Source organism: Cibotium barometz, chromosome 35 (assembly GCF_041138505.1).
Source record: "Cibotium barometz isolate CiBa-2024 chromosome 35, ASM4113850v1, whole genome shotgun sequence".
In the NCBI taxonomy this organism is placed as follows: Eukaryota; Viridiplantae; Streptophyta; class Polypodiopsida; order Cyatheales; family Cibotiaceae; genus Cibotium; species Cibotium barometz.
The window spans coordinates 38,344,326-38,488,504 of NC_141080.1; positions in this window are offsets into that span (position 1 = coordinate 38,344,326).

Consider the following 144,179-nt stretch of genomic DNA (forward strand, 5'->3'; position numbering starts at 1 on the left):
CAGTCATAATAATAATTTTACCTTATACCCACATTATACTAATCTTTCCCAATCTAATCATCACTAGATCCATACAATTTGAGCATTTTAAATGGTAGATGTGGTGGGAGGATAAAATAGTATGTTTTTTAACAATTCTAATATCTTTTAAATAATATAGAAAATAGTAGAACACATCAAAAATTACTCGATAAATCAAGTTAAGCTCTATGTTATTTGTATTTGTGATATGCAAAGTGGGAACATCATATGAGTAATAATGTAAAAGTTATAGGCAATTTACTCACATTCACTGTACCTGTCTAAACCTAGGACAGGGCCTGTATACAAACTTGGTTCCCAAAGAAAAGGGGATTTGCAATTATTAGATATTCGATCAGATTATAGTTTTAGGTGCCCAACTTTGCATATGATGTTTCATTAGAAGACCTTGAAGTGAAACTCCTTGGCTAACTATGAGAGATTGGCTATTCTTCTTAAAAAAATGCCTGTTTTCCAGCTAAAGCCAAGGGCGCCCACTACATGAAACTAGATAACCTCATCTTGCAACCACCCAAGAATTGGTTAGTTAAAATAATTATCCAAAAAAGGTATATAAAATTTTTCTTAAGTGAAACATAAGAGGAATCCATAAGGTACAAAGATGTACTTTCTTGTGTGGAAATCAAAGAAGTGGAGAGTTTTGCAAATCAAAGAATAATTATTAAATAAAAGTGTTTTGCCTAAGTGAAACACAAGAGAAGTCCATAAGGAACAATGACAAACTTTTCTAAGTGCAAATTAAAGAATGGAGTGTAGTTAAATAATTATCCTAAAAAATAAGAATACATTTTTTTGCTAAAGTAAAACATTATAAAATGATGACATGATTTTAAGGTTTAGTGTCTAGGGTATAGAGTTTCTCTCTCTCTAATCTATCTCTTGGTGTCTCTCTCATGCATTAACACATTTGCTTGCTTCTATCTTTCTCTCTCTCATGCATAAACACATTCGCTTACTTCTCTCTCTCTCTCTCTCTCTGTCTCTCTCTCTCTCTCTGTCTCTCTCTAGCTTGGCTCTCTCTCAATATACACACTCTCTTTATCCCCCCCTCTCTCTACCCCTATGCCTCCTTTCCTCCTCGTTCTTTGTGAATCTCTCACTTGATCTCTCTTTATCTTTCTCACCCACTCTCTCTTTCTTTCTCACACACACTCTCTCTCTCTCAAACCTCACTCTTTCCTTGACACACTCTCTCTATGTTCTATACCTCCATATCTCCTTTTCTCCATCTTCTATCTCTCAATCTCGCTTTTTAATATGTGTTCTCACACATGCACAACCAAAAAATATAAATATTTATTTTTTGTTGTTAAAGTGAAACATAATAAAAATGCATAAGGCACACAGATGTACTTTCATGGATACAAATTAAAGGGTGGAATGCAGTTAAATATTTTTTCAAAAAATCAGTATATAATTTTTTTCTTAAGTGAAACATAAGAAAAATCTATAAGCCACAAAGACATACTTTCAAGAGAGTAAGTAACAGAATGATGCGTAGTTAAATAATCATCCAAAAATAAGTTTACATAATGTTTCATAAGTGAAATAGAAGACAAATCCATAAGGTATAATGTTTTCTAAAGTGAAACGTAAAACAAATCCATAAGGCATAATTTTTCCTAAGTGAATAATCCTTTGGAGAGAAAAATGCACAAACCTCTCATAATTATCTCTCTACCTGACTACCTCTCTCTCTCCCTCCCTCTCTCTCTCTCTCTCTCTCTCTCTCTCTCTCTCTCATAGACACACTAACCCTCTCTTCCTCGCTATCTTTGTACTCTCTTGGTTATCCTCTCTCTCATTCTCACTCCCTCTTGTCTCTTCCTCTCTCTCTTCCTCTCACTCTCTCTCTAATCTCTCTCTCATGCATAAACACATTCGCTTACTTCTATCTTTCTCTCGCTCATGCATAAACACTCTCTCTCTCTCTCTCTCTCTCTAGCTTGGCTCTCTCTCAATACAAGTTTTTTACACAAAGCTTACTTCTATCTTTCTCTCTCTCATGCATAAACACATTCTCTCTCTCTCTCATGCATAAACACCTATGCTTACTTCGTGTTGCATAGGTGCCGCTCCTCCATGTCCTTCGTGGGGTCTCTCCATGCACATGGGCCACGCGCAGACGACTAGCCCAATCCGTCGGGCTTGGCCTACGCGCAACAGCCATCCCTCCTCCTTCTACATACAGGCAGCCAACCCGCCTTCTCCATGCGCAAGGGTTCGGCCTCCGCTGCGTTACACTGGCAGCCCTGGCGCAAGGCCCATGGGCCGGCCTCCCTTACGTGCTCTCTACACCCGCCATCGCTGGCCATCGCCACCGTTGACCACAGAGGCCTCCGTCGCCTCTTGCGTGTGCCCCCTCCTTGTGATGCGCAGGCGGCCAACTTCCATACAAGACACGCACACACCCATACTCTCTCTTTATGTACAGAATTAACAAACAAGCAAACGTGCAGGCTTACCTCCTCCTCCTCCTCCTCGTGTTCTTTATGCCAGCCAGAGAAAGAAGCGCTTGATGGAGAAAGAAATGTTCCCTCTCTCTTTCTCTTATATTCTTTCAAGAGGGTACCAACGGGTGCTAAAACTACCCACCCCTCCATTTTTTTAATTTGGAATTTTTTCATTTATAACCACATTAAGGTCTACAAATTTGTGTTCCCACCTAACCATCCTCAAAGCTTGAATTCGAAACTCATCATACTAACCCTCGTTCTCTCCCCTCGATCTCTCTCTTCTCTCTACCCACTTACATACAACCTCCTCTTTATGTACAAAATAGTATTAATCGTCACCATTCCCATGCAATGTGCTTACACCAATGGACAACATCGACAATCATGATGCATGCAAATACACCATGACATTCCACACACATATGCTTTCAAATACCATGAAAATGCACCTAAAATAACCACAATTAACCCTGTTTAAACCCTAAAAATTGCTAAAAATGGCTTCGATCCAGGGGTCATCACCTCTCTCTCTACCTCTATGCGTCCTTTTCTTCTTGTTCTTTGTGACTCTCTCACTTGATCCCTCTTTCTCTTTCTCAGACACTCTTTCTTTCTAAAACTCTCTCTCTCTCTCTCTCTCAAACCTCACTCTTTTCATTGACACACTCTCTCTATTTTCTATACCTCCATATCTCCTTTTCTCCCTCTTCTATCTCTCTCCTCTCTTGCTCATCCTCTCTCTCATTCTCACTCCCTCTTCTCTCTTCCTCTTACTCTCTCTCTAATCCTTTGGAGAAAAAATGCACAAACCTCTCATAGTTATCTCTCTACCTCACTACCTCTCTCTCTCTCTCTCTCTCATAGGCACACACTAACCCTCTCTTCCTCTTGCTATCTCTCTTGCTCATCCTCTCTATCTCTCTCTCATGCATAAGCACATTCGCTTACTTCTATCTTTCTCTCTCTCATGCATAAACTCTCTCTCTCTCTCTCTCTCTCTCTCTCTCGCTCTCGCTAGCTTGGCTCTCTCTCAATACAAGTTTTTTACACAAAGCTTATTAATCATAAATATAATATCCTTTTAAAAAATATAATGAATATTAAATTTATGTAGATTAATTTCTTTCTTAATTCTAATATACTTGAATTCCTTCACGACGAAGATTGAAACCTTTAATTAAAGACCATATAATTATATACATTGTGAGTTCTTAGCTATATAGATGTTATTATTTTTGCTATATAGAGATCACTAGTTTACTAGATGAAAGTTATATTTCCTATATAGGTATTCGAATTTGCTAGACTTCATTTCTTTGCTAGTTGTGAGTGGGTTTTCTATATGACCATTATCATTTACTATGTAGACAATTCACAATGCTATATAGAAAATATTGTTTGCTATACAGGGAAAACCTATTTACTAGTTGTAAGATTAATTTCCTATACAGATATTCACAATTCCTATATAGAAATTACTAGTTGTAAAGTCGTTTTCTATGTAGATATTGCCATTTTCTATATAGGAACCATTTATTTGCTAGATAGATAATGTAATTTGCTAGATCAATATATAGGAAATCATGTTTACTATATTAAATAAGAAAAATGTGTGTTTGACATCTAGCAAATTTGTCCAAATTTGCTGGATAGATTCAACTTTACTATATAGGAATGCCTTGTGTAACAACCGAATTTTGTTGGGCTCCACTGCAGGTCCTCCAGCTTGTAAATGGTGCCGAATCGTGGGGCACACACACAGCTGCCAAACCCCGGGGCCTTTGCAATCTATCCGGCATCGCACAAGATCCCATCCCAAGGTGCTACATATTTCTGATTATTAGCTAAGGAGCCGCATGGGCCTGAAGCATTGTGATCACCTTCGACAGACCAAGAAGCCAGCCATCTGAAGGGATCTTGAGTAATGCCTTTTCTAAACATAATCAGCGCTTGGACTTCATCTAAGCTAGGCGCAGCTGCAGAAGCCAAATACACAGTACAGAGAATAAACAATAGTGAACAACTAAGGGTGATCAAGCTTGCCATCTCTTGTGCCAATTTTTGCCCCCCCACTGTGTGTCACTCATGCTCCATCCACTTATATGGGCATCTCAACTCCACCTCAGGCCATAGCAGACGTCATCATCGCGTGCCAGCTGAGTCGCCAGGATAGACGTTGGGTATGAAAGCAAAAAAAGACACATCAGTTAACTACGTGCACTAAACGGAATTCCAGCCTTCTTTTTCTTAAGCTGTCTGCAGATCAAATTAATTCCTCTTTGAAAATTAAGAAATTGAGGTTGGAATTCTGAAAAAGTCACGAACTACCGCGGAAATTCATACATTATGGAGGCTGACGTTAGGAACATGATGCGGTGGAAGGGTCCGGAAAAGAGACTGATTGAACCCTTAATTACGACTTGATATCTATATCTATGCAAATGACTTGATTATTATAGCAATGTTGAAATGATTTTAAGGTTTAGTGTCTAGCGTATAGAGTTTTGGGATTAGGGTGTAGGATTTTACGGTTTAGGATTTAGATATTAGGGTTTAGGGATTGGGACATAGGATTTAGGGTTTATGGTCTAGGGTTTTTGGTATAGGGTTTAGGGTTTTTGGTTTAGAGTTTAGGGTTTAGGATTTAGGGATTAGGGTTTAGGGATTGGGAGATAGGATTTCGGGTTTAGGGTCTAGGGTCTAGGGTTTTAGGATTTGGGGTCTAGGGTCTAGGGGGGTCTAGGGTCTTGGGTCTTAGGTTTCAAGGGCTAAGGATTTATTGTTTTAGGGCTTAGGGTTTTAGGGGTGAGAATTAGGGTATAGGGTTTGAAGTTTAGGATATAGAGTTTGTGAGTTAGGGTTTCAGGGTTTAGAATTTAGGGATTAGGGTTTAAGGTTTAGGGTTTAAGATTTAGGGATTAAGGTTTAAGGATTGGGACATAGGATTTAGGGTTTAGGGTCTAGGGTCTGGGGTGTACGGTTCAGGGTTTAGGATTTAGAGATTAGGGTTTAGGGATTGGGACATAGATTTTCGGTTTAGGGTTTAGGCTCTAAGGTCTAGGGTTTAGGGTTTAGGGTTTAGGGTTTAGGATTTTAGGGATTAGGGTTTAGGGTTTAAGGTTTAGGATGTAGGGTCTAGGGTCTAGAGTTTAGGGTTTTAGTGTTTTATGGCTTAGGGTTTCGGGCGTTAGAAATCAAGGTTTAGGGTTTAGGGTTTTAGGTCTAGGGTTTTGGGTATAGGGTCTAGTGTCTAGGATCTAGGATCTAACGTTTAGGGTTTAGGGTCTAGGGTCTAGGGTTTACGATTTAGGGTTTATAAGTTAGAATTTAGGGTTTAGGTCTAGGGTTTTGGGTTTTGGGTCTAGGGGCTAGGGGCTAGGGTTTAGGGTATAGGGTCTACAGTGAACAGCGTAGGGTGTAGGGTCTACGTTTTAGGGTTTAGGGTTTCGAGTCTGGGGTTTAGAGTTTGGGGTTTAAGTTTAGGGTTTAGGGTTTAGGGACCTCCAAGGTTGAGGGTTTGGGCTTTAGGTTTTAGGTTTTAGGGATTTCTGGTTAAGGATTTAGGGATTTATGGTTTAGGATTTAGGGTTTAGGGTATCTAAATGTATATGTGTGTGGTGGGTTTGTGTGTGAGTGAGATAAATAAATTGACAGAGTAAGGTAATAAAAGGGAACGTTCCTCTCACTCTCTCTCTAATCATTTTGAGAGAAAATTGCACAAAGCTCTCATAATTATCTCTCTACCTCTCTCTCTCTCTCTCTCTCTCTCTCTCTCTCCCTCTCTCTTTCATAGGCACACACTCTCTCTATGTTCTATACCTCCATATCTCCTTTTCTCCCTCTTCTATCTCTCAATCTCTCTCTCTCTCTTTCTCTCTCTCTCTAATCTATCTCTCGGTGTCTCTCTCTCATGCATTAACACATTCGCTTGCTTCTATCTTTGTCTCTCTTATGCATAAACACATTCGCTTACTTCTCTCTCTCTCTCTCTCTCTCTCTCTCTCTCTCTCTCTCTCTCTAGCTTGGCTCTCTCTCAATATATACACACTCTCTCTATCCCCCCTCTCTCTACCCCTATGCTGCCTTTCCTCCTCGTTCTTTGTGAATCTCTCACTTGATCTCTCTTTACCTTTCTCACACACTCTCTCTTTCTTTCTCACACACACTCTCTCTCTCTCAAACCTCACTCTTTTCCTTAACACACTCTCTCTATGTTCTATACCTCCATATCTCCTCTCTCTCTCTCTCTCATACGCACACACTAACCCTCTCTAATCTCTCTCTCCGTGTCTCTCTCTCATGCATAAACACATTCGCTTACTTTTCTCTTTCTCTCTCATGCATAAACACATTTGCTTACTTCTCTCTCTCTCTCTCTCTCTCTCTCTCTCTCTCTCTCTCTCTATCTAGCTTGGCTCTCTCTCAATATACACACACTCTCTCTATCCCCCCTCTCTCTACCCCTATGCGTCCTTTTCTTCTTGTTCTTTGTGAATCTCTCACTTGATCTCTCTTTCTCTTTCTCAGACACTCTTTCTTTCTCAAACTCTCTCTCTCTCTCTCTCTCTCTCTCTCTCAAACCTCACTCTTTTCATTGACACACTCTCTCTATTTTCTATACCTCCATATCTCCTTTTCTCCCTCTTCTATCTCTCTCCTCTCTTGCTCATCCTCTCTCTCATTCTCACTCCCTCTTCTCTCTTCCTCTTACTCTCTCTCTAATCCTTTGGAGAAAAAATGCAGAAACCTCTCATCTACCGAGTCACTACCTCTCTCTCTCTCTCTCTCTCTCTCTCTCTCTCTCATAGGCACACACTAACCCTCTCTTCCTCTTGCTATCTCTCTACTCTCTTGCTCATCCTCTCTCTCATTCTCACTACCTCTTCTCTCTTCTCTCTTCCTCTCACTCTCTCTCTAATACTTTGGAGAGAAAAATACACAAACCTCTCATAATTATCTCTTTACCTCACTACCTCTCTCTCTCTCTCTCTCTCTCTCTCTCTCTCTCTCTCTCTCTCTCTCATAGACACACTAACCTTCTCTTCCTCGCTATCTTTGTACTCTCTTGCTCATCCTCTTTCTCATTCTCACTCCCTCTTGTCTCTTCCTCTCTCTCTTCCTCTCACTCTCTCTCTCTCTCTCTCTCTCATGTATATCATGGCAATACACAAAAGAGAAGTGGTTAGAATTCAAGGATGATCCACATCACTTACAATTTGGATTGGGAATTGGTGAATTCAATCCATTTGGTCTCAAATCAACATCATGGACCACATGCCATAGTGAACTATAACCTCCCTCTTTGGAGTCATGTGATACTATCTCTTCTCATGTGTAACGCACTTATACCCTCTTAGCAGGACAGCATCTTCTGCCGCACTTGCTTGTGCCATCGATCAAGAGCAGAGACGCCCGATGGTGTCATTTCCAAACTAAGCCACACCGAGGTAGATACAGCAGGTGCAACTGTCTCTGATACAAATCCAACTGTAGAAACTAGCAAAACAGGCATATCTCCAGACACTTTAGAAACTGGTGGAGTATCTACATGGCTCTCAGACCTCTGAGCCTTGCTTGATTCAACAGTCAGCGGCACAGGGGAAACAATATTGAGCAAGGCTACAAAATACCGCCTGTGTGATTGGTGCCATTAGAAACTACCACTGTTACCTCAGCACTGATAGAGAAAGGCCCTGAGAAATGGCAAAAAGGGCGCATAGAAACCACGAAAGTGGGCTCCACAGGAAACAATATCTGTAAAATCTGCCCTACTTTAGAATTTACTGCTGCTCCCCTTGCAGCCTACGCACAAACTTGTTGTCCTTCAAAGCGAATCCTATCCTTCAGTACTTGGGCCCGGGAAGAAACAGTGCCATATTCTGCTGACTTCAAGAAACTCTTAACCCACACAGAGATACTGTAGGTCTTGTCTTGCAACCAAATGGCTTCTGAGAACCACCTATAGTAATCCCTAACTCCTACAATGGTGTAGCCAGATAATTTATACTCTCTACTAACTCTCGGCCCAAACTCTGCCTCCATCTCCTCTGCAGTCACCATTTGGATAGCTTGGATGGCACCATCTGGATAGCTTGGATGGCACCATCTGGATAGCTTGGATGGCACCATCTAGAGGTAATGAAAGACATTCATGGGGATAAGCTGCACAGTCAGCTCTCTCTGACTTCACCATTAATTTCCACCATGTCACCGCCCTAAAGCTACGACAACAACCGATATGCATAGGATGCATTGGCACTCGCTCATGCGCATGTCCTTTAGCCAAGCATCAATAAACGGGTAGCTGAAGGTTATGAATTGGAGTCAACAGTAGAAACTACACCAGGGCCATCATGCTTGCAGACACAGAAAAGCGCACGGAAGAGCAAAGAACTCGTAGAACGCTCAAAGAAGCAAGAAGGTACGTGAATGCAAAAGTGAAAATCCAAAAATATAATTTGTCCCTTTGCATGCAACAAGTCGCACAGCTGTCCACATCCGCATTCACATCTTTTCTCAAAACTCGAGCAGAATCCAAGATTGAATCTTTCTCCTCATTATTTTTAAAGATATCATCATGAAAGAGACTTCTGCCTCCTCGAAAACTAGAAAAGGGCATTGAATAGGTGCCGTCGCATGATAATGTTGCAACCGGAACCCATTAACTGGAGAGGATAAAACTTCACCCTGTAAGTTTGCTAAAAATAATGAAGTGGCCCCACAAGTAGCATATATCCAAATAGGAGTGAACCACCGCAACTTCATCTTGCCGAGCAACTTCCCCATGCGAGTATTGTGAACACCAAATCTAAATGCCCTTTTTGAAAAATCTTTTTCTTCGAGTGCTGATCCACCTGACACTTCCTTCGATTTTGGAGTTCCTACACCCAGTAAAAACTCCGAGCCGATCTTCATTTAATGAGCTCAAGACTTCTAGTCGATATACTAAGGACTCTACTGGCACAGCAATTTAACTTCCACCGCAATTCGCAAACTCGGCAAAACAAACTCGACCGGTGTGATAGCCTCCATGCCAAAAGCCAGCTTGAAAGGGGTTAATCCAGTTGCCACCTTGTAAGCTGTGCAATATACCCAAAATGCTAACGGAAGCTTAACATCCCAATCCTTACGATGCTTGCTTTACGAGCTTCGTCAGAATATGCACAATCTGCTTATTGGATGATTCATCCAATCCATTGGCATGCGGATAGTAGGGGGATGACTTCTTATGAAGAATCAGATAAAATCTTATCATTTGCTTGATCACTTTACTGATAAAATAACCTCCTTGATCATTGACGAGCTCCACCGGAAAGCCAAAACGAGTGAATACATCCTCGTATAGACACTTTGCCCCACTGAAAGAGCAGAGTTGTTCCACAACACCCAAGCTTCCACCCACTTTTATTGCAGTAATCTGTTCTTGTCAGAATATACTGGTTTCTTGTCTTCGCTGTGCTACAGGTTTAAAAGGCCCAATGAAATCCAAACCCCACTTCTGAAAAGGCTCAAGTGGCAATATCTGGTGTAAAGGCATGCGGTCTCTCTGTGATGGCTGGCCCATCCTCTGGCACACATCGCATTTCCGCGTGCGAACTGCTGTGCATCAAAATAGACTGTTGGCCACCACAAGCTAGCTTGCAAGACTCTGCCTGTAGTAATATTCCCCAAAAATTTTCCTCCCGAGACTCCGCAATGCGCTTCCCGCAACACGGCCTCCTGATCTTGTGGTAGTACACATCACAACAGCACATCGGCAACATTGCGGTAGTACAATTCTCCAATACAGACTTCAAAGGAACGACTCCACAACGCGAGCTGCCTCCACTGATCCTTCATCAAATGAGTTGGCATAGCACCTAGACAAAAAATCGTACCATGTCCAAGGCACGGAAGAGGCAGAACCGCATCAGGAACTGCATCCACTTCATTTGAAACATCAAAAAGTGATGCATCCAAAAACTTGTCATCCACTCCTGTAGCTTATTCTCTTGAATGCAGTCTTGAAAGATAATCTACTACTATGTGCTACGATCCTGGTCGATGAATGACTCCAAAGTGAAACTCCTACATAGAACAGCATCCAACAAGGAAAAGCGATCATAGGCGCGTTTATAGATACGTTTTGACAACATGGTTTAAAATGTTATGGGCGCGTTTATAAGCGCATCTAAAATCACATCTACCAACAAAAGGCACCTATATGTGCATCTATAAGCCCGTCTATATCAGTATAGATGCGCTTATAGACACGTGTATAGACGTGCATATAGACACACGTATAGACGTGCATATAGACACGCTTATAGCCTCCATTATAGACGCACATATAGACGTGCTTATAGCCTCCATTATAGATGCACATATAGACACGCTTATAGCCTCCATTATAGATGCACATATAGACGCGCTCTAGAATTTAAAAAAACTTTCAGCAGAAAGCAGAAAGCTGCTTGTGCACATGTACAGCTGCATTTTCTGCACAGGCAGCTCTCTAGATTAAGGTTTTTCTTACTTGTACATAGACGAATGAAGATCAGCAGAGATATCAACATAAAAACTTAAATTAAAGATAGATATGCACAAAAAGATTTGTGAACACACTTTGAATATTGATTAAAGAAGATGAGAAATTATATTTTATGTCCAAAAATTTATCCATACATGATCGTAGCCACATAAGGCTTGAATAAAAACATAGATATATAAAGAAGATGAAAAATTTCATCTTATATCATCCAAGAAATTGTCCATACATGATGGTAGCCACATGAGGCTTGAAAAAGAAACATAGTTACATAAACCAAAACTATACATGAGGAAAAACTAGCGGGTGACTACTACTTCACAAGACAAACATTATAACACAACTCAAATAGAGAGAATACAAAGAGAAGATATGAAGTTACACTATACATACAAACTTGGCCTCCCATGATGCACGACCTTCAGATCCGTGCGACGATCCATATCACTCCATTTGTATTCACTGCGCTTCTCTTTGTTGCTGGTTCACTATTTATTCTAAGATCTCCTTCTTGGCTTTCTTCCACTCACCCTTATGATTAGTAGATGGCTTACCGTGTTCATTTTGACAGGCATCTATTTGGACTTTCTCCTCCTTTGCATGTCTCCTTACTATAGAGACCTCCTATTCTTCAGTATGTCTTTGATTTTATGTCGCGCCCATCTACTGTTGAACCTTTGGTCGTGGGATTAGGATACTTCCTATGGACAGCTTTAACGCAGTCATCCACTAAGCTCTCCCTTTGCTGCTTAAAATGCTTAAAGCAGCCTTTAGGATACTTCCTATGGGGACAGCTTTAATGCAGTCATCCACTAAGCTCTCCCTTTGCTGCTTAAAATGTTTAAAGCAGCCTTATGGATACTTCCTATGGGGACAGCTTTAATGCAATCATCCACTAAGCTCTCCCTTTGTTTCTTAAAATGTTTAAAGTAGCCTTTATAGTGTTCAAAAACTACTTGGCATAAGTAGTTTACCACCTCTTTCCCACACAAGAGTCATCAACTATGCCACCCACATCTATGATATCATAATATGATATATCACCATGATGTGGTGGTGACTCTGAAGAAGAACTATCCCCACCCCCAAAGCGCTGCCCTAGGCATCCTCTATCTCCTCTATCTCCACTCTCACTGCTAGTGCGACGTGAGGTACGATCGCCACTATCTCCACGACTACCCTCCCTCTACGACGACGACTGCCACTCTCATGAGAGCCATGATAATTGTGAGGTGTCACATCTCGTGTGTGAAGGTTGAGATGTAGGAGATGCTATAGCACTAACTGGGGCTGATGGATGAGGGGTGAATGTAAAGGCAGGTGAAGTGCCTGGCAAGGGTAAAGTGCCTGGCAAGGGACTCTGTTGGGCTGTGGACAGACCTGATGGTAAAGGGGTGCCTGCTGCATAGGCTGCCAACTGCTCAGGGGTGAGAGTATAGCCAAAGATGCCCTCTACCTCCCTAGCAAACCGTCGTTGAGACTCGATGAGAGCCTCAACCTGTGGGTCTGTGACAAAAGGACGAGGACCCATGCCACATCTATACAAACAAAGAGAATATTTAAAAATATTATGCAAGCATTATGTTTAAGGTACTATGCATAAGCTTAAAACAGTATACATTATGTTTAAAGTACTATGCGTTATGCAAGCCTTATGTAAACCATTACGCAAGCCTTGCATAAAGCATTATGCATAGTATGCATAAAGCTATGCATGAGGCCTTAGGCATAAAGCTTATGCATAAAGCACTATGCATGAGGCCTTAAGCATAAAACTATGCATGAGACCTTATGCGTAAAGCACTATGCATAAGGCCTTAAGCATAAAGCTATGCATGAGACCTTATGCATAAAGCACTATGCATAAGGCCTTAAACATGAGGCCTTATGCATAAAGCACTATGCATAAGGCCTTAAACATGAGGCCTTAAGAATAAAACTATGAGGCCTTAAGAATAAAACTATGCATGAGGCCTTATGCATAGATCTTATGCATAAAGCTATGCATGAGGCCTTAAGCATAAACTTGAACTATGCATGAGGCCTTATGCATAAAGCTTATGCATGAGGCCTTATGCATAATGCATGCATGAGAATTGTTTATAAAGCATTATGCATAAAGCTTATGAGCAAACCTACAAAACAAATCCCCAGCACCCAAGGGGTGCAATAATAATAGAGGAAAGATATGAAAGCACTTACCTACTTTTCGTGATATTGAAAGAGGAGATTAGAGGACCTACAAAACCAACAAAAGGGTAAGGAAAAGATTAGTAATGTATACATATAAAAGTTTATGCAAGCTATGCCACTATGCAAGCCCCTTGTAAGCCCTAAGCCTTATGCAAGCTATGCTAAAGGTTATGCATAAAGCATGCATGAGGCCTTATGCATAAAGCTTTATGCATGAGGCCTTGTGCATAATAAAGCTTTAAGCATAATGCTTTATGCATGAGGCCTTATGCATAAAGCTTATGCATAAGGCTTATGTATAAAGCACTATTCATCATAAGGCCTTAAGCATAAAACTATGCACATAAAGCATGCATGAGGCCTTATGCATAAAGCCTAGTATAAAGCTATGCATGAGGCCTTATGGATAAAGCTATGCATGAGGCTTATGCATAAAGCATGCATAAAGCTTATGCACAAACCTATAAAACAAATCCCCAGCACCCAAGGGTGCAATAATAATAGAGGAAAAAGAGGAAAGATAGAAAAGCACTTACCTCTTTTTCATGATGTTGAACTTGCTTTGCTATTAAGAGATCCACAGCCTAGCATCTACACTTATCTTCAAGCACCCACACTTATCTCCAAGCTTACACAATCATCTCCAAGCACACAAGAGAAGAGGGTGAACAAGGAAGAGAAGAAAGAGAAGCAGCTTTGAAGGACAAGAAGCTTCCATACCTCTATCAAAGGTAAGTATCTTTAGGGTTGATCTTCTAAAGTTGTTCTCTTTGGATTCGTCCTTTGTTGCTCTCTTTGAAACGAATGTTTTTGGTACAACTGTTGTGCTTTTGTGTCAGGCGCATGTCCGTTTTGAGTTTTTAGAATAGTCCGTCTCTGTCAGAGCGCGTCTATAGATGAATCTGAGAGCACATCTAAAAGCGTGTCTAAGAGCGCGTCTATAGACGCGTCTACTCTGTGTTGTAATACCATAGCCGCGTCTATAGATGCGCTGTTATACGCAAAGATAGACGCTGTTTTTCTCCTCTTTTTCTGTCTTTTTTTCTCCTCTCTTTTCCTCTCCTTTCTCCTCTCTTTTATCCCCACTTTTTCTCTCTTTTCTCCTCTCTTTTCCTCTCCTTTCATAGAAATAAGTGATTGCATGAATGAAGAAAGAGATCGCATGAATGATGGAAATGGATTGTATGATTGAAGAAGGGGATTGCATGAATGATGGAAAGGGAAAGCATGATTGAAAAAATGGATTGCACTCTATATTTTCCTCTCTTTTTCCTTCTCACTTTTATCCTCTCTTTCCTTCTCTTTTCGTCTCTCTTTTTCTCTCTTATCTACTCTCTCTTTTTCTCCTCTCTTTTTCTCTATTCTCCTCTCTTTTTCTCTCTTTTATCCCCTCTTTTTCTCCTCTCTCTTCCTCTCCTTTCTCCTCTCTTTTATCCCCGCTATGCATGACTTTTCTACTCTCTTTCCTTCTCTATTATTCTCTCTTTTTCTCTTCTCAGTTCATCTTCTCAGCTGAGTAATCTTCTTTTTTTCTTTTTTCCAGTTCATCATGTGGCCAGGAAGCTCTTCAGGCTCACCCGATCTTCGGGAGACCATCTTTCGGGACTTATATAACCTTTTGGGGCACCCTCCCAGTCCTGGGGAGTTATACGGCTATATGACGGGTACTCTAAACACCCCCTAGGAGTCGGCACTACAGACTCCAAACCACCCCAACCCCACACCTTTTGAGATTACCCCAGTGGAGTCAACACAGCCCAGCCGGCTACATAGCTGAGCCCCTTCCCCCATGCCGTCCTATGCCCCTTCCCCCATGCCATTGTCAAGCAAAAATTTGAGAAGTGTTTTGGGCTTGTGTACATATGGGTTGCATGGCATGTGGAGAGTTTTGCTTTGGAATGCCTTGGCAGATGTACAGGGTGGATGGTTTTGTTGTAGGCTTGTACAGGCTTGTCCGGAGTGTGGCCTGCTGCTGCTGCTGGAGGTGGTATCAGCTGTTCGGCCGCTTTGTTTGTGTATGCGTCCAAGAAAATAAAGTGGGCACTCGTGGGTTGTATTTGAAGGTGTGGAAGCATAAGGGCAATTTATTATTGAGGAGGGCAATTTAATGTGTGCATAAACTTAATCTGGAAGGTCCTGGAAAAAAAGGTGGCTACGTGTGCTAGCGACAACTGGTAGACGGCTGGCAGGGGGGATAGCTGGCGATGACAGGCTGGGTACGTCAACAAAGGATGGCACCGATGTACTGGAAAAAGGGGGCGCAAAGGAGTGCGAAGAGAGGAGAGGGAGTAGGGTCCCTGGTTTTGATGGTGGCTGGCGTGGCTAGCAGCACGCAGGCGCAAGGGAGAAGCGTGGCGTGGGGTTTTGAAGTGTGGGCTGCAGCTGCAGGCGGCCTTTGGTGTGTGCAACAAAGGATAGAGGAATGGTTTTGTTCTTGCTTGGGTTGGCGCAGCTGACGACAGCTGGGAGACGTTGACAGAGCAGGCCGGGGGATACAGAGCGAGCAAGGCGGGCTGCTAACGAAGGCTGGCGACTGGCACAACCGACAGGTGCGAGAGTTGGTTTTTGGTGTTGATGCAGCCACTGATGAGAGAAGGAGGGAGAGAGAGTTGGGTTTGGAGTGGGTTGCTTTGAAGCTGGCGAGGAGCTGTAGCCAAGAGACGTCAACGAAAGGGGCCGCCTTTGAATGAAGAGAGTCGAGGGCTTGCTGGAGAGGTGACTGCCGCCTTTGGTTGGAGAGACGAGCTGAGGGAGCTGCCTCTGGAGGAATGCAGTGAGGAAGGGTTGTGTTGGATGGCAGCTTCGAAACGTGAGGGAGAAGCTGGCAGTGAAGGAGAGAGGAAGGGTGGCGTTGAGTTTTGGGTATTGGCTGCAGTAGAGGTGCCGATTTGTGGACTGGCGACGGGCTGGGAAAGTCGCCTAGGAGGTGCTGCTGCAGTAGCCGCCTTTGGAGCTGGTAGAGAAGAAGAGATGGTGCCCTGGGTAAGGTAGAGGGCTGTGGTGCTGGCGAGTACTAGCGGCAATTGAAAGACGCTGACAGGGCTGGTGGACGGCATGGCTGACAGCGCAAGAGAAGAGGGACGCGGCAGCTGGTAGCGAAGGTGGCCAGTTGAGGATCGCCACGAAGAGAGAGAGGGATGGCTGTGGCTGCGGACATGACTGGAGTGGCGGCAACTGAGGGACTGGCAGTGTGCTGGAAGCTGGTAGCGACAGACAGAGGGAGCCACCTCTGGTAACAAAAGCAAGAGGAGCTCGCTGTACAGGTGGCCGCCTCTGAAGAGAGAAGAGAGAGAGATGAAGGGTTGTGCCGGGTGGTAGCCTCGGAGGTGTTGCAACAGGCTGGAGAGACAGGCTGGGGAGCCGCCTCAAAGGTAGAGTCCGCTGTAAAAGAGAGCCGCTTCCACTAAGAGAGCGAGGGACTGCACCGAAGCAGAGGGGCCCTCTTAGCACACTGTTTTTGCCACGGGAAAAGCTGGCAGTGAAGGAGAGAGGAAGGGTGGCGTTGAGTTTTGGGTGTTGGCTGCAGTAGAGGTGCCGACTTGGGTTTTTGGAGACAGGTGGGGGTTGCCTACAATGACTGGTGACTGAACAGAGGGAGAAAGGGCTCATGTGTGGGGTGTTTTGTTGATTAGCTGCTGCAGTTGGTGTCTCAGGGGGAAGCTCGAGGGCAAAGGTGATGTGTTTTTGAGGAAAGGTGAGAGGGAGATTAGCCAAGATGAATGGGGCTTCTAGTGTTGATGTGTTTGAGGCTGAAGAGGCTTGGTTGTCAGACGCAAGGTCATAATTCTAGAGGCAATGAGGCCATGGTCGAATTCCCTTGGCAGTAAATCCAAGCCAAAGTGTTTGTAAGGTTGTGTGAGTAAAGCTTTTGTGTCGGAAGAAGCTTGTATGAAGTGTTGACTGGGAATTTAATTGTTGGGTGTTACTTTGATTATGGTGCCCCTATTTTGTGCTGTCTTTCTGGTGTGGGTGGTGTGGTGAACCGTGAGAGAAGTGTTCCAGCCTGTGGGGCTGGTGGTGCCCTTGTTGGTGTTAGTGTTTCCAAGGCTGTTGGATGGACAGCTATAGAGGCAAGTGATTTCGTGTCCGAAATTTCCGACGGCTTTCTGGTGCCCCCACTGAGGAGAGCTCAGGGATTGTTACAGGTTTTCATGATGTGGTTTTATCCAGAATTTCATGGGGCAAAAAGAGTGAAGATGTGTTTGACTTCTTGGAGCAAATGGAGTTGGCATGCATTAGCAATCATGTTATAGATGAAGAGCAGGTTTTGAAGCTAGTAAAGATTTTCTTGAAGGGAGATGCTGGAAGCTGGCTTTTAAAGATTTTGAAGCACAGGATGCGACATATGAGCTACATGGTGTTTTGACCTTAGTAGACAAGTTGAAAGAAGGTCTTTTGGAGCATTTTCAGCAAGTGGAGGAGCCTAGTGTGCTTTGGCAGGAGTTGAGCATCTTGAAGCAGGTCCATGGGCAATCACTGGATGATTTTGTGAAGGTATTTACATGTCTATGGGGTAAGTGGTGTATGACATTGAAGCAAGAAGTTCCTCCTATGTTTCTGAAAAAGAGCTTGTTTATTGATGGTTTGCTACCCCATTTGAAGGTCAGGGTTGAGTTGAAGAATCCCAAGTCATTTGATGATGCAGTTAGGGTTGCTAGGGAAAAGGAAGGCAAGATTTTGAAGCATATGGAGATGGGTATTTATCTGTATGAAGGTGTTGTGTCTGCAAGGGATATGCATGTAAATTTGGTTGAGGTGGATAAGAGTTCTATGCAAAGTTTGATTAGACAGGAACCTCAAAGGCCTATACAGGTGCAAAGGGGGATGTTTTATGTGCCTTCTGATTTTTTTCCAAAGTCTTTAAAGCATGTGAAGGTGGATGAAAAGCAGGATGAGGAATCTGGGTCAAGGTTTGAGACTTTTGCAGATGAGGAGTTACCATTGGATTCTTCTTTGAATTTGGACGTCATGGCTGTACATGACAGTGATTTGGAAGGCTCTATTGAAGATCATTTACATTTGGATCTGGATGACATGCATGCACAGGGAAGCAAAGAGGATGATGCCTTGGGATTGGCTGATGATAAGAAGGAAGAGGAGTTGGATATAGAATGCTTTAAGGAAGATTCTTTGTCAGATTCTACAAGGGAGGAGGATGGGGTAGAGAATTGTGATGAAGTGAAGATGGCTTGCCATGTGGATGTGGGGAGTATGGAGGAAGATCCTATTGTTATGGATTTTCTTGGGACAGCTTTGATGGTGGTCTGGTACCTGCGATGAATGATGTGGATGTTTTTCCATTTGATGCATTATGTGCTGGGGAGTCTTTGGATGATGATACTGGGGGGGTTGGCAATACTCAAGAAGATATGCATGTAGATTGGGCTGATGAAGAGCGTTGTGATGTGAGTATTGTGCTTGAGGATGATATGTGGGCAGTTGCTAGCCTTGATGAACAGGAGCCAAAGATGGACATGGATGCAAATATGGTTGAGAGTGTAACTAAGGCTTCTTTGCGTGTTGCTGAAATGCTAAAGCTAAAGTCCATGGATGAAGAGATACCTATTTTACAAGAGTTGGAAGTGCTTACGGATACTGCTGTTGGAAAGGATGTGGATTTTTCTGTGCATAAAGGTCAAAATGTTGGAACCTGGCCTTCACTGGTGTTAATGAATTGGATGCTAGATGCTGCAATGCCACAGGTTTTGAAGACAGGGAGGTTAGTTGTGGGTGAAGTGTTCTCTTATGGTTTATTTGAAGAGCAAAGGCTTGAGGATGATGCTGTGTGGTCAGAGTCTATGAATGCTTATCAAATGATGGATGAAAATGATTTTGTGGCACATATGGTTGATGTTTGGTATGCAGTGATACAGCCATGGTTTTTCACAGATATTGGGAAATGGGATGGTGAGTTACAGCAGTTTCCTTTTTATCTTGGTGGATAGCTATTGGACTTTATCTTTTTGCTGCTGAGCATAAATGCTCTAGCAGACGAGGGGGGTTGGCAAAGTATGTCAGGCAAAAATTTGAGAGGTGTTTTGGGCTTGTGTACATATGGGTTGCATGGCATGTGGAGAGTTTTGCTTTGGAATGCCTTGGCACATGTACAGGGTGGATGGTTTTGTTGTAGGCTTGTACAGGCTTGTGTGGCCTGCTGGAGGTGGTATCAGCTGTTCGGCCGCTTTGTTTGTGTACGTATCCAAGAAAATAAAGTGGGCACTCGTCTGTTGTATTTGAAGGTGTGGAAGCATAAGGGCAATTTATGATTGAGGAGGCCAATTTAATGTGTGCATAAACTTAATCTGGAAGGTCCTGGAAAAAAAGGTGGGTACGTGTGCTGGCGACAACTGGCAAATGGATGGCAAGGGGGATAGCTGCTGTGCTGGCGATGACAGGCTCGGTACATCAACAAAGGATGGCACCGATGTATTGGAAAAAGGGGGCGCAAAGGAGTGCGAAGAGAGGAGATTGAGTAGGGTCCCTGGTTTTAATGGCTAGCATGGCTACCAGCACGCAGGCGCAAGGGAGAAGCCTGGCGTTGGGTTTTGAAGCTGCAGGGGCGGCCTCTGGTGTGCACAACAGACGATAGAGGAATGGTTTTGGGCTTACTTGGGTTGGCACAACTGTTGACGACAGCTGGGAGACGTTGAGAGCAGGCCGGGGGATACAGAGCGAGCAAGGCGGGCTGCTACGAAGGCTGGCGAGACTGGCGCAGCCGACAGGTGAGAGAGTTGGTTTTTGGTGTTGATGCAGCCACCACTGATGAGAGAAGGAGAGAGAGAGAGAGAGAGTTGGGTTTGGAGTGGGTTGCTGTGAAGCTGGCGAGGAGCTGTAGCCAGGAGACATCAACGAAAGGGGCCACCTTTGAATGAAGAGAGTCAAGGGCTTGCTGGAGAGGTGACTACCGCCTTTGGTTGGAGAGATGGGCTAAGGGAGCCGCCTCTGGAGGAATGCAGTGAGGAAGGGTTGCGTTGGATGGCAACTTCGAAACGTGAGGGAGAAGCTGGCAGTGAAGGAGAGAGGAAGGGTGGCGTTGAGTTTTGGGTGTTGGCTGCAGTGAGGTGCCGATTTGTGGACTGGCAACGGGCTGGGGAAGTCGCCTAGGAGGTGCTACTGCAATAGCTACCTTTGGAGCTGGTAGAGAAGAAGAGATGGGGCTCTGGGTAAGGTAGAGGATCGTGGTGCTGGCGAGTACCAGCGGTAACTGAAAGACGCTGACAAGGCTGGTGGACGGCATGGCTGACAGGGCAAGAGAAGAGGGACGCGACAGCTGGTAGCGAAGGTGGCCAGTTGAGGATCGCCACACGAAGAGAGAGAGGGCTGGCTGTGGTTGCGGACATGACTAGAGGCTGGCGGCAACTGAGGGACTAGTGTCAACGTGCTGGAAGCTGGTAGCGACAGACAGAGGGAGCCGCTTTGGTAACAAAAGCAAGAGGAGCTCGCTGTACAGGTGGCCGCCTCTAAAGAGAGAAGAGAGAGAGATGAAGGGTTGTGCCGGGTGGTAGCTGAAGAGAGTCGGAGGTGTTACGACAGGCTGTGGAGAGACGGGTTGGGGAAGATAGAGTCCGCTATAAAAGAGAGCCGCTTCCACTAAGAGAGCGAGGGACTGCACCGAAGCAGAGGGGCCCTCTTAGCACACTGTTTTTACCGCGGGAGAAGCTGGCAGTGAAGGAGAGAGGAAGGGTGGCGTTGAGTTTTGGGTGTTGGATGCAGTAGAGGTGCCAACTTGGGTTTTTTGAGATAGGTGGGGGTTGCCTACAATGACTGGTGACTGAACAGAGGGAGAAAGGGCTCATGTGTGGGGTGTTTTGTTGATTAGCTGCGGTTGGTGTCTCAGGGCAGCTCGAGGGCAAAGGTGATGTGTTTTTGAGGAAAGGTGAGAGGGAGATTAGCCAAGATGAATGGGGCTTCTAGTGTTGATGTGTTTGTGGCTGAAGAGGCTTGGTTGTCAGACGCAAGCTCATAATTCCAGAGGCAGTGAGGCCGTGGTCTAAATCCCCTTGGTAGTAAATCCAAGCCAAAGTGTTTGTAAGGTTGTGTGAGTAAAGCTTCTGTGTCAGAAGAAGCTTGTATGAAGTGTTGACTGGGAATTTAATTGTTGCTGAGTGTTACTTTGATTATAGTGCCCCTGTTTTGTGCTATCTTTCGGGTGTGGGTGGTGTGGTGAACCGTGAGAGAAGTGTTCTAGCCTGTGGGCTGGTGGTGCCCGTTGGTGTTAGTGTTTCCAAGGCTGTTGGTGGATGGACAGCTATAGAGGCAGGTGATTCCGTGTCCGGAATTTCCGACACTGTCAGGAGGCCCTTCCGCCTCTCGCAGTGCTGTCGACGTACTCCCGTGCAGTCGAGACTTGGTTCTCCAACTACAGGTGGCCAGCGTACTAGCTCGACACGACACAGTAGCAGGCATAGTATTAGGGAGAGCGGTGGGGGATGCATGGCACAGTGCTTTGGGAGGGGTGGTGGTGGGGACGAGAATGATTCAGATGATTTAGACGTGCCTCCGGGTGATGGTATGATCTACTATGACATCACTCAGACAGGAGGCATCTTGATGGATGCATGGGGGAAAGACATCATGGCCTTCATGCGCTCTGTAATTGCTAACAATTACAGAGATTGCTTTATTCACTACAAAGATCAACCAAAGAGGTTGGCTGATGAGACCCTCGCTGCTATTCGCTCTAGGTATCCTAACCCCATAGTTCACAGATAAATGGGCCAAGTCAAAGATTTTTTCGATACACTTAGCAATAAAAGATCTTTGCTTAAGAGGCATGCACTAGCGGAGCTTGCCAGGCTCCAGGGAGGTCAACCACCAAGGGACCCGATGCGGTTGGCTGTAAGAATTGAATTACTCAATGTGGAAATGGGATTCCTGTAACTACATAGCATACACAACATACACAGCATTCTGTTCAAGCACACAAAATTTAAAAAATATTTTGTAGCGCGTCTATAAACGCGTCTATATACGCATCTGTCTATTCAAGAAGCGTCTATTTGCACGTCTACAAATGCCTCTATAATTGCTTCTATAAACGCATCTATGCGTGTGTCTCTTTGTTTTTTAAAATTTCTCCCCGAGCATCTATTTGCGCGTCTATATGCACGTCTATAGGCGCGTCTATTTGCTATCTTTTAAACGCGCCTTTAGACGTGGGTCTGTAGACGCGCTAATAGACGTGGAAATAGACACGCCCGTAAGTTTTTTTTTAGTTGAGTAAACGCCTCTGAGTGCGTGTCTGTAGGTGCTTTGTCTTGTTGTGTAAGAACCTAATGCATACATATAAAATCGAAAAGAGAGGAAAGAGAGAAAAGCATTTACCTCTTTTTGGTGAAGTTGAAAGAGAGGATTATAAGACCTACAAAACAAAACAAAAAGTTGAAAAAAAAAATTAGTAATACAAAACCCTAAAAGTGTGAATAGCATGGATACATAAGGAGGTTTAAGCCTTATGGATAAGGAGGTTTAAGTATAAGCCTCTTATGCATAAGAAAGAGAGAAAGAGAGAGAAAGAGATAGAGAAGAGAATACCATTCAAAAAATTTAAACATAAGAAGCTTATGCATGAGAGAGAGAGAAAGAGAGAGTGAAGAGAATACGAATTAAATACCGTAATTCTAAACATACCATTCCAAAACCAAGAATATATGAAGAGGTGGGAGAGACAAGTGGGATAGAGATTACCTTGTTGAGGAATCGTCCGTGAGAGGAGACTTGGGAGGAGACTTGAGAGGAAACTTTGTGAGAGGAGAGGACAAAGGGTGAGGTGCAGCCATCATGAGGAAGAGAGGGTTGTATAGCAGAGGGAGCAGAGGGAAAGAAAAAATAGTTATTACGGCATCGCGGGATTATTCAAAATTTTTTTTAACAGAGCGCATTTATACTCACATCCATATGCGCATCTATAAGCGCGTCTATATCAGTATATAGACGAGCTTATAGACGCTCTTATAGATGCGCATATAGACGTAAGTATATCCGTGCATATAGCCACGTAAACCCCACCAGATCATAAATGCGCCCATGGCCCCTCCCTCACTTCCATCTCTCTCTAGTTTGTGCAGCTATGTTCTCATTCTCTTATAGTGTTGCCAATCTTTCGATTAAATTCTGCTTCCGCACCAAATAAAGCAACACAGAATGGTCCACACATGGAAATAAAACATTCTCCCCAGAAGATAATGTCAAAACTTCTTTACTGAATAGATCATGCCTAAGCACTCTCGTTCTATTACTGAATAATTCTACTCTACAGAGGATAATCTGCGGCTTGCATAATAAACAAGTCGAAACCAGCCAACACTGTGCTGCTGCATTAACACACTTTTAATTACTATATCCGAAGCATCCACAAAGACATGAAAATCCTTCCCCCCAATCTGGCGACATCATACTGGTGCACGAGACAGTTGTAGCTTCAACCTGCGATATGCCAAATCACATTCTTCTATCGAAGAAAATTCTTTGCGGTCCACATGAGCCACCACATTTAGCGAAATTGCCCAAATGCGCCAGAAATCGCAAGTGTCGCCCACCATGCCACTGAATTTGACCTAAAAATCACATACACTCCTTCGAATTTATAGGTGCTAGAACTTGCATCACAGCCGCCACCTTATCGGGATCCATAGCAATGCCTTCTTGTGATATAATGGGCCCGAGTAACTTCCCACTCCGAACCGCAAAGGCACACTTCAATGGATTTAAACTATACCTCCTGGCATTTCTGAAAACACAATCGCAGATGTTCCAAATGTTGAACACATGTCCCGAACACACTGAGATCATCTAGAAAGACCCCCATGAATGCTGTCAAGAATGGCCCAAAAATTTCATGCATATCCTGTTGTTGAAAGGTACCCGGAGCATTCCTCAAGCAAAACCACATCACTGTACACACAAACACACCCCAAGCTGTGATGAATGCAATATTAGCTTGGTCTTCTGGTGCCATCCGAATCTGATTGTAGCCACTAAACCCATCAAGAAATGAATACATCTCATGGCCTGCCACATCATCCAAGATGGTATCCATGTATGGAAAGGAAAAAGGATCCGAAACAATATCCGCATTAATTTTCCTATAATCTACACAGATGTGTACCTTCTTATTCTTCTTGGGAATGATCACAATCGGACAAAACCACTCCAAATTCTCTATTGGAGCAATGAACCCGACCTGCAGGAGAGGATCGAGCTCATCTTTAACCTACTTAGCAACATGCAAATTCATTCTATATTAGTGCTATCCGGAAGGAATTGCATCCGACTTCAAATGGATGCGATGTTGATAAAACTTAGGATCTAGGTCCTTCATGTCAGAGTAGTCCCATGCAAAGACATCCATAAATTCTGTCAAAAGATCCACCAGAGCCTCCCGAAATTTATCATCCAGCAAACTACTGACTTTAACTGGTTTTGATTCTTTATCTTTTCCCAGAAAGACTTTCTCCAGAGCCTCTGGGTAATGACCATCCGCACTAAGAAACGGTTCCCCGAGAATCTTCTCCGGAATAGGAGAGCCACCATCCGCACCACCACATATTCCACAGGAAATGCATGCTACATCCACTACATAGAGTGGAACCAAATCCGCATTAGCCTGCAAAAATTGCTCCTCTTCGTCTTCAACCATATTTATTGTTTTCGCAATCACTGGCCAAACTGCACAGCTCAGCTGACGGTGCTCCCGTAATGAGAACTTCACTTTTTTTTTAACCCCGCTGAACTGTCATTTGATTGTGTTCCCAATTGTGCCTCACCTTGGCCTGCAACCATGGATGGCCCAACAAAAGATTGTATTCTTGATTGGATCCTTCCATACTGAGGACCAAAAAAGACATCACAAATGGAATTTACGCAACTTCAATCACTATTCCTTTCAAAATGCCAAGAGGACAAACTCGGCGCTGGTCAGCCATCCGCACCAAAAATGGGGCCGGTTCCCAATTCCCAATCCAACCAACCCATCTTCACAAGCCAACTGCGTTGCAATATTGAAATCCACACCACCATCAATTAGAACTTGATCAATGACAGTCCCATGATAAACCACCTAAATCTCCGGAATGCGTGTGTTTTTGTCACCGGGACATCAGGGATTGGTTCTTCCTGAGCTTCAACCGTAGCCACTTTGGGGGACACCATGTCAGAATTGAGAGCGTGGAAGCATACACACACACGCGAGATAGGAGAGAGAGAGAGAGAGAGAGAGAGAGAGAGAGAGAGAGAGAGAGAGTTGATAGGCAAGGCGGCCTTTGATTATAGCAAAAATGAGTGAATGTTACGATGGTGGGCAATTCCTTATATACCTCCCAAATGAAGTTGGCCAACTCAACAAAGTTTAAACAAGATAAATAAATATATATCTTATCCACAGCTAAGATCCCATTCTCACGTGAGATGCATATTTCTAACACCCTCTTTGCAGCTCACAGTGAATAGAAAAATGAAGAAGTAAGTTTATGAAGATGCAACCATGGACCCTCCAGCACCACGAATACTAGAATCACCTTGAAGTGAGCATCAATCAACCGAGTCCCCAGAAATTGTAGACCACCATGATCAACAAAGAAATCACCAAAGTAGATATAGAATTATGAGTCGAAGGAGAAGCTTCATCCATTATCCCATGTCTCGTAACCACGAACAATCAACTCTGGAGACACATCTCAGCCAATAGCTCCTGCTAAACCAAGCTTTGGATACCGCACATCCATAGCCCTGGTACCATAGAACCTTCCTTACCTGCGAGATTTTAAAGTGTGAGAGCTGCACTCAGCCCTACTCCCTTCAACAATTCCTCTTTGGCTGGAGCACGTGGAAGGAGTCAGTAAGACTAGAAAGCCTCATTGGTGGGAATTGCCTTAGCCACCGTGGCCGAAGCAGTATCCCCAGAATCAGAATCAGTATCTAAATCCCTCTCTGAATCCTTGCTCCTTTTAGGAAGCTTGTCTTTCTCTTGCGAGGATTTGTCCTTGGAGATCTAGGGATCTTAGGGATCTGGCAACCATATCATACTCAGGAGGAAGCTTTGTAAGGATCAGTGCTGCAAGCTGGGAAGACATTAGGACATTTTGGAGGTTATTCGTAGGGCCTTTTAGTAGAGAGAGAAAAAGGAATGCATCCAATCAGGAAGAAGGCAACCTTACGTTGAAAAATAGGTTATTTCTTTTTTCTAAATCCAAAAACTCTTCTTTCTCACCTCAAAATGTACTCTACTTACACTTGATATAGTCATTTTTTACACCCGAATGCATTAAACACACCTACACTTTTGTAGGGAGGGAAACTTATATTCGAATCCATGTATTAAATACACCTTTTCGTAAAGGAGGGAAAATTCCCTCCCTCTCAAACTTCCTCGGTGCCTTAAACAATATTTCACACTCTTTTCATTTCCTCTACCTTCTGCTGCACTCCATTTTTTGAAGCTTCAAGCTTTTGTCCATTCGTTCTTGAAAACATGGGTAGTCAATCTTGTTTTATATCATCCCGATTTTGCCCCACTAATGCCATCATAGATTATTCAACTCCTAGGGCAAGTAGACCAAGATCTTTAGTGTTTGCTATACTTGTATCCAACTCTCTGAATGCGTAAAATCCGTGGACTGAAGTGCTGATCACCAAGGGCACATGAGTGCTTATGCAGTCAAGGAAGAAAAGAAAGAAGGGCAACAAGAATACATTTAGGGCGTCATGGAAAGGAAGAGTAAAAGACTTTAAGATAGATACTAGAAGGACAACCATCAAGGAAGTCCTAGTGTAGCATATATATATGCATAATGGGCTTGTTCTTGAGAATCCAGATGACATAAAATTATCCTCGCATAGACAAAACTGCAAGTAAATCTATCGCTTGTCAATCTTTCATTTTCTCATTATGGTCTAATGAACTGTGTAAACTGTCCACGTCTACGGCTGCAGATGTGTACCCCTCATCATATGAGGAGTGGGAGCCACTTCAGTGCATCATTGGAATTATGAATGTGGTTCACGCACACATTGGTCAGCTACAGTATGAGGGAAGGAGCAACAAAAGCCTTGTAGATGCAGGAATCTTTTTCTATGATCATTTCTACCATCTACTCAACAAGAAACACAATCGTGGCCCCTTGGAAGAGCTACCTTTGCAAGCTGAGTGGAACTACATGGATTGGCCTATCCCATTCCCCTCAGTAATGGAGTCAGCAAAGAGCAAGCTCTTCAAGGATGTGCAACGCTCTCTACAAGGGAGCATTCCAACTCGTGTAGTAAAAATTATTATTTACCTACCAATTACTCTGTTCGTGGAACTTTTTAGCTTATTTTAGGTGAAGATAGCGAGAACCATGCTTGTTTGCAAAGATTTGGACACATTCCTCTTAGCAAGACTTCTTGATGAGGGATGGCCGAGTAAAGTTTTTGACGATATCCATTGTAACATTGCACTGGAGACAATAGTTGCAAGGTACGTGATTGCAACTCAAAATTTTATCTTGTCCTTCTAGTATAGCAGGTCCCGTTACATCAATGGAGAGTTGGTACCAATGGAGAGTTGGTACCAATGGATCACGAAGTCGCAAGTGCAATGGACGACAAAGTCATAGACATTGAAGTGATTGATGAAGCTTTAACACTAGTGACAATTGTTTCTATACGAGGAAAACAACAACTAAGGAAGGATATTGTTGAAGAATCCTTGCAAAACACACTGACACACTTTAATTTCATTCACAATAGAAGAAAGGTCCTCCTTAGAAGCGAGCGACTAATACAGTGTAAAGAATTGGGTAACACAGTCAAGATCATTCCTACTTGACAATACCCACTCCAATGTACTCTTTTGACATAATTAATCAAGTCTATCTTGTGAATGACACTCCTACTTGACATTACAAATTTGAATGTACTCTTTTAACATAATTAATCAAGAGCCTCTTGTTCGATGCAGTACTTTCAAAAAACAATACAATGTATACTATTTTCTAAGACACGTTACTTGAGTGAGAATAGAACAGTTGAAGACATGACATTACAAAAAAGGATTTCTCATTACATAATCTTGTACAGAGTCTTTTAATTTGTACAATCCATCTAAATATAGAATCAATTGTTCTTCCAAATAAACATCATCTGCATTACCTTCGAAAGGAAGGGGTGATATCCATGTTCCCATGGGATTGTACATAGCCTTCTAAAGATGGAATCAATTGTACATTGATTCCATCTAAATATGGAATCAATTATTCTTCCAAATAAACATCATCTGCATTACCTTTGAAAGGAAGGGGTGATATCCATGTTCCCATGGGATTGTACATAGCCTTCTAAGGAGTATCATCAATTAATAATGTATTTGTGGGATTATACGGGTGTTGGATATCCACATAGCAATTCATAAGTAAGGGCATCCCAGGTTTGTTGGGATGAAAAACACCTGGGTCAATGTAACAGTGCCTTTGGTCATATACGAAATACAATTTTGTTTCCTCAATCTTAGATTCTCTCAAAACTAGCGTGACAAGAGGCCTCAAATTATGCATCATCATTGAGGACTAGATGGCCAATCTAAAGTGCTTAGTTACAAAGTTGATAAATTGATATAGTTTGCGTCATCATTGAGGACTAGATGGCCAATCTAAAGTGCTTAGTTACAAAGTTGATAAATTGATACAGTTTGTGTTGATATATCGAGCTCATCTAGTGAGGAGGTGGACACTGATGACCCGCCTGGGGGATAGGCCCCACACTTACACCACTAGCATGGTTGGTGAGATCATGGGTGATATGCGGCCAGTGGGATGACAGGCTGTGTGACAGCCTATCACACATCTAGGCATAGTTATAGCGCCAGCTCATTTAGTTGGGTTCACACTATAGAGAACCCTAGTATGTATTTGGTTGAGTACCTTTTCATATGTGTGTACTCTTATCTTTGTATATGGTGTGTTGAGTGTTGTGTGAAGAAGAAGAAGATTTTCAACCTCTCACCTTGTGTGTTCTTTTTTAGGGTTTTGTAAGTGTGTGTGTGCTTGCAAGAGCTCAAGCTCTCTTCTTCCCTACATATTTTCATGGTATCAGAGCAGCCTGGTTCATGCTAAGGGCTGAGCTGCCAAAGCAAGAGAAGCACAAGAAGCAGTACGAGGGTAAGAGCTTCAACTACTCTTCCCTATTTGTGTTGGTGGCGACTACACCCTTGTCGGGAGCTCTACGGGAGGCATCGGCAAAGGATCTCTGATTGAGGAGCTTTCTTCGCAGGAGTAAGCTATAGGGCAACTATAGCATCCTATTAGATAGAGTTTTTTGGGCTGAAAACACGTTTCGGGCGTGTTAGGACCTCCGTTTTTCGGAAAGCAAGCGATTTCAAGCACTGTAAGTCATCGATTCTCTATAGAACTCTGTTTTGAGAACTGCACGAAGATAAATTGGTTGTGCAGACATTGTGTGTGCTGCAAAAGGAGGTCAACAGTTGCCATTGGTGTATGTATGCACATTGAGGTCACTGGTTATTGTGACATTTGAGTGTAGTACAATACCGCTGCAACAGTTTGTGCAGGACAAACCAGAGTGATGTTTCTGGTAAATTTGTGTGTCTGGCAAGATGTCAAATGATGGCATAAACTAGATTGCTGATGAGAGAAGCTTGATAAGAACAACTTCCATGCTTGGAGGTTCGGGTTGACAAATTTCTTGATGGAAAAGTGTTACTAGGACTACATAGAAAGTGAGTATGAAGAGATACCGGAGATCAATCTGATTACTGTAGATATGAAAGAGTTCAAGGATTGGAACCAAGGAGCCATAAAAGTTATGTATTGGCTCTCTATCAGTATACAAGACACCATGATTGGGCACATAAAGGATGCCAAGTCCCCCAAGGAGGCATGTGACACCTTGGTAAAACTCTATGAAACGAATACCAAGGCACGAAAGATACAGTTGAAGAATGAACTTCATACTATGGAGAAAAAGAGTATGTCTGTGAATGACTATGCATTGAAGATCAAGAATATTGTGGAATCCCTTGCATCTATTGGCATTTCAGTAGATGATGATGATAAGGTGGAAGTCTGTCTACATGGTCTCGGGCCACAATACAAGGCGTTCAAGACGTCTATTTAGACTCAGGAAAACATTCCCAATTTCACAGATTTGGTGTCTATGTTGATTATAGAAGAGAAGAGCTTGGGTGAAGACCAACAGTCTTCACAAAACAAAAACGGTTCAGAGCAACAGGCCTTCTACACAAGTTTAGGAAGAGGACAAGGTAGAGGAGGCCGTGGACGTAGCCAAGGAGGTGGCCGAACAGGTAATCATAATTATGGCAAGCAACAGAAACAACAACAGTCCCAGAATTCACAACAACAACAACACGTAGGTGGAAGAGGCCAATTCAGAGGTAGGGGGAGTCAAAGAGGTCGTGGAAATTGGCAAAGGCAATATAATGATACACGTGGATGCTTTTATTGTGGTGGTAAGCCTGGACATGTGCAAGCAGATTGTTATAAGAAGTAGGCTGACATGCAAAATGGAAAATTGCAGCAAAAACTATGCATCCTCGAGCAGAAACAATGAGGATAATGAAAGGTTGTTTGTTATGCAGCATGTCATTAATGCCATGTCTGAAAATGTTGAAGCAGCACATAAAGATCATGATGTATGGTACGTTGATTCAGGTGCTTCGAACCACATGACAAGTCATGGGGGGGGAGTGGTTCAAGGAGATGAAAAACCTTGAATGACCAGGTTTTGTGGAAACAGGGGATGACACTGCTCATCCAATGTCTACATCCGTTGTGTCTCAATTTCTCTCTACAAGGAGTACGGCTTAACAATTATGGCACGCTATACAAATGCAATATGGAAGACTTTCAACGGTTAAGATGGCTAAGTTGGAAGAAGATTTGGATAAGCTTTCTATCTCCGAATCCGACAACATAGTGGAGAAGCTTGGAGAATTCAATCGAATCAAGCGGCAACTTGAAGAGTTTGGTACATTGGTAAGCAATCCGGTCCACAAGCTACTTGGTAAATTGCCTTCTTCTTTTGAATCGTTCAAAGATAACATCTTTCTTCGAGTTCCTTTCCCTTCCTTTGAAGAGACTATGGGTCTTCTTCATGATAAGTGCCTTACTCGCAAGCAAAACAAAAAGGACTCGGCTTTTGTAAGCCAAGGCAAGGGCAGAGGCAAAGGCAAGGGGAATGATCAACGCAAAGGCTCTAATTCCAATGCTAAAGATTCTTCAACCAAAGGCGACAAGGACAAATCAAAGGATTCTTCCAAGGAGTGCACTTTCTGTGGTCGTCGTGACCATACGGAGGATCATTGTTTTGCTAAGAAGGAGGCATCATCCAAGAAGGTAAAAGCTGAACTTGAATCCAAATCTAAGGGTTCTTCTACATCAACATCTTCTCACGACAAAAACAAAGACAAGACGGAAGACGGTAACACCAAGATTGCATATGTTGCTATGTCTTCTACTTCTTCATGTGACACATCACTTGTGGTAATCAAAGATCTTGATACGCATACTGCGGATGAGTGGATTTCCGATAGTGGTGCTACCTCTCACATGACGAATAGTTCTTCCTTATTGGAAAACTATAAGTCTATCTCTTCATCAGTACACATTGGTGATGCTTCGTCTCTCCCTATGATTGGTATTGGTGATGTTTCTTTTGGAGATGCTATCTTACATGATGTTTTACATGTGCCTAAGATGTCTGCCAAATTATTTTCTATCTCTAAGGCTACTTCTAAAGGTCTTGGGGTTTACTTTGATGATGAAGTGATTGAAATCATTGATAGACAGTCACTTTCTTGTGTGGCACATGGTTATCAAAATGCTGGGCTTTATCATATAAGCACTTTTACAGCACAGTTGCCACCACATGAGTCTCATCTTGATCAATTATTTGCTTCTCCTAAAGCACTTGTTTCTAATGAAGATAGTGATCTATGGCATTTCCGCTTTGGCCATGTTCCTCTTGCTACTTTGCAACATCTTGTCTCACATGACATGGTTATAGGTCTACCAAAGCTTCAGAAACCTCGCCATCATATTTGTTCTTCTTGTGCTCAAGGAAAGCAACATCGGGCTTCTTTTCTAGAGGAGGCTACTCATAGGGCCACACGCATACTTGAGCTTATTCATGCTGATCTTGCAGGACCTATGGAAGTACAATCGCTTGGTGGATCCAAGTATTATATGCTTCTTGTGGTGGATGACTTCTCTCGCAAATCATGGATTTATTTCTTACCTAAGAAGTCTGATGCTCTTTCTCATTTTAAGGTTTGGCTTGCCCAAATGGAGAATCAAGCAAGTCAAAAGGTATCTTTTCTCAAGACTGACAATGGAGGTGAGTTTATAGCATTTGAGGATTTTCTAGCTTCAAAAGGCATACAATGACAAACCACCATACCCTACACTCCTCAGTAGAATGGTGTGGTTGAAAGAAAGAATAGAACGGTGAAGGAAATGGCCCGCTCCCTCTTACATCATGCGAAGCTACCTTCCTCCTTTTGGGGTGAGGCTATAGCTACTTCAGTTTATCTTCTCAATCGCTCTCTTATGAAAACAATGGACGGCATGACTCCAGAGGAGGCTTTCACAGGCCACAAGCCTACTGTTTCTCATTTTCATGTGTTTGGTTATGTTGCTCATGTGCATGTGCCTTCTTCTAAGAGGAGGACTCTTGATGCTAAGTCCAAACCTATGATATTCACAGGATATGCTTCTCGCTCCAAAGGGTTCCGTTTTTGGGATCCTTCTCGTGAGGATATTGTTCTTTCACGTGATGCCATCTTTGATGAGCATGTTTTTGGTCTTGATGAGTTACCACCTTCGACATCTCTCTCAGATCCATTTCCATCTCTTGAGCTTGGGCCTCTCTCATTCCCTACAGTCTCATCCTCATCTACACCATCAGTTTCTTACTTCATCCCCTTCATCCATTTTGATTGTTGAGACACCTACTACTTCATTGGATTCTACACGGAGTTCTGGTCCTCCAAAATGGGTTCGCTCTCTACTTCAAGATTCAGGTATATCACTTTCAGATGCTCAACAATATACTACATGTGTCTTACGTACATGCCCTTCAGTAAATATTGCCTTGATGTCTCATATTGGTGATGTGTTTGAGCCTGAAATGGTTAAGGAAGCTCTTTCCTTACCACATTGGTGTGAAGCAATGCAAGCAGAGATTTCTTATATTGAATCTAATAACACATGGCAGTTAGTTCTACGACCTTCACATAAAAAGGTCATTGGTGTTAAGTGGATTTTCAAAGTCAAGTTTCATTCTAATGGTACTCTTGATAAGTACAAGGCACGCCTTGTTGTTGCTAAAGGTTATGCTCAAAAAGAAGGTGAAGACTTTGATGAGACTTTTGCTCCTACTGCCAGATATTCTACTATTCGTGTTGTTTTTGCTCTTGCTTCTCACTATGCCTTCTTAAATGGAGATTTAGAGGAGGAAGTTTATGTGGAACAACCTGAAGGTTTTATTGCACAGGGTCATGAACATGATGTGTATTTATTACAGAAAGCTCTTTATGGTCTTAAGCAAGCTCCTCAAGCTTGGTATCAGAAGATTGACAGTTTTCTCCTTTCTCTACAATTTGAGAGGACTCATGCAGATCCTAATCTTTATGTGCTTATTGTGGATGATGATATATGCATTCTTGTGCTTTATGTGGATGATTTGACACTCACTGGCTCTAATTTGGATCTACTCAAATGGGTTCAAACTCAACTCACATCATTTGCCATGACTGATCTTGGACTACTCCACTACTTTCTTCGTTTAGAGGTGTGGCAATTTGCTTCTGGCATCTTTCTTTGTCAAAAGAAGTATACTTTAAGGTTGCTTGAGAAATATGGCATGCATGATTGTGCATCACTCACTTGTCCCATGGATCCTAATTCCAAATTATCCAAAGATGATAATTCTCCTGAGGTTGATTCTACAGAGTATCGCCAACTTATTGGTTCTCTACTTTGTTGATTCTAGTGTTTGATCCACCATAGCTTATCACAATGCCCTAATTTCAACATGGTATCAGAGCCATGCCTAGAATCCATCATTTTGTGAGCGCATTATCCTGCTAATTATTTTGCTAATTAGGATTAGTAGAAAATTATAATTTTTCCTCTTTTTCAACTAGCCTCTGTACCCCCAGGCTGGTGGAGGAGCTCTAGCTCTTTGCACACTCAACCATTGCCAAAACCCTTCTAGCCCAAGATAGCCAACCCATAGGAGCTCCAGCCAAGCCAGTCTCACAAGCACAAACCACCAGCGCATGAGGAAGAAATCACGTTTTTGTTCAGCGTAGTTTTTTCTGAGTAATCTACAGATCTTCACTTCATCAAATCAAATTGCTCTAATTCCTCTTAGCCCCGGGGGTTTTCAAGCATGCTCTACAAGCTGGCGAAGACAAAATTAAATTTCATCAAGTCTACAGTGAGATCCAAGCTCTTCATCAAATCTACAGGTGACTTTGGTAAAACAGACATTAAGCTTTCAATATTTGGTCAAATCTTGTGTTTATTGGCTTAATCCTCTACTAGACTCATTGCTATTGATGGATTTGAAAGAATTTGAGCTCATTTGAAGTCTAAGGCACCAGATCTGGACTCCCTGCATACTCTATTTTTTGCACACAAAATAGTGGATTAATTTGCTAATCAGTCATTAATCAGTACTAATCACTATATTTTGGTGCAATTTAGGGTTCAAATTAACCATTAGGTATCTGATAGAGATCCCTATAACTTCAGATTGCAATTCAAATTTGGTTTGATACTTCAACCATCCCGTACAAATTGGTTACCCTTGATTTAATGTAATTTTTGGTAAAATTGTGGTGATAAAATTGTGATAATCATCATTTTGCATTTAACCCTTGGTTAATGCCTATAAATCTCACTCAAAATCAAGATTATTCACAGTCAGAGTTGCATTTGGGAATGTGCATGAGAATGAATGCTATACGCATTATGTATTGGGCAAATTACATCAGTGTAAAAATGGGAACAGACACTGCCCTTGTCCAGAATAAGACAAGAGGTAAGACCTCCCGCATAAACTTGGGTTTGCATTGCATAATGACACAAGATGAACATCAAAAGCCCAAAGAAACTGTCAGCAAAACATTGAAACATGTTGCTCACATGGAGCAAAAAGACCTGACGGACAAGCTCATGGCCCCAGCCATGAAAGAAGAAGAATATCTCTTTCCAAGAAGAGGATCCACACCAAGATCTAAAGGAAGCATTGAAAGAAGACATGGACACGAGAAGAGAAGCTGCCACAAGAAGAGAAGCTGCCACAAGAAGACTGAAATAAGAGACGGACGCGTGGAGAGAAGCTGCCCCCACGACAAGAAGACTGAAGACAAGAGAAGATGTGAGGCTCCAAAGAGTGAGGAGCCATGTGAAAATCTCTAAGAGAGAGAGAGAGAGAGACCCCACAACCCAATGTAACCTGCCCCAACAAAGTAAAACCATCTCTGAGCCACCGATGATATAGGCCACGTGGTAGATAGACGTATGTGTGAGCACTTTAGTCAAGGTCGCGCAGGCACTTATAGTAGCCTTGGACACATTGAGAGAGAATGTGTCAAGGACTATGGAGTTTAGGGACTTGTGGCACTGGGGTCGTGGCCTATCAAGTAAGAGAAAAACTTGGTACAGGGTCCAGGTGTGCTAAGTTAACTTGAGGGGAGGTGTAGACACTGGTCACGGACTATCAAGTAAGGAGGGAAACTTGGTATAGGGTCTAGGTGTACTAGGAGTATTCACTTGAGGGGAGGTGTTGAAATATACAAGTGAATAGGATGTGTGCGGGAACATGCCCTTGGTTAGAGGCTGTAAAATGGGATGTGTAAATGTGAAAGAACCTATGAAAAGGTGAGAAGAATCTACTGGGAGAGAATAAAGGATAGCATGAGAAGATTTAGGAAGTGTGAAGATATTCTGGGAGATATTCTAGGAAAAGTGAAGAGGTGAAGAGAATCAAGCAAGAGGTGGAGATATTCTGGGAGTGAATCAAGGAGAAATCAGTGGGATTTGATGCTTGGATGTAAACTCTATAAATTGAGGCATTGGCCTAATGAGAATTTGCTGGTTTTTGATTATCCATGCCTACATTAATCTATTTGTTAATTACCCACTACTTACCCACTAATCTATTTGTTAATTACCCACTCAACCATCCCGTACAAATTGGTTACCCTTGATTTAATGTAATTTCTCATAAAATTGTGGTGATAAAATTGTGATAATCATCATTTTGCATTTAACCCTTGGTTAATGCCTGTAAATCTCACTCAAAATCAAGATTATTCATAGCCAGAGTTGCATTTGGGAATGTGCATGAGAATGAATGCTATACGCATTATGTATTGGGCAAATTACATCAGTGTAAAAATGGGAACAGACACTGCCCTTGTCCAGAATAAGACAAGAGGTAAGACCTCCCGCATAAACTTGGGTTTGCATTGCATAATGACACAAGATGAACATCAAAAGCCCAAAGAAACTGTCAGCAAAACATTGAAACATGTTGCTCACATGGAGCAAAAAGACCTGACGGACAAGCTCATGGCCCCAGCCATGAAAGAAGAAGAATATCTCTTTCCAAGAAGAGGATCCACACCAAGATCTAAAGGAAGCATTGAAAGAAGACATGGACACGAGAAGAGAAGCTACCACAGGAAGACTGAAAGAAGAGACGGACGCGTGGAGAGAAGTTGCCCCCACGACAAGAAGACTGAAGACAAGAGAAGATATGAGGCTCCAAAGAGTGAGGAGCCATGTGAAAATCTCTAAGAGAGAGAGAGAGAGAGACCCCACAACGCAATGTAGCCTGCCCCAACAAAGTAAAACCACCTCTGAGCCCGATGATATAGGCCATGTGGTAGATAGACGTATGTGTGAGCACTTTAGTCAAGGTCGCGGGCACTTATAGTAGCCTTGGACACATTGAGAGAGAGTGTGTCAAGGACTATGGAGTTTAGGGACTTGAGGCACTGGTCGCGGGCTATCAAGTAAGAGAAAAACTTGGTACAAGGTCCAGGTGTGCTAAGTTAACTTGAGGGGAGGTGTAGACACTGGTCACGGACTATCAAGTAAGGAGGGAAACTTGGTATAGGGTCTAGGTGTACTAGGAGTATTCACTTGAGGGGAGGTGTTGAAATATACAAGTGAATAAGATGTGTGCGAGAACATGCCCTTGGTTAGAGGCTGTAAAAGAGGATGTGTAAATGTGAAAGAACCTATGAAAAGGTGAGAAGAATCTACTGGGAGAGAATAAAGGATAGCATGAGAAGATTTAGGAAGTGTGAAGATATTCTGGGAGATATTCTAGGAAAAGTGAAGAGGTGAAGAGAATCAAGCAAGAGGTGGAGATATTCTGGGAGTGAATCAAGGAGAAATCAGTAGGATTTGATGCTTGGATGTAAACTCTATAAGTTGAGGCATTGGCCTAATGAGAATTTGCTGGTTTTTGATTATCCATGCCTACATTAATCTATTTGTTAATTACCCACTACTTACCCACTAATCTATTTGTTAATTACCTACTAATTTCGTCTTAATTATTTGCTAATCACTTTGTTAATGATGTTTTTTCTAGTGTTTGATCCACCATAGCTCATCACAATGCCCTAATTTCAACATGGTATCAGAGCCATGCCTAGAATCCATCATTTTGTGAGCTCATTATCTTGCTAATTATTTTGCTAATTAGGATTAGTAGAAAATTATAATTTTCCCTCTTTTTTCAACTAGCCTCTGTACCCCCAGGCTGGTGGAGGAGCTCTATCTCTTTGCACACTCAACCATTGCCCAAACCCTTCTAGCCCAAGATAGCCAACCCACAGGAGCTCCAGCCAAGAGTCACAAGCGTAAACCGCTGGCGCATGAGGAAGAAATCACGTTTTTGTTCAGCGTAGTTTTTTCTGAGTAATCTGCAGATCTTCACTTCATCAAATAAAATTGCTCTAATTCCTCTTAGCCCCAGGGGTTTTCAAGCATGCTCTACAAGGTGATGAAGACAGAATTCAATTTCTTCAAGTCTATAGTGAGATCCAAGCTCTTCATCAAATCTGAGGTGACTTTGGTAAAACAGAATTAAGCTTTGAATTTGGTCAAATCTTGTGTTTATTGGTTTAATCCTCTACTAGACTCATTGCTATTGATGGTTTTGAAAGAATTTGAGCTCATTTGAAGTCTAAGGCACCAGATCTGGACTCCCCGCATACTCTGTTTTATGCACACAAAATAGTGACTTAATTTGCTAATCAGTGCGAATCACTATATTTTGGTGCAATTGAGGGTTCAAATTAACCATTAGGTATCTGATACAGATTCCTATAACTTTAGATTGCAATTCGGAGTTGGTTTGATACTACAACCATCCCGTACAAATTGGTTACCCTTGATTTAACGTAATTTCTGGTAAAATTCTGGTGATAAAATTGTAATAATCATCATTTTGCATTTAACCCTTGGTTAATGCTTGTAAATCTCACTCAAAATCAAGATTATTCACAGCCAGAGTTGCATTTGGGAATGTGCATGAGAATGAATGCTATACGCATTATGTATTGGGCACATTACATCAGTGTAAAAATGGGAACAGACACTGCCCTTGTCCATAATAAGGCAAGAGGTAAGACCTCCCGCATAAATTTGGGTTTGCATTGCATAATGACACAAGATGAACATCAAAAGCCCAAAGAAACTGTCAGCAAAACATTGAAACATGTTGCTCACATGGAGCAAAAAGACCTGACGGACAAGCTCATGGCCCCAACCATGAAAGAAGAAGAATATCTCTTTCCTGAGAAGAGGATCCACACCAAGAAGATCTAAAGGAAACATTGAAGGAAGACATGGACACGAGAAGAGAAGCTTCCACAAGAAGACTGAAAGAAGAGACGGACGCGTGGAGAGAAGCTGCCCCCACGACAAGAAGACTGAAGACAAGAGAAGATGTGAGGCTCCAAAGAGTGAGGAGCCATGTTAAAATCTCTGAGAGAGAGAGAGAGAGAGAGAGAGACCCCACAACCCAATGTAACCTGCCCCAACAAAGTAAAACCACCTCTAAGCCACCGATGATATAGGCCACGTGGTAGATAGACGTATGTGTGAGCACTTTAGTCAAGGTCGCGAGCACTTATAGTACTTGGACACATTGAGAGAGAGTGTGTCAAGGACTATGGAGTTTAGGGACTTGAGGCACCGGTCGCGCGGGCTATCAAGTAAGAGAAAAACTTGGTACAGGGTCGAGGTGTGCTAAGTTAACTTGAGGGGAGGTGTAGACACTGGTCGCGGACTATCAAGTAAGGAGGGAAACTTGGTATAGGGTCTATGAGTATTCACTTGAGGGGAGGTGTTGAAATATACAAGTGAATAGGGTGTGTGCAGGAACAAGCCCTTGGTTAGAGGCTATAAAAGAGGATGTGTAAATGTGAAAGAACCTATGAAAAGGTGAGAAGAATCTACTGGGAGAGAATAAAGGGTAGCATGAGAAGATTTAGGAAGTGTGGAGATATTCTGGGAGATATTCTGGGAAAAATATGAAGAGGTGGAGAGAATCAAGCAAAAGGTGGAGATATTCCGGGAGTGAATCAAGGAGAAATCAGTGGGATTTGATGCTTGGATGTAAACTCTATAAATTGAGGCATTGGCCTAATGAGAATTTGCTGGTTTTTGATTATCCATGTCTACATTAATCTATTTGTTAATTACCTACTAATCTATTTGTTAATTACCCACTAATTACGTCTTAATTATTTACTTATCACTTTGTTAATGATGTTGATTCTAGTGTTTGATGCACCATAGCTCATCACAATGCCCTAATTTCAACATGGTATCAGAGCCATGCCTAGAATCCATCATTTTGTGAGCTCATTATCTTGCTAATTAGGATTAGTAAAAAATTATAATTTTCTCTCTTTTTTCAACTAGCCTCTGTACCCCCAGGCTGGTGGAGGAGCTCTAGCTCTTTGCACACTCAACCATTGCCCAAACCCTTCTAGCCCAAGATAGCCAACCCACAGGAGCTCTAGCCAAGCCAGTCTCACAAGCGCAAACCGCCGGCGCATGAGGAAGAAATCACGTTTTTGTTCAGCATCGTTTTTTGTGAGTAATGTGCAGATCTTCACTTCATCAAATCAAATTGCTCTAATTCCTCTTAGCCTCGGGGGTTTTCAAGCATGCTCTACAAGCTGGTGAAGACAGAATTCAATTTCATCAAGTCTACAGTGAGATCCAAGCTCTTCATCAAATCTGCAGAGGTGACTTTGGTAAAATAGAGATTAAGCTTTCAATATTTGGTCAAATCTTGTGTTTATTAGCTTAATCCTCTACTAGACTCATTGCTATTGATGGCTTTGAAAGAATTTGAGCTCATTTGAAGTCTAAGGCACCAGATCTAGACTCCCCGCATACTCTGTTTTTTGCACACAAAATAGTGTATTAATTTGCTAATCAATGATTAATCAGTGCTAATCACTGTATTTTGGTGCAATTGAGGGTTCAAATTACCATTAGGTATCTGATACAGATTCCTATAACTTCAGATTGCAATTCGGAGTTTGTTTGATACTTCAACCATCCCGTACAAATTGTGGTTACCCTTGATTTAATGTAATTTCTCATAAAATTGTGGTGATAAAATTGTGATAATCATCATTTTGCATTTAACCCTTGGTTAATGACTGTAAATCTCACTCAAAATCAAGATTATTCATAGCCAGAGTTGCATTTGGGAATGTGCATGAGAATGAATGCTATACACATTATGTATTGGGCACATTACATCCGTGTAAAAATGGGAACAGACACTGCCCTTGTCCAGAATAAGGCAAGAGGTAAGACCTCTCGCATAAATTTGGGTTCGGATTGCATAATGACACAAGATGAACATCAAAAGCCCAAAGAAACTGTCAGCAAAACATTGAAACATGTTGCTCACATGGAACAAAAAGACCTGACGGACAAGCTCATGGCCCCAGCCATGAAAGAAGAATATCTCTTTCCAAGAAGCGGATCCACACCAAGAAGATCTAAAGAAAGCATTGAAGGAAGACATGGACACAAGAAGAGAAGCTGCCACAAGAAGACTGAAAGAAGAGACGGACGGGTGGAGAGAAGTTGCCCCCACGACAAGAAGACTGAAGACAAGAGAAGATGTGAGGCTCCAAAGAGTGAGGAGCCATGTGAAAATCTCTAAGAGAGAGAGAGAGAGAGACCCCACAACGCAATGTAACCTGCCCCAACAAAGTAAAACCACCTCTGAGCCACGATGATATAGGCCATGTGGTAGATAGACGTATGTGTGAGCACTTTAGTCAAGGTCGCGGGCACTTATAGTAGCCTTGGACACATTAAGAGAGAGTGTGTCAAGGACTATGAAGTTTAGGGACTTGAGGCACTGGTCACGAGCTATCAAGTAAGAGAAAAACTTGGTACAGGGTCCAGGTGTGCTAAGTTAACTTGAGGGGAGGTGTAGACACTGGTCGCGGACTATCAAGTAAGGAGGGAAACTTGGTATAGGGTCTAGGTGTACTAGGAGTATTCACTTGAGGGGAGGTGTTGAAATATACAAGTGAATAGGGTGTGTGCGGGAACAAGCCCTTGGTTAGAGGCTGTAAAAGAGGATGTGTAAATGTGAAAGAACCTGTGAAAAGGTGAGAAGAATCTACTGGGAGAGAATAAAGGGTAGCATGAGAGGATTTAGAAACTGTGGAGATATTCTGGGAGATATTCTGGGAAAAGTGAAGAGGTGGAGAGAATCAAGCAAGAGGTGGAGATATTCTGGGAGTGAATCAAGAAGAAATCAGTGGGATTTGATGCTTGGATGTAAACTCTATAAATTGAGGCATTGGCCTAATGAGAATTTGCTGGTTTTTGATTATCCATGCCTACATTAATCTATTTGTTAATTACCCACTAATCTACTTGTTAATTACCCACTAATTACATCTTAATTATTTACTAATCACTTTGTTAATGATATTGATTCTAGTGTTTGATGCACCATAGCTCATCACAATGCCCTAATTTCAACATGGTATCAGAGCCATGCCTAGAATCCATCATTTTGTGAGCTCATTATCTTGCTAATTATTTTGCTAATTAGGATTAGTAGAAAATTATAATTTTTCCTCTTTTTTCAACTAGCCTCTGTACCCCCAGGCTGGTGGAGGAGCTCTAGCTCTTTGCACACTCAACCATTGCCCAAACCCTTCTAGCCCAAGATAGCCAACCCATAGGAGCTCCAGCCAAGCCAGTCACAAGCGCAAACCGCCGACGCATGAGGAAGAAATCACGTTTTTGTTCAGCACCATTTTTTCTGAGTAATCTGCAGATCTTCACTTCATCAAATCAAATTGCTCTAATTCCTCTTAGTCCCGGGGGTTATCAAGCATGCTCTACAAGCTGGTGAAGACAGAATTCAATTTCATCAAGTCTACAGTGAGATCCAAGCTCTTCATCAAATCTGCAGAGGTCACTTTGGTAAAACAGAGATTAAGCTTTAAATATTTGGTCAAATCTTACGTTTATTGGCTTAATCCTCTACTAGACTCATTGCTATTGATGGCTTTGTAAGAATTTGAGCTCATTTGAAGTATAAGGCACCAGATCTGGACTCCCCGCATACTCTGTTTTTTGCACACAAAACAGTGGATTAATTTGTAAAATCAGTGATTAATCAGTGCTAATAACTGTATTTTGGTGCAATTGAGGGTTCAAATTAACCATTAGGTTTTTGATACAGATCCCTATAACTTTAGATTGCAATTCGGAGTTGGTTTGATACTTCAACCATCCCGTACAAATTGGTTACCCTTGATTTAATGTAATTTCAGGTAAAATTGTGGTGATAAAATTGTGATAATCATCATTTTGCATTTAACCCCTGGTTAATGCCTGTAAATCTCACTCAAAATCAAGATTATTCACAGCGAGAGTTGCATTTGGGAATGTGCATGAGAATGAATGCTATACGCATTATGTATTGGGCACATTACATCAGTGTAAAAATGGGAACAGACACTGCCCTTGTCCATAATAAGGCAAGAGGTAAGACCTCCCGCATAAATTTGGGTTTGCATTGCATAATGACACAAGATGAACATCAAAAGCCCAAAGAAACTATCAGCAAAACATTGAAACATGTTGCTCACATGGAGCAAAAAGACCTGACGGACAAGCTCATGGCCCCAGCCATGAAAGAAGAAGAATATCTCTTTCCAAGAAGAGGATCCACACCAAGAACATCTAAAGGAAGCATTGAAGGAAGACATGGACACGAGAAGAGAAGCTGCCACAAGAAGACTGAAAGAAGCGGACGCGTGGAGAGAAGTTGCCCCCACGACAAGAAGACTGAAGACAAGAGAAGATGTGAGGCTCCAAAGAGTGAGGAGCCATGTGAAAATCTCTGAGAGAGAGAGACCCCACAACCCAATGTAACCTGCCCCAACAAAGTAAAACCACCTCTGAGCCACCGATGATATAGGCCACGTGGTAGATAGATGTATGTGTGAGCACTTTAGTCAAGGTCGCGGGCACTTATAGTAGCCTTGGACACATTGAGAGAGAGTGTGTCAAGGACTATGGAGTTTAGGGACTTGAGGCACTGGTCGCAGGCTATCAAGTAAGAGAAAAACTTGGTACAAGGTCCGAGTGTGCTAAATTAACTTGAGGGGAGGTGTAGACACTAGTCGCGGACTATCAAATAAGGAGGGAGACTTGGTATAGGGTCTAGGTGTACTAGGAGTATTCACTTGAGGGGAGGTGTTGAAATATACAAGTGAATAGGGTGTGTGCGGGAACAAGCCCTTGGTTAGAGGCTGTAAAAGAGGATGTGTAAATGTGAAAGAACCTGTGAAAAGGTGAGAAGAATCTACTGGAAGAGAATAAAGGGTAGCATGAGAAGATTTAGGAAGTGTGGAGATATTCTAGGAAAAGTGAAGAGGTGGAGAGAATCAAGCAAGAGGTAGAGATATTCTCGGAGTGAATCAAGGAGAAATCAGTAGGATTTGATGCTTGGATGTAAACTCTATAAATTGAGGCATTGGCCTAATGAGAATTTGCTGGTTTTTGATTATCATGCCTACATTAATCTATTTGTTAATAACCCACTAATTACCCACTAATCTATTTGTTAATTACCCACTAATTACGTCTTAATTATTTACTTATCACTTTGTTAATGATGTTGATTCTAGTGTTTGATGCACCATAGCTCATCACAATGCCCTAATTTCAACATGGTATCAGAGCCATGCCTAGAATCCATCATTTTGTGAGCTCATTATCTTGCTTATTTTTTTGCTAATTAGGATTAGTAGAAAATTATAACTTTCCCTCTTTTTTCAACTAGCCTCTGTACCCCCAACTGGTGGAGGAGATCTAGCTCTTTGCACACTCAACCATTGCCCAAACCCTTCTAGCCCAAGATAGCCAACCCATAGGAGCTCTAGGCAAGCCAGTCAACACAAGCGCAAACCGCCGGTGCATGAGGAAGAAATCACGTTTTTGTTCAACGTAGTTTTTTCTGAGTAATCTGCAGATCTTCACTTCATCAAATCAAATTGCTCTAATTCCTCTTAGCCCCGGGGGTTTTCAAGCATGCTCTACAAGCTGGTGAAGAAAGAATTCAATTTCATCAAGTCTACAGTGAGATCCAAGCTCTTCATCAAATCTGCACGTGACTTTGGTAAAACAAAGATTAAGCTTTCAATATTTGGTCAAATCTTGTGTTTATTGGCTTAATCCTCTAATAGACTCATTGCTATTGATGGCTTTGAAAGAATTTGAGCTCATTTGAAGTCTTAGGCACCAGATCTGGACTCCCCGCATACTCTGTTTTTTGTACACAAAATAGTGGATTAATTTACTAATCAATGATTAATTAGTGCTAATCACTATATTTTGGTACAATTGAGGATTCAAATAAACCATTAGGTATCTAATACAAATCCCTATAACTTCAGATTGCAATTCGGAGTTGGTTTGATACTTTATCCATCCCGTACAAATTGGTTACCCTTGATTTAATGTAATTTCTGGTAAAATTGTGGAGATAAAGTTGTGATAATCATCATTTTGCATTTAACCCTTAGTTAATGCCTGTAAATGTTACTCAAAAGCAAGATTATTCAGAGCCAGAGTTGCATTTGGGAATGTGCATGAGAATGAATGCTATATGCATTATGTATTGGGCAGATTACATCAGTGTAAAAATGGCAACAGACATTGTCCTTGTCCAGAATAATGTATGAGGTAAGACTTCCCGCATAAATTTGGGTTTACATTGCATAATGACACAAGATGAACATCAGAAGCCCAAAGAAACTATCACCAAAACATTGAAACATGTTGCTTACATGGAGCAAAAAGACCTGACGGACAAGCTCATGGCCCCAACCATGAAAGAAGAAGAATATCTCTTTCCAAGAAGAGGATCCACACCAAGAAGATCTAAAGGAATCATTGAAGGAAGACATGGACACGAGAAGAGAAGCTGCCACAAGAAGATAAGCTGCCACAAGAAGACTGAAACAAGAGACGGACGCGTGGACAGAAGCTGCCACAAGAAGATTGAAAGAAGAGACGGACGCGTGGAGAGAAGCTGCCCCCACGACAAGAAGACTGAAGACAAGAGAAGATGTGAGGCTCCAAAGAGTGAGGAGCCATGTGAAAATCTCTGAGAGAGAGAGACCCCACAACCCAATGTAACCTGCCCCAACAAAGTAAAACCACCTCTGAGCCACCGCCCGATGATATAGGCCATGTGGTAGATAGATGTATGTGTGAGCACTTTAGTCAAGGTCGCGGACACTTATAGTAGCCTTGGACACATTGAGAGAGAGTGTGTCAAGGACTATGGAGTTTAGGGACTTGAGGCATTGGTCGCGGGCTATCAAGTAAGAGAAAAACTTGGTACAGGGTCCAGGTGTGCTAAGTTAACTTGAGGGGAGGTGTAGACACTGGTCGCGGACTATCAAGTAAGGAGGGAAACTTGGTATAGGGTCTATGAGTATTCACTTGAGGGGAGGTGTTGAAATATACAAGTGAATAAGGTGTGTGCGGGAACAAGCCCTTGGTTAGAGGCTGTAAAAGAGGATGTGTAAATGTGAAAGAACCTGTGAAAAGGTGAGAAGAATCTACTGGGAGAGAATAAAGGGTAGCATGAGAACATTTAGGAAGTGTGGAGATCTTCTGGGAGATATTCTAGAAAAAGTGAAGAGGTGGAGAGAATCACGCAAGAGGTGGAGATATTCAGGGAGTGAATCAAGGAGAAATCAGTGGGATTTGATGCTTGGATGTAAACTCTATAAATTGAGGCATTGGCCTAATGAGAATTTGCTGGTTTTTGATTATCCATGCCTACATAATCTATTTGTTAATTACCCACTACTTACCCACTAATCTATTTGTTAATTACCCACTAATTACGTCTTAATTATTTGCTAATCACTTTGTTAATGATGTTTTTTCTAGTGTTTGATCCACCATAGCTCATCACAATGCCCTAATTTCAACATGGTATCAGAGCCATGCCTAGAATCCATCATTTTGTGAGCTCATTATCTTGCTAATTATTTTGCTAATTAGGATTAGTAGAAAATTATAATTTTCCCTCTTTTTTCAACTAGCCTCTGTACCCCCAGGCTGGTGGAGGAGCTCTAGCTCTTTGCACACTCAACCATTGCCCAAACCCTTCTAGCCCAAGATAGCCAACCCACACGAGCTCAAGCCAAGCCAGTCACAAGCGTAAACCGCTGGCGCATGAGGAAGAAATCACGTTTTTGTTCAGCATAGTTTTTTCTGAGTAATCTGCAGATCTTCACTTCATCAAATCAAATTGCTCTAATTCCTCTTAGCCCCGGGGGTTTTCAAGCATGCTCTACAAGGTGATGAAGACAGAATTCAATTTCTTCAAGTCTATAGTGAGATCCAAGCTCTTCATCAAATCTACAGGTGACTTTGGTAAAACAGAGATTAAGCTTTCAATATTTGGTCAAATCTTGTGTTTATTGGTTTAATCCTCTACTAGACTCATTGCTATTGATGGCTTTGAAAGAATTTGAGCTCATTTGAAGTCTAAGGCACCAGATCTGGACTCCCCGCATACTCTGTTTTATGCACACAAAATAGTGACTTAATTTGCTAATCAGTGCTAATCACTATATTTTGGTGCAATTGAGGGTTCAAATTAACCATTAGGTATCTGATACAGATTCCTATAACTTTAGATTGCAATTCGGAGTTGGTTTGATACTTCAACCATCCCGTACAAATTGGTTACCCTTGATTTAACGTAATTTCTGGTAAAATTCTGGTGATAAAATTGTAATAATCATCATTTTGCATTTAACCCCTGGTTAATGCCTGTAAATCTCACTCAAAATCAAGATTATTCACAGCCAGAGTTGCATTTGGGAATGTGCATGAGAATGAATGCTATACGCATTATGTATTGGGCACATTACATCAGTGTAAAAATAGAAACAGACACTGCCCTTGTCCATAATAAGGCAAGAGGTAAGACCTCCCGCATAAATTTGGGTTTGCATTGCATAATGACACAAGATGAACATCAAAAGCCCAAAGAAACTCTCAGCAAAACATTGAAACATGTTGCTCACATGGAGCAAAAAGACCTGACGGACAAGCTCATGGCCCCAACCATGAAAGAAGAAGAATATCTCTTTCCTGAGAAGAGGATCCACACCAAGAAGATCTAAAGGAAGCATTGAAGGAAGACATGGACACGAGAAGAGAAGCTGCCACAAGAAGACTGAAAGAAGAGACGGACGCGTGGAGAGAAGCTACCCCCACGACAAGAAGACTGAAGACAAGAGAAGATGTGAGGCTCCAAAGAGTGAGGAGCCATGTTAAAATCTCTGAGAGAGAGAGAGAGAGAGAGAGACCCCACAACCCAATGTAACCTGCCCCAACAAAGTAAAACCACCTCTGAGCCACCGATGATATAGGCCACGTGGTAGATAGACGTATGTGTGAGCACTTTAGTCAAGGTCGCGATCACTTATAGTACTTGGACACATTGAGAGAGAGTGTGTCAAGGACTATGGAGTTTAGGGACTTGAGGCACCGGTCGCGCGGGCTATCAAGTAAGAGAAAAACTTGGTACAGGGTCGAGGTGTGCTAAGTTAACTTGAGGGGAGGTGTAGACACTGGTCGCGGACTATCAAGTAAGGAGGGAAACTTGGTATAGGGTCTATGAGTATTCACTTGAGGGGAGGTGTTGAAATATACAAGTGAATAGGGTGTGTGCGGGAACAAGCCCTTGGTTTGAGGCTATAAAAGAGGATGTGTAAATGTGAAAGAACCTATGAAAAGGTGAGAAGAATCTACTGGGAGAGAATAAAGGGTAGTATGAGAAGATTTAGGAAGTGTGGAGATATTCTGGGAGATATTCTGGGAAAAATATGAAGAGGTGGAGAGAATCAAGCAAAAGGTGGAGATATTCTGGGAGTGAATCAAGGAGAAATCAGTGGGATTTGATGCTTGGATGTAAACTCTATAAATTGAGGCATTGGCCTAATGAGAATTTGCTGGTTTTTGATTATCCATGCCTATATTAATCTATTTGTTAATTACCTACTAATCTATTTGTTAATTACCCACTAATTACGTCTTAATTATTTACTTATCACTTTGTTAATGATGTTGATTCTAGTGTTTGATGCACCATAGCTCATCACAATGCCCTAATTTCAACATGGTATCAGAGCCATGCCTAGAATCCATCATTTTGTGAGCTCATTATCTTGCTAATTAGGATTAGTAAAAAATTATAATTTTCTCTCTTTTTTCAACTAGCCTCTGTACCCCCACGCTGGTGGAGGAGCTCTAGCTCTTTGCACACTCAACCATTGCCCAAACCCTTCTAGCCCAAGATAGCCAACCCACAGGAGCTCTAGCCAAGCCAGTCTCACAAGCGCAAACCGCCGGCGCATGAGGAAGAAATCACGTTTTTGTTCAGCATCGTTTTTTGTGAGTAATGTGCAGATCTTCACTTCATCAAATCAAATTGCTCTAATTCCTCTTAGCCCCGGGGGTTTTTAAGCATGCTCTACAAGCTGGTGAAGACAGAATTCAATTTCATCAAGTCTACAGTGAGATCCAAGCTCTTCATCAAATCTGCAGAGGTGACTTTGGTAAAATAGAGATTAAGCTTTCAATATTTGGTCAAATCTTGTGTTTATTAGCTTAATCCTCTACTAGACTCATTGCTATTGATGGCTTTGAAAGAATTTGAGCTCATTTGAAGTCTAAGGCACCACATCTAGACTCCCCGCATACTCTATTTTTTGCACACAAAATAGTGTATTAATTTGCTAATCAATGATTAATCAGTGCTAATCACTATATTTTGGCGCAATTGAGGGTTCAAATTAACCATTAGGTATCTGATACAGATTCCTATAACTTCAGATTGCAATTCGGAGTTTGTTTGATACTTCAACCATCCCGTACAAATTGTGGTTACCCTTGATTTAATGTAATTTCTGGTAAAATTGTGGTGATAAAATTGTGATAATCATCATTTTGCATTTAACCCTTGGTTAATGCCTGTAAATCTCACTCAAAATCAAGATTATTCATAGCCAAAGTTGCATTTGGGAATGTGCATGAGAATGAATGCTATACACATTATGTATTGGGCACATTACATCCGTGTAAAAATGGGAACAGACACTGCCCTTGTCCATAATAAGGCAAGAGGTAAGACCTCCCGCATAAATTTGGGTTCGGATTGCATAATGACACAAGATGAACATCAAAAGCCCAAAGAAACTGTCAGCAAAACATTGAAACATGTTGCTCACATGGAACAAAAAGACCTGACGGACAAGCTCATGGCCCCAGCCATGAAAGAAGAATATCTCTTTCCAAGAAGAGGATCCACACCAAGAAGATCTAAAGAAAGCATTGAAGGAAGACATGGACACAAGAAGAGAAGCTGCCACAAGAAGACTGAAAGAAGAGACGGACGCGTGGAGAGAAGTTGCCCCCACGATAAGAAGACTGAAGACAAGAGAAGATGTGAGGCTCCAAAGAGTGAGGAGCCATGTGAAAATCTCTAAGAGAGAGAGAGAGAGAGACCCCACAACGCAATGTAACCTGCCCCAACAAAGTAAAACCACCTCTGAGCCACCGATGATATAGGCCATGTGGTAGATAGACGTATGTGTGAGCACTTTAGTCAAGGTCGCGGGCACTTATAGTAGCCTTGGACACATTAAGAGAAAGTGTGTCAAGGACTATGAAGTTTAGGGACTTGAGGCACTGGTCACGAGCTATCAAGTAAGAAAAAAACTTGGTACAGGGTCCAGGTGTGCTAAGTTAACTTGAGGGGAGGTGTAGACACTGGTCGCGGACTATCAAGTAAGGAGGGAAACTTGGTATAGGGTCTAGGTGTACTAGGACTATTCACTTGAGGGGAGGTGTTGAAATATACAAGTGAATAGGGTGTGTGCGGGAACAAGCCCTTGGTTAGAGGCTGTAAAAGAGGATGTGTAAATGTGAAAGAACCTGTGAAAAGGTGAGAAGAATCTACTGGGAGAGAATAAAGGGTAGCATGAGAGGATTTAGAAACTGTGGAGATATTCTGGGAGATATTCTGGGAAAAGTGAAGAGATGGAGAGAATCAAGCAAGAGGTGGAGATATTCTGGGAGTGAATCAAGGAGAAATCAGTGGGATTTGATGCTTGGATGTAAACTTTATAAATTGAGGCATTGGCCTAATGAGAATTTGCTGGTTTTTGATTATCCATGCCTACATTAATCTATTTGTTAATTACCCCCTAATTATATCTTAATTATTTGCTAATCACTTTGTTAATGATATTGATTCTAGTGTTTGATGCACCATAGCTCATCACAATGCCCTAATTTCAACATGGTATCAGAGCCATGCCTAGAATCCATCATTTTGTGAGCTCATTATCTTGCTAATTATTTTGCTAATTAGGATTAGTAGAAAATTATAATTTTCCCTCTTTTTTCAACTAGCCTCTGTATCCCCAGGCTGGTGGAGGAGCTCTAGCTCTTTGCACACTCAACCATTGCCCAAACCCTTCTAGCCCAAGATAGCCAACCCATAGGAGCTAAAGCCAAGCCAGTCACAAGCGCAAACCGCCAACGCATGAGGAAGAAATCACGTTTTTGTTCAGCACCATTTTTTCTGAGTAATCTGCATATCTTCACTTCATCAAATCAAATTGCTCTAATTCCTCTTAGTCCCGGGGGTTATCAAGCATGCTCTACAAGCTGGTGAAGACAGAATTCAATTTCATCAAGTCTACAGTGAGATCCAAGCTCTTCATCAAATCTGCAGAGGTCACTTTGGTAAAACAGAGATTAAGCTTTAAATATTTGGTCAAATCTTACGTTTATTGGCTTAATCCTCTACTAGACTCATTGCTATTGATGGCTTTGTAAGAATTTGCGCTCATTTGAAGTATAAGGCACCAGATCTGGACTCCCCGCATACTCTGTTTTTTGCACACAAAACAGTGGATTAATTTGTAAAATCAGTGATTAATCAGTGCTAATAACTATATTTTGGTGCAATTGAGGGTTCAAATTAACCATTAGGTTCTTGATACAGATCCCTATAACTTTAGATTGCAATTCGGAGTTGGTTTGATACTTCAACCATCCCGTACAAATTGGTTACCCTTGATTTAATGTAATTTCAGGTAAAATTGTGGTGATAAAATTGTGATAATCATCATTTTGCATTTAACACCTGGTTAATGCTTGTAAATCTCACTCAAAATCAAGATTATTCACAGCCAAAGTTGCATTTGGGAATGTGCATGAGAATGAATGCTATACGCATTATGTATTGGGCACATTACATCAGTGTAAAAATGGGAACAGACACTGCCCTTGTCCATAATAAGGCAAGAGGTAAGACCTCCCGCATAAATTTGGGTTTGCATTGCATAATGACACAAGATGAACATCAAAAGCCCAAAGAAACTGTCAGCAAAACATTGAAACATGTTGCTCACATGGAGCAAAAAGACCTGACGGACAAGCTCATGGCCCCAGCCATGAAAGAAGAAGAATATCTCTTTCCAAGAAGAGGATCCACACCAAGAACATCTAAAGGAAGCATTGAAGGAAGACATGGACACGAGAAGAGAAGCTGCCCACAAGAAGACTGAAAGAAGCGGACGCGTGGAGAGAAGCTGCCCCCACGACAAGAAGACTCAAGACAAGAGAAGATGTGAGGCTCCAAAGAGTGAGGAGCCATGTGAAAATCTCTGAGAGAGAGAGACCCCACAACCCAATGTAACCTGCCCCAACAAAGTAAAACCACCTCTGAGCCACCGATGATATAGGCCACGTGGTAGATAGATGTATGTGTGAGCACTTTAGTCAAGGTCGCGGGCACTTATAGTAGCCTTGGACACATTGAGAGAGAGTGTGTCAAGGACTATGGAGTTTAGGGACTTGAGGCACTGGTCGCGGGCTATCAAGTAAGAGAAAAACTTGGTACAAGGTCCGGGTGTGCTAAATTAACTTGAGGGGAGGTGTAGACACTAGTCGCGGAGTATCAAATAAGGAGGGAAACTTGGTATAGGGTCTAGGTGTACTAGGAGTATTCACTTGAGGGGAGGTGTTGAAATATACAAGTGAATAGGGTGTGTGCGGGAACAAGCCCTTGGTTAGAGGCTGTAAAAGAGGATGTGTAAATGTGAAAGAACCTGTGAAAAGGTGAGAAGAATCTACTGGGAGAGAATAAAGGGTAGCATGAGAAGATTTAGGAAGTGTGGAGATATTCTAGGAAAAGTGAAGAGGTGGAGAGAATCAAGCAAGAGGTAGAGATATTCTGGGAGTGAATCAAGGAGAAATCAGTGGGATTTGATGCTTGGATGTAAAATCTATAAATTGAGGCATTGGCCTAATGAGAATTTGCTGGTTTTTGATTATCATGCCTACATTAATCTATTTGTTAATAACCCACTAATTACCCACTAATCTATTTGTTAATTACCCACTAATTACGTCTTAATTATTTACTTATCACTTTGTTAATGATGTTGATTCTAGTGTTTGATGCACCATAGCTCATCACAATGCCCTAATTTCAACATGGTATCAGAGCCATGCCTAGAATCCATCATTTTGTGAGCTCATTATCTTGCTTATTTTTTTGCTAATTAGGATTAGTAGAAAATTATAATTTTTCCTCTTTTTTCAACTAGCCTCTGTACCCCCAACTGGTGGAGGAGATCTAGCTCTTTGCACACTCAACCATTGCCCAAACCCTTCTAGCCCAAGATAGCCAACCCATAGGAGCTCTAGGCAAGCCAGTCAACACAAGCGCAAACCGCCGGTGCATGAGGAAGAAATCACGTTTTTGTTCAACGTAGTTTTTTCTGAGTAATCTGCAGATCTTCACTTCATCAAATCAAATTGCTCTAATTCCTCTTAGCCCCGGGGGTTTTCAAGCATGCTCTACAAGCTGGTGAAGAAAGAATTCAATTTCATCAAGTCTACAGTGAGATCCAAGCTCTTCATCAAATCTGCACGTGAGTTTGGTAAAACAAAGATTAAGCTTTCAATATTTGGTCAAATCTTGTGTTTATTGGCTTAATCCTCTAATAGACTCATTGCTATTGATGGCTTTGAAAGAATTTGAGCTCATTTGAAGTCTAAGGCACCAGATCTGGACTCCCCGCATACTCTGTTTTTTGTACACAAAACAGTGGATTAATTTACTAATCAATGATTAATTAGTGCTAATCACTATATTTTGGTACAATTGAGGATTCAAATAAACCATTAGGTATCTAATACAAATCCCTATAACTTCAGATTGCAATTCGGAGTTGGTTTGATACTTTATCCATCCCGTACAAATTGGTTACCCTTGATTTAATGTAATTTCTGGTAAAATTGTGGAGATAAAGTTGTGATAATCATCATTTTGCATTTAACCCTTAGTTAATGCCTGTAAATGTTACTCAAAAGCAAGATTATTCACAGCCAGAGTTGCATTTGGGAATGTGCATGAGAATGAATGCTATATGCATTATGTATTGGGCAGATTACATCAGTGTAAAAATGGCAACAGACATTGTCCTTGTCCAGAATAATGTATGAGGTAAGACTTCCCGCATAAATTTGGGTTTACATTGCATAATGACACAAGATGAACATCAAAAGCCCAAAGAAACTATCACCAAAACATTGAAACATGTTGCTCACATGGAGCAAAAAGACCTGACGGACAAGCTCATGGCCCCAGCCATGAAAGAAGAAGAATATCTCTTTCCAAGAAGAGGATCCACACCAAGAAGATCTAAAGGAAGCATTGAAGGAAGACATGGACACGAGAAGAGAAGCTGCCACAAGAAGATAAGCTACCACAAGAAGACTGAAACAAGAGACGGACGCGTGGACAGAAGCTGCCACAAGAAGATTGAAAGAAGAGACGGACGCGTGGAGAGAAGCTGCCCCCACAACAAGAAGACTGAAGACAAGAGAAGATGTGAGGCTCCAAAGAGTGAGGAGCCATGTGAAAATCTCTGAGAGAGAGAGACCCCACAACCCAATGTAACCTGCCCCAACAAAGTAAAACCACCTCTGAGCCACTGCCCGATGATATAGGCCATGTGGTAGATAGATGTATGTGTGAGCACTTTAGTCAAGGTCGCGGACACTTATAGTAGCCTTGGAAACATTGAGAGAGAGTGTGTCAAGGACTATGGAGTTTAGGGACTTGAGGCATTGGTCGCGGGCTATCAAGTAAGAGAAAAACTTGGTACAGGGTCCAGGTGTGCTAAGTTAACTTGAGGGGAGGTGTAGACACTGGTCGCGGACTATCAAGTAAGGAGGGAAACTTGGTATAGGGTCTATGAGTATTCACTTGAGGGGAGGTGTTGAAATATACAAGTGAATAGGGTGTGTGCGGGAACAAGCCCTTGGTTAGAGGCTGTAAAAGAGGATGTGTAAATGTGAAAGAACCTATGAAAAGGTGAGAAGAATCTACTGGGAGAGAATAAAGGATAGCATGAGAAGATTTAGGAAGTGTGAAGATATTCTGGGAGATATTCTAGGAAAAGTGAAGAGGTGAAGAGAATCAAGCAAGAGGTGGAGATATTCTGGGAGTGAATCAAGGAGAAATCAGTGGGATTTGATGCTTGGATGTAAACTCTATAAATTGAGGCATTGGCCTAATGAGAATTTGCTAGTTTTTGATTATCCATGCCTACATAATCTATTTGTTAATTACCCACTACTTACCCACTAATCTATTTGTTAATTACCCACTAATTTCGTCTTAATTATTTGCTAATCACTTTGTTAATGATGTTTTTTCTAGTGTTTGATCCACCATAGCTCATCACAATGCCCTAATTTCAATATGGTATCAGAGCCATGCCTAGAATCCATCATTTTGTGAGCTCATTATCTTGCTAATTATTTTGCTAATTAGGATTAGTAGAAAATTATAATTTTCCCTCTTTTTTCAACTAGCCTCTGTACCCCCAGGCTGGTGGAGGAGCTCTAGCTCTTTGCACACTCAACCATTGCCCAAACCCTTCTTGCCCAAGATAGCCAACCCACACGAGCTCAAGCCAAGCCAGTCACAAGCGTAAACCGCTGGCGCATGAGGAAGAAATCACGTTTTTGTTCAGCGTAGTTTTTTCTGAGTAATCTGCAGATCTTCACTTCATCAAATCAAATTGCTCTAATTCCTCTTAGCCCCGGGGGTTTTCAAGCATGCTCTACAAGGTGATGAAGACAGAATTCAATTTCTTCAAGTCTATAGTGAGATCCAAGCTCTTCATCAAATCTGCAGGTGACTTTGGTAAAACAGAGATTAAGCTTTCAATATTTGGTCAAATCTTGTGTTTATTGGTTTAATCCTCTACTAGACTCATTGCTATTGATGGCTTTGAAAGAATTTGAGCTCATTTGAAGTCTAAGGCACCAGATCTGGACTCCCCGCATACTCTGTTTTATGCACACAAAATAGTGACTTAATTTGCTAATCAGTGCTAATCACTATATTTTGGTGCAATTGAGGGTTCAAATTAACCATTAGGTATCTGATACAGATTCCTTTAACTTGAGATTGCAATTCGGAGTTGGTTTGATACTTCAACCATCCCGTACAAATTGGTTACCCTTGATTTAACGTAATTTCTGGTAAAATTCTGGTGATAAAATTGTAATAATCATCATTTTGCATTTAACCCCTGGTTAATGCCTGTAAATCTCACTCAAAATCAAGATTATTCACAGCCAGAGTTGCATTTGGGAATGTGCATGAGAATGAATGCTATACGCATTATGTATTGGGCACATTACATCAGTGTAAAAATGGAAACAGACACTGCCCTTGTCCATAATAAGGCAAGAGGTAAGACCTCCCGCATAAATTTGGGTTTGCATTGCATAATGACACAAGATGAACATCAAAAGCCCAAAGAAACTCTCAGCAAAACATTGAAACATGTTGCTCACATGGAGCAAAAAGACCTGATGGACAAGCTCATGGCCCCAACCATGAAAGAAGAAGAATATCTCTTTCCTGAGAAGAGGATCCACACCAAGAAGATCTAAAGGAAGCATTGAAGGAAGACATGGACACGAGAAGAGAAGCTGCCACAAGAAGACTGAAAGAAGAGACGGACGCGTGGAGAGAAGCTGCCCCCACGACAAGAAGACTGAAGACGAGAAGATGTGAGGCTCCAAAGAGTGAGGAGCCATGTTAAAATCTCTGAGAGAGAGAGAGAGAGAGAGAGACCCCACAACCCAATGTAACCTGCCCCAACAAAGTAAAACCACCTCTGAGCCACCGATGATATAGGCCACGTGGTAGATAGACGTATGTGTGAGCACTTTAGTCAAGGTCGCGATCACTTATAGTACTTGGACACATTGAGAGAGAGTGTGTCAAGGACTATGGAGTTTAGGGACTTGAGGCACCGGTCGCGCGGGCTATCAAGTAAGAGAAAAACTTGGTACAGGGTCGAGGTGTGCTAAGTTAACTTGAGGGGAGGTGTAGACACTGGTCGCGGACTATCAAGTAAGGAGGGAAACTTGGTATAGGGTCTATGAGTATTCACTTGAGGGGAGGTGTTGAAATATACAAGTGAATAGGGTGTGTGCGGGAACAAGCCCTTGGTTAGAGGCTATAAAAGAGGATGTGTAAATGTGAAAGAACCTATGAAAAGGTGAGAAGAATCTACTGGGAGAGAATAAAGGGTAGTATGAGAAGATTTAGGAAGTGTGGAGATATTCTGGGAGATATTCTGGGAAAAATATGAAGAGGTGGAGAGAATCAAGCAAAAGGTGGAGATATTCTGGGAGTGAATCAAGGAGAAATCAGTGGGATTTGATGCTTGGATGTAAACTCTATAAATTGAGGCATTGGCCTAATGAGAATTTGCTGGTTTTTGATTATCATGCCTACATTAATCTATTTGTTAATTACCTACTAATCTATTTGTTAATTACCCACTAATTACGTCTTAATTATTTACTTATCACTTTGTTAATGATGTTGATTCTAGTGTTTGATGCACCATAGCTCATCACAATGCCCTAATTTCAACATGGTATCAGAGCCATGCCTAGAATCCATCATTTTGTGAGCTCATTATCTTGCTAATTAGGATTAGTAAAAAATTATAATTTTCTCTCTTTTTTCAACTAGCCTCTGTACCCCCACGCTGGTGGAGGAGCTCTAGCTCTTTGCACACTCAACCATTGCCCAAACCCTTCTAGCCCAAGATAGCCAACCCACAGGAGCTCTAGCCAAGCCAGTCTCACAAGCGCAAACCGCCGGCGCATGAGGAAGAAATCACGTTTTTGTTCAGCGTCGTTTTTGTGAGTAATGTGCAGATCTTCACTTCATCAAATCAAATTGCTCTAATTCCTCTTAGCCCCGGGGGTTTTTAAGCATGCTCTACAAGCTGGTGAAGATAGAATTCAATTTCATCAAGTCTACAGTGAGATCCAAGCTCTTCATCAAATCTGCAGAGGTGACTTTGGTAAAATAGAGATTAAGCTTTCAATATTTGGTCAAATCTTGTGTTTATTAGCTTAATCCTCTACTAGACTCATTGCTATTGATGGCTTTGAAAGAATTTGAGCTCATTTGAAGTCTAAGGCACCAGATCTAGACTCCCCGCATACTCTGTTTTTTGCACACAAAATAGTGTATTAATTTGCTAATCAATGATTAATCAGTGCTAATCACTGTATTTTGGTGCAATTGAGGGTTCAAATTAACCATTAGGTATCTGATACAGATTCCTATAACTTCAGATTGCAATTCGGAGTTTGTTTGATACTTCAACCATCCCGTACAAATTGTGGTTACCCTTGATTTAATGTAATTTCTGGTAAAATTGTGGTGATAAAATTGTGATAATCATCATTTTGCATTTAACCCTTGGTTAATGCCTGTAAATCTCACTCAAAATCAAGATTATTCATAGCCAAAGTTGCATTTGGGAATGTGCATGAGAATGAATGCTATACACATTATGTATTGGGCACATTACATCCGTGTAAAAATGGGAACAGACACTGCCCTTGTCCATAATAAGGCAAGAGGTAAGACCTCCCGCATAAATTTGGGTTCGGATTGCATAATGACACAAGATGAACATCAAAAGCCCAAAGAAACTGTCAGCAAAACATTGAAACATGTTGCTCACATGGAACAAAAAGACCTGACGGACAAGCTCATGGCCCCAGCCATGAAAGAAGAATATCTCTTTCCAAGAAGAGGATCCACACCAAGAAGATCTAAAGAAAGCATTGAAGGAAGACATGGACACAATAAGAGAAGCTGCCACAAGAAGACTGAAAGAAGAGACGGACGCGTGGAGAGAAGTTGCCCCCACGATAAGAAGACTGAAGACAAGAGAAGATGTGAGGCTCCAAAGAGTGAGGAGCCATGTGAAAATCTCTAAGAGAGAGAGAGAGAGAGACCCCACAACGCAATGTAACCTGCCCCAACAAAGTAAAACCACCTCTGAGCCACCGATGATATAGGCCATGTGGTAGATAGACGTATGTGTGAGCACTTTAGTCAAGGTCGCGGGCACTTATAGTAGCCTTGGACACATTAAGAGAGAGTGTGTCAAGGACTATGAAGTTTAGGGACTTGAGGCACTGGTCACGAGCTATCAAGTAAGAAAAAAACTTGGTACAGGGTCCAGGTGTGCTAAGTTAACTTGAGGGGAGGTGGACACTGGTCGCGGACTAACAAGTAAGGAGGGAAACTTGGTATAGGGTCTAGGTGTACTAGGACTATTCACTTGAGGGGAGGTGTTGAAATATACAAGTGAATAGGGTGTGTGCGGGAACAAGCCCTTGGTTAGAGGCTGTAAAAGAGGATGTGTAAATGTGAAAGAACCTGTGAAAAGGTGAGAAGAATCTACTGGGAGAGAATAAAGGGTAGCATGAGAGGATTTAGAAACTGTGGAGATATTCTGGGAGATATTCTGGGAAAAGTGAAGAGATGGAGAGAATCAAGCAAGAGGTGGAGATATTCTGGGAGTGAATCAAGGAGAAATCAGTGGGATTTGATGCTTGGATGTAAACTTTATAAATTGAGGCATTGGCCTAATGAGAATTTGCTGGTTTTTGATTATCCATGCCTACATTAATCTATTTGTTAATTACCCACTAATCTACTTGTTAATTACCCACTAATTATATCTTAATTATTTGCTAATCACTTTGTTAATGATATTGATTCTAGTGTTTGATGCACCATAGCTCATCACAATGCCCTAATTTCAACATGGTATCAGAGCCATGCCTAGAATCCATCATTTTGTGAGCTCATTATCTTGCTAATTATTTTGCTAATTAGGATTAGTAGAAAATTATAATTTTCCCTCTTTTTTCAACTAGCCTCTGTACCCCCAGGCTGGTGGAGGAGCTCTAGCTCTTTGCACACTCAACCATTGCCCAAACCCTTCTAGCCCAAGATAGCCAACCCATAGGAGCTCCAGCCAAGCCAGTCACAAGCGCAAACCGCCGACGCATGAGGAAGAAATCACGTTTTTGTTCAGCACCATTTTTTCTGAGTAATCTGCAGATCTTCACTTCATCAAATCAAATTGCTCTAATTCCTCTTAGTCCCGGGGGTTATCAAGCATGCTCTACAAGCTGGTGAAGACAGAATTCAATTTCATCAAGTCTACAGTGAGATCCAAGCTCTTCATCAAATCTGCAGAGGTCACTTTGGTAAAACAGAGATTAAGCTTTAAATATTTGGTCAAATCTTACGTTTATTGGCTTAATCCTCTACTAGACTCATTGCTATTGATGGCTTTGTAAGAATTTGAGCTCATTTGAAGTATAAGGCACCAGATCTGGACTCCCCGCATACTCTGTTTTTTGCACACAAAACAGTGGATTAATTTATAAAATCAGTGATTAATCAGTGCTAATAACTGTATTTTGGTGCAATTGAGGGTTCAAATTAACCATTAGGTTCTTGATACAGATCCCTATAACTTTAGATTGCAATTCGGAGTTGGTTTGATACTTCAACCATCCCGTACAAATTGGTTACTCTTGATTTAATGTAATTTCAGGTAAAATTGTCGTGATAAAATTGTGATAATCATCATTTTGCATTTAACCCCTGGTTAATGCTTGTAAATCTCACTCAAAATCAAGATTATTCACAGCCAGAGTTGCATTTGGGAATGTGCATGAGAATGAATGCTATACGCATTATGTATTGGGCACATTACATCAGTGTAAAAATGGGAACAGACACTGCCCTTGTCCATAATAAGGCAAGAGGTAAGACCTCCCGCATAAATTTGGGTTTGCATTACATAATGACACAAGATGAACATCAAAAGCCCAAAGAAACTGTCAGCAAAACATTGAAACATGTTGCTCACATGGAGCAAAAAGACCTCACGGACAAGCTCATGGCCCCAGCCATGAAAGAAGAAGAATATCTCTTTCCAAGAAGAGGATCCACACCAAGAACATCTAAAGGAAGCATTGAAGGAAGACATGGACACGAGAAGAGAAGCTGCCACAAGAAGACTGAAAGAAGCGGACGCGTGGAGAGAAGCTGCCCCCACGACAAGAAGACTCAAGACAAGAGAAGATGTGAGGCTCCAAAGAGTGAGGAGCCATGTGAAAATCTCTGAGAGAGAGAGACCCCACAACCCAATGTAACCTGCCCCAACAAAGTAAAACCACCTCTGAGCCACCGATGATATAGGCCACGTGGTAGATAGATGTATGTGTGAGCACTTTAGTCAAGGTCGCGGGCACTTATAGTAGCCTTGGACACTTTGAGAGAGAGTGTGTCAAGGACTATGGAGTTTAGGGACTTGAGGCACTGGTCGCGGGCTATCAAGTAAGAGAAAAACTTGGTACAAGGTCCGGGTGTGCTAAATTAACTTGAGGGGAGGTGTAGACACTAGTCGCGGAGTATCAAATAAGGAGGGAAACTTGGTATAGGGTCTAGGTGTACTAGGAGTATTCACTTGAGGGGAGGTGTTGAAATATACAAGTGAATAGGGTGTGTGCGGGAACAAGCCCTTGGTTAGAGGCTGTAAAAGAGGATGTGTAAATGTGAAAGAACCTGTGAAAAGGTGAGAAGAATCTACTGGGAGAGAATAAAGGGTAGCATGAGAAGATTTAGGAAGTGTGGAGATATTCTAGGAAAAGTGAAGAGGTGGAGAGAATCAAGCAAGAGGTAGAGATATTCTGGGAGTGAATCAAGGAGAAATCAGTGGGATTTGATGCTTGGATGTAAAATCTATAAATTGAGGCATTGGCCTAATGAGAATTTGCTGGTTTTTGATTATCATGCCTACATTAATCTATTTGTTAATAACCCACTAATTACCCACTAATCTATTTGTTAATTACCCACTAATTACGTCTTAATTATTTACTTATCACTTTGTTAATGATGTTGATTCTAGTGTTTGATGCACCATAGCTCATCACAATGCCCTAATTTCAACATGGTATCAGAGCCATGCCTAGAATCCATCATTTTGTGAGCTCATTATCTTGCTTATTTTTTTGCTAATTAGGATTAGTAGAAAATTATAATTTTTCCTCTTTTTTCAACTAGCCTCTGTACCCCCAGCTGGTGGAGGAGATCTAGCTCTTTGCACACTCAACCATTGCCCAAACCCTTCTAGCCCAAGATAGCCAACCCATAGGAGCTCTAGGCAAGCCAGTCAACACAAGCGCAAACCGCCGGTGCATGAGGAAGAAATCACGTTTTTGTTCAACGTAGTTTTTTCTGAGTAATCTGTAGATCTTCACTTCATCAAATCAAATTGCTCTAATTCCTCTTAGCCCCGGGGGTTTTCAAGCATGCTCTACAAGCTGGTGAAGAAAGAATTCAATTTCATCAAGTCTACAGTGAGATCCAAGCTCTTCATCAAATCTGCACGTGACTTTGGTAAAACAAAAATTAAGCTTTCAATATTTGGTCAAATCTTGTGTTTATTGGCTTAATCCTCTAATAGACTCATTGCTATTGATGGCTTTGAAAGAATTTGAGCTCATTTGAAGTCTAAGGCACCAGATTTGGACTCCTCGCATACTCTGTTTTCTGTACACAAAACAGTGGATTAATTTACTAATCAATGATTAATTAGTGCTAATCACTATATTTTGGTACAATTGAGGATTCAAATAAACCATTAGGTATCTAATACAAATCCCTATAACTTCAGATTGCAATTCGGAGTTGGTTTGATACTTTATCCATCCCGTATAAATTGGTTACCCTTGATTTAATGTAATTTCTGGTAAAATTATGGAGATAAAGTTGTGATAATCATCATTTTGCATTTAACCCTTAGTTAATGCCTGTAAATGTTACTCAAAAGCAAGATTATTCACAGCCAGAGTTGCATTTGGGAATGTGCATGAGAATGAATGCTATACGCATTATGTATTGGGCACATTACATCAGTGTAAAAATGGCAACAGACATTGTCCTTGTCCAGAATAAGGTAAGAGGTAAGACTTCCCGCATAAATTTGGGTTTACATTGCATAATGACACAAGATGAACATCAAAAGCCCAAAGAAACTATCACCAAAACATTGAAACATGTTGCTCACATGGAGCAAAAAGACCTGACGGACAAGCTCATGGCCCCAGCCATGAAAGAAGAAGAATATCTCTTTCCAAGAAGAGGATCCACACCAAGAAGATCTAAAGGAAGCATTGAAGGAAGACATGGACAGGAGAAGAGAAGCTGCCACAAGAAGATAAGCTGCCACAAGAAGACTGAAAGAAGAGACGGACGCGTGGACAGAAGCTGCCACAAGAAGATTGAAAGAAGAGACGGACGCGTGGAGAGAAGCTGCCCCCACGACAAGAAGACTGAAGACAAGAGAAGATGTGAGGCTCCAAAGAGTGAGGAGCCATGTGAAAATCTCTGAGAGAGAGAGACCCCACAACCCAATGTAACTTGCCCCAACAAAGTAAAACCACCTCTGAGCCACCGATGATATAGGCCATGTGGTAGATAGATGTATGTGTGAGCACTTTAATCAAGGTCGCGGACACTTATAGTAGCCTTGGACACATTGAGAGAGAGTGTGTCAAGGACTATGGAGTTTAGGGACTTGAGGCATTTGTCGCGGGCTATCAAGTAAGAGAAAAACTTGGTACAGGGTCCAGGTGTGCTAAGTTAACTTGAGGGGAGGTGTAGACACTGGTCGCAGACTATCAAGTAAGGAGGGAAACTTGGTATAGGGTCTAGGTGTACTAGGAGTATTCACTTGAGGGGAGGTGTTGAAATATACAAGTGAATAGGGTGTGTGCGGAAACAAGCCCTTGGTTAGAGGCTGTAAAAGAGGATGTGTAAATGTGAAAGAACTAGTGAAAAGGTGAGAAGAATCTACTGGGAGAGAATAAAGGGTAGAATGAGAAGATTTAGGAAGTGTGGAGATATTCTAGGAAAAGTGAAGAGGTGGAGATAATCAAGCAAGAGGTAGAGATATTCTAGGAGTGAATCAAGGAGAAATCAGTGGGATTTGATGCTTGGATGTAAACTCTATAAATTAAGGCATTGGCCTAATGAGAATTTGCTGGTTTTTGATTATCCATGCCTACATTAATCTATTTGTTAATTACCCACTAATTACCCACTAATCTATTTATTAATTACCCACTAATTACGTCTTAATTATTTGCTAATCACTTTGTTAATGATGTTGATTCTAGTGTTTGATGCACCATAGCTCATCACAATGCCCTAATTTCAACATGGTATCAGAGCCATGCCTAGAATCCATCATTTTGTGAGCTCATTATCCCACTAATTATTTTGCTAATTAGGATTAGTAGAAAATTATGATTTTCCCTCTTTTTTCAACTAGCCTCTGTACCCCCAGGCTGGTGGAGGAGCTCTAGCTCTTTGCACACTCAACCATTGCCCAAACCCTTCTAGCCCAAGATAGCCAACCCACAAGAGCTCTAGCCAAGCCAGTCATCACAAGCGCAAACCGCCGGCGCATGAGAAAGAAATCACGTTTTTGCTCAGCGCGGTTTTTTCTGAGTAATCTGTAGATCTTCACTTCATCAAAATTGCTCTAATTCCTCTTAGCCCCGAGGGTTTTCAAGCATGCTCTACAAGCTGGTGAAGACAGTATTCAATTTCATCAAGTCTACAGTGAGATCCAAGCTCTAAATCAAATCTGCAGAGCAGGTGACTTTGGTAAAACAGAGATTCTGGTAAAATTGTGGTGATCATCATTTTGCATTTCTGGTAAAATTGTGGTGATAAAATTGTGATAATCATCATTTTGCATTTAAACCTTGCTTAATGCCTATAAATCTCACTCAAAATCAAGATTATTCACAGCCAGAGTTTCATTTGGGAATGTGCATGAGAATGAATGCTATACGCATTATGTATTGGGCATATTACATCAGTGTAAAAATGGGAACAGACATGGGAACAGACACTGCCCTTATCCAGAAAAAGGCAAGAGGTAAGACCTCCCGCATAAATTTGGGTTTGCATTGCATAATGACACAAGATGAACATGAAAAGCCCAAAGAAATTGTCAGCAAAACATTGAAACATGTTGCTCACATGGAGCAAAAAGACCTGACGAACACGCTCATGGCCCCAGCCATGAAAGAAGAAGAATATCTCTTTCCAAGAAGAGGATTCACACCAAGAAGATCTAAAGGAAGCATTGAAGGAAGACATGGACACGAGAAGAGAAGCCGCCACAAGAAGAGAAGCTGCCACAAGAAGACTGAAAGAAGAGACGGACGCGTGGAGAGAAGCTGCCACAAGAAGACTGAAAGAAGAGACGGACGCATGGAGAGAAGCTGCCCCCACGACAAGAAGACTGAAGACAAGAGAAGATGTGAGGCTCCAAAGAGTGAGGAGCCATGTAAAAATCTCTGAGAGAGAGAGACCCCACAACCCAACGTAACCTGCCCCAACAAAGTAAAACCACCTCTGAGCCACCCGATGATATAGGCCACGTGGTAGATAGATGTATGTGTGAGCACTTTAGTCAAGGTCGCAGGCACTTATAGTAGCCTTGGACACATTGAGAGAGAGTGTGTCAAGGACTATGGAGTTTAGGGACTTGAGGCACTGGTCGCGGGCTATCAAGTAAGAGAAAAACTTGGTACAGGGTCCAGGTGTGCTAAGTTAACTTGAGGGGAGGTGTAGACACTGGTCGCGGACTATCAAGTAAGGAGGGAAACTTGGTATAGGGGCTAGGTGTACTAGGAGTATTCACTTGAGGGGAGGTGTTGAAATATACAAGTGAATAGGGTGTGTGCGGGAACAAGCCCTTGGTTAGAGGCTGTAAAAGAGGATGTGTAAATGTGAAAGAACCTGTGAAAAGGTGAGAAGAATCTACTGGGAGAGAATAAAGGGTAGCATGAGAACATTTAGGAAGTGTGGAGATCTTCTGGGAGATATTCTAGAAAAAGTGAAGAGGTGGAGAGAATCACGCAAGAGGTGGAGATATTCAGGGAGTGAATCAAGGAGAAATCAGTGGGATTTGATGCTTGGATGTAAACTCTATAAATTGAGGCATTGGCCTAATGAGAATTTGCTGGTTTTTTATTATCCATGCCTACATTAATCTATTTGTTAATTACCCACTAATTTATTTGCTAATTACCTACTAATTATGTCTTAATTATTTGCTAATCACTTTGTTAATGATGTTGATTCTAGTGTTTGATGCACCATAGCTCATCACAATGCCCTAATTTCAACATGGTATCAGAGCCATGCCTAGAATCCATCATTTTGTGAGCGCATTATCTTGCTAATTATTTTGCTAATTAGGATTAGTAGAAAATTATAATTTTTCCTCTTTTTTTAACTAGCCTCTGTACCCCCAGGCTGGTGGAGGAGCTCTAGCTCTTTGCACACTCAACCATTGCCCAAACCCTTCTAGCCCAAGATAGCCAACCCATAGGAGCTCCAGCCAAGCCAGTCTCACAAGCGCAAACCACCAGCGCATGAGGAAGAAATCACGTTTTTGTTCAGCGTAGTTTTTTCTGAGTAATCTACAGATCTTCACTTCATCAAATCAAATTGCTCTAATTCCTCTTAGCCCCGGGGGTTTTCAATCATGCTCTACAAGGTGATGAAGACAGAATTCAATTTCTTCAAGTCTACAGTGAGATCCAAGCTCTTCATCAAATCTACAGGTGACTTTGGTAAAACAGAGATTAAGCTTTCAATATTTGGTCAAATCTTGTGTTTATTGGCTTAATCCTCTACTAGACTCATTGCTATTGATGGATTTGAAAGAATTTGAGCTCATTTGAAGTCTAAGGCACCAGATCTGGACTCCCTGCATACTCTGTTTTTTACACACAAAATAGTGGATTAATTTACAAAATCAGTGATTAATCAGTGCTAATCACTGTATTTTGGTGCAATTAAGGGTTCAAATTAACCATTAGGTATCTGATACAGATCCCTATACTTCAAATTGCAATTCGGAGTTGATCATACACATACCTGAGCGCCCATACAATGGCTATGTAAGGACCAAAGGCCGACCGCCCTAGCATATGGTCCCTACTGGCCGCCACGTGGACACCCATGGGACCACTAACTCGGAATGTACATGCGTACCCCACCTTTGGCCTGGGTACAAGCACCACCCCTTTCCCTAGGCTCATGTAGCCACAGAGACCACTGTAATATCACCATACATTGTCCTTTGTACCCCGCTTTGCTCTCTTTCCTTGCACTCGTACCTATAGCAACCCCTATATAAACCCTCAGTACTGTGATAATCATCATTTTGCATTTTAATGCCTCTAAATCTCACTCAAAATCAAGATTATTCACAGCCAGAGTTGCATTTGGGAATGTGCATGAGAATGAATGCTATACGCATTATGTATTGGGCACATTACATCAGTGTAAAAATGGGAACAGACACTGCCCTTGTCTAGAATAAGGCAAGAGGTAAGACCTCCTGCATAAATTTGGGTTTGCATTGCATAATGACACAAGATGAACATCAAAAGCCCAAAGAAACTGTCAGCAAAACATTGAAACATGTTGCTCACATGGAGCAAAAAGACCTGACGGACAAGCTCATGGCCCCAGCCATGAAAGAAGAAGAATATCTCTTTTCAAGAAGAGGATCCACACCAAGAAGATCTAAAGGAAGCATTGAAGGAAGACATGGACACGAGAAGAGAAGCTGCCACAAGAAGAGACGCTGCCACAAGAAGACTGAAAGAAGAGACGGACGCGTGGAGAGAAGCTGCCACGACAAGAAGACTGAAGACAAGAGAAGATGTGAGGCTCCAAAGAGTGAGGAGCCATGTGAATTTTAAACTCTGAGAGAGAGAGAGAGAGAGAGAGAGAGAGAGACCCCACAACCCAATGTAACCTGCCCCAACAAAGTAAAACCACCTCTGAGCCACCGATGATATAGGCCACGTGGTAGATAGATGTATGTGTGAGCACTTTAGTCAAGGTCGCGGGCACTTATAGTAGCCTTGGACACATTGAGAGAGAGTGTGTCAAGGACTATAGATTTTAGGGACTTGAGGCACTGGTTGCGGGCTATCAAGTAAGAGAAAAACTTGGTACAGGGTCCGGGTGTGCTAAGTTAACTTGAGGGGAGGTGTAGACACTGGTCGCGGACTATCAAGTAAGGAGGAAAACTTGGTATAGGGTCTAGGTGTACTAGGAGTATTCACTTGAGGGGAGGTGTTGAAATATACAACTGAATAGGGTGTGTGCGGGAACAAGCCCTTGGTGCGACTATAAAAGAGGATGTGCAAATGTGAAAGAACCTGTGAAAAGGTGAGAAGAATCTACTGGGAGAGAATAAAGGGTAGCATGAGAAGATTTAGGAAGTGTGGAGATATTTTGGGAGATATTCTGGGAAAAGTGAAGAGGTGGAGAGAATCAAGCAAGAGGTGGAGATATTCTGGGAGTGAATTAAGGAGAAATCAGTGGGATTTGATGCTTGGATGTAAACTCTATAAATTGAGGCATTGGCCTAATGAGAATTTGCATGTTTTTGATTATTCATGTCTACATTAATCTATTTGTTAATTACCTACCCACTAATTATGTCTTAATTATTTACTAATCACTTTATTAATGATGTTGATTCTAGTGTTTGATCCACCATAGCTCATCAGAATGCCCTAATTTCAACACCTATCATAATTCTGTAATGTGGTCTGAAAAAACAAAATTCACAATGTTAGACCACAAATTTAGCTAAATCAATGTCCACCCGATGATTCTTCCACTTACCTTGGACATGAAGGGATTCATGGAGAAGAGACTCTAGAGAATATATTCTGCATGTATCATCAATCTCCATCTACAGGAGTGTGAGTCTCCTTGCTTGGGCACTTGAATAGGCTTGACCTCTGATTTGTACAGTTCATTGTCTCCATATAGGGAACCAAGAACATGAAGAAGCCTTTTTATACACCTGCATAATAAATAAGCTTTCACAATAAGATACATTGCCAACTTCAAGGAGCCATAGATACTAGAGAAAGGTTCTTTGAATGTTTACTTACAGGCCTAACTCAGGATGTGATCTTGGTACTGAATTAAGAGTCCACACGATTCTCTTATCCAATTCTATAACGGCAAGGCTCCAATGGTTCTGCTACAAAAGCAGAAATATCTAAAACTTAGGCATCCCCTATCTATTAGATGTATATAACTAACAAGATAGAGGAGTAACATACCCTGATTCGTATGGAAAAATTAATATGGTAACCTGCAGCATGTTCAAATAGGTGAACCACTTTTGAATCTCTTGCTGGGAAGTACGCCTTCTTCGTAGCAATGGTGCCAGCTGAGAGTTGAGAATAAACACCTCAGAGTGGCTCTCACATGGAAGCTGGCACTTTATTAAACTGCAAAAACAGGGGTAACTCATTGAGGAAAAAGGGAAGAACTAAAGACAGAAGTACCATATCATCAGAAAATGCAATTCAAATACCTACTTTAATTAGACGTATAGGATAGTATCTGTGATGTCCTATCCGTTAAATTCCTGACATCCATGATGTCAAGAGAGAGCTGTCACTCACCATCTTCCATATTCACAAAGACAAAAATGCCCCTCTGCAAGCTCCTTAGTATCTCTAGGTTGACTGACTCCAACTCTTCTATTTCTTTGATGTATTGTTCTTGGAGATTATTTGGGCTTGATTTTACTTGTTGATCCTTGTCTTTTCTTGCCTTCTTCTCTTCCTCCCGTCTTGCGTCTTGTTCTATCCTAGCTCTTGTGTTAATATCATGTGTAATATCTACAATTTTTATTTTATCCTGAGGAGCTCTTGCTGGTGGAATCATGAGGATGTTTTTCATCTTTGGGTCTATAAGCTTTGTAGGGTGTAGAAGCTTCTCATACCTCCACCTAAGCCTCTTCAGTGTCTCACTATCCTTGGGCATTATAGTCATCCTATGTGTGTGGGCACACACAACACACGTCATTGAAGTACTCTATGAGAAAGTCTTTAGGCGGCAGCAAGCAGCCTCCTGTAGATAGAGCAAGGTTGTCCTCTTCCACCTTACGGATATGCTCCAGTTCTCACATACAGACCTGCACACCCTTTGGAAAGGGAGCTTGGGAACACATAAGTCCACAAATTCGGCACCTTCCTGATCTCCTTCAGAATGTAGAATTTCTGTGAGAATCTCCTTGTTCTGGTGGTCTGCTTCAAAATATGAATAGGTTTTCCTTTCCTTGGCTTCTTCTGAGAGGCAGCCTTTGTTGCTGCCAATCCAAGCCCCTTAGCCTGTCTCCTTGCAGTGGCCTTTGTTCTCGCCATGATCTCCCAATTAGCCTGGAAGAAAGAGACATAACACAATCTCTCTCTCTCTCTCTCTCTCTCTCTCTCTCTCTCTCTCTCTCTCTCTCTCTCTCTCTCTCTCTCTAAGTGTGTGTGTGTGTGTGTGTGTGTGTGTGTTTCTGTATGTCCTATGTTAAACCGCACCAGCGAGGCCTCTATAATAATATGTGCGATTTGGCGCAGTATCAAACTTGCATTAGACATGCAAGCGCCATATCACGCCAAACCGTAAAAATACCTCTCTCTCTCTCTCTCTCTCTCTCTCTCTCTCTCTCTCTCTCTCTCTCTTTCTCTCTCTCTCTCTCTCCCTCTCTGTCTGTGTGTGTGTGTGTGTGTGTGTGTGTGTGTGTGTGTGTGTGTGTGTGTGTGTGTGTGTGTGTGTGTGTGTGTGGATGTCATCAAAGTGTATATATGTGTGTGTATGTGTGTGTGGTTTGGCGCAATAGAGCTCTTTAGTTTGGCTTCAAAGCGCCTTATCCCACCAAATCGCAAAAACCTCTCTCTCTCTCTCTCTCTCTCTCTCTCTCTCTCTCTCTCTCTCTCTCTCTCTCTCTCTCTCTCTCTCTCTCTCTCTCTCTCTCTCTCTGTAGCATTACTAGATGTGTATGTCTATGTTGTATGTGTTTCTCCTTGTGTGTGTGTGTGTGTGTGTGTGTGTGTGTGTGTGCACATGAGTGTGTGTGTGTCTCTGTGTGTTCCTACATGAGTGTGTGTGTGTGTGTATGTGTGTGTGTGTGTGTGCGCGCGCGCGCGTGCATGAGTGTGTGCAAGAGAAACACATATCAAAGCTGTCGGTGGCTTGATGGATCGCTATCGTGGTCGATGGATCGCTGTCGTGCTCGATGGATCTCTCTCTCTCTCTCTCTCTCTCTCTCTCTCTCTCTCAGGTGCACCGTTTTACAAATACAATAAAAAATAGTCGTTTTTAATATTCACAAACCCCATGTGATAATTGTCAACATCACACATGTCCGTTATTTTACTACACACGTGGGCTCATTTTTAAAGTTATTTAATCCTCATGTCACTATTAAAGGTCAATGATTTTTTAATTATGATTGAGATCATGAACTAATTATTTGAGAGGAAGAGGGAATGAGGGAGATAAGGACATGACGTTATTCAAAACATACAATAAACCAAGAATTTGATATAATTAATCATAACAACAATAAACCCATAATTAATACAAAAGACATGGCGATCTATAGTTGAAACCACTTTATTCCAAAAAAAGGTTATTACATAGGCTACTACAATCTAACATTGTTTAAAATTGAAAACATACTTACTATAACTACCTATGGATCCTACACCTATACACTTTTTTCGACTACTTTATTCTTTGACTCCTCCCGAAGAAGGGCTCCTCCATCTCTTCAAAAAAAGCAATATATCAAAAACTTCGCCAAGTATCGACACTTCCAATCTTCATGTTCCACACACGAACAAATCTTCAAAATCAATAGGCTCATCTACTAGCATCTTTGTCCAAGGATTACGGGCCTCTGTCCTGATTCTGAGATGTTCTGTTACATCTTCGCCCATTTTGTTGCATAAATCTTTGCAAACCCTTTGTAGGGTTTCCTTCATAGTATAGCTAGGGCCATTAGAAGAAGCTATTAGAGATGAACAAAGGTAGTTGATGATTGTGAGGGTTGTAAGGAAGAGAGCAATAAAGAGGGAGAGAAATACAATGAGAGAGTGAGGGAGGCAACAAGAGGGAGAGGGAGGGAAGAAGATTTGGAAGTGAGGATTAGAGTAAGAGGAAGGGGTAAAATTTATAGATACACAAAGCAAAAAGCAAAAAGCTACTTTGCATGGTTACGCACTAAATTTAGAAAAGTAGATGATTGGCTTTTCCCTAAATTTAGAAAAGTAAATGAATGGCTTTTCTCTAAATTTAGAAAAGTAGATGCATGTCTATCCACTTTTTTTTGAAAAAGTAGATGAATGGAATGAACATATTCAAGGCATTGACATATAAACATATTAATTGTCCTGCTAAAACATTTGAAAAAAACAAAAAAGTAAATAGTCGGACATTTTATTATTGCAACATAAAGGATCTTTTCAAAACTACAGTATAATGTCATCAACAGCACTAGATCCTTTTCACATTATTCTTCTATTGTTGAACATTCTCATTAGGTCCTCCTTTTTTAGAGTGGGTTTATGTATAAACATATTATGGTTTGCATCTATACCAAAGACACGCAAATATACAAAGTAAAAGGTGCTTGCATGTACAATATGGTCATCTAGCATCTGCCCTAATTTGAAAATCGGGACATGTGCATGATGGATTCTTTCACATAGTCACCCGTTATTTTTCATTACACACTAGCGATTCCTCAGTCTCAATTAAAAAAACTTCCATCTGCCAACATTAATGACCAAATGCTTAAAGACCGTAGCTATACTTGAAATTGACAAATCTATTAGCTTGGCTACCATATCTGATATGCAACTTATGTACCTTGTTGACCATTGGCCTACATCATTTGCATCCTGGCATTGTCCCTTTTGCAACACAAACCCACCAGCATCCAATTCTTGAATCTCATCCACAGGCAGGTTTATACCTTGTCCCACTGGCCAAACAATCTCGAGGGCCTAGCATGTGATTGACAGATGGTGTTACGTAATCTCCAAGTATGATCCATGCTGTTGTTACAAAACCACATGATTTGCTGCCTTTTCCCGCCATACCATTCTCTCATATTATAGAAAGAAGGAGCTAGAACACCTTACCCCCCCTAGACCATTCTCTCATACCATAGAAAGAAGGAGCTGGAACACCTTGCCCACAGTTCTTGATGCTCTTTTTGCACTTGCCATCTTGGCCACCTAACCATCCTTGGCAAGTTACCTTGCTGTGTAGAGATGTTCGACATATAGCCTATATTGAATTGTGTATGTCACTCTCCAAAATTTCCTGCAGCTCTGCTTTAGTTGTCTGTCCCTCTGCGTTTTTTTGACAACCTGCAATTAAAGGAATAGTGGGTGTAAAGCTTAATCTCCTACCTTGTTTCTTGTGTGGCTGGTTTTCTGTGACATACTCTGGACGATGTGATGAGTTATCTTCCTCAAGATTTATAACTGTGGGTTTTCAACATCAGCTCATTACATGAGCATTGGTGTGCCACTCACTACTTCCCCCACCAATCTGCTAGTGCTGGACGGACTTGGAGCTTTTAATGCTTTGGCCTTGTCCATTAACTTTGTTATCGTAGGGCCTGCTCCGTGATATTTGCCTTGCATGAATGCATGCTTCTTGGTGGATTTCAAGAGGGCATTAGAAAGGTCTGAAGCAGCTATAAAGAGATGGTTCCCATGAAACCCTCTCCTACTAACCAAATTGCATGCCTAATTTCTGCTAAATCAGTAGTCGGCATGTGCGACACACAGGCATCGTCGACATCCTACAACAGGAAATTAAGTTAATTGCATCATCCAACCACATTCTATAACCTGATAGTTAAGTTGATAATTTAGATTCAAAATACAAGCTATTCTTTTCGAGAACCAAGAAAGCAATGCTTACCTCTACAAGATGTTTCCTCCAATGGGGATATCTAGTATGCCACCACTAAGCCAACAATACATGTATGGTAAGTTTGCATCAGTGACTTTATCGTTTATCCACCACGATCTAATGTGTCTATATTTTAAAAGTGCCTCTGCCTCACTCAATGCACAATGCCATTGACGACATAGTCGCTTGTGCTCTTCTTGAAAATTCCTAACTACATATTGTTTTGTATGGATGTTCAAGCTTTGTTCCCATTGAAAAAGACACGAACAATCATGACCTTTCAATATATTATCTAGTCCATTATTATAGACAGCCCTAACTACCTTCCAATAGGATCCAGTCTCATCAGCCGACCATGAAGCCAAAAAAATCTGGCTTGAAGAAGCCATTTTGGACCACAACATTGTTAATCATCTCCCAAAAAAGTACTTGTGCCACTGTGTCCTCATCTTTCATTTCACAAGTTGCAATTGTCATGAGCTCTTGTGCAGGCTGCATGCCATCATACGACAATTGGAAAAGTACTAAAAATAAGATCAAATTTTTTCAAGAACTTAACAAGACCAAACTCTACCTTCGATCATATACATGTGCAGCCATTATTGTCCATCCTTACACATGCCTGATGTGATCAAAATAAACTCAAGCCTTCCTCAAATCCCCGTCTCCTTTTTGGTGCATACGGTTCACCAGAGATCTAAACTCGATGCAAGTCTGTGGTTGACATTTTAAACACATAACACCAATCTGACTCATCCAAAGCTTGCCCCAGGAAAATTCACATGACTCTTTGTAGGTTTCACCAAACAATGGCCATCCTGTGGGCTTGCTCCATTCCTTGCATTGGAGAGGCTGAAGGATCATGTACATTTGGCAACTCAAAATCCACATTACCATTATAGATTTGAGGAATCTCTTTTACTTTTTCAATATGTGTGCTTGCTAATAACAATCTACGAAGAAAACCACCATGCGATGCCTGAGAAAATAAGTATTTGACCACACTATTCTGAAGTGGTGTACCTATGGGAGAATCTGCTATTGTAAGGTCAATAATAACTCCTTTTGGGGTGCTTGCTGTAGTGTTGCTTAACTCTCCTATTATTGGAATAACAAGGTATTCTGTTGTTATATCTTTATCAAAGATATAAAATGGTTCCTCTCCAGCGGGTCTAGCTGACTAGATAGGTATAAGATGTTCTACACCATCATCTTGTGGTTTTATTGCAAAAACTTTCAATCCAAAGTGGACACAATATTCCATCAAAATCATCAACTCTTTAGTAATAAAATAACGACCCTATACAGTTCTAACAATAGGATCACTCTCCAAACCTCACACAATAATGTGAAAACAAGTGCTCTCCATGGCAAGAAAAGCTCTCAAAAAACACATAAGCTCTCAAAAAACCATCTCACAAACATACAACAAACTAATGACAACAAATTCAAAGTCTAAACATGAATTCTATACATATTAGATTTTTAAAAAAATATACTCATTTTATAAAAATGATCATTATAAATAATGTCATTAATACACAAAATCTAAAATTCATTTTCAATAATTAAACTATACAATACGTGCGTGCATAACTACCTCTCATTTAATGATTATTCCATAACTAACTTCTTATAATGATTATTTCATAACTGACTCTTACATAACTACCTCTAATATAATGATTATTCTATAACTAACTCTCATATAATGATTGCATAACTTTTATATCTCTATCGTGATTCCAATGTCATATTTAACCTTTGTATCATCTCTTCTATAATTCCACCCATTTTTATTTCAAATAAAGAGTACATCCTTGTACTGCCCATGGGAGAATTTGAAAAGATTCAAAACGCAACATCTGAGCATGTCTATCTTTAATTTTGTTGTCGTAGGATGAATGAAGTGGGCTATGTTTCTTCTTCCCTTATGTTTCTATAATTCCACCCATTTTTATTTCAAATAAAGAGTACATCCTTGTATTGCCCAACAATGCATGGGAGAATTTGAAAAGATTCAAAACGCAACATCTGAGCATGTCTATCTTTAATTTTGTTGTCATAGGATGAATGAAGTGGGCTATGTTTCTTCTTCCCTTATGGACAAAGTGTGCCTCATTAGGACTTGGGCTAGCAAACAAAGAGACAACTATGAAGCACACTAGAGAGATAAACAAGGCATGGATGGACAAGCATGCCTCGCACAGAAAAAAAGGGCCACCCATCTTGGTATAACTACGAGCTTTCAAAACTTTTCCAAATATTATTCCAAGTAAACCTTCAATCTTTATACACTTGCAATATATGATAAAAATTTGCATATCATCCACTAATGTTACAATTCATGAATAATAGGATGAGTACCTCATGGCCAAAACAAAATCAGGAGTTCGAGAAAATGAGAGAGAGAGAGAGAGAGAGAGCAAAGAGAAGGGTAGAGAGAGAGGGAGGGGGAGGCGAGAGTGAGTAAAGAGAAGGACTAAAAGAGAGAGAGAGAGAGAGAGAGAGAGAGAGAGAGAGAGAGAAGGATAAAGAGAGTGAGCAAAGAGATGGATATAGAGAGAGAGGGAGGATATATATATATATAGAGAGAGAGAGAGAGGGAGGATATATATATATATATATATATATATATATATATATATATAGAGAGAGAGAGAGAGAGAGAGAGAGAGAGAGAGAGAGAGAGAGAGAGAGAGTATTGAAAAGGATAGATAGAGTGAGCAAAGAGATGGATAGAGAGAGAGAGAGAGAGAGAGAGAGAGAGAGAGAGAGAGAGAGAGAGAGAGAGGATATAGAGAGCAAGAGAGAGAGAGAGAGAGAGAGAGAGGATATAGAGAGCAAGAGAGGGAAGGGGCATAAGAGGTAAGAGAAAGATAGAGAGGAAGAGGAGGATATAGAGAGCGAGAGAAGGAAGGAGGATAGGAGGTAAGAGAAGGATAGAGAGGGAGGGTGGGAGAGTGAAAGGGAGGGACAGAAATGGATGGTGGTAATAGAAGAGAGAGAGAGTGTTAGCAAAGGGAGACAAGGATAGACAAAGGAGGAAGGGAGGAAAGAGAGAGGGGGGAAGAGGGTGGGATAAGGAGAGAGAGAGAGAGGGAGGGTGGGAGAGTGAAATGGAAAGAGAGAGTGGAGAGAGAGGGAGGGTGGGAGAGTGAAAGGGAGAGAGAGAGAGGGAGGGTGGGAGAAGAAGAGAGGAGGATCTCCTAGAGAGAGTGAGTGATGGCAAGGGAGGGAAGGGAGAGAGTGGAGGAGAAAAGAGGGTAGGAGAAGGAGAGAGATGGTGGTGTGGGCTGGGCTGGACTGGGCAGTGGTGGGCAGGGATGGTGGTGGCAATAGTTAGAGAGAGATTGTTCAAGTAAAGAGACAGGCTAGCCAAGAAAAGCTCCCTCCACCAAGCTCGCTCGGTGTGACCATCCCCATCTTCTAAGAGTAGGAAATTGGGAAGTATTGTGGAGAAGATCGTCCCATATGTCACTACCAAGAATGATAATGTACTCAATCTTCTTTCGTCTCCCATATTAGACAAAGCTAAGAATCAATCATCTTCTAAATCTAATGCACATCATAAAAAATGTAGCATCAAATATTTGGAACCATATAAATTACCATCCTGCATAGACAATGGCACATCTCCAACATGGGCAATCGGATGAACAGTGCCATCCCTTGTTTCAACAAAACCTGGTCTTTCAATATTCTTCATTTCCTTGAACCACTCACCATGACTTGTCATGTGGTTCGAATCACCTAAATCGACATACCATACATCATCCTTACATGCTGCTACATCATTTCTAGACACAGTATTAACTACATGTTGCATAAACAACCTCTCATTATCCTCATTATTTTTGCTAGAGGACGCATAGTTGTTTTACTCCACTTTTCCATTTCTAATGTCACTCTGTTTCTTATAGCAATCTGCTTGCACATGTCCAGGAGGCTAACCAATGTAAAAACAGCCTCGTGTATCATTATGTTGCCTTTGCCAATTACCATGACCTTGTTGACTCTCCCTACCTCTAAACTGGCCTCTTCCACTTGTGTGTTGGTTTTGCGAATCCTGAAACTGTTGCTGCTGTGCTCACCATAATTCTGATTACTGTTCAGCCACCACCTTGGCCACGTCCACGACCTCTACCTAGTCCTCTACCTGCACTTGTGTAGAAGGCCTGCTGCTCTGAATTGTTTTTGTTTTATGAAGACTGTCGATCTTCACCTAAATTCTTCTCTTCAATGATCAGCATTGACACCAAATCTGTGAAGTTGAGAATATTCTCCCGAGTCTGAATAGATGTATAGAATGCCTTGTATTATGGCTCGAGACCACGTAGACACACTACGACCTTATCATCATCATCAACAGAAATACCAATAGATGTAAGGTATTACACAATGCCCTTTATCTTCAAGGCATAATCATTTATATACATATTTTTTTTCTCCACAGTATGAATGGTGTTAGTTTCATATACAGCTTCACCAAGGTGTCTCATGCCTCCTTAGGTGACTTGGCATCCTGTATATGCCCAATCATAGTGTCTTGTATGCTGATAGGAAGCCAATACATGACTTTCCTTGTTCCTTGATTCCAATCCTTGAATTTTTTACATCTGTAGGTAGTTAGATTAATCTCCGGTATCTCTGGTGCCTCCTCATGTTCACCTTCAATGTAATTCCAGTAACATTTTCCCATAAGGACATTGGTCAATCTAAACCTCCAAGCCTGGAAGTTGTTCTTGTCAAGCTTCTCTGCAACAATCTAGTTTATTCCATCATTCGACATCTTGCCTCTCCAACACAAATTTCCCAAAAATAACACTCTTGTTTGACCTGCACAAACTGTTGTATTTGCTACAGAGTGGTACTATACTGCACCCAAACTTTCATAACCAGTGACCTCAATTTGCATACATACACCCAATGGCAACTTTAAGACCTCTTTGCATTACACACAGTGTCTGCACAACCAATCGCCCTTCCTACAGTTCCAAAAATAGAGTTCTGCAAAGAATTGAAAATTACCCCGCAATATCCGTGAACGTCTGCGAACTGAATAACGGAGGTCCAGACGTGCTTGAAACACTTTTTCGACACGTTTTTTTTTTTAACGGAGGACAATATAGTTGCCCTGTACGTCTGCTCCCCCGTGAAGAAAGCTCCTCAATCGAAGTGTGTTTGCTGATGCCTCCCGAAGAGCTCTTGACAAGGGTGTGGTAGCCAACACAAAGGGGGAAGAGTAGATGAATCCTTTACTCTCGTACTGCTTCCTCTACTTCTCTTGCTTGCCGCTCAGCCCTTAGCATGAAACAAGGTCTGATACAATGAAAAGATGCAAGGGAGAAGAGAGCTTGAGCTCTTGTAAAAAGAACACACACTCTCACACAACCCTAGAAGAGAACACACAAGGTGAGAGACTAACAACTCTTCTTCTTCTTCACACAACAAAAGAGGTCTATAAAGAAGATAAAGTGACTAACACACATAATAGAGTATATACAAGCGGTCCATAATGTGAACACGCTAAGTGGAGTGGGTAGGTGTGGACTAGTCGGTGTAGTCTAGCTATGGAATCTCTAGCGAAGATATGTCGGTGCCAGTTACCAAACACGCTAGTGATGTAAATGTCGAATGGTCATGAAGGCGCTTCATGAGTATCAGCTCATGTTGAGCTTGACATCTCAACACTATCTTCACATATCCACATTAGATTAGTGTTGTCATTAGTATAGGATTAGTTTATGATTACATAGATGTCTTTTCATTAGGAGAGCTTGATCCATGATTCTCAACTAAAGCAAAAAGAGTTTCTTGTTTAGAGCTGTGAGAATGTGTAAACCCGCTTACGGACTCGATTTTGGGTGTAGATGATCTCCTGGACCCATAAACTCTCCTATACTTCAAGACAAGTGGTCGATTAGATCTTAGAGGTTCAATGGGGAGATGTTGTCCCCTGGGGGAGTTGCTTCACTATCAACTTACCAAGGAGATCATGAAGCTTTTAGATAAAGGTCGTATAAAGATTGGACCATATTTGTTGGCAACTTTGCATGGTGTCCTCATGGGTGTGTTGCCACCTCCTCTCGACATTGTGTTTAACATAGTCATCAACACCTTAGAGGGTGAGCCTAGGTGTGATCCTAGTGGTCCAATGATGGAAGAGATCTAAATCCTGTCGTGTTTTGGCTAAAGATATTAAAAGATTACATGGGTAGATGGTGGTTATCTCAGAAGTAGAAAAGTTTGTGGAAGTCGAGACACTTGCAGAAGTAGAAATAACTATAGGACACTAAGAAACCTACAGAAATAGAAACATTCGAGTCTACTGAAGGGGAGAAGCCGACTGCTCAGAAAAATAAAAGAACAAAGAAATGGTGAAAGCTGAGCAGGCCCGCTTCCACCTAAGATGCTAGCCCCTCTAGCTCATCTATGATTGCTTTAATGACTGCTTACCCCTAGAGATGTCAAACCTGAGGGAAGCCTAAATCAAAGGGGAGGTGGGCATAGCGCCAGCTCATTTAGTTAGGTTCACACTATAGAGAACCCTAGTATGTATTTGGTTGAGTACCTTTTCATATTGTATGTACTCTTATCTTTGTATATGGTGTGTTGAGTGTTGTGAAGAAGAAGAAGATTTTCAACCTCTCACCTTGTGTGCCCTCTTTTAGGGTTGTGTGCGTGTGTGTGTGCTTTGCAAGAGCTCAAGCTCTCTTCTCCCTGCATCTTTTCATGGTATCAGAGCTTGGTTCATGCTAAGGGCTAAGCTGCAAGCAAGAGAAGCACAAGAAGCGGTACGAGGGTAAGAGCTTCATCTACTCTTCCCTATTTGTGTTGGCGACTACACCCTTGTCAGGAGCTGTACGGGAGGCACCCGCAAACGATCTCTGATTGAGGAGATTTCTTTGCGGGAGTAAAGCTATAGGGTAACTATATTGTCCTATCAGTCCTATCGAACAATATTTTCGGACCGAAAATGTGTTTTGGGCACGTTAGGACCTCCATTTTTCAGAAAGCAGGTGATTTCGAGCACTGCGAGTAAGTCATCGATTCTCTGCACAACTCTGTTTTAAGAACTGCAAGAAGACAGATTGGTTGTGCAGACATTGTGTGTGCTACCACAAGGAGGTCAAACAGTTACCATTGGGTGTATATATGCACATTGAGGTCACTGGTTGTGACATTTGAGTGTAGTACAATATCGCTACAGAAAATACAATAGTTTGTGTAGGACCAAACCAGAGTGCTGTTTCTGGTAAATTTGTGTGTCTGGAAAGATGTCAAATGATAGCATAAACCAGATTGTTGCTGAGAAGCTTGATAAGAACAACTTCTATGCTTGGAGGTTCAGGTTGACAAATTTTCTGATGGAAAAGGGTTACTGGGAATATATAGAAGGTGAGCATGAAGAGGCACCGGAGATACCGGAGATCAATCCAACTGCTGCAGATGTGAAAGAGTTCAAGGATTGGAATCAAGGAGCCAGAAAAGTTATGTATTGACTCTCTATCAGTATACAGGACACCATGATTAGGCACATATAGGATGCCAAGTCCCCCAAGGAGAGGCGTGGGACACCTTGGTAAAACTCTATGAAACGAATACCAAGGCACGAAAGATACAGTTAAAGAATGAACTTCATACTGTGGAGAAAAAGAGTATGTCTGTGAATGACTATGCATTCAAGATCAAGGGTATTGTGGAATCCCTTGCATCTATTGGCATTTCAGTAGATGATGATGATAAGGTGGAAGTTTGTCTACGTGGTCTCGGGCCACAATACAAGGCATTCAAGACATCTATTCAGACTCGAGAAAACATTCCCAATTTCACAGATTTGGTGTCTATGTTGATTATAGAAGAGAAGAGCTCGGGTGAAGATCATCAATCTCACAAAACAAAAACAATTCAGAGCAACAGGCCTTCTACACAAGTTCAGGAAGAGGACGAGGTAGAGGAGGCCGTGGACGCGGCCAAGGAGGTGGCCGAACATGTAATCAGAATTATGGCCAGTAGCAGCAACAACAACAGTCCCAAAATTCACAACAACAACACACAGGTGTGGAAGAGGCCAATTCAGAGGCAGGGGGAGTCAAAGAGGTCGTGGAAATTGGCAAAGGAAGTATAATGATACAGGTGGATGCTTTTATTGTGGGGTAAGCCTGGACATGTGAAGGCAGATTGTTATAAGAAGCAGGCTGACATGCAAAATGGAAAATTGCAGCAAAACAACTATGCATCCTTGAGCAGAAACAATGAGGATAATAAAAGGTTGTTTGTTATGCAGTATATCATTAATGCCATGTCTGAAAATGTTAAAGTAGCACATAAAGATGATGTATGGTACGTTGATTCTTCAGGTGCTTTGCACCACATGACAAGTCATGGGGAGTGGTTCAAGAAGGTGAAAAACCTTGAAAGACCAGGTTTTGTGAAAACAGGGGATAACACTGCTCATCTAATTGCCCATGTTGGAGATGTGCCATTGTCTATGCAGGATGGCAAAGTGAAGTACCTTGCAGATGTACTTCATGTTCCAAACATAACAAAGAATCTGGTTTCAGTTGGCTAGATGATTGAGCAGGGTTTGCAGGTTCGGTTTAACCCTGATGGTTGTTATGTTAAAGACTTTAAAGACAAGTGTAGGTTGGTTACAAAAGGCAACAGAGTGGGCAGAATGTTTACATTGAATGTAAATATGCCTGAAGTGAGTGCTGCGATGTTTGCAAATGGTTCAGGAATTGTTGCAGACATTTGGCATAAAAGAATTGGACATGTGAATGTGCAGAGAATGAAATCTATGCAGACTAAAGGAATTGTGAGGACAGGGCCGCCAAAGTTTAAAGTTAAAGGTATGCAGAAAATATGTGAAGCATGCCAATTTGGAAAGCAAACAAATCATGTATTTCCACGTGACAGAAATGTGAGAAGAAATGCACTAGATGTTGTTCATTCAGATCTATGGGGTCCTACGAAGACCATGTCTATGGGAGGCTGCAGGGTATTATGTGACATTTATTGATGACCACACAAGGAAAGTGTGGGTATAATTCATGGAAGGAGAAGGGTGAGGTGTTCACTCATTTTCAGAATTTTAGAGTTATGGTTGAAAAGCAAACAGGGAAATATGTAAAGTGCCTAAGGTCAGCAATCACAGTCTTTGAGTGGACCAGGAGAGTCCTCATCTAGTGGTTCAGTTGATAGACCATGGAGTGGCAAGCTGCGTCATAATACTAGTCCTGCAAATGTGATTAGTACATCACATAAAGGCAAAGAGAAAGTGGTTGAGTCCCTTAGTATGCCTAACATTTCTGTAGGGCATTCTCATGTTGATGGAAAGTCTAGTGGCTCTTAGAGATGAGCCTTGATGAGAATCTTGGGATACCAGCTATGAGAACACCTAGTGTAAAGAAGGCTACGGAAGCCATGAATGCAAAGCTATGAAGATCTGGGAGGGTGAAGAATCCTGTGCAGAGGTTTACCTATGATGGTTATGTGGCACATCACTATGCATACATGGCAAAAGTTGTACAGGTTGTAGAGAGCCCACATGCATTGATGAGGCTGTTGGAAATGTGTGTTGGGAGAAAGCTATGGATGAGGAGATGGATGCACTATATGGAAATGAGACTTGGGATTTAGTGCAATTGCCTGAAGGCAAGAAAGCCATTGGATGCAAGTGGGTGTACGAAGTAAAACATAACAGTGATGGAAGCATAAGCAGGTACAAGGCTAGATTGGTAGCCAAAGGATATGCGCAGACATATGGCATTGATTATGAGGAAACTTTCAGCCTAGTTGCCAAGATGGCAACAATGAGAGTTGTGATAGAAGTGGCTGCGTCAAAGAAATGGTCTTTACATCAGATGGATGTAAAGAATTCATTCTTGCATGGGGATTTGCAGGAAGAGGTGTATATGTTGCAGCCACCTAGTTATGAGGATGTGAATCACCCCAAGCATGTTTGCAGGTTGAAGAAAGCCTTGTATGGCTTAAAACAAGCACCAAGAGCATGGTCTGACAAGATTTCTGAATATCTTATCACTATTGGCTTTATGTAGCCAATGCAGATTTCTTGCTGTATGTGAGACACATTGATAGAGGGGTTGTGCTTGTTGTCATCTATGTAGATGACCTAATTATTACGGGGGACCATGATGTAGAGATCTTTGATGTAAAGATCTTGCTTAGACAGAAGTTTGAGATGAAGGATCTGGGGGAGCTCAGATATTTCTTGGGCATTGAAGTGATTAGGTTACCACATGGTATTGGATTACTGCAGAGATAGTATGGCTTGGACATGTTGTCCAAGTATGGTATGACAAGGTGTAAGCCTATCTCAGTGTCATTGGATCAGAATGGCAAGTTTAGTGCAGATTCAGGAGAGATTTTGGAGGATCCTACTCTGTATAGGCGCATAGTAGGAAGCTTGATCTACATAACGATCACCAAGCCAGATTTAAGCTATGCTGTTGGGTTGGTGAGTCAGTTTATGCAGGTTCCTCGGAAGTCGCATTTGGATCCATTGAGACGCATACTGAGGTATGTGAGGTCTACTTTGCATTGTGGACTATTTTATGAAACTAGGACAGAGATATGTGTACATGGGTACACAGATGCTGATTGGGCTGGTAGTATCTCAGATAGAAGATCTACTAGTGGCTTCATGTTTTCTTTGGAGAGTGTTGTTGTGACATGGAGCAGCAAGAAGCAGCCTACGGTTGCTCTATCCAGTACTACAGAGGTCGAGTAGTACAGAGGTGCTGCTATGGCAGCATGTGAGGTAGCTTGGTTGAGAAAGCTACTTGTAGATTTGGGTCTATCACTGGATAGACAAGTTGTCATTTTCTGTGACAACATTAGCAGTATAGAGGTTGCCAGGAACCCAACTTTTCATGCTCGCACGAAGCATATAGAGGTCCACTACCATTTTGTCAGAGAGAAGGTTTTGGCAGGAGACGTTGACCTTGTTTATGTCAGCACACAGGATCAAGTCACTTACATCTTCACCAAAGCATTGGGTACAGAGAAGCTCCGTAGATTCAGGGCTTCGCTTGCCGTGTACATGAGATGGAGTTGAGCTCGAGGGGGAGTGTTAAGATATCGAGCTCATCTAGTGAGGCGGTGGACACACTGATGACCCACCTGCCTCGGGGATAGGCCCCACACTTACACCACTAGCATGGTTGGTGAGATCATGGGTGATATGCAGCGCTAGTGGGATGATAGGCTGTGTGACAGCCATTCTAGAGACTGGCATTGTTATAGTGCCAGCTCATTTAGTTGGGTTCACACTATAGAGAACCCTAGTATGTATTTGGTTTACCTTTTCATATTGTGTGTACTCTTATCTTTGTATATGGTGTGTTGAGTGTTATGTGAAGAAGAAGAAGATTTTCAGCCTCTCACCTTGTGTGCTCTCTTTTAGGGTTGTGTGCGTGAGCTCAAGCTCTCTTCTCCCCTGCATCTTTGTATATGGTGTGTTGAGTGTTGTGTGAAGAAGAAGAAGATTTTCAGCCTCTCACCTTGTGTGCTCTCTTTTAGGGTTGTGTGCATGTGTGTGCGTAAAGAAGAAGAAGATTTTCAGCCTCTCACCTTGTGTGCTCTCTTTTAGGGTTGTGTGTGTGTGTGTGTGTGCTTGCAAGAGCTCAAGCTCTCTTCTCCCCTGCATCTTTTTAGGACTCCCGAGTCTGTCCAAGCTCTTTTTTTAAATTAAAACAGAGTCACAGTTTCTATTTTATGACACAAACACAAACATAAGAAACACATAGATTGTGAAGAATGTAATTGAGCCCAAAATTTATTTTATTTCACGAAGTGTCGGGCCTCTGGCCATATATACAATAAATGTCTACAATGAAGAGGTGGTTAACTGGAATCCTCATCGGATTTCGAGTGATCATCACATCATCGTCTTCGTCGTCCTCTTCACTTCCTTCTATCGCTTCATGCTTATAATCACGATCCTCCTCTTCCTCTTTCCCTTCATCCTACATACATGCCATTAAGTGCAAGGTAAGAAAGGGAAATAAAATACAATTAGATGTAGAAAAGAGAAGGGTTTAGGCTCACTTACCTCATCTTCTTGAGTCCCTAAAATGGACTCAGCCAAGTGTACATCCTACATACGCATCTATGCCCATAATTACAGACGAAGGGCTTTATATCCATAGTTGTACTCCTCCTTTATTGGGTCATGCCCCCAACAATCTCCCTCTTCAAAAAACAATTAAGAAAATATACAATTACTTAAAGAAAACAATGTAGTACAAAATGAAATGAAAGAGGAGAAGAAATAATTAATAAAAATGGTACTTACAAAACGAGCAATGAAGGAAGACCTTCCTCCCAAGCTCAAGTGTGAAGCCCCTCACTTTCGTAGTCGGGAAGCGCTCGCTGCTGCCGCATGTTGTTGAAAAGCACATGGGTGTTTTCTCACAAAGCTCCGTGCGTGCCTCCTATTTCACATGTGTGGTGGAGTTTTAAACTAAAAAATATTGTGATATTTTTATCTCTCCTCTCTGTGGGATCAAACCAAATCAAAAGGGAGCCAAACTAGGTCCAAATCTTGTCCAAATTCAGCCAAACTCAACCTGGAAAATTTTATAAACTAGTTAGACTTGGTTAGAGGCCTCCCTCACCTATAAATAGATCCTTAGCCATTTGTAAAAAAATATGAGAACTATACCATGCCAGTATTATACTGAAATAATGATATTTTCTATTATCCTCTAAAAATTGAAGATATTGGAGCTTCTCTCTCTCTCTTCAGTCTTCCTTGGTGACTCCAATAACATACCAAACCAATTGATTGGTTGGGGGCCTCTACTGTGATCAAAGAATCAAGTAATTTAGGAGATAAATTGTGGATTATTGCCTTCTTTTTCTTAAATCTCCAAATGTTTCTCTTCTCAACCCCTCTCAAGCTTGAGAAGCATTAACTTGAATGGCTTTTGAATACTATTGAAGTTCTTGAATGTATTGTAATGAAGAAATACATAAATTTTCATTTATGCTTAATTTATAATGGTTTTTAAGCATTTCTCTCTCTCTCTCCCAAAGAATGGTCATTCTTATGACCTATTCTCAATTCAAATGAAACAATTCTCTAATCTAAAAGTAAATTCTATGCTTGTCTAACTGGAGGCCAAAATAATGTGTAATAAGATGTGTATGTGGATGTGAATAATGAGATAAGAGGATATGTGAAAGGGTGAGATGGGAAGTACATGGATGTGGATGTGGATGAGCATATGGAAGAATGGATGTGGATGTATGGATGTGGATGTGTATGTGGAAGAATGAATGTGGAAGAATGGACGTGGATGAATGGATGTGGATATATTGTGTATGTGGAAGAATGCATGTGGATGTATGGATATGGATGTAGATGTGTATGTGTATGTGGATGTATGGATGTGGATGCGTATGTGGAAGAATGGATGTGGATGTGTATGTGGAAGAATGGATGTGAATGTGTATGTAGATGTATGGATGTGGATGTGTATGTGGAAGAATGAATGTGGATGTGTATGTGGAAGAATGGATGTGGATGTGTATGTGGATGTATATGTGGAACAATGGATGTGGATGTGTATGTGGAAGAATGGATGTGGATATATGGATGTGGATGTATGGATGTGGATGTGGATGTGTATGTGAAAGAATGGATGTGGATGTATGGATGTGGATGTCTATGTGGATGTATGGATGTGGATGTGTATATAGAAGAATGAATGTGGATGTGTATGTGGAAGAATGGATGTGGATGTATGGATGTGGATGTATGGATGTGGATGTGTATGTGGATGTATGAATGTGGATGTGTATGTGGAAGAATGGATGTGGATGTGTATGTGGATGTATGGATGTGGATGTGGATGTGCATGCTAAAGAATGGATGTGGATGTACATTTGAGAGGATGTGATGTCGATGTGAGTAAATGGATGAGATGTAATGTGATGTTAATCGGGATGTGAATGGATTAGATGTGATGTCATGTGAATCGAGATGTGAATGAATGAGATGTGATGTGAAATGGATTTAATGAGGTGTGATGTAAATTGGGATAGATATGAATGGACGATATGTGATGTGAATGAATGTGATGTGATGGGATGTGAATCGGAATGTGATGTGATGTGAATCGGGATAGATGTATATGAATGGATAAGATATGAATGAATGTGATGTGATGAGGTGAATATGGGTAGATGCGAGTGGATGAGATATGATGAGGATGAATGAGGAAAGATGAGATGAGATGGAAAATGATGTTATTGGATGAGAATGGATGTGGATTAAGTAATGTGGATTGATGTGGAACAATGTAGCCTTAGCCTAAGGGTCTAGATTTTCAGAAATTTTTGGATTATGGTCCAATTAAGGTTCCTATGGGTCAATAGGATCAATCCAAGTCTGGGGGAGGAGATAAATCTAATTTATGAAAGAAGAATCCCAAAAATGAGTAAATGCTCACATAAGATGAAGAGTTGACTACAGACAAGGTTTATTAGTAAAAAACTATCAGTATTACTAAAAAAATGAGATATTTTGGGTATAATGATTCAATTTTGACACCTTGGTAAGGAGAAGGGGGCTCTTCAAGGAGATGCCTATTTCACATGTGTGGTGGAGTTTTAAACTCAAAAATATTGTGATATTTTTATCTCTCCTCTCTCCGGGATCAAACCAAATCAACAGGGAGTCAAAGTAGGTCCAAATCTTGTCCAAAAAACTAAACCTGGAAAATTCTAGAAACTAGTTGGACTTGGTTAGAGGCCTCCCTCACCTATAAATAGATCCTTAGCCCTTTGTAAAAAAATATGAGAACTATACCATGCCAGTATTATACTGAAATAATGCTACTTTCTATTATCCTCTACAAATTGAAGAGATTGGAGCTTCTCTCTCTCTTCAATCTTCCATGGTGACTCCAACAACATACCAAACCAATTGAAGTTGGGGGCCTCTACTGTGATCAAAGAATCAAGTAATTTAGGAGATAAAGTGTGGATTATTGCCTTCTTTTTCTTAAATCTCCAAATGTTTCTCTTCTCAACCCCTCTCAAGCTTGAGAAGCATTAATTTGAATGGCTTTTGAATACTATTGAAGTTCTTTAATGTATTGTAATGAATTAATACATAAATTTCTATTTATGCTTAATTTATAATGGTTTTTAAGCATTTCTCTCTATCCCCCAAAGAATGGTCATTCCTATGACCTATTCTCAATTCAAATGAAGCTTCTCATGAAGCATTTCTCTAATCTAAAAGTAAATTCTATGCTTGTCTAATTGGAGGCCAAAATAATGGCTTTTTAATACTTTTATGCTATTTAATTTAGGGTAAAATTAAGAATCAATCCATAATTGGATAATGATCCAATTAGTGGTTATTCTAATCACATGAATAATACTAAACTTTATTCTTTCAAATTTATTGAGAATTATCAGTAATAGCAGCGGAGCTATGGCAAAATTTTTTAAAAATAAACACATAAATCATATTCATTCATGATATGAAGAGAGGACTTCCTACCATTTTCTAGAATTAATCATCTTGGATTAATTGAATGATTCTCATTATAATCATGAAAAATTTAATTTTTATGTTTATGCATAAATAGTAATTAGCAAAAGAGAAATTTCTAGTAATTCATTTTTAATGTTAAAAGAGAAATTCCTATGACAATTGGAATTCCATCATTGAGATGGGAAAAGTGAAATTCCTAGCATATTGGAATTAATGAATATTTTAATTAAATTTAAATATGAAATTTAGATAAATTTATTTTATCTATAAGAAATATTTAAATGTTAAAAGAGGAATTCCTATGACATTTGAAATTCCATCATTGAGATGGGAAAAGAGAAATTCCTATCATATTGAAATTAATGAGTATTTTAATTAAATCCAAAGATGAATTTTAGATAAATTTATTTTATCTATAAGAAATATTTAAATGTTAAAAGAGGAATTCCTATGACATTTGGAATTCCATCATTGAGATGGGAAAAGAGAAATTCATATTATATTGAAATTAATGAGTATTTTAATTAAATCCAAAGATGAATTTTAGATAAATTTATTTTATCTATGAGAAATATTTAAATGTTAAAAGAGAAATTCCTATGACATTTGGAATTCCATCATTTAGATGGAAAAAGAGAAATTCCTAACACATTGGAATTATTGGATAATTCATTTAAATTCAAAGATGATTTTTAGATAAATTTATTTATCTATGAGAAATATTTAAATGTTAAAAGAGGAATTCCTATGACATTTGGAATTCCCTCATTTAGATAGGAAAAGAGAAATTCCTAGCAGATTGAAATAATGGATATTTTATTTTAGATGAATTTATTTTATAAAAAAAAATTGACAAAAAATGAGGAATTCCCGTGAGTTGGAATGTAAATAATCAAATGGAAAAAGAGGAATTCCCATGGTAATTAAGATCCAAGAAATTAAATGGAAAGAAGAGGAAATTTTAGTATAATTCAATTTATGATTATTTACCAAAAGTGGAAATATGGGTAGAATTGATTTTTACAAATCTCATGAATTCTTTTATTCAAAAGAGGAATATTGAATATATTCAATTAAGGAATTAAGAAGGAATATGGAAATAGTCGTGGAGAAAAAGAACCTTTGATTAGTCCAAACAATTGGTAAAAATTTAGAAAAAGTCCCATTATCGGTATCAAACTAGAAAAAGCTATTAAATGTGAATAGCATGTGAATGGATGTAATAAGATGTGTATGTGGATGTGAATAATGAGATGAGAGGATATGTGAAAGGGTGAGATGGGAAGTACATGGATGTGGATGTGGATGAGCATGTGGAAGAATGGATGTGGATGTATGAATGTGGATGTGTATGTGGAAGAATGGATGTGGAAGAATGGATGTGGATGTATGGATGTGGATGTGTATGTGGATGTATGGATGTGCATGTGTATGTGTATGTGGAAGAATGAATGTGGATGTGTATGTGGAAGAATGGATGTGGATGTATGGATGTGGATGTGTATGTGGATGTATGAATGTGGATGTGTATGTGGAAGAATGGATGTGGATGTTTATGTGGATGTATGGATATGGATGTGTATGTGTATGTGGAAGAATGGATGTGGATGTATGGATGTGGATGTGGATGTGTATGTGGATGGATGAATGTGTGGATGTATGGATATGGATGTGTATGTGTATGTGAAAGAGTGGATGTGGATGTGGATGTGTATGTGGATGTATGAATGTGGCTGTGTATGTGGAAGAATGGATGTGGATGTGTATGTGGAAGAATGGATGTGGATGTGGATGTGTATGTGGAAGAATGGATGTGGATGTATGGATGTGGATGTGTATGTGGAAGAATGGATGTGGATGTATGGATGTGGATGTGTATGTGGACGTATGGATGTGGATGTGTATGTGGAAGAATGAATGTGGAGGAATGGATGTGGATGTATGGATGTGGATGTGTATGTGGATGTATGAATTGGGATGTGTATGTGGAAGAATGGATGTGGATGTGTATGTGGAAGAATGGATGTGGATGTATGGATGTGGATGTGTATGTAAATGTATGGATGTGGATGTGCATGTGGAAGAATAGATGTGGAAGAATGGATGTGGATGTGCATGTGAGAGGATGTGATGTCGATGTGAGTAAATGGATGAGATGTAATGTGATGTGAATCGGGATGTGAATGGATGAGATGTGATGTTATGTGAATTGGGATGTGAATGAATGAGATGTGATGTGAAATGGATGAAATGAGGTGTGATGTAAATTGGGATAGATGTGAATGGATGATACGTGATGTGAATGAATGTGATGTGATGGGATGTGAATCGGGATAGATGTATATGAATGGATAAGATGTGAATGAATGTGATGTGATGTGATGAGATGTGAATATGGGTAGATACGAGTGGATGAGATCTGATGAGGATAAACGAGGAAAGATGTAATGAGATGGAAAATGATGTGATGAGAATGGGTATACATATGAAATGGATGTGGATTAAGTAATGTGGATTGATGTGGAACAATGTAGAAAGAGGAGAGTTCGTTATAGAAACTGTATTTATGACCTATTTTTAAATGATTGTTTTATGTCAATAATGCTAGGGAAGTATTTTGACCGTCTTGTGATTAAGGTCGTGGAGACCTAACTGATAAAGTTGCAATAGCTGACGGAGAGTCAACAGAGGACATCTCACGTAGCAAGGTCGGCCGAGCCTCGGTTCGATTTAAATGGTGAGCTTTCGGTACGATGGATGAGGGACCAAGGAAGCGACCTATGAGTGAAGTGCTAGGTGACCTGCGAAGGATTCTAGAGGGTGCTGACCATACGGTGCTCGGGCTCTGGGTCGCCGAAGATACCCACACGTGCGTCGGGGAAGATATTAGAACAAGGAGTAAGAGTTGTTTTCTGAAACCGGGCATGGATCTAGTTGATTGACCTTGTTGGTTCTCAACGGATGAGTCCATGGCTTTTTTATATGGATCTGTTGGTTGATCTTGCTGATCTTCAACGAAGATTTTATCTTGATTTTTGTAAGAGCATATATTGCCGGGTACTATGAGCTAGGAACTATCGAAAAGGCCCCTAAGTGGATAGGTGGTGAGCGTTCTGGTTGCGAATGATGCATTAGATACACTGATGAAGGAATGATTAGAGATGATTCAACTAGAGATTTTGAGGTTTATGAGCAATGACACTATGGTTTCATTAAATGATTGTTCTAAAGATAGCTGAATCTTTGAAAAAGGCAATTTCATATTGGGTGTGTAAGTGGTGTGGCTGGCATTAAATTTGCATGAATATCCGACTAGGGGGCCTGGGAACTCTTTTCCCTGGTACCCGGGACAAAACCTAACCAAATTCCTAATTGGATCCCATCACTACAGTGGTTGGGCAGTTGGCTAACCCATGGGACTGATGGAGGGACTGATGGATCCGTAAAATGAGACTCAATTCTGTTATAGTACAATAGATGAAGTAAATCCTGGATAGTAATTGTTCTATGGAAAAATAATCAACGGTTGTGCCTCTCGACGGGGAAAAAAGTATTGGTTTCTATGATCCAAGTGCAAGTTTCTTCCTTGATCTGACCAAGTGACTCATAGGTTCGGTCAGATCAGTTTGGTTAGTAATGACCCTGACTACGTCAGAGTACAAATATCCTAGAGGAATTGCCCGTACTTTCCGGTAGGGGAAAGTTTTTTCGAGTTCGGTTTTTGAAGAACCAAGGGATTAGTCTCTTGTTCGGATATCCGTGGGTGAGGGCCCGAGTGAGGGATCCATCCCCACACAAGAAGTGCTACTTCTGCTGCTAGCATCCCCAAATCCGTTGCGTGGAGAGGACAAGGATCTTTCAGCCTGCTGCTACTGCTGCTGGTATCAAAGCGAATTGGCTAAAGTGGATCAACTGAAAAGCCAAAAAAGTCAAAAATTTATGAAGCAACAGTAAAAGGTTGGAATTGTATGATGAAATTCATACAAATTAATATTCAGGCTAAAATTCGTAAATTGGTAATTGGGTCTTCAGATGAAAGTACCGCAATTGTATGGAATCCTTGACTTGCTTGAGGCCTAGACATGATGGTATTTACCTTATAATTTCAAAGACCATGACTACCCGTATATACCGAGGATATAGCTACAGCTCTTTACTGGCAATATATACGAGTAAATCTAAGACCTTGAAATTATAAGCAAAAATGCTATCCAGATGATGATTTCGAATGTGGTTGATATGATTTTAAAACTCTGGTTGAGAACTGATGAGTTGATTTGCATTCTGATTGAAAAATGATTATTCCTGAATTTTGGTTGAAAAGTGATAAGTTGAGCAAAGGCACAATGAGGATGAATGGGACAAGTCCCTGTGATGATGTTCGTAACTCGAGTGATGATAATGACTTCAGCAAATCACTATGAGATTAGTGGATTGTGTTGTCAGATTGCTATTGTTAATACTTGACCCGGTGGATCAAATTAATGGATGACAAATTGAGAACTTGCTTGACTAAAATTCGCGTGGAGGAATGTTCACAAAGAAATTTTTTCGGTCTAATGGACCATTATTGTGTTAAGGATATGAATGATATGATCTGAATGAATTTTTATTTGATGATGAGTTCTATATAAGGGATATTTATCCGAGGATTCTGTTGGGTTGACCAGAATATAAGGAACCCCAGAATCAGTTGGATCTTAAGGGAAAGAGTTGTCCTCTAGTTTGCGAGATGTAGACATCTCTCGTTTTTTAAGTGGGGTAGGATATAAGATTCCTCCCTCCAGTTTTTTGTAAGATTCCTCCCCCAACCCCCTTTTTGATGTCTAGTATCTTCCCCCGTAATCAATCCCTCTTCAGAAATATAAAGACCTTGTTTCTAACTGTTTTAACCTAGAGAGAGAAAATATTCTAGAGAGAGAATATTCAGATTATGAATATTTTTGGATAGAAAAATAACTCATCTTATTAAAATAAGTTCCCTGAAACAGAAATTCAAAAAAAGAAATTTCCAATGAGCAATTGGAATTAATTGGAAATAGGTATAAAGAACCTTAGTCTAAGGGCCTAGATTTTCAGAATTCTTTAGACTATGGTCCAATTAAGGTTTCTATGGGCCAATAGCATCAATCCATGTGTAGGGAGGAGATAAATCCAAATTGTAAAAGAAGATACCCAAAAATGAGTAAATGCTCACATAAGATGAAGAGTTGAAAATGTACAAGGTTTATTAGTAAATAAACTCATATGTAAGGAAGAGGAGTTCTTTAAAGGAGGTGCATATTTCACATAAGATGAAGAGTTGAAAATGTACAAGGTTTATTAGTAAATAAACACATATGTAAGGAAGGGGAGTTCTTTAAAGGAGGTGCATATTTCACATAAGATGAAGAGTTGAAAATGTACAAGGCTTATTAGTAAAAAAACTATGACACATATGTAAGGAAGAGGAGTTCTTTAAAGGAGGTGCATATTTCACATAAGATGAAGAGTTGAAAATGTACAAGGTTTATTAGTAAAAAACTATGAGCAATACAATTTTGACACATATGTAAGGAAGGGGAATTCTTTAAAGGAGGTGCATATTTCACATGCTTGAATGAGTTTTAAACTCATAAAAATTGAGATATTTCATCTCTCCTCTCTCCTAATTCAAGTCTAGTTCCAAAAAGTTAGCTTAACTGACCTAAAAATGGTCAAAAAGTGACCAAACTGACTTGGAAAATTCTAGAATCAGTTTGTTTGGTTAGGAGCTCAAATTTTCCTATAAATAGAAGCCTCCCCTTGTGGTAAAAAACATAGTCTCTTATGCTTTGTTACTCTACTCCACCTAAGCCAAATTAGATAGTGTCTTATGCTTTGCTACTCTACTCCACCTAAGCTAAAATATATAGTCTCTTATGCTTTGTTACTCTACTCCACCTAAGCTAAAATATATAGTCTCTTATGCTTTGTTACTCTACTCCACCTAAGCCAAATTAGATAGTGTCTTATGCTTTGTTATTCTACTCCACCTAAGCTAAAATATATAGTCTCTTATGCTTTGTTACTCTACTCTACCTAAGCCAAGAACTGTGAATTCTTTAATAATTCACTAGTTTTTGATACTTCTCTCTTTCTTCAATCCCCATTGGTGGCTCCATCAACATACTAAACCAATTGATTGGTTGGGGGCCTCTACCGTGAATAAAGAATCAAGCAAATCATAAGGTAAGTATATTGAATTTTGATTTTTTCTATAATCTCTCAATGATTCTCTCTTCTCAACCCCTCTCAAGCTTGAGAAGTTTAATTTGGTGTGGTTTTTTTTAAATGCTATTGAAGTTAATTGGTGAATAGTAGTTAATAATTTAATAAATGCTATAGAAGTTAATTTCCACTTATATTTAAATTCTAATGGTCAAGAAATGGTCATACTCATGACCCATTCTCAATCCAAATGAAGCTTTTCATAAAGCTTTTCCTTAATCCAAGATTAAGCTATGCTTGAGGCCAAATTAATGGCTTTTTGCTATGCTTTTAGTTTATGCTCATTGATGATTCAATCCATTATGGATTGATGACCCAATTAGAGACCATTCTAATTGTTTTTTTTAATGATCCAATTAGAGACCATTATGGATTGATGATCCAATTAGAGACCATTCTAATTGTTTTTTTTAATGATCCAATTAGAGACCATTATGGATTGATGATCCAATTAGAGACCATTCTAATTGTTTTCTTAATGACCCAATTAGAGACCATTCTAATTATTTCCTTAATGATAAGAATTATCCCTTAGAAAAAATTGAGATTTATCAGTCATAGTAGCGGAGCTATGGCAAAATTTTTATAGAAATTACGCATAAAATAAATTCATTCAAAGCATAAAAAGAGGACTTCCTACTATATTCTAGGAACCATCATCCTAGATTAATTAAAAGAATTTTATTATGCATGGAAATGTGGATGTTTGCATGTAGATGTAGATGTATGGATATGAGTGTGAATGTGGAGGTGGATGTATGCAGGTAGAAGTAGGTGTATAGATGAGGATGTAAATAGAGATGTGGATGGATGCATGTAGATGTAGATGTATAGATGTGGATGTGAATGGAGATGTAGATGTAGGCATGTAGATGTAGATGTATAGATATGGATGTGGATGTGGATGTATGCATGTAGATGTGGATGTGGATGTATGCATGTAGATGTAGATGTATAGATGTAGATGTGGATGTGGAGGTGGATGGATGCATGTAGATGTAGATGTATAGATGTAGATGTGAATGGAGATGTGGATGTATACATGTAGATGTAGATGTATAGATGTAGATGTGGAAGTGGAGGTGGATGGATGCATGTAGATGTAGATGTATAGATGTAGATGTAGATACGAATGGAGATGTGGATGTATGCATGTAGATGTAGGTGTATAGATGTAGATGTGGATGTAGAGGTGGATGTATGCATGTAGATGTAGATGTATAGATGTGGATGTGAATGTGGAGGTAGATGTATGCATATAGATGTAGATGTATGGAGGTGAATGTGAATGTGGATGTAGATGTATGCATAGAGATGTAGATGTATGTATGTAGATGTGAATGTACGCATATAGATGTAGATGTATGGATGAATATGCGATATGTGATGTGAGGGAATCTGAAGTGATGAGATAGAAATGATGTGATGGGATGAGTATACATATAAATGGAATATGGAATAAGTAATGTAGATTGATGAGGGATAATGTAGAAAAATGAAAGTTAAAATAGAAATTGTATTGTAAACTGTTTGTAAATGCTGTTTGTAAATGCTGTTTGTAAATGATTGTTTTATGTCAAGAATGCTGGGGGGAGCATTTTGACCGTCTTGTGATTAAAGTCGTGATGGTAAAGTTGCAACTGCTGACGGGGAGTCAATGAAGGACGTCTCGCGTAGCAAGGTCGACCGAGGTCTTGACCAGCCTCGGTGCGATTAAAATGGTGAGCTTCCGGTACGGTGGATGAGGGGCCAAGGAAGCGGCCTATGCGTGAAGCGCTAGGTTACCTGCGAAGGATCCTAGAGGGTGCTGACCATACGGTGCTCGGGCTCTGGGTCGCCTAGGATACCCACGCGTGCGTCGAGGAAGATATTGGAACAGAGTTGGAGTTGTTTTCTGAATCGGGCATGGATCTGGTTGATTGACCTTGCTGGTCTTCAATGGATGAGTCCATGGCCCCTTATATGGATCTGTTGGTTGATCTTGCTGATCTTCAACGAGAGTCCATCTTGATAAGTGATTATATTGCCAAGTATTAAAGGCTAGGAACTATCGAAACGGCCCCTGAGCGTTCTAGTTGCCAATGATGCCATATATACTCTGATGAAGGAATGATGGGAAATTAAGAATCAATTGGATAAATTGGAAGATGGTGATCAATGATACTATGGTTTTATTAAAGGATTGTTTTAAACTGGTTGAATCTGGTTGAAAAAAAAAGGCAATTTCATATTGGGTGTGTGAGTGGTGTGACTAGCTTTATTTTGCATGAACATCCGGCTAGGGGGCCTTGGAACTCTTTTCCTTGGTACCCGGGACAAAACCTAACCAAATTTTTAATTGGATCCCATCACTACAGTGGTTGGGCGGTTGGCTAACCCATGGGATTGGATGGGGTTAGGCTGGACTGATGGATCCGTAAATCGAGACTCAAACTTTTGTTTTTACGATAGAAAAAAAAAATTAATAAATCCCGGACAGAAACTGTTCTATGGATAGGGATCAACGGCTGTGCCTCTTGAATGGGGAAAAAAGCGTTGATCCCAATGATCCAAGTGCAAGTTTCTTCCTTGAACTGACTAAGTATCTTATAGATGTAATCGGATCATCTCGATCAGAAATGATCTTGACTACGTTAGAGTAAAAAGTTATCCTGGTGGAATCGCCCGTGCTTTCCGGTAAAGGAAGTTTTTTCGGGTTCGGTTTTGGAACAACCGACGGATTAGTCTCTTATCCGGATATCCGTGGGCGAGGCCCCGAGTGTGGGACCCCTGTCCCGCGCGAGAAGCGCTACTTCCGCTGCCAGTACCCAGAATCCGTTGCTCGGTGGGAACAGGGATCTTACAGTTGGTATCAGAGCATTTGGTTAATAAAGATCAACTGAGAAGACAAATATGTCAAAAATTTATCAAGAAACACAAAAAGGTTATAATTGTGTGATATAACTCATACAATTTGATATTCAAACTGAAATTCATAATTTGGTAATTGGTTCTTCATATGGAAGTACCGCAATTATATAGAAACCCTGACTTGCTTGAGGCCTAGACATGATAGTATTTACCTTATAATTCCAAGGGCCGTGACTACCCGTATATACCGAGAGTATACTGCAGCTCTTTACTGACAGTATATACGAGTAAATCTAAGACTTGAAATTATAAGCGTTAATGCTATCTAGATGATGATTTCGAATGTGATTGATATGATTTTTAATTCTGTTTGAGAATGAATGAATTGATTTGGATTCTGATTGAAAATGCTGATTGAAAAATGTTGATTTTTAAATTAGTTGAAATATAATGAAACCACAATGAGGGGGAATGGAACGAGTCCCTGTGATGATATTCATAACTAGAATGATGATAACGAATTCAGCAAATCACTATGAGATTAGTGGGTTGTGCTGTCAGATTGCTACTGTTAATACTTGACCGGTAGATCAAGTTAAGGGATGTCAAATTGAGAACTTGCTTGACTGAAATTTCCGTGTGGAGGAATGTTCCGAAGGAAACTTTTTGGTCTAATGGACCATTATCATGTTAAAGATATGAATGATATAATCTGAATGAATTGTTATTTAATGATGAGTTCTATATAAGGGATATTTATCCCAGTGTTCTGTTGGGTTGACCAGAATATAAGCAACCCCAGAATAAAATTGGATCTTAAGAAAAAGAGATGTCCTCTACCTTGCGAGATGAGGACATCTCGCACTTTTTAAGTGGGGTAGAATGTAAGATTCCTCCCCAGCCTTCGAGGTATATAGGAGTAAGAATCTCCCTTTCGTATCTTATAATTATTCCCTCTCTAAAATAAAAGAAAGTTTCTGTTTAAAAAAGGAATACCCTTTTCCTAAAATACTTCTCAGGAGTCACGCCTATTTTAAGGATTTAGAACAATGAGTTTAGAAGTGAGAATCGGTGTTTTGGATACCAAGGTTTTGGTTTTCATTCGAGTATGGCCCAAAATAAGTTCTTTATCTCTTGGGGAGTATAAGAAGTTATCCCCCAGATATTGTGATCCTTATATCTGAATTCAATGAAAGTAGGTGACTTAGCCTACAAGTTTCTTTTATCTCCTCATCTCAAAATTCTTAATGCCTTCTATAGAAAAATGTGCCAAACCCAAATCATGGAAAGACGGTAAAACTTCAGTGGCAAGTTACCGTTGGCTTCTAGGTTACGCTAGCTCCTTCCTTTATATAAGTCGTAACTTTTACTTGCCGTTCACAGTAATCTTACTCCCATCAATCTCCTTCCTTTCTTAATCTCCTTCATGGCGGCCTGGCAACAGGAATTAGTTTTATCCCTGATGATTTCTCACCTTCAAGACGCAAGAGAGTCTGTGAAGAAAGACTTTATAGAACAGTATGAGCGCTCACTTTTTCCTCACCTAGGAACTTCTGTAGCGCAGACCAAATGGCGGACCTATCAAAACATAACTAGGGTAACACCCTGGGGTCAGCAGCACTTTCGTAACAATGTCCGCTTGGCCATGGTTATTGAAGCTTTGGGTCTAGGTCCCCGATACTACTGCGTCATGAGATCAAGGCATCTTGGGTTTTCTGAGCGGGTCTTCTTACTGGCATGTTTTCTTCCTCATGAGAAGATATGCCTTTACCCCGTTTTTGGCTTGCCTCTCAGAGGTCCTTTTGTTAGATCACCTCATACCACTGAGATAGGTGCGGCAATAACCAGCAGAATCATTCCCATAGATGAGTTACCCTATACTTGTGCAGCTTGTGAGGACTGCTTTTGTGACCATATGATGGATGGGCTTATGGAAGTGTAAAGAGTTCTTCTATCTTTACTGTATAAGTCCCGTGAATGAATAAAGTTTAAATCTTGTTCTTATTTTGAATCTTGCTCTCTTTAAGACTTTTCTTGGTGGTTAATCTTGATTAAAAATTTTCTCGAAGTCTCATATTCGTGCATCTTGCGAAATTATCCCAAGTTGCGAGATGAGGACATCTCGCGTTTTTTAAGTGGGGTAGAATGTAAGATTCCTCCCCCAACCCCCTTTTTGATGTCTAGAATCTTCCCTCGTAATCAATCCCTCTTCAGAAATATAAAGACCTTGTTTCTAACTGTTTTAACCTAGAGAGAGAAAATATTCTAGAGAGAGAATATTCAGATTATGAATATTTTTGGATAGAAAAATAACTCATCTTATTAAAATAAGTTCCCTGAAACAGAAATTCAAAAAAAGAAATTTCCAATGAGCAATTGGAATTAATTGGAAATAGGTATAAAGAACCTTAGTCTAAGGGCCTAGATTTTCAGAATTCTTTAGACTATGGTCCAATTAAGGTTTCTATGGGCCAATAGCATCAATCCATGTGTAGGGAGGAGATAAATCCAAATTGTAAAAGAAGATACCCAAAAATGAGTAAATGCTCACATAAGATGAAGAGTTGAAAATGTACAAGGTTTATTAGTAAATAAACTCATATGTAAGGAAGAGGAGTTCTTTAAAGGAGGTGCATATTTCACATAAGATGAAGAGTTGAAAATGTACAAGGTTTATTAGTAAATAAACACATATGTAAGGAAGGGGAGTTCTTTAAAGGAGGTGCATATTTCACATAAGATGAAGAGTTGAAAATGTACAAGGCTTATTAGTAAAAAAACTATGACACATATGTAAGGAAGAGGAGTTCTTTAAAGGAGGTGCATATTTCACATAAGATGAAGAGTTGAAAATGTACAAGGTTTATTAGTAAAAAACTATGAGCAATACAATTTTGACACATATGTAAGGAAGGGGAATTCTTTAAAGGAGGTGCATATTTCACATGCTTGAATGAGTTTTAAACTCATAAAAATTGAGATATTTCATCTCTCCTCTCTCCTAATTCAAGTCTAGTTCCAAAAAGTTAGCTTAACTGACCTAAAAATGGTCAAAAAGTGACCAAACTGACTTGGAAAATTCTAGAATCAGTTTGTTTGGTTAGGAGCTCAAATTTTCCTATAAATAGAAGCCTCCCCTTGTGGTAAAAAACATAGTCTCTTATGCTTTGTTACTCTACTCCACCTAAGCCAAATTAGATAGTGTCTTATGCTTTGCTACTCTACTCCACCTAAGCTAAAATATATAGTCTCTTATGCTTTGTTACTCTACTCCACCTAAGCTAAAATATATAGTCTCTTATGCTTTGTTACTCTACTCCACCTAAGCCAAATTAGATAGTGTCTTATGCTTTGTTATTCTACTCCACCTAAGCTAAAATATATAGTCTCTTATGCTTTGTTACTCTACTCTACCTAAGCCAAGAACTGTGAATTCTTTAATAATTCACTAGTTTTTGATACTTCTCTCTTTCTTCAATCCCCATTGGTGGCTCCATCAACATACTAAACCAATTGATTGGTTGGGGGCCTCTACCGTGAATAAAGAATCAAGCAAATCATAAGGTAAGTATATTGAATTTTGATTTTTTCTATAATCTCTCAATGATTCTCTCTTCTCAACCCCTCTCAAGCTTGAGAAGTTTAATTTGGTGTGGTTTTTTTTAAATGCTATTGAAGTTAATTGGTGAATAGTAGTTAATAATTTAATAAATGCTATAGAAGTTAATTTCCACTTATATTTAAATTCTAATGGTCAAGAAATGGTCATACTCATGACCCATTCTCAATCCAAATGAAGCTTTTCATAAAGCTTTTCCTTAATCCAAGATTAAGCTATGCTTGAGGCCAAATTAATGGCTTTTTGCTATGCTTTTAGTTTATGCTCATTGATGATTCAATCCATTATGGATTGATGACCCAATTAGAGACCATTCTAATTGTTTTTTTTAATGATCCAATTAGAGACCATTATGGATTGATGATCCAATTAGAGACCATTCTAATTGTTTTTTTTAATGATCCAATTAGAGACCATTATGGATTGATGATCCAATTAGAGACCATTCTAATTGTTTTCTTAATGACCCAATTAGAGACCATTCTAATTATTTCCTTAATGATAAGAATTATCCCTTAGAAAAAATTGAGATTTATCAGTCATAGTAGCGGAGCTATGGCAAAATTTTTATAGAAATTACGCATAAAATAAATTCATTCAAAGCATAAAAAGAGGACTTCCTACTATATTCTAGGAACCATCATCCTAGATTAATTAAAAGAATTTTATTATGCATGGAAATGTGGATGTTTGCATGTAGATGTAGATGTATGGATATGAGTGTGAATGTGGAGGTGGATGTATGCAGGTAGAAGTAGGTGTATAGATGAGGATGTAAATAGAGATGTGGATGGATGCATGTAGATGTAGATGTATAGATGTGGATGTGAATGGAGATGTAGATGTAGGCATGTAGATGTAGATGTATAGATATGGATGTGGATGTGGATGTATGCATGTAGATGTGGATGTGGATGTATGCATGTAGATGTAGATGTATAGATGTAGATGTGGATGTGGAGGTGGATGGATGCATGTAGATGTAGATGTATAGATGTAGATGTGAATGGAGATGTGGATGTATACATGTAGATGTAGATGTATAGATGTAGATGTGGAAGTGGAGGTGGATGGATGCATGTAGATGTAGATGTATAGATGTAGATGTAGATACGAATGGAGATGTGGATGTATGCATGTAGATGTAGGTGTATAGATGTAGATGTGGATGTAGAGGTGGATGTATGCATGTAGATGTAGATGTATAGATGTGGATGTGAATGTGGAGGTAGATGTATGCATATAGATGTAGATGTATGGAGGTGAATGTGAATGTGGATGTAGATGTATGCATAGAGATGTAGATGTATGTATGTAGATGTGAATGTACGCATATAGATGTAGATGTATGGATGAATATGCGATATGTGATGTGAGGGAATCTGAAGTGATGAGATAGAAATGATGTGATGGGATGAGTATACATATAAATGGAATATGGAATAAGTAATGTAGATTGATGAGGGATAATGTAGAAAAATGAAAGTTAAAATAGAAATTGTATTGTAAACTGTTTGTAAATGCTGTTTGTAAATGCTGTTTGTAAATGATTGTTTTATGTCAAGAATGCTGGGGGGAGCATTTTGACCGTCTTGTGATTAAAGTCGTGATGGTAAAGTTGCAACTGCTGACGGGGAGTCAATGAAGGACGTCTCGCGTAGCAAGGTCGACCGAGGTCTTGACCAGCCTCGGTGCGATTAAAATGGTGAGCTTCCGGTACGGTGGATGAGGGGCCAAGGAAGCGGCCTATGCGTGAAGCGCTAGGTTACCTGCGAAGGATCCTAGAGGGTGCTGACCATACGGTGCTCGGGCTCTGGGTCGCCTAGGATACCCACGCGTGCGTCGAGGAAGATATTGGAACAGAGTTGGAGTTGTTTTCTGAATCGGGCATGGATCTGGTTGATTGACCTTGCTGGTCTTCAATGGATGAGTCCATGGCCCCTTATATGGATCTGTTGGTTGATCTTGCTGATCTTCAACGAGAGTCCATCTTGATAAGTGATTATATTGCCAAGTATTAAAGGCTAGGAACTATCGAAACGGCCCCTGAGCGTTCTAGTTGCCAATGATGCCATATATACTCTGATGAAGGAATGATGGGAAATTAAGAATCAATTGGATAAATTGGAAGATGGTGATCAATGATACTATGGTTTTATTAAAGGATTGTTTTAAACTGGTTGAATCTGGTTGAAAAAAAAAGGCAATTTCATATTGGGTGTGTGAGTGGTGTGACTAGCTTTATTTTGCATGAACATCCGGCTAGGGGGCCTTGGAACTCTTTTCCTTGGTACCCGGGACAAAACCTAACCAAATTTTTAATTGGATCCCATCACTACAGTGGTTGGGCGGTTGGCTAACCCATGGGATTGGATGGGGTTAGGCTGGACTGATGGATCCGTAAATCGAGACTCAAACTTTTGTTTTTACGATAGAAAAAAAAAATTAATAAATCCCGGACAGAAACTGTTCTATGGATAGGGATCAACGGCTGTGCCTCTTGAATGGGGAAAAAAGCGTTGATCCCAATGATCCAAGTGCAAGTTTCTTCCTTGAACTGACTAAGTATCTTATAGATGTAATCGGATCATCTCGATCAGAAATGATCTTGACTACGTTAGAGTAAAAAGTTATCCTGGTGGAATCGCCCGTGCTTTCCGGTAAAGGAAGTTTTTTCGGGTTCGGTTTTGGAACAACCGACGGATTAGTCTCTTATCCGGATATCCGTGGGCGAGGCCCCGAGTGTGGGACCCCTGTCCCGCGCGAGAAGCGCTACTTCCGCTGCCAGTACCCAGAATCCGTTGCTCGGTGGGAACAGGGATCTTACATTTTTGAGGTGTACAGGTGTAAGAACCTCCCCTTCTGATCTTATAACTATTCCCCTCTCTGAAATAAAAGAAAGATTCTGTTTTATCCTATTTTGACCTAGAGAGAGAAAATGTCTAGAGAGAGGTAGTCCAAAATTGAGATATTTTTGGATATAAAAATCCTCCTAGTGTCTAAAGAGGGTTCCCTTGAAACAGAAATTCAAAAAGAACTTTCCAATGTGCAATTGGAATTAATTGAAATTATGTATAAAGGACCTTAGCCTAAGGGTCTGGATTTTTAGAAATTTTTGGATTATGGTCCAATTAAGGTTCCTATGGGCCAATAGGATCAATCCAAGTATGGGGAGGAGATAAATCCAATTTATAAAAGAAAAACCTTAAAAAGGAGTAAATGCTCACATAAGATGAAGAGTTGACTAAGGACAAGGTTTATTAGTAAAAAACTATGAGTATTACTAAAAAATGAGATATTTTGGATATAATGATTCAATTTTGGGTATAATGATTCAATTTTGACACCTTGGTAAGGAGAAGGGGGCTCTTCAAGGAGGCGCCTATTTCACATGTGTGGTGGAGTTTTAAACTCAAAAATATTGTGATATTTTTATCTCTCCTCTCTCCTGGATCAAACGAATTCAAAAGGGAGCCAAACTAGGTCCAAATCTTGTCCAAATTACCAGTTGGACTTTGTTAAAGGCCTCCCTCACCTATAAATAGATTCCTTGCCCTTTGTAAAAAAATATGAGAACTATACAATGCCAGTATTATACTGAAATAATGCTATTTTCTATTATCCTCTACAAATTGAAGAGATTGGAGCTTCTCTCTCTCTTCAATCTTCCTTGGTGACTCCAACAACATACCAAACCAATTGATTGGTTGGGGGCCTCTACTATAATCAAAGAATCAAGTAATTTAGAAGGTAAAGTGTGGATTATTGCCTTCTTTTTCTTAAACCTTCAAATGTTTCTCTTCTCAACCCCTCTCAAGCTTGAGAAGCATTAATTTGAATGGCTTTTGAATACTATTGAAGTTCTTTAATGTATTATAATGAAGAAATATATAAATTTCCATTTATGCTTAATTTATAATGATTTTTAAGCATTTCTCTCTCTCCCCCAAAGAATGGTCATTCCTATGACCTATTCTCAATTCAAATAAAGCTTCTCATGAAGCATTTCTCTAATCTAAAAGTAAATTCTATGCTTGTCTAATTGGAGGCCAAAATAATGGCTTTTTAATACTTTTATGTTATTTAATTTATGGTAAAATTAAGAATCAATCCATAATTTGATAATGATCCAATTAGTGGTTATTCTAATCACATGAATAATACTAAACTTTATTCTTTCAAATTTATTGAGAATTATTAGTAATAGCAGTAGAGCTATGGCAAAATTTTTACAAAATAAACACATAAATCATTTTCATTCATAATATGAAGAGAGGACTTCCTACCATATTTTAGAATTAATCATCCTGGATTAATTGAATGATTCTAATTATAATCATGAAAATTTTAATTTTTATGTTTATATATAAATAGTAATTAGCAAAAGAGAAATTTCTAGTAATTCATTTTTAATGTTAACAGAGGAATTCAAATGACATTTGGAATTCCATCATTGAGATGGGAAAAGAGAAACTCCTATCATATTGGAATTAATGAGTATTTTAATTAAACCCAACAACATACCAAACCAATTGATTGGTTGGGGGGCCTCTACTATGATCAAAGAATCAAGTAATTTAGGAGGTAAAGTGTGGATTATTGCCTTCTTTTTCTTAAATCTCCAAATGTTTCTCTTCTCAACCCCTCTCAAGCTTAAGAAGCATTAATTTGAATGGCTTTTGAATACTATTGAAGTTCTTTAATGTATTATAATGAAGAAATATATAAATTTTCATTTATGCTTAATTTATAATGGTTTTTAAGCATTTCTCTCTCTCCCCCAAAGAATGGTCATTCCTATGACCTATTCTTAATTCAAATGAAGCTTCTCATGAATCATTTCTCTAATCTAAAAGTAAATTCTATGCTTGTCTGATTAGAGACCAAAATAATGGCTTTTTAATACTTTTATGCTATTTAATTTATATTGGAATTCCATCATTGAGATGGGGAAAGAGAAATTCCTATCATATTGGAATTAATGAGTATTTTATTTAAATCCAAAGAAGAATTTTAGATAAATTTATTTTATCTATGAAAAATATTTAAATGTTAAAAGAGAAATTCCTATGACATTTGGAATTCCATCATTTAGATGGGAAAAGAGAAATTCCTAGCATATTGAAATTATTGGATACTTCATTAAATTCAAAGATAAATTTTAGATAAATTTATTTATCTATGAGAAATATTTAAATGTTAAAAGAGGAATTCCTATGACATTTGGAATTCCATCATTTAGATGGGAAAAGAGAAATTCCTAGCACATTTAAATAATGGATATTTTATTTTAGATGAATTTATTTTATTAGAAATAATTGACAGAAAAAGAGAAATTCCCATGACATTGGAATGTAAATAATCAAATTAAAAAAAAGGAATTCCCATGGTAATTGGATCCAAGAAATTAAATAGGAAGAAGAGGAAATTTTAGTATAATTCAATTTATGATTATTTACCACCAAAAGTGGAAATATGGGTAGAATTAATTTTTACAAATCCCATGAATTCTATTATTCAAAAGAGGAATATTGAATATAATTCAATTGAGGAATTGAGAAGGAATATGGAAATAGTCGTCGAGAAAAAGAACCTTTGATTAGGCGGCAGGCCAAACAATTGGTAGAAATTTAGAAAAAGTCCCATTATCTGTATCAAACTAGAAAAAGCTATTAAATGTGAATAGCATGTGAATGGATGTGATAAGATGTGTATGTAGATGTGAATAATGAGATGAGAGGATATGTGAATGAGATGGGAAGTACATGGATGTGGATGTGGATGAGCATGTGGAAGAACGGATGTGGATGTATGAATGTGGATGTGTATGTGAAAGAATGGATGTGGAAGAATGGATGTGGATGTATGGATGTGGATGTATGAATGTGGATGTGTATGTGGAAGAATGGATGTGGATGTATGGATGTTGATGTGTATGTGGATGTATGGATGTGGATGTGGATGTGGATGTATGGATATGGATGTGGATGTGTATGTGGAAGAATGGATGTGGATGTGTATGTGGAAGTATGGATGTGGATGTGTATGTGGAAGTATGGATGTGGATGTGTATGTGAGAATGGATGTGGATGTGTATGTGGATGTATGGATGCGGATGTGTATGTGGAAGAATGAATGTGAAAGAATGGATGTGGATGTATGGATGTGGATGTGTATGTGGATGTATGGATGTGGATGTGTATGTGAGAATGGATGTGGATGTGTATGTGGATGTATGGATGTGGCTGTGTATGTGGAAGAATGAATGTGGATGTGTATGTGGAGGAATGGATGTGGATGTATGGATGTGGATGTGTATGTGGATGTATGAATTGGAATGTGTGTGGAAGAATGGATGTGGATGTGTATGTGGAAGAATGAATGTGGATGTGTATGTGGATGTGTATGTGGATGTATGGATGTGGATGTGCATGTGCATGTGGAAGAATGGATAAGAATGTATGGATGTGGATGTGCATGTGAGAGGATGTGATGTCGATGTGAGTAAATGGATGAGATGTAATGTGATGTGCATCGGGATGTGAATGGATGAGATGTGGTGTCAGGTGAATCGGGATGTGAATGAATGAGATGTGATGTGAAATGGATGTAATGAGGTGTGATGTAAATTGGGATAGATGTGAAATGGATGTAATGAGGTGTGATGTAAATTGGGATAGATGTGAATGGATGATATGTGATGTGAATGAATGTGATGTGATGGGATGTGAATCGGGATAGATGTATATGAATGGATGATGTGAATGAATGATAAGTGATGTGAATGAATGATAAGTGATGTGAATGAATGTGATGTGATGGGATGTGAATCGGGACGTATGTATATGAATGGATAAGATGTGAATGAATGTGATGTGATGAGATGTGAATATGGGTAGATGCGAGTGGGTGAGATCTAATGAGGATAAATGAGGAAAGAAGCGATCAGATGGAAAATGATGTGATTGGATGAGAATGGGAATACACATGAAATGGATGTGGATTAAGTAATGTGGATTGATGTGGAACAATGTAGAAAGAGGCGAGTTCGTTATAGAAACTGTATTTATTATGACCTATTTTTAAATGATTGTTTTATGTCAAGAATGCTGGGGAAGCATTTTGACCGTCTTGTGATTAAGGTCGTGGAGACCTAACTGATAAAGTTACAATAGCTGACGGAGAGTCAACGGGGAACGTCTCGCGTAGTAGCAAGGTCAGCCGAGGTCTTGACTTCGATTTAAATAATGAGCTTCCGGTACGGTGGATGAGGGACCAAGGAAGCGGCCTATGAGTGAAGCGCTAGGTGACCTGCGAAGGATCCTAGAGGGTTCTGACCATACGGTGCTCTGGGTCACCGAAGATACCCACACGTACGTCGGGGAAGATATTGGAACAAGGAGTAAGAGTTGTTTTCTGAAACCGGGCATGGATCTGGTTGATTGACCTTGCTGGTCCTCAACGGATGAGTCCATGGCTTTTTTATATGGATCTGTTGGGGTGGTTGATCTTGCTGATCTTCAACGGAGATTTCATCTTGATTTTTCTAAGAGCATATATTGCCAGGTACTATTAGGAACTATCGAAAAGGCCCTGAGTGGACAAGTGGTGAGCGTTCTAGTTGCCAATGATGCCAAAGATACATTGATGAAGGAATGATTAGAGATAAGGATTCAACTGAAGATTTTGAGGTTTATGATCAATGACACTATGGTTTCATTAAATGATTGTTTTAAAGATAGCTGGATCTGTGAAAAAGGCAATTTCATATTGGGTGTGTAAGTGGTGTGACTAGCATTAAATTTGCATGAATATTCGGCTAGGGGGCCTGAGAGCTCTTTTCCTTGGTACCCAAGACAAAACCTAACCAAATTCCTAATTGGATTCCATCACTACAGTGGTTGGGCTGTTGGCTAACCCATGGGCTGAACTGATGGATCCGTAAAATGAGACTCAATTTTGTTATAGTACGATAGATAAAGTAAATCCTGGATAGGAATTGCTCTTTAGAAAAAGAATCAACGGATGTGCCTCTCGACGGGGAAAAAAACGTTGGTTTCTATGATCCAAGTGCAAGTTTCTTCCTTGATCTCACCAAGTGACTCAAGTTCAGTCGGATCAGTTTGGTCAGTAATGACCCTGACTATGTTGGAGTACAAATATCCTGGAAGAATCGCTCGTACTTTTCGATAGGGGGGAGTTTTTTCGGGTTCGGTTTTTAAAGAACTAAGGGATTAATCTCTTGTCCGGATATCCATGGGCGAGGCCCCGAGTGAGAGATCCTGCCCTGTGCAAGAAGTGCTTCTTCCGCTACTAGCACTCCCGAATCCATTGTGCAGAGGGGGCAGGGATCTTTCAGCTAGTATCAGAGCGAATTGGCTAAAGTGGATCAATTGAAAAGCCAAAAAAGTCAAAAATTTATGAAGCAACAATAACATGTTGGAATTGTGTGATGAAACTCATATAAATTAATATTTAGACTGAAATTTGTAAATTGGTATTTGGGTCTTCAGATGGAAGTACCGCAATTGTATGGAATCCCTAACTTGCTTGAGGCCTAGACATGATGGTATTTACCTTATAATTCCAAGGACCGTGACTACTTGTATATACCGAGGGTATAACTGCAGCTCTTTACTGGCAGTATATATAGGAGTAAATCTAAGACCTTGAAATTGTAAGCAAAAATACTATCCAGATGATGAATTCGAATGTGGTTGATATGATTTTAAAACTCTGGTTGAGAACTGATGAGTTGATTTGGATTCTGATTGAAAAATGATTATTCCTGAATTTTGGTTGAAAAGCGATAAGTTGAGCAAAGCCACAATGAGGATGAATGGGACAAGTCCCTGTGATGATGTTCGTAATAACTGGAGTGATGATAATGACTTCAACAAATCACTATGAGATTAGTGGACTGTGCTGTCAGATTGCTACTGTTAACACTTGACCTGGTGGATCAAGTTAATGGATGACAAATTGAGAACTTGCTTGACTGAAATTCTTGTGAAGGAATGTTTACAAAGAAATGTTTTTCAGTCTAATGGACCATTATTGTGTTAAGGATATGAATGATATAATATGAATGAATTGTTATTTGATGATGAGTTCTATTTATCCGAGGATTCTGGTGGGTTGACCAGAATATAAGGAACCCCAGAATCAGTTGGATCTTAAGGGAAAGAGTTGTCCTCTAGTTTTCGAGATGAGGACATCTCGTGTTTTTTAAGTGGGGTAGGATGTAAGATTCCTCCCTCCAGCTTTTGACGTATACAGGTGTAAGAACCTCCCCTTCTGATCTTATAATTATTCCCCTCTCTGAAATAAAAGAAAGATTTTGTTTTTCCCTGTTTTGACCTAGAGAGAGAAAATGTCTAGAGAGAGGTAGTCCAAAATTGAGATATTTTTTGATATAAAAATCCTCCTAGTGTCTAAAATGGGTTCCCTTGAAACAGAAATTCAAAAAGAACTTTCCAATGTGCAATTGGAATTAATGTGAAATTATGTGTAAAGGACCTTAGCTTAAGGGTCTAGATTTTCAGAATTTTTTGGATTATGGTCCAATTAAGATTCCTATGGGCCAATAGGATCAATCCAAGTGTGGGAAGGAGATAAATCCAATTTATAAAAGAAAAACCCCAAAAATGAGTAAATGCTCACATAAGATGAAGAGTTGACTAAGGACAAGGTTTATTAGTAAAAAACTATGAGTAATACTAAAAAAATGAGATATTTTGGGTATAATGATTCAATTTTGGCACCTTGGTAAGGAGAAGGGGGCTCATCCACATCCACATCCCATCCACATACACATCCACATCCATTCTTCCACATGCTCATCCACATCCACATCCATGTACTTCCCATCTCACCTTTCACATATCCTCTCATCTAATTATTCACATCCACATACACATCTTATCACATCCATTCACATGCTATTCACATTTAATAGCTTTTTCTAGTTTGATACTGATAATGAGACTTTTTCTAAATTTCTACCAATTGTTTGGCCTAATCAAAGGTTCTTTTTCTCGACTATTTCCATATTCCTTCTCAATTCCTCATCAATTCAATTATATTTAATATTCTTCTTTTGACTAAAAGAATTCATGGGATTTGTAGAAATCAATTCTATCCATATTTCTACATTTGGTTAATAATCATAAATTGAACTATACTAAAATATCTCTTCTTCCCATTTAATTTCTTGCATCTCAATTACCATGGGAATTCCTCTTTTTGCATTTGATTATTTACATTCCAATGTCATGGGAATTCCTCTATTTTCGTCAATTATTTCTCATAAAATAAATTCACCTAAAATAAAATATCTACTATTTCAATATGCTAGGAATTTCTCTTTTCCCATCTAAATGATGGAATTCCAAATGTCATAGGAATTTCTCTTTTAACATTTAAATATTTCTCATAGATAAATAAATTTATCTAAAATTCATATTTGAATTTAAATGAATTATCCAATAATTCTAATATGCTAGGAATTTCTCTTTTCCCATATAAATGATGGAATTCCAAATGTCATAGGAATTCCTCTTTTAACATTTAAATATTTCTCATAGATAAAATAAGTTTATCTAAATTTCATCTTTGGATTAAATTAAAATACTCATTAATTCCAATATGATAGGAATCTCTCTTTTCCCATATCAATGATGGAATTCCAAACGTCATAGAAATTCCTCTTTTAACATTTAAATATTTCTCATAGATAAAATAAATTTACTTAAAATTCACCTTTGGATTTATTTAAAATACTCATTAATTCCAATATGATAGGAATTTCTCTTTTCCCATTTTATCTTTGAATTTAATTAAAATATTCATTAATTCCAATATGCTATGAACTTCTCTTTTCCCATCTCAATGATGGGATTCCAATTGTCATAGGAATTCCTCTTTTAACATTAAAAATGAATTACTAGAAATTTCTCTTTTACTAATTACTATTTATGCATAAACATAAAAATCACATTTTCCATGATTATAATGAGAATCATTCAATTAATCTAGGATGATTAATCCTAGAATATGGTAGGAAGTCCTCTTTTCATATTATGATGAAAATGATTTATGTGTTTATTTTGTAAAAATTTTACCATAGCTTCTCTGCTATTACTGATAATTCTCAATAAATTTGAAAGAATAAAGTTTAGTTTTATTCATGTAATTAGAATAACCACTAATTGGATCATTATCCAATTATGGATTGATTCTTAATTTTACCATAAATTAAATAGCATAAAAGTATTAAAAAGCCATTATTTTGGCCTCCAATTAGACAAGCATAGAATTTACTTTTAGATTAGAAAAATACTTCATGAGAAGCTTCATTTGAATTGAGAATAGGTCATAGAAATGACCATTCTTTGGGGGAGAGAGAGAAATTCTTAAAAACCATTATAAATTAAGCATAAATGGAAATTTATGTATTTCTTCATTACAATACATTAAAAAACTTCAATAGTATTCAAAAGCCATTCAAGTTAATTGTTCTCAAGCTTGAGAGGGGTTGAGAAGAGAAACATTTGGAGATTTAAGAAAAAGAAGGCAATAATCCACACTTTACCTCCTAAATTACTTGATTCTTTGATCAAAGTAGAGGCCTCCAACCAATCAATTGGTTTGGTATGTTGTTGGAGTCCACCAAGGAAGATTGAAGAGAGAGAGAGAAGCTCCAATCTCTTCAATTTGTAGAGGATAATAGAAAGTATCATTATTTCAGTATAATACTGGCATGGTATAGTTCTCATATTTTTTTACAAAGGGCTAAGGATCTATTTATAGGTGAGGGAGGCCTCTAACCAAGTCCAACTAGTTTCTAGAATTTTCCAGGTTCAGTTTGGCTGAATTTGGACAAGATTTGGACCTAGTTTGGCTCCCTTTTGATTTCGTTTGATCCAAGAGAGAGGAGAGATAAAAATATCACAATATTTTTGAGTTTAAAAATCAACCACACATGTGAAATAGGCGCCTCCTTGAAGAGCCCCCTTCTCCTTAACAAGGTGTCAAAATTGAATCATTATACCCAAAATATCTCATTTTTTTAGTAATACTCATAGTTTTTTACTAATAAACCTTGTCCTTAGTCAACTCTTCATCTTATGTGAGCATTTACTCATTTTGAGGGTTTTCTTTTATAAATTGGATTTATCTCCTCCCCACACTTGGATTGATCCTATTGGTCCATAGGAACCTTAATTGGACCATAATCCAAATTTTTTTGATAATCTAGACCCTTAGGCTAAGGTCCTTTATACATAATTTCAATTAATTCCAATTGCACATTGGAAAGTTCTTTTTTAAGTTCTGTGTGAGGGGAACCCATTTTAGACAAAAATATTTCAATTTTGGACTACCTCTCTCTAGACATTTTCTCTCTCTAGGTCAAAACAGGGTAAAATAGAATCTTTCTTTTATTTCAGAGAGGGGAATAATTATAAGATCAGAAGGGGAGCTTTTACACCTGTACACCTCAAAAGCTAGAGGAAGGAATCTTACATCCTACCCCACTTAAAAAACGCGAGATGTCCTCATCTCACAAACTAGAGGACAACTCTTTCCCTTAAGATCCAACTGATTCTGGGGTTCCTTATATTCTGGTGAACCCAACAGAATCCTAGCATAAATATCCCTTATATAGAACTCATCATCAAATAACAATTCATTCAGATCATATTATTCATATCCTTAACACAATAATGGTCTATTAGACCAAAAAACTTTTCTTTTTGAACATTCCTCTAGAACATTCCTCCATGGAATTTCAGTCAAACAAGTTCTCAATTTGTCATCCATTAACTTGATCCACCGGGTCAAGTGTTAACAGTAGCAATCTCATTGTGGCTTTGCTCAATTTATCGCTTTTCAACCAAAATTCAAGAATAAGCATTTTTTAATCAAAATCCAAATCAACTCATCAGTTCCTCAAACCAGAGTTTTAAAATCATATCAACCACATTCGAATTCATCATCTGGATAGCATTTTTGCTTATAATTTCAAGGTCTTAGATTTACTCGTATATATACTGCCAGTAAAGAGCTGCACTTATACCCTCGGTATATACGGGTAGTCACGGTCCTTGGAATTATAAGGTAAATACCATCATGTCTAGGCCTCAAGCCAGTTAAGGATTCCATACAATTGCGGTACTTCCATCTGAAGACCCAATTACCAATTTACGAATTTCAGCCTGAATATTAATTTGTATGAATTTCATCACACAATTCCAACCTTTTACTGTTGCTTCATAAATTTTTGACATTTTGGCTTTTCAGTTGATCCACTTTAGCCAATTCGCTCTAATACCAGCTGAAAGATCCCTGCTCCCTCCGCGCAACAGAACGGAGGTAGCACTTCTTGCGCGGAGCATGATCCCTCACTCGGGGCCTCGCCCACGGATATCTGGACAAGAGACTAATCCCTTGGTTCTTCAAAAACCGAACCCAGAAAAAATTCCCCCTATTGGAAAGTACAAGCGATTCCTCCAGGATATTTATACTCTAACGTAGTTAGGGTCATTACTGACCAAACTGATCCGACCGAACCTATGAGTCACTTGGTCAGATCAAGGAAGAAACTTGCACTTGGATCATAGAAACCAACACTTTTTTCCCCGTCGAGAACAATTCCTATCTAGGATTTACTTCATCTATTGTACTATAACATAATTGAGTCTCATTTTACGGATCCATCAGTCCAGCCTAACCCCATCCAGTCCCATGGGCTAGCCAACCGCCCATAGCCAACCGCCCAACCACTGTAGTGATGGGATCCAATTAGGAATTTGGTTAGGTTTTGTCCCGGGTACCAGGGAAAAGAGTTCCCACTTGGATATTCATGCAAATTTAATGCCAGTCACACCACTTACACACCCCCAATACGAAATTGCCTTTTTCACAGATTAAGCTATCTTTAAAACAATCATAGTGTCATTGATCATAAAGCTCAAAATCTCTAGTTGAATCCTTATCTCTAATCATTCCTTCATCGGTGTATCTATGGCATCATTTGCAACCAGAACGCTCACCACCTGTCCACTAAGGGGCCGTTTCGATAGTTCCTAGCTCATAGTACCCGACAATATATTCTCTTATAAAAATCAAGATGGAATCTCCGTTGAAGATCAGCAAGATCAACCAACAGATCCATATAAAAAAGCCATGGACTCATGCCGTTGAGGACCAGCAAGGTCAATCAACCAGATCCATGCTCGGTTTCAGAAAACAACTCTTACTCCTTGTTCCAATATCTTCCCCGACAAATGTGTGGGTATCTTCGGTGACCCAAAGCCCGAGCACCGTATGGTCAGCACCCTCTAGGATCCTTCGTAGATCACCTAGCGCTTCACTCATAGGCCACTTTCTTGGTCCCTCATCCACCATACCAGAAGCTCACCATTTAAATTGAACCGAGGCTGGTCAAGACCTCAGCCGACCTTGCTATGGGAGACGTCCTTTATTGACTCTCCGTCAGCTAATGCAACTTTATCAGTTAGGTCTCCCACGACCTTAATCAGTTAGGTCTCCCACGAATTTAGAAAAAAGAGAAATTGAAATAGTACCTTTCGAGAAAGATAGTTTAGGAAGAACCTTTCCAGACCCAAACTCTGATTCAGACTATTGACCAAGACCTAATTCCTTCGTCAATGACGATGAGCTCAGTTCAAGAAAAATGCATTCAAAACACCCACCAAAATCTGAAACTAAGTTAAGACTTTTGATTTTGATCAGAGGATCAAGTTTACAGAATTTGAGGAATTCTGTTTAGAATTCAAACCTGGATCTAGAAGTATCGAGATACGGATTTAAGACTTGGGAAACAATCATCTCTCCGGAGCCATCCCCACCAGAGAGAGCATCCAAGGGTTATTGAAGCTAAGGGTCCTTTCCATGGGATCCAACTACATAACGGGTGCCATACCAGGCTAGGTATGGGACCTTCCCAATTTGCAACTACTAGACCTTTCCAATAACCTCCTCACAGGTCACATGCCACACACTGTTTCTCACCTCCAATATCTCAAATTTCAGAGCTCCACAAAGATTAATAACTCCTTGACCCTCTATGAATAGGTTCCTGTGACTATCAAGAATAGCGCCCAAGTGCTTTCCTATGTCCTAAACAGCAGAATGCTCATTGACATGTCAATGAACTCTTTGGAAGGTAGCATAGCTGAGAGCTTTGGAGAGCTTATCGGCCTTACATCCTTCAATATCTCACACAATCATATCACAGGAGATATCCCTCCAGCTTTGAACAACCTCAGCCAGCTTGAGTCACTCGATGTCTCTTACAACAATCTTACAGGAGGCATACCTGAGGGCTTCTAAGCAGTCTATCGTCACTGGACCTCTCAAACAACCACCTGCAAGGGAAGATCCCGACGCTCAACAACTTCGACACCAGGTTTGACATCTTGAGTTTCGAGGGCAATCCAGGCTTGTGCGGTTTTCTACTGCCAACACAATGTAATGCGTCCACCATTGTGACGAAGGCCGTGATACCACATCGGCACCGCCGGCCCTAGCTCCAAAAGTAGCCTATTCTAGAAATGGCTACATAATTCTGTATCTCTTGGAGGCTTCTTTGTTGGGTATCCCATTGGACTTGCTGGGGGTATATGGTTGGCTTGCCTTGCATTCAAATCTCGTCATGTGTATAAGTGTTAGGTTTACATTAGATCTTGCATGTTCCGCCTTAGATCTTACATGTTTCGCCTTTTGAAAACTTGATCATATGCAACCACGTCTTACTTGTAAAGAAGTCTCTATAACTCTAGTATTTATGCCAACCATTTACTTGTAAAGAAGTCTCTATAGGTGAAGATTTAAGGGGTAGATCTCAAGTCTCTATAGGTGAAGGGGTAGATCTCAAGTCTCTATAGGTGAAGATTTAAGGGGTAGAGCTCTGTCATGTATGTGTACAGACGACCTCAACTAGGTTTTCAATCGCTCGCCCTTTCCCCAGACCAGCCTTAAGAACTCTGACCACATCGCTATGAAGGAGAAGGTACAATAGCTGTCTCGTGTAAAAAAAATAGTTTTTTAATGACTCCCATCCATTATAAAAAATTAGTTTTTTAATGTAATACAATGACACTTCTAGAGAGTATGGGATTTTTTATTTGGCTCTATTGTTATATCCATGTTTTAATGTATAAAAGTTTGAAAGTATCCATGGGAGGAGGGTGTGAATATAGTGAAGCATAAATTGAAAGAAATCAAAATTTGATTCAAGTCACTCATTTATAATTGTAAAATTTATTGAAGAATCAAATTTTTAATATCCAAAGCATTAAGCCCCATGAATTCAATGTGCTCCATTGACTTTCGCTTATTTCTCCTCTATCCTAATTCCAATCTTCTTATACCACCACTACAACTGAATGAGGGTGTAGCAGTGAAAATAGCAGCATTTTTATAACTAGAAGGGTAGGTAGATGCCATACTATTTTCGTTGTTTGAAATGCTGCTATTTTTGTTGCAACGGGTTCGTAGCTTAGCACGAAAATTTCGCTACTCAGCAATAATATTTCCATGTTTCGTTAGCGAAATATCACTACCGAGCAACGATTTTTCTCTTCTATTTGCGCTACTCAGTAGCAAAAGCACTGCGCCGTAAAAAAAGAGCTGGGGCAGATTGGGGAGTTTGCACAGGACTTGTTGAGATATCGAGCTCATCTAGTGAGGCGGTGGACACTGATGACCCGCCTAGGGGATAGGCCCCACACTTACACCACTGGCATGGTTGGTGAGATCATGGGTGATATGCGGCCAGTGGGGTGATAGGCTGTGTGAGCCATTCTAGAGACTGGCATAGTTATAGCGCCAGCTCATTTAGTTAGGTTCACACTATAGAGAACCCTAGTATGTATTTGGTTGAGTACCTTTTCATATTGTATGTACTCTTATCTTTGTATATGGTGTGTTGAGTGTCGTGAAGAAGAAGATTTTCAGCCTCTCACCTTGTGTGCCCTCTTTTAGGGTTGTGTGCGTGTGTGTGTGTGCTTTGCAAGAGCTCAAGCTCTCTTCTCCCCTGCATCTTTTCATGGTATCAGAGCCTGGTTCATGCTAAGGGCTGAGCTGCAAGCAAGAGAAGCACAAGAAGCGGTACGAGGGTAAGAGCTTCATCTACTCTTCCCTATTTGTGTTGGCGACTACACCCTTGTCGGGAGCTCTACGGGAGACACCCGCAAACGATCTCTGATTGAGGAGATTTCTTTGCGGGAGTAAAGCTATAGGGCAACTATATTGTCCTATCAGTCCTATAGAACAGAATTTTTCAGACCGAAAACGTGTTTTGGGCGCGTTAGGACCTCCATTTTTCAGAAACAGGTGATTTCGAGCACTGCGGGTAAGTCATCGATTCTCTGCAGAACTCTGTTTTAAGAACTGCAGGAAGACAGATTGGTTATGCAGACATTGTGTGTGCTACCACAAGGAGGTCAAACAGTTGCCATTGGGTGTATATATGCACATTGAGGTCACTGGTTGTGACATTTGAGTGTAGTACAATACCGCTGCAGAAAATACAGCAGTTTGTGTAGGACCAAACCAGAGTGCTGTTTCTGGTAAATTTGTGTGTCTGGAAAGATGTCAAATGATAGCATAAACCAGATTGTTGCTGAGAAGCTTGATAAGAACAACTTCCATGCTTGGAGGTTCAGGTTGATAAATTTCCTGATGGAAAAGGGTTACTGGGAATATATAGAAGGTGAGCATGAAGAGGCACCGGAGATATCGGAGATCAATCCGACTGCTGCTTCTGCAGATGTAGGATTGGAACCAAGGAGCCAGAAAAGTTATGTATTGGCTCTCTATCAGTATACAAGACACCATGATTAGGCATATATAGGATGCCAAGTCCCCCAAGGAGGCGTGGGACACCTTGGTAAAACTCTATAAAACAAATACCAAGGCACGAAAGATACAGTTGAAGAATGAACTTCATACTGTGGAGAAAAAGAGTATATCTATGAATGACTATGCATTCAAGATCAAGGGTATTGTGGAGTCCCTTGCATCTATTGGCGTTTCAGTAGATCATCAGTCTCACAAAGCAAAAACAATTCAGAGCAACAGGCCTTCTACACAAGTTCAGGAAGAGGACGAGGTAGAGGAGGCCGTGGACGCGGCCAAGGAGGTGGCCGAACATGTAATCAGAATTATGGCCAGCAGAAGCAGCAACAACAACAGTCCCAAAATTCACAACAACAACAACACACAGGTGTGGAAGAGGCCAATTCAGAGGCAGGGGGAGTCAAAGAGGTCATGGAAATTGGCAAAGGAAGTATAATGATACACATGGATGCTTTTATTGTGGGGTAAGCCTGGACATGTGAAGGCAGATTGTTATAAGAAGCAGGCTGACATGCAAAATCAAAAATTGCAGCAAAACAACTATGAATCCTTGAGCAGAAACAATGAGGATAATAAAAGGTTGTTTGTTATGTAGCATCTCGTTAATGCCATGTCTGAAAATGTTGAAGTAGCACATAAAGATGATGTATGGTACGTTGATTCTTCAGGAGCTTCGCACCACATGATAAGTCATGGGGAGTGGTTCAAGGAGATGAAAAACCTTGAAAGACCAGGTTTTGTGAAAACAGCGGATGACATTGCTCATCTAATTGCCCATGTTGGAGATGTGCCATTGTCTATGCAAGATGGCAAAGTGAAGTATTTTGCAGATGTACTTCATGTTCCGAACATAACAAAGAATCTGGTTTCAGTTGGCCAGATGATTGAGCAAGGTTTGCAGGTTCGGTTTAACCCTGATGGTTGTTATGTTAAAGACTTTAAAGACAAGTGTAGGTTGGTTACAAAAGGCAACAGAGTGGGCAGAATGTTTACATTGAATGTAAATATGCCTGAAGTGAGTGCTGCGATGTTTGCAAATGGTTCAGGAATTGTTGCAGACATTTGGCATAAAAGAATTGGACATGTGAATGTGCAGAGAATGAAGTCTATGCAGACTAAAGGAATTGTGAGGACAGGGCCGCCAAAGTTTAAAGTTAAAGGTATGCAGAAAATATGTGAAGCATGCCAATTTGGAAAGCAAACAAAGCATGTATTTCCACGTGACAGAAATTTGAGCAGAAACGCACTAGATGTTGTTCATTCAGATCTATGGGGTCCTACAAAGACCATGTCTATGGGAGGCTGCAGGGTATTATGTGACATTTATTGATGACCACACAAGGAAAATGTGGGTATACTTCATGGAAGGAGAAGGGTGAGGTGTTCACTCATTTTCAGAATTTCAGAGTTATGGTTGAAAAGCAAACAGAGAAATATGTAAAGTGCCTAAGGTCAGTAATCACAGTCTTTGAGTGGACCAGGAGAGTCCTCATCTAGTGGTTCAGTTGATAGACCATGGAGTGGCAAGCTGCGTCTTAATACCAGTCCTGCAAATGTGATTAGTACATCACATAAAGGCAAAGAGAAAGTGGTTGAGTCCCTTAGTATGCCTGACATTTCTGCAGGGCATTCTCATGTTGATGGAGAGTCTAGTGGCTCTTAGAGATGAGCCTTAATGAAAATCTTGGGATACCAGCTATGAGAACACCTGGTGTAAAGAAGGCTACGGAAGTCATGAATGCAAAGCTGTGAAGATCTGGGAGGGTGAAGAATCCTGTGCAGAGGTTTACCTATGATGGTTATGTGGCACATCACTATGCATACATGGCAAAAGTTGTACAGGTTGTTGTAGAGAGCCCACATGCATTGATCAGGCTATTGGAAATGTGTGTTGGGAGAAAGCTATGGATGAGGAGATGGATGCACTACATGGAAATGAGACTTGGGATTTAGTGCAATTGCCTGAAGGCAAGAAAGCCATTGGATGCAAGTGGGTGTACAAAGTAAAACATAACAGTGATGAAGCATAAGCAGGTACAAGGCTAGATTGGTAGCCAAAGGATATGCGCAGACATATGGCATTGATTATGAGGAAACTTTCAGCCTAGTTGCCAAGATGGCAACAATGAGAGTTGTGATAGCAGTGGCTGCGTCAAAGAAATGGTCTTTACATCAGATGGATGTAAAGAATGCATTCTTGCATGGGGATTTGCAGGAAGAGGTGTATATGTTGCAGCCACCTGGTTATGAGGATGTGAGTCACCCCGAGCATGTTTGCAGGTTGAAGAAAGCCTTGTATGGCTTAAAACAAGCACCAAGAGCATGGTCTTACAAGATTTCTGAATATTTTATCACTATTGGCTTTATGTAGCCAACGCAGATTTCTCGCTGTATGTGAGACACATTGATAGAGGGGTTGTGCTTGTTGTCATCTATGTAGATGACCTAATCATTACGGGGGACCATGATGTAGAGATCTTTGATGTAAAGATCTTGCTTAGATAGAAGTTTGAGATGAAGGATCTGGGGGAGCTCAGATATTTCTTGGGCATTGAGGTGATTAGGTCACCACATGGTATTGGATTATTGTAGAGATAGTATGGCTTGGACATGTTGTCCAAGTATGGTATGACAAGCTGTAAGCCTATCTCAGTGCCATTGGATCAAAATGGCAAGTTGAGTGCAGATTCAGGAGAGATTTTGGAGGATCCTACTATGTATAGGCGCATAGTAGGAAGCTTGATCTACATAACGATCACCAAGCCAGATTTGAGCTATGCTGTTGGGTTGGTGAGTCAGTTTATGCAGGTTCCTCGGAAGTCGCATTTGGATGCATTGAGACGCATACTTAGGTATGTGAGGTCTACTTTGCATTGTGGACTATTTTATGAAACTAGGATAGAGATATGTGTACATGGGTACACAGATGCTGATTGGGCTGGTAGTATCTCAGATAGAGGATCTACTAGTGGCTTCATGTTTTCTTTGGAGAGTGTTGTTGTGACATGGAGCAGCAAGAAGCAGCCTACGGTTGCTCTATCCAGTACTACAGAGGCCGAGTAGTACAGAGGTGCTGCTATGGCAGCATGTGAGGTAGCTTGGTTGAGAAAGCTACTTGCAGATTTGGGTCTATCAGTGGATAGACAAGTTGTCATTTTCTATGACAACATTAGCAGTATAGAGGTTGCCACAGGAACCCAACTTTTCATGCTCGCACAAAGCATATAGAGGTTCACTACCATTTTATCAGAGAGAAGGTTTTGGCAGGAGACGTTGACCTTGTTTATGTCAGCACACAGGATCAAGTCACTGACATCTTCACCAAAGCATTGGGTACAGAGAAGCTCCGTAGATTCAGGGCTTTGCTTGGTGTACATGAGATGGAATTGAGCTCGAGGGGGAGTGTTAAGATATCGAGCTCATCTAGTGAGGCGGTGGACACACTGATGACCCGCCTGCCTGGGGGATAGGCCCCACACTTACACCAGTGTGGCATGGTTGGTGAGATCATGGGTGATATGCAGCGCCAATGGGATGATAGGCTGTGTGACAGCCATTCTAGAGACTGGCATAGTTATAGCGCCAGCTCATTTAGTTGGGTTCACACTATAGAGAACCCTAGTATGTATTTGGTTGAGTACCTTTTCATATTGTGTGTACTCTTATCTTTGTATATGGTGTGTTGAGTGTTATGTGAAGAAGAAGAAGATTTTCAGCCTCTCACCTTGTGTGCTCTCTTTTAGGATTGTGTGCGTGTGTGTGTGTGTGCGCGCTTGCAAGAGCTCAAGCTCTCTTCTCCCCTGCATCTTTGTATATGGTGTGTTGAGTGTTGTGTGAAGAAGAAGAAGATTTTCAGCCTCTCACCTTGTGTGCTCTCTTTTAGGATTGTGTGCGTGTGTGTGTGTAAAGAAGAAGAAGATTTTCAGCCTCTCACCTTGTGTGCTCTCTTTTAGGGTCGTGTGTGTGTGTGTGTGTGTGTGTGTGTGCTTGCAAGAGCTCAAGCTCTCTTCTCCCCTGCATCTTTTCAGGATCCCGAGTCTGTCCAAGCTCTTTTTCTAAATTAAAATAGAGTCACAGTTTCTATTTTATGACACAAACACAAACATAAGAAACACATAGATTGTGAAGAATGTAATTGAGCCCAAAATTTATTTTATTTCACGAAGTGTCGGGCCTCTTGCCATATATACAATAAATGTCTACAATGAAGAGGTGGTTAACTGGAATCCTCATCGGATTTCGAGTGATCATCACATCATCGTCTTCGTCGTCCTCTTCACTTCCTTCTATCGCTTCATGCTTATAATCATGATCCTCCTCTTCCTCTTCCCCTTCATCCTACATACCTGCCATTAAGTGCAAGGTAAGAAAGGGAAATAAAATACAATTGGATGTAGAAAAGAGAAGGGTTTAGGCTCACTTACCTCATCTTCTTGAGTCCCTAAAATGGACTCAGCCAAGTGTACATCCTACATATGCATCCATGCCCATAATTACAAACGGAGGGCTCTATATCCATAGTTGTACTCCTCCTTTATTGGGTCATGCCCCCAACAATCTCCCTCTTCAGAAAACAATTAAGAAAATATACAATTACTTAAAGAAAACAATGTAGTACAAAATAAAATGAAAGAGGACAAGAAATGATTAATAAAAACCAGTACTTACAAAACGAGCAATGAAGGAGGACCTTCCTCCCAAGCTCAAGTGTGAAGCCCCTCACTTTCGTAGTCGGGAAGCGCTCGCTGTCGCATGTTGTTGAAAAGCACGTGGGTGCTTTCTCACAAAGCTCTGTGCGTGCCTCCTATTTCACATGTGTGGTGGAGTTTTAAACTCAAAAATATTGTGATATTTTTCTCTCTCCTCTCTCCGGGATCAAACCAAATCAAAAGGGAGTCCAAATCTTGTCCAAATTCAGCCAAACTCAACCTGGAAAATTTTATAAACTAGTTGGACTTGGTTAAAGGCCTCCCTCACCTCTAAATAGATCCTTAGCCATTTGTAAAAAAATATGAGAACTATACCATGCCAGTATTATACTGAAATAATGATATTTTCTATTATCCTCTAAAAATTGAAGATATTGGAGCTTCTCTCTCTCTCTTCAATCTTCCTTGGTGACTCCAATAACATACCAAACCAATTGATTGGTTGGGGGCCTCTACTGTGATCAAAGAATCAAGTAATTTAGGAGATAAATTATGGATTATTGCCTTCTTTTTCTTAAATCTCCAAATGTTTCTCTTCTCAACCCCTCTCAAGCTTGAGAAGCATTAACTTGAATGGCTTTTGAATACTATTGAAGTTTTTGAATGTATTGTAATGAAGAAATATTTTTAAGCATTTCTCTCTCTCTCCCAAAGAATGGTCATTCTTATGACCTATTCTCAATTCAAATGAATCTTCTCATGAAGCAATTCTCTAATCTAAAAGTAAATTCTATGCTTGTCTAACTGGAGGCCAAAATAATGGCTTTTTAATACTTTTATGCTATTTAATTTATGGTAAACTTAAGAATCAATCCATAATTAGATAATGATCCAATTAGTGGTTATTATAATCACATGAATAATACTAAACTTTATTCTTTCAAATTTATTGAGAATTATCAGTAATAGCAAACAACGGAGCTATGGTAAAATTTCTGAAAAATAAACACATGAATCATTTTCATTCATAATATGAAAAGAGGACTTCCTACCATATTCTAGGATTAATCATCCTAGATTAATTGAATGATTCTAATTATAATCATGAAAATTTTAATTTTTATGTTTATGCATAAATAGTAATTTAGCAAAAGAGAAATTTCTAGTAATTCATTTTTAATGTTAAAAGAGAAATTCCTATGACAATTAGAATTCCATCATTGAGATGGGAAAAGAGAAATTCCTAGCATATTGGAATTAATGAATATTTTAATTAAATTCAAAGATAAAATTTAGATAAATTTATTTTATCTATGAGAAATATTTAAATGTTAAAAGAGGAATTTCTATGACATTTGGAATTCCATCATTGAGATGGGAAAAGAGAAATTCCTATCATATTGGAATTAATGAGTATTTTAATTAAATCCAAAGATGAACTTTAGATAAATTTATTTTATCTATGAGAAATATTTAAATGTTAAAAGAGGAATTCCTATGACATTTTGAATTCCATCATTGAGATGGGAAAAGAGAAATTCCTATCATATTGGAATTAATGAATATTTTAATTAAATCCAAAGATGAATTTTAGATAAACTTATTTTATCTATGAGAAATATTTAAATATTAAAAGAGGAATTCCTATGACATTTGAAATTCCATCATTTATATGGGAAAAGAGAAATTCCTAGCATATTGGAATTATTGGATAATTCATTTCAATTTGAAGATGAATTTTAGATAAATTTATTTATCTATGAGAAATATTTAAATGGTAAAAGAGAAATTCCTATGACATTTGGAATTCCCTCATTTAGATGGGAAAAGAGAAATTCCTAGCATATTGAAATAATGGATATTTTATTTTAGATGAATTTATTTTATAAGAAATAATTCACAGAAAAAGATAAATTCCCATGACATTGGAATGTAAATAATCAAACGCAGAGGAATTCCCATGGTAATTGAGATCCAAGAAATTAAATGGGAAGAAGAGAAAATTTTAGTATAATTCAATTTATGATTATTTACCAAAAGTAGAAATATGGGTAGAATTGATTTCTACAAATCCCATGAATTCTTTTAATAAAAAGAGGAATATTGAATATAGATCAATTGAGGAATTGAGAAGGAATATGGAAATAGTCGTCGAGAAAAAGAACCTTTTATTAGGCCAAACAATTGGTAGAAATTTAGAAAAAGTCCCATTATTGGTATCAAACTAGAAAAAGCTATTAAATGTGAAGAGCATTTGAATGGATGTAATAAGATGTGTATGTGGATGTGAATAATGAGATAAGAGGATATGTGAAAGGGTGAGATGGGAAGTACATGGATGTGGATGTGGATGAGCATATGGAAGAATGGATGTGGATATATGGATGTGGATGTGTATGTGGAAGAATGAATGTGGAAGAATGGATGTGGATGTATGAATGTGGATGTGTATGTGTATGTGGAGGAATGGATGTGGATGTATGGATATGGATGTGGATGTGTATGTGTATGTGGATGTATGGATTTGGATGCATATGTGGAAGAATGGATGTGGATGTGTATGTGAAAGAATGGATGTGGATGTATGGATGTGGATGTGTATGTGGATGTATGGATGTGGATGTGTATGTGGAAGAATGAATGTGGATGTGTATGTGGAAGAATGGATGTGGATGTGTATGTGGATGTATATGTGGAACAATGGATGTGGATGTGTATGTGGAAGAATGGATGTGGATATATGGATGTGGATGTGTATGTGGATGTATGGATGTGGATGTGTATGTGTATGTGGAAGAATGAATGTGGATGTATGGATATGGATGTGTATGTGGATGTATGGATGTGGATGTGTATATAGAAGAATGAATGTGGATGTGTATGTGAAAGAATGGATGTGGATGTGTATGTGGATGTATGAATGTGGAATTGTATGTGGACGAATGGATGTGGATGTGTATGTGGATGTATGGATGTGGATGTGGATGTGCATGCTGAAGAATGGATGTGGATGTACATTTGAGAGGATGTGATGTCGATGTGAGTAAATGGATGAGATGTAATGTGATGTTAATCGGGATGTGAATGGATTAGATGTGATGTCATGTGAATCGGGATGTGAATGAATGAGATGTGATGTGAAATGGATTTAATGAGGTGTGATGTAAATTGGGATAGATATGAATGGATGATATGTGATGTGAATGAATGTGATGTGAATCGGGATAGATGTATATGAATGGATAAGATGTGAATGAATATGATGTGATGAGATGTGAATATGGGTAGATGCGAGTGGATGTGAGGATAAATGAGGAAAGATGAGATGAGATGGAAAATGATGTGATTGGATGAGAATTGATGTGGATTAAGTAATGTGGATTGATGTGGAACAATGTAGCCTTAGCCTAAGGGTCTAGATTTTGAGAAATTTTTGGATTATGGTCCAATTAAGGTTCCTATGGGTCAATAGGATCAATCCAAGTCTGGGGAGGAGATAAATCTAATTTATAAAAGAAAAATCCCAAAAATAAATAAATGCTCACATAAGATGAAGAGTTGACTACGGACAAGGTTTATTAGTAAAAAACTATTAGTATTACTAAAAAAATGAGATATTTTGGGTATAATGATTCAATTTTGACACCTTGGTAAGGAGAAGGGGACTCTTCAAGGACGTGCCTATTTCACATGTGTGGTGGAGTTTTAAACTCAAAAATATTGTGATATTTTTATCTCTCCTCTCTCCGGGATCAAACCAAATCAACAGGGAGCCAAACTAGGTCCAAATCTTGTCCAAAAAACTGAACCTGGAAAATTCTAGAAACTAGTTGGACTTGGTTAGAGGCCTCCCTCACCTATAAATAGATCCTTAGCCCTTTGTAAAAAAATATGAGAACTATACCATGCCAGTATTATACTGAAATAATGCTACTTTCTATTATACTGAAATAATGCTACTTTCTATTATCCTCTACAAATTGAAGAGATTGGAGCTTCTCTCTCTCTTCAATCTTCCTTGGTGACTCCAACAACATACCAAACCAATTGAAGTTGGGGGCCTCTACTGTGATCAAAGAATCAAGTAATTTAGGAGATAAAGTGTGGATTATTGCCTTCTTTTTCTTAAATCTCCGAATGTTTCTCTTCTCAACCCCTCTCAAGCTTGAGAAGCATTAATTTGAATGGCTTTTGAATACTATTGAAGTTCTTTAATGTATTGTAATGAAGAAATACATAAATTTCTATTTATGCTTAATTTATAATGGTTTTTAAGCATTTCTCTCTATCCCCCAAACAATGGTCATTCCTATGACCTATTCTCAAATTAAATGAAGCTTCTCATGAAGCATTTGTCTAATCTAAAAGTAAATTCTATGCTTGTCTAATTGGAGGCCAAAATAATGGCTTTTTAATACTTTTATGCTATTTAATTTAGGGTAAAATTAAGAATCAATCCAGAATTGGATAATGATCCAATTAGTGGTTATTCTAATCACATGAATAATACTAAACTTTATTCTTTCAAATTTATTGAGAATTATCAGTAATTAGCAGCAAAGCTATGGCAAACATTTTTTAAAATAAACACAAAAATCATTTTCATTCATGAAGAGAGGACTTCCTACCATATTCTAGAATTAATCATCCTGGATTAATTGAATGATTCTCATTATAATCATGAAAAATTTAATTTTTATGTTTATGCATAAATAGTAATTAGCAAAAGAGAAATTTCTAGTAATTCATTTTTAATGTTAAAAGAGAAATTCCTATGACAATTGGAATTCCATCATTGAGATGGGAAAAGTGAAATTCCTAGCATATCGGAATTAATGAATATTTTAATTAAATTCAAAGATGAAATTTAGATAAATTTATTTTATCTATGAGAAATATTTAAATGTTAAAAGAGGAATTCCTATGACATTTGAAATTCCATCATTGAGATGAGAAAAGAGAAATTCCTATCATATTGAAATTAATGAGTATTTTAATTAAATCCAAAGAAGAATTTTAGATAAATTTATTTTATCTATGAGAAATATTTAAATGTTAAAAGAGGAATTCCTATGACATTTGGAATTCCATCATTGAGATGGGAAAAGAGAAATTCCTATCATATTGAAATTAATGAGTATTTTAATTAAATCTAAAAATGAATTTTAGATAAATTTATTTTATCTATGAGAAATACTTAAATGTTAAAAGAGAAATTCCTATGACATTTGGAATTCCATCATTTAGATGGGAAAAGAGAAATTCCTAGCATATTGGAATTATTGGATAATTCATTTAAATTCAAAGATAAATTTTAGATAAATTTATTTATCTATGAGAAATATTTAAATGTTAAAAGAGGAATTCCTATGACATTTGGAATTCCCTCATTTAGATGGGAAAAGAGAAATTCCTAGCAGATTGAAATAATGGATATTTTATTTTAGATGAATTTATTTTATAAAAAATAATTGACGAAAAATGAGAAACTCCCGTGAGTTGGAATGTAAATAATCAAATGCAAAAAGAGGAATTTCCATGGTAATTAAGATCCAAGAAATTAAATGGAAAGAAGAGGAAATTTTAGTATAATTCAATTTATGATTATTTACCAAAAGTGAAAATATGGGTAGAATTGATTTTTACAAATCTCGTGAATTCTTTTATTCAAAAGAGGAATATTGAATATAATTCATTTGAGAAATTAAGAAGGAATATGAAAATAGTCGTAGAGAAAAAGAACCTTTGATTAGTCCAAACAATTGGTAAAAATTTAGAAAAAGTCCCATTATCGGTATCAAACTAGAAAAAGCTATTAAATGTGAATAGCATGTGAATGGATGTAATAAGATGTGTATGTGGATGTGAATAATGAGATGAGAGGATATGTGAAAGGGTGAGATGGCAAGTACATGGATGTGGATGTGGATGAGCATGTGGAAGAATGGATGTGAATGTATAAATGTGGATGTGTATGTGGAAGAATGGATGTGGATGTGTATGTGGAAGAATGGATGTGGATGTATGGATGTGGATGTGTATGTGGATGTATGGATGTGCATGTGTATGTGGAAGAATGAATGTGGATGTGTATGTGGAAGAATGGATGTGGATGTATGGATGTGGATGTGTATGTGGATGTATGAATGTGGATGTGTATGTGGAAGAATGGATGTGGATGTGTATGTGTATGTGGATGTATGGATATGGATGTGTATGTGTATGTGGAAGAATGGATGTGGATGTGGATGTGTATGTGGATGGATGAATGTGGATGTGGATGTATGGATATGGATGTGTATGTGTATGTGAAAGAATGGATGTGGATGTGGATGTGTATGTGGATGTATGAATGTGGCTGTGTATGTGGAAGAATGGATGTGGATGTGTATGTGGAAGAATGGATGTGAATGTAAGGATGTGGATGTGTATGTGGATGTATGGATGTGGATGTATGGATGTGGATGTGTATGTGGAAGAATGAATGTGGATGTGTATGTGGATGAATCGATGTGGATGTATGGATGTGGATGTGGATGTGTATGTGGATGTATGAATTGGGATGTGTATGTGGAAGAATGGATGTGGATGTGTATGTGAAAGGATGTGGATGTATGGATGTGGATGTGCATGTGGAAGAATGGATGTGGATGTGCATGTGAGAGGATGTGATGTCGATGTGAGTAAATGGATGAGATGTAATGTGATGTGAATCGGGATGTGAATGGATGAGATGTGATGTCATGTGAATTGGGATGTGAATGAATGAGATGTGATGTGAAATGGATGAAATGAGGTGTGATGTAAATTGGAATAGATGTGAATGGATGATATGTGATGTGAATGAATGTGATGTGATGGGATGTGAATCAGGATAGATGTATATGAATGGATAAGATGTGAATGAATGTGATGTGATGTGATGAGATGTGAATATGGGTAGATGCGAGTGGATGAGATCTGATGAGGATAAACGAGGAAAGATGCAATTTGATGGAAAATGATGTGATGAGAATGGGAATACATATGAAATGGAGTAATGTGGATTGATGTGGAACAATGTAGAAAGAGGAGAGTTCGTTATAGAAACTGTATTTATGACCTATTTTTAAATGATTGTTTTATGTCAATAATGCTAGGGAAGCATTTCGACCGTCTTGTGATTAAGGTCGTGGAGACCTAACTGATAAAGTTACAATAGCTAACGGAGAGTCAACGGAGGACGTCTCACGTAGCAAGGTCGGCCGAGGTCTTGACTAGCCTCGATTCGATTTAAATGGTGAGCTTCCGGTACGATGGATGAGGGACCAAGGAAGCGACCTATGAGTGAAGCGCTAGGTGACCTAGGAAGGATCCTAGAGGGTGCTGACCATATGGTGCTCGGGCTCTGGGTCGCCGAAGATACCCACACGTGCGTCGGGGAAGATAGTAGAACAAGGAGTAAGAGTTGTTTTATGAAACCGGGCATGGATCTAGTTGATTGACCTTGTTGGTCCTCAACGGATGAGTCCATGGCTTTTTTATATGGATTTGTTGGTTGATCTTGCTGATCTTCAATGAAGATTTTATCTTGATTTTTGTAAGAGTATATATTGCCGGGTACTATGAGCTAGGAACTATCGAAAAGGCCCCTAAAAGTGGACAGGTGGTGAGCGTTCTGGTTGCCAACAATGATGCAATAGATACACCGATGAAGGAATGATTAGAGATGATTCAACTAGAGATTTTGAGGTTTATGAGCAACGACACTATGGTTTCATTAAATGATTGTTTTAAAGATAGCTGAATCTTTGAAAAAGGCAATTTCATATTGGGTGTGTAAGTGGTGTGGCCGGTATTAAACTTGCATGAATATCTAGCTAGGGAGCATGGGAACTCTTTTCCCTAGTACCTGGGACAAAACCTAACCAAATTCCTAATTGGATCCCATCACTACAGTGGTTGGGCGGTTGGCTAACCCATGGGACTGGATGGAGGGACTGATGGATCCGTAAAATGAGACTCAATTCTGTTATAGTACGATAGATGAAGTAAATCCTGGATAGTAATTGTTCTATGGAAAAATAATCAATGGTTGTGCCTCTCGACGGGGAAAAAAGCATTGGTTTCTATGATCCAAGTGCAAGTTTCTTCCTTGATCTGACCAAGTGACTCACAGGTTCGGTCGGATCAGTTCGGTTAGTAATGACCCTGACTACGTCAGAGTACAAATATCCTAGAGGAATTGCCCGTACTTTTCGGTAGGGGAAAGTTTTTCTGAGTTCGTTTTTTGAAGAACCAAGGGATTAGTCTCTTGTACGGATATCCGTGGGTGAGGCCCCGAGTGAGGGATCCATCCCCGCACAAGAAGTGCGGGGATCCATCCCCGCACAAGAAGTGCTACTTCTGCTGCTAGCACCCCCAAATCGGTTGCGCGGAGAGGACAGGGATCTTTCAGCCTGCTAGTGCTGCTGGTATTAGAGCGAATTGGCTAAAGTGGATCAACTGAAAACCCAAAAAAGTCAAAAATTTATGAAGCAACAGTAAAAGGTTGGAATTGTGTGATGAAATTCATACAAATTAATATTCAGGTTGAAATTCGTAAATTGGTGATTGGGTCTTCAGATGGAAGTATCGCAATTGTATGGAATCCTTGACTTGCTTGAGGTCTAGACTGACATGATGGTATTTACCTTATAATTCCAAAGACCATGACTACCCGTATATACCGAGGATATAACTGCAGCTCTTTACTGGCAATATATACGAGTAAATCATTATAAGCAAAAATGCTATCCAGATGATGATTTCGAATGTGGTTGATATGATTTTAAAACTGTTTGAGAACTGATGAGTTGATTTGCATTCTGATTGAAAAAAGATTATTCATGAATTTTGGTTGAAAAGCGAGAAGTTGAGCAAAGCCACAATGAGGATGAATGGGACAAGTCCCTGTGATGATGTTCGTAACTCGAGTGATGATAATGACTTCAGCAAATCACTATGAGATTAGTGGATTGTGTTGTCAGATTGCTACTGTTAATACTTGACCCGGTGGATCAAGTTAATGGATGACAAATTGAGAACTTGCTTGACTGAAATTCTCGTGGAGGAATGTTCAGAAAGAAAATTTTTTCAGTCTAATGGACCATTATTGTGTTAAGGATATGAATGATATGATCTAAATGAATTGTTATTTGATGATGAGTTCTATATAAGGGATATTTATCCGAGGATTCTGTTGGGTTGACCAGAATATAAGGAACCCCAGAATCAGTTGGATCTTAAGGGAAAGAGTTGTCCTCTAGTTTGCGAGATGAGGACATCTCTCGTTTTTTAAGTGGGATAGGATATAAGATTCCTCCCTCCAACTTTTGAGGTGTACAGGTGTAAGAACCTCCCCTTCTGATCTTATAATTATTCCCCTCTCTGAAATAAAAGAAAGATTCTGTTTTACCCTATTTTTACCTAGAGAGAGAAATGTCTAGAGGGAGGTAGTCCAAAATTGAGATATTTTTGGATATAAAAATCCTCCTAGTGTCTAAAGAGGGTTCCCCTGAAACAGAAATTCAAAAAGAACTTTCCAATGTGCAATTGGAATTAATTATAATTATGTATAAAGGACCTTAGCCTAAGGGTCTAGATGTTTAGAAATTTTTGGATTATGGTCCAATTAAGGTTCCTATGGGCCAATAGGATCAATCCAAGTGTGGGGAGGAGATAAATCCAATTTATAAAAGAAAAACCCCAAAAATGAGTAAATGCTCACATAAGATGAAGAGTTGACTAAGGACAAGGTTTATTATTAAAAAACTATGAGTATTACCAAAAAATGAGATATTTTGGATATAATGATTCAATTTTGGGTATAATGATTCAATTTTGACACCTTGGTAAGGAGAAGGCGTCTATTTCACATGTGTGGTGGAGTTTTAAACTCAAAAATATTATGATATTTTTATCTCTTCACTCTCTTGGATCAAACCAATTCAAAAGGGAGCCAAACTAGGTCCAAATCTTGTCCAAATTACTGAACCTAGAAAATTCTAGAAACTAGTTGGACTTGGTTAAAGGCCTCCCTCACCTATAAATAGATCCTTAGCCCTTTGTAAAAAAATATGAGAACTATACAATGCGAGTATTATACTGAAATAATGCTATTTTCTATTATCCTCTACAAATTGAAGAGATTGGAGCTTCTCTCTATCTTCAATCTTCCTTGGTGACTCCAACAACATACCAAACCAATGGATTGGTTGGGGGCCTCTACTATGATCAAAGAATCAAGTAATTTAGAAGGTAAAGTGTGGATTATTGCCTTCTTTTTCTTAAATCTTCAAATGTTACTCTTCTCAACCCCTCTCAAGCTTGAGAAGCATTAATTTGAATGGCTTTTGAATACTATTGAAGTTCTTTAATGTATTATAATGAAGAAATATATAAATTTCCATTTATGCTTAATTTATAATGGTTTTTAAGCATATCTCTCTCTTCCCCAAAGAATGGTCATTCCTATGACCTATTCTCAATTCAAATGAAGCTTCTCATGAAGCATTTCTCTAATCTAAAAGTAAATTCTATGCTTGTCTAATTGGAGGCCAAAATAATGGCTTTTTAATACTTTTATGCTATTTAATTTATGGTAAAATTAGGAATCAATCCATAATTGGATAATGATCCAATTAGCGGTTATTCTAATCACATGAATAATACTAAACTTTATTCTTTCAAATTTATTGAGAATTATCACTAATAGTAGCAGAGCTATGGCAAAATAAACACATAAATCATTTTCATTCATAATATGAAGAGAGGACTTCCTACCATATTCTAGAATTAATCATCCTGGATTAATTGAATGATTCTAATTATAATCATGAAAAATTTAATTTTTATGTTTATGCATAAATAGTAATTAGCAAAAGAGAAATTTTTAGTAATTCATTTTTAGTGTTAACAAAGGAATTCAAATGACAATTGGAATTCCATCATTGAGATGGGAAAAGAGAAACTCCTATCATATTGAAATTAATGAGTATTTTAATTAAATCCAACAACATACCAAACCAATTGATTGGTTGGGGGCCTCTACTATGATCAAAGAATCAAGTAATTTAGGAGATAAAGTGTGGATTATTGCCTTCTTTTTCTTAAATCTTCAAATGTTTCTCTTCTCAACCCCTCTCAAGCTTGAGAAGCATTAATTTGAATGGCTTTTGAATACTATTGAAGTTCTTTAATGTATTATAATGAAGAAATATATAAATTTTTATTTATGCTTAATTTATAATGGTTTTTTAGCATTTCTCTCTCTCCTCCAAAGAATGGTCATTCCTATGACCTATTCTCAATTCAAATGAAGCTTCTCATGAAGCATTTCTCTAATCTAAAAGTAAATTCTATCTTGTCTAATTGGAGGCCAAAATAATGGCTTTTTAATACTTTTATGCTATTTAATTTATATTGGAATTCCATCATTGTTGAGATGGGAAAAGAGAAATTCCTATCATATTGGAATTAATGAGTATTTTAATTAAATCCAAAGAAGAATTTTAGATAAATTTAGTTTATCTATGAAAAATATTTAAATGTTAAAAGAGGAATTCCTATGACATTTGGAATTCCATCATTTAGATGGGAAAAGAGAAATTCCTAGCATATTGGAATTATTGGATAACTCATTAAATTCAAAGATGAATTTTAGATAAATTTATTTATCTATGAGAAATATTTAAATGTTAAAAGAGGAATTCCTATGACATTTGGAATTCCATCATTTAGATGAAAAAAGAGAAATTCCTAGCACATTGAAATAATGGATATTTTATTTTAGATGAATTTATTTTATGAGAAATAATTGATGGAAAAAGAGAAATTTCCATGACATTGGAATGTAAATAATCAAATTCAAAAAAAGGAATTCCCATGGTAATTGGATCCAAGAACTTAAATGGGAAGAAGAGGAAATTTTAGTATAATTCAATTTATGATTATTTACCACCAAAAGTGGAAATATGGGTAGAATTAATTTTTACAAATCCCATGAATTCTTTTATTCAAAAGAGGAATATTGAATATAATTCAATTGAGAAATTGAGAAGGAATATGGAAATAGTCGTCTAGAAAAAGAACCTTTGATTAGGCCAAACAATTGGTAGAAATTTAGAAAAAGTCCCATTATCGGTATTAAACTAGAAAAAGCTATTAAATGTGAATAGCATGTGAATGGATGTGATAAGATGTGTATGTGGATGTGAATAATGAGATGAGAGGATATGTGAATGAGATGGGAAGTACATGGATGTGGATGTGGATGAGCATGTGAAAGAACGGATGTGGATGTATGAATGTGGATGTGTATGTGAAAGAATGGATGTGGAAGAATGGATGTGGATGTATGGATGTGGATGTATAAATATGGATGTGTGTGTGGAAGAATGGATGTGGATGTATGGATGTTGATGTGTATGTGGATGTATGGATATGGATGTGGATGTGTATGTGGATGTATGGATGTGGATGTGTATGTGGATGTATGGATGTGGATGTGTATGTGGATGAATGTATGTGGATGTGTATGTGGAAGAATGGATGTGGATGTGTATGTGGATGCATGGATGTGGATGTGTATGTGAGAATGGATGTGGATGTGTATGTGGATGTATGGATGCGGATGTGTATGTGGATGAATGTATGTGGATGTGTATGTGAGAATGGATGCGGATGTGTATGTGGAAGAATGAATGTGGAAGAATGGATGTGGATGTATGGATGTGGATGTGTATGTGGATGTATGGATGTGGATGTGTATGTGAGAATGGATGTGGATGTGTATGTGGATGTACGGATGTGGCTGTGTATGTGGAAGAATGAATGTGGATGTGTATGTGGAGGAATGGATGTGGATGTATGGATGTGGATGTGTTTGTGGATGTATGAATTGGGATGTGTATATGGAAGAATGGATGTGGAGGTGTATGTGGAAGAATGAATGTGGAAGAATGGATGTGCATGTATGGATGTGGATGTGTATGTGGATGTATGGATTTGGATGTGGATGTGCATGTGGAAGAATGGATGTGAATGTATGGATGTGGATGTGCATGTGCATGTGAGAGGATGTGATGTTGATGTGAGTAAATGGATGAGATGTAATGTGATGTGAATCGGGATGTGAATGGATGAGATGTGGTGTCAGGTGAATCGGGATGTGAATGAATGAGATGTGATGTGAAATGGATGTAATGAGGTGTGATGTAAATTGGGATAGATGTGAAATGGATGTAATGAGGTGTGATGTAAATTGGGATAGATGTAAATGGATGATATGTGATGTGAATGAATGTGATGTGATGGGATGTGAATCGGGATAGATGTATATGAATGGATGATAAGTGATGTGAATGAATGTGATGTGATGGGATGTGAATCGGGATGTATGTATATGAATGGATAAGATGTGAATGAATGTGATGTGATGAGATGTGAATATGGGTAGATGCGAGTGGATGAGATCTGATGAGGATAAATGAGGAAAGATGCAATCAGATGGAAAATGATGTGATTGAATGAGAATGGGAATACACATGAAATGGATGTGGATTAAGTAATGTGGATTGATGTGGAACAATGTACAAAGAGGCGAGTTCGTTATAGAAACTGTATTTATGACCTATTTTTAAATGATTGTTTTATGTCAAGAATGCTGGGGAAGCATTTGACCGTCTTGTGATTAAAACACTATATTCGTGAGTTTGGGAATTTCCCAACTCCCATTTTTTTAATACTAAAAAGGTGGGACCTGGATAACATGCCTATAAGTTTCTCAAAACCATATCATGTGACCTATTGTTGGAAAGCGCTTGGAAAATGGAATCTCGTGAGCTATAGAGCGCTCAATTTGGAGTAACGGTGTTCAAGTTATGATTAATCCAAAGATTTGACCACGTGTCCCAAACTACTGAGAAATTCCCATATTCCCCAATATGGTGTTTTAAGGTCGTGGAGACCTAACTGATAAAGTTGCAATAGCTGATGGAGAGTCAATGGAGAACGTCTCGCGTAGTAGCAAGGTCAGCCGAGGTCTTGACTAGCCTCGGTTCGATTTAAATGGTGAGCTTCCGGTACGGTGGATGAGGGACCAAGGAAGCGGCCTATGAGTGAAGCGCTAGGTGACCTGCAAAAAAGGATCCTAGTTGCCAATGATGCCAAAGATACACCGATGAAGGAATGATTAGAGATAAGGATTCAACTGAAGATTTTGAGGTTTATGATCAATGACACTATGGTTTCATTAAATGATTGTTTTAAAGATAGCTGGATCTGTGAAAAAGGCAATTTCATATTGGGTGTGTAAGTGGTGTGACTAGCATTAAATTTGCATGAATATCCGACTAGGGGACCTGAGAGCTCTTTTCCCTGGTACCCAAGACAAAACCTAACCAAATTCCTAAATGGATTCCATCACTACATGAATATCCGGCTAGGGGGCCTGAGAGCTCTTTTCCCTGGTACCCAAGACAAAACCTAACCAAATTCCTAAATGGATTCCATCACTACATGGTTGGGCTGTTAGCTAGGGCTCTTGGCTAACCCATGGGCTGGACTGATGGATCCGTAAAATGAGACTCAATTTTGTTATAGTATGATAGATAAAGTAAATCCTGGATAGGAATTGTTCTATAGAAAAAGAATCAACGGCTGTGCCTCTTGACGGGAATAAAAGCGTTGGTTTCTATGATCCAAGTGCAAGTTTCTTCCTTGATCTCACCAAGTGACTCAACTTCGGTCGGATCAGTTTGGTCAGTAATGACCCTGACTATGTTAGAGTACAAATATCCTGGAGGAATCGCTCGTACTTTTCGATAGGGGGAGTTTTTCTGGGTTCGGTTTTTAAAGAACCAAGGGATTAATCTCTTGTCGAGGCCCCGAGTGAGAGATCCTGCCCTGTGCAAGAAGTGCTACTTCCGCTGCTAGCACTCCCGAATCCATTGTACAAAGGGGACAGGGATCTTTCAGCTAGTATCAGAGTGAATTGGCTAAAGTGGATCAACTGAAAAGCCAAAAAAGTCAAAAATTTATGAAGCAACAGTAACAGGTTGGAATTGTGTAATGAAATTCATACAAATTAATATTTAGATTGAAATTCATAAATTGGTATTTGGGTCTTCAGATGGAAGTACCGCAATCGTATGGAATCCTTGACTTGCTTGAGGCCTAGACATGATGGTATTTACCTTATAATTCCAAGGACTGTGACTACTTGTATATACCGAGGGTATAACTGCAGCTCTTTACTGGCAGTATATATACGAGTAAATCTAAGACCTTGAAATTATAAGCAAAAATACTATCCAGAAGATGAATTCGAATGTGGTTGATATGATTTTAAATCTCTGGTTGAGAACTGATGAGCTGATTTGGATTCTGATTGAAAAATGATTATTCTTGAATTTTGGTTAAAAAGCGATAAGTTGAGCAAAGCCACAATGAGGATGAATGGGACAAGTCCCTGTGATGATGTTCGTAATAACTGGAGTGATGTTCGTAATAACTGGAGTGATGATAATGACTTCAATAAATCACTATGAGATTAGTGGATTGTGCTGTCAGATTGCTAGTGTTAACACTTGACCCGGTGGATCAAGTTAATGGATGACAAATTGAGAACTTGCTTGACTGAAATTCTTGTGGAGGAATGTTTACAAAGAAATTTTTTCGTTCTAATGGACCATTATTGTGTTAAGGATATGAATGATATAATCTGAATGAATTGTTATTTGATGATGAGTTCTATATAAGGGATATTTATCCGAGGATTCTGGTGGGTTGACCAGAATATAAGGAACCCCAGAATCAGTTGGATCTTAAGGGAAAGAGTTGTCCTCTAGTTTGCGAGATGAGGACATCTCGCGTTTTTTAAGTGGGGTAGGATGTAAGATTCCTCCCTCCAGCTTTTGAGGTATATAGGTGTAAGAACCTCCCCTTCTGATCTTATAATTATTCCCCTCTCTGAAATAAAAGAAAGATTTTGTTTTTCCCTGTTTTGACCTAGAGAGAGAAAATGTCTAGAGGGAGGTAGTCCAAAATTGAGATATTTTTTATATAAAAATCCTCCTAGTGTCTAAAATGGGTTCCCTTGAAACAGAAATTCAAAAAGAACTTTCCAATGTGCAATTGGAATTAATGTGAAATTATGTGTAAAGGACCTTAGCTTAAGGGTCTAGATTTTTAGAATTTTTTGGATTATGGTCCAATTAAGATTCCTATGGGCCAATAGGATCAATCCAAGTATGGGAAGGAGATAAATCCAATTTATAAAAGAAAAACCCCAAAAATGAGTAAATGCTCACATAAGATAAAGAGTTGACTAAGGACAAGGTTTATTAGTAAAAAACTATGAGTAATACTAAAAAAATGAGATATTTTGGGTATAATGATTCAATTTTGGCATCTTCGTAAGGAGAAGGGGGCGCATCCACATCCACATCCCATCCACATACACATCCACATCCATTCTTCCACATGCTCATCCACATCCACATCCATGTACTTCCCATCTCACCTTTCACATATCCTCTCATCTAATTATTCACATCCACATACACATCTTATCACATGCTATTCACATTTAATAGCTTTTTCTAGTTTAATACCGATAATGAGACTTTTTCTAAATTTCTACCAATTGTTTGGCCTAATCAAAGGTTCTTTTTCTCGACGACTATTTCCATATTCCTTCTCAATTTCTCAATTCAATTATATTTAATATTCTTCTTTTGAATAAAAGAATTCATGGGATTTGTAGAAATGAATTCTACCCATATTTCCACGTTTGGTTAATAATCATAAATTGAATTATACTAAAAATTTCTCTTCTTCCCATTTAATTTCTTGCATCTCAATTACCATGGGAATTCCTCTTTTTGCATTTGATTATTTACATTCCAATGTCATGGGAATTCCTCTGTTTTCGTCAATTATTTCTCATAAAATAAATTCACCTAAAATAAAATATCTATTATTTCAATATGCTAGGAGTTTCTCTTTTCCCATCTAAATGATGGAATTCCAAATGTCATAGGAATTCCTCTTTTAACATTTAAATATTTCTCATAGATAAATAAATTTATCTAAATTTCATCTTTGAATTTAAATGAATTATCCAATAATTCTAATATGCTAGGAATTTCTCTTTTCCCATATAAATGATGGAATTCCAAATGTCATAGGAATTCCTCTTTTAACATTTAAATATTTCTCATAAATAAAATAAGTTTATCTAAATTTTATCTTTGGATTTAATTAAAATATTCATTAATTTCAATATGATAGGAATCTCTCTTTTTCCATCTCAATGATGGAATTCTAAACGTCATAGAAATTCCTCTTTTAACATTTAAATATTTCTTATAGATAAAATAAATTTACTTAAAATTCATCTTTGGATTTAATTAAAATACTCATTAATTCCAATATGATAGGAATTTCTCTTTTCCCATCTCAATGATGGAATTCCAAATGTCATACGAATTCCTCTTTTAACATTTAAATATTTCTCATAGATAAAATAAATTTATCTAAATTTTATCTTTGAATTTTATTACAATATTCATTAATTCCAATATGCTAGGAACTTCTCTTTTCCCATCTCAATGATGGGATTCCAATTGTTATAGGAATTCCTCTTTTAACATTAAAAATGAATTACTAAAAATTTCTCTTTTACTAATTACTATTTATGCATAAACATAAAAATCACATTTTCCATGATTATAATGAGAATCATTCAATTAATCTAGGATGATTAATCCTAGAATATGGTAGGAAGTCCTCTTTTCATATTATGATGAAAATGATTTTTGTGTTTATTTTGCAAAAATTTTGCCATAGCTCCTCTGCTATTACTGATAATTCTCAATAAATTTGAAAGAATAAAGTTTAGTTTTATTCATGTAATTAGAATAACCACTAATTGGATCATTATCCAATTATGGATTGATTCTTAATTTTACCCTAAATTAAATAGATTAAAAGTATTAAAAAGCTATTATTTTGGCCTCCAATTAGACAAGCATAGAATTTACTTTTAGATTAGAGAAATGCTGCTTATGCATGCGGCCTTATGCATAAAGCATGCATGAGAATTGTTTATAAAGCATTATCCATAAAGCTTATGAGCAAACCTACAAAACAAATCCCCAGCATCCAAGGGTGCAATAATAATAGAGGAAAGATATGAAAGCACTTACCTATTTTTCGTGATATTGAAAGAGGAGATTAGAGGACCTACAAAACCAACAAAAGGGTGAGGAAAAGATTAGTAATGTATACATACAAAATTTTATGCAAGCTATGCCGCTATGCAAGCCCCTTGCAAGCCCTAAGCCTTATGCAAGCTATGCTAAAGGTTATGCATAAAGCATGCATGAGGCCTTACGCATAAAGCTTTATGCATGAGGCCTTGTGCATAATAAAGCTTTAAGCATAATGCTTTATGCATGAGGCCTTATGCATAAAGCTTATGCATAAGGCTTATGTATAAAGCACTATTCATCATCATAAGGCCTTAAGCATAAAACTATGCACATAAAGCATGCATGAGGCCTTATGCATATAGCCTATGCATAAAGCTATGCATGAGGCCTTATGGATAAAGCTATGCATGAGGCTTATGCATAAAGCATGCATGAGCATTATGCATAAAGAATGCATAAAGCTTATGCGCAAACCTATAAAACAAATCCCCAGCACCTAAGGATGCAATAATAATAGAGGAAAAAGAGGAAAGATAGAAAAGCACTTACCTCTTTTTCATGATGTTGAAAGAGAGGATTAAAGGACTTACAAAACCAACAAAAGGATGAGGAAAGGTTTAGTAATTCATACATACAAAAGCTTATGCAAGCTATGTTGCTATGCAAGCCTTATGCAAACTACATCGCTATACAAGCCTTATGCAAGCTATGCGCTAAGGCTTATGCATAAAAATTTAAGCATAATGCTTTATGCATGAGTCCTTATGCATAATAAAGCTTTAAGAATAATTCTTTATGCATAAGGCCTTATGCATAAAGCTTATGCATAAGGCTTATGCATATAAAGCACTATGCATAAGGCCTTAAGCATAAAACTACGCATGAGGCCTTATGCATAAAGCTTATTCATAAAGCATGCATGAGGCCTTATGCATTAAGCTATGCATGAGGCCTTATGTATAAAGCTATGCATGAGGCGTATGCTGCATAAAGCATTATGCATAGAGATTATG